The sequence below is a fragment of the Mustela nigripes genome, chromosome 2 (genome assembly GCF_022355385.1).
Source record: "Mustela nigripes isolate SB6536 chromosome 2, MUSNIG.SB6536, whole genome shotgun sequence".
NCBI classification, from domain to species: Eukaryota; Metazoa; Chordata; class Mammalia; order Carnivora; family Mustelidae; genus Mustela; species Mustela nigripes.
The window spans coordinates 111168959-111313137 of record NC_081558.1 but is presented as its reverse complement, the minus strand read 5'-3'; the positions used below and the strand labels follow the sequence as shown (position 1 = coordinate 111313137).

At 43.3% G+C, this 144179-nt stretch overlaps 2 protein-coding genes and 1 non-coding gene across 6 annotated transcripts in view; all 3 read right to left on the bottom strand.

Annotated features, from left to right (window-relative positions):
• Window positions 1-31210: 31210 nt before the first annotated feature.
• ETV5 (ETS variant transcription factor 5) lies at window positions 31211-89152 on the bottom strand. Its single transcript, XM_059391336.1, has 13 exons — window positions 88976-89152; window positions 85578-85696; window positions 85359-85446; window positions 85179-85226; window positions 85036-85086; window positions 61736-61865; window positions 60537-60824; window positions 48641-48900; window positions 46563-46622; window positions 42160-42228; window positions 41842-42011; window positions 37366-37467; window positions 31211-33791 (listed from the first exon to the last, which is right to left on the bottom strand). Exons 2-13 carry the CDS (start codon window positions 85620-85622, stop codon window positions 33570-33572), a joined length of 1533 nt encoding a protein of 510 aa, XP_059247319.1. The 5' UTR covers window positions 85623-85696; window positions 88976-89152; the 3' UTR covers window positions 31211-33569.
• On the bottom strand, window positions 67685-67791 carry LOC132012653 (U6 spliceosomal RNA). The gene has a single exon (XR_009402658.1). It is a non-coding gene; the product is annotated as a U6 spliceosomal RNA (small nuclear RNA).
• Window positions 89153-110685: 21533 nt separating the features above from the next.
• Window positions 110686-144179, bottom strand: part of DGKG (diacylglycerol kinase gamma) — a 210199-nt gene continuing 176705 nt past the window's right edge. For 2 of the 4 annotated variants that reach the window (XM_059391333.1, XM_059391335.1), the window contains 3 exons: window positions 136892-137012; window positions 134233-134293; window positions 122679-123853 (listed from right to left, as the gene is read on the bottom strand). In XM_059391333.1, coding sequence (XP_059247316.1) covers window positions 123755-123853; window positions 134233-134293; window positions 136892-137012 — 281 coding nt within the window. In that variant the 3' untranslated portion in view covers window positions 122679-123754. Of the gene's footprint in view, window positions 111682-111779; window positions 111923-122678; window positions 123854-134232; window positions 134294-136891; window positions 137013-144179 lie in introns of those variants that run through there. The other 2 variants (XR_009402469.1, XM_059391334.1) reach the window with 2 other exon arrangements.

Sequence of the window (144179 nt, the reverse complement as noted above, 5' to 3'; positions counted from 1 at the left end):
CTGAGCCGAAGGCAGAGACTTTAACCCACTGAGCCACCCAGGTGCCCCTAGAATCATTATTCTTATAGTTTTTCTTTTCCATTCTACAAATTCAACAACTCTTTAATGGAGGAAGCTGCCAGACCCTGAATCATTTATCAGAGACCTGGGTTCTCTACCACTAACTAGTTGTGTGACTGAGGACAGGTGACTTGTTTGTGTCTTCTGCTTTATAATCAGGAGATCGGACTGTTACCAATGCCCCTAGAGTGTCAAGGGGGTCTCACAGAGGGTGAAAGGGAGAGGGACGGGGAGAAGATTGGGTCCTTCTTGGCATTTTCCCCACTCCAGCCGGATCAGCTTCCCTTTGTACTTAGAGATCAGGCCTTGTGTAAGATTTCATTAGAAGAAATACTTCACTGCTATAAAAGGTTTGGAGAAGCTATCTATAAGTCTACATGATTGCCAATGTTCCTTTTAGATTTATGTCTACTTATTGGCATGGTACCATTTAGTGGCAGATGCCTGACTTGCTGTCACGATGTCTAGGGGGAAGGGTAGAAAATTCAAATGGATAGAAGACAAGCAACCTATTAAGAAGGCTGGGGTATAAGCCCAACAGGGAGCAGTGAGGACTGTGGAAAAGTAGGAAGTGCATCCCTTTTCTAAAGAGAATCTCAGCAATTCAGCTCTGGCCCATTGTTGCCATGCGGGGGTGTGGACACTGACCTATGCATCCGGTATGATTTCTGGAAGCAAAATATGACTCATCTGTCTCTGGACTGCGGCCACCTGAAGATCTTAGAAGTTTTCACACTAATTAAGTAGCGCATGTGAATTTCCAGGTAGTGGCCTGATCATCCTCCCAACTGTTTAGCACTGTAACTGGCACACAGTACACAGACTTTGGATGTTAGCTATCATTACTATTATCATCATCTTCATTACCTAATGATGATGTAGCAGACTGAGATCTCTTAATAATTGCAGTGGAATTATAACATAATTATACAATTCCTTGCTATTCAAGTTTAAGTCCTTTAAAAGCCTTATCACAAAGCAAGCATTTTGGAGAATTACTGACAAGAGGAGAAAGGCAGTCAAGGATGCCTCACTATGAACTTGAGTCATGTCCAAGATAGGTCCTATACTGTTCTGCCAAGTGTGGTCCTTCAGACTCATCATGGCTCACAGGGAAAAATGTGTGGGTGTCCAGCACTATTAAAGACTTGGATGTCTTTGCTCTGTGTGTGTTTTCAAGTCAGACCTATTCCAGTGATAATGAAACAACACAGTCACACTCTGTGAGGTGTTGGGGTTCTTGGCTTCTCTCTCACTCACATAATAACGATAGCTTTAAAAGAAGTTATAATATCTATAGAATAAGGCCCTCTTCCTTACTTTTTTCCAAAAATGTCTTGGCTTGTCTTTTTAGCTTATAAATTTATTTTTCCAGATAAACTTGCTTATGCATATGGGACATAAATACCCGAAGCCTGATTTCAGATATCACCGTGAAATCCTGTCCAGGCAATTGAGATTCTGCCTTAAAAAAAAAAAAAAGTAAAAGTAAAACAAAACAGAAATGAAAAATATTTTTAAAAAGTATTCTCTCACTTCACAGCACTCCCTTCTCCCAAACCCCCTCCCCCCGGCAACCCTCAGTTTGTTGTGAGATTAAGAGTCACTTATGGTTTGTCTCCCTCCCAATCCCATCTTGTTTCATTTATTCTTCTACCCACTTAAGCCTCCATGTTGCATCACCACTTCCTCATATCAGGGAGATCATATGATAGTTGTCTTTCTCTGCTTGACTTATTTCGCTAAGCATGATACGCTCTAGTACCCCTGGGGATAAAATATATGTTTATAAAAAATAAAAAATTAAAAAAAAAAAAAAAAAAAATAATAAAATTCCTAAAAAAAAAAAAAAAAAAAAAAAAAAGTATTCTCTCAGTTTCACCAGCCTAACAAAATTATTGTCATTTCTCTGCATTCCCCTCATCACATATTTGTACATTGTTAAGTAAATTGAAGAATCATGACGGTATCGAATCTCTTAGCTGCTGGGGAAGGGATAGGTGGTTTACAAAAGTGAGTAGGTCATAGTTTCTACCTCAAAGGGAGGGAGATGAAGAGGTTAAAAAAAAAATCTTAGAAATAGAATAAACAAAGCAGAGGGTGACAGTGTGGGAGGTGGCCAGCGAGAAGGACAGCTAGAAGAGCTGCTTAATGCTGCCTGTGGGATTACCTAGACTCATGTTTGCCAAATCACTTTGAAACCTGTTCTAGCTGAAGGTTTCTGATGCTGGAATCCCTGGGATCTGGGGGCTAAGGACTCTATTTATTATCATGTACAGTTTTGTGTTTTCCTCTTATTAAATTTTATATTTACAAGTAAATAATTTCTCGTGTTGCTACAGAGACTTTCTAATTATTTTTTGTAATCCACTGAACCCTCCCCTTGTATTAGGTATGTATGTTATATTCTGTTTATCACTAATATAAATGACAGATGGTGACAAATACCTTTATACATGTAGCTTTTTTTGGTCATTACAATTATTTCCTTAGGATGCATTCCATGGAATTGGTATCCTAGATTTAGAAAGATAACTATTGTTTTGAATTGTGTCATGTGGCCCCACTGCCTTCCTGGAAGCTTGTATAAATTTACATTGCTACCAGATGAAGTGGAGTTTTTAATTTTTCTGTAGACTTCTGAGAAATGGATTTTATAAATTTTTGGTTTCATTGTTCTGATTTTTGTATTTTGAAGACTAATGAAATAGAGAGTCTTTGAAAACTTCTTGCTTGTTACTCCTTTTTTTCTTGTGTTTATTGCTTCATGTCCTCACCATTGTCAAATGGGATCGAGGTGATTTTCTTGTATATATTTGATGCTAGGATAGATAATAGCCCTTTGGTCATTATTTTTACAAATAGTTATTCTTTTTATTTTTTTTTATTTTTATTTTTATTTTTTTTAAAGATTTTATTTATTTATTTGACAGAGAGAGTTCACAGTAGACAGATAGGCAGGCAGAGAGAGAGAGAGGGAAGCAGGCTCCCTGCTGAGCAGAGATCCCGATGCGGGACTCGATCCCAGGATACTGAGATCATGACCTGAGCCGAAGGCAGCGGCTTAACCCACTGAGCCACCCAGGCGCCCAATAGTTATTCTTTTTAAATCTTAGTGTGACTGTATTTGTGCCAAATATCTGCTGGGCTTTCATATACTTTGATCCCGTCTCATTACCGTTCTTACCAGGTTCTGTTGCAATTATTGGTTTATGTACCTCTCTCTCCTACTGAACCGTGAGCGTCTTTACATATGCCCACATTACACAGAATCTGGCACATAATTATTTGCTTAAAATTGCTTGTTGGGTTTGGAAGAAAAAGAACGCTTGATTGAAAGAAGTAAAGGAAGAATGCTTTGCAGAGATCTACCATTTTGAATTTCTAGAACTACAAGGAGAAACCGGTTTTCTTCCTTCAGTCAGGAAGAGTAAAGGAAAACCTCTGGCTGACCCTGTGGGGAGGCTTGAGGTTGGAGAGCAGGTCTTCCTCTCTCCCCTGGGGCCTCACCCAAGACTCAGGTCTTACTTGCAGAGCCCCTGGGGGTCCGGGTGGGCAGCTGCTTTCCTTTGGCGCCACTTTCTGGGCAAAAGGTTCCAGTGTTTGGATTTTATTAGCCAGTAAAATTAAGGGGGAAATGCTGGAAAAAAATCACAGCACACTGTTGTTACTCTTGTGAGTGAATAACATAACTCGCAACTAGACTATTAATGTCTAAATGGATTTTCTGTGCTCCAAGCCAAAACACATTTCATAAAGTTGCACAGAGATGGATGGTATCCCAGTTAATAAAAACCCTTGTGGGCGAAGGATGCATGGTCTGATGGAAGGGAAGCTGATTGATGCTAGGCTGGGGGGATGGTTGCATTTCACTGGAATTTTATTTATTTTTAAATTGAATAAAGACCGGTTTATTAAATAGTTGAGCTTAAACAGTATTATCAAAACTTAACTCAAAAAAGTGAATTTACTAAGCACGTATTTAGAGCTATAACTGCGTAGATGGAATTTTATGAGCTATCTTGAATACTTTTCAACATTGTATTATCAACCATTTTAATCCAAATTCTAATTTGTTTCTAGTCATAAGTAGGGACGTTTCTTTCAAACTCACATTTAGGGACAACTGGGTGGCTCCATAGGTTAGGCAGCCAACTCTGGATCTCAGCTCAGGTCTTGATCTCAGGGTCATGAGTTCAAGCCCCAAACCGGGCTCCACTCTGGGCACGGAGCCTACATTAGAAGAAGGAAAGCAAAAGTGAGTTGGGGGAAATCGGAGGGGGAGACGAACCATAAGAGACTGTGGACTCTGAGAAACAAACTGAGGGTTTTGGAAAAGGGGACTGTGGGGATGTGTAAGCCTGGTGGGGGTACTAAGGAGGGCACGTACTGCATGGAGCACTGGGTGTGGTGCATAAACAATGAAACTTGGAACACTGAAAAAACAAAATAAAATTTAAAAATAAATAAAAAACAAAAAAATAAAAAATAAATAAGTTTATGTTTATGTGGTGGAGTAATATCCCTCCCAGAATTGATGTGCAGCTCCAGAATTTTAGTCAATACTTAAGAATAAGCAACTCCGCGTATTCTGACAGCTGCAGATACCTCAGCTCAAAGAAGGATTTTTGTGACTATCTTCCTTTACAACCTATTGTGATAATATATTTCAGAGTTTGATTTCTTTAGAGCCTCCATTATAGTCAGCTGCAGGAGAAAAGAAAGAATAGGAGTCACTGTACAGAAAGCCTAAAAAACCTGGGGCTTTCATCTGAAAAGGTAACTTCACATTTCAGTCTTAGAAAACTTCCCCATTCCAGGGTATCTCCGTGGTGATTGGCAGCTGGTGGCTGGAGATCACCTGCAATTGCACCTGCCTCTTCCAACAAGGTCGTTTGTAACAAGACTAAGAAATATGTGGTATGGGACACTGTTTAGACAAAGCAATTAGAATCATATATATGTGTGTGTGTGTATATATATATATATAAAATCCTATATATAAATATATATTATTCTCTCTATATATTATTATAATATATAATATATATTATATGTATATTATTCTATATATAGTATATATAATATATATGCATACATATACATACATTGTTTTCCTTTTTTACATATGTAGTACAGGTATAATGTAAACAAAGGGATAAAATAAAAAAAATAAATTCTGTATCTGTGGAAATGCGCTAAGTGTGAAGAGTGGGTTACTCTATGTCATGGAATTAAAAGTCATATTTATTTTTTGCTTGTTTGTTCCTATTTTTTTCTGCATTAAACCTGAAGTTCTTCCATCAGAGAAAAGGGAACTATTTTTCCTTTTCTTTAGTTCTGGAAAATTTTAGACTAGACAAAAAAGCTAGACTGTCACTTAGAGTTGTGCTGTGCATTTCAGACTCACTTGGGACCCATAGCCCCTTTATGCTTTTGCCTTTTTCTTTCTCCCTTTTGGACTGAGAATACCTATCTCATGTCTCTCCCACCACTGTATTTTAGAACTAGATGAGTTGTTTTCTGGTTTCACAGCTCCACAGATAAGAGTGGAACTTTGCATCAGGATGTACCATATCCCAAGTTTCACGCCATAAATGACTTAGATGATGAAATTGGGGCTTTTTGGAGTTGATGATATTCAGATGAGATTTTGGATTTAGAGCTGATTCTGGAATGACTTAAAACACTTTTGGGGGGATGTTTGGGGATATTTAGTACATGGGACAGATGTGAGATTTGGGGGGCAAGAGGGCAGACTAAACTAGGTTGACTGGTGTCTCCGTCCTCCCCCAAATTCAATCCCTTCCTGGAACCACAGAATTTGACCTTATTTGGAAATAGGGTCGTTGAAGATGTAAGATCTAAGTTAAGACAAGGTCATGTTGGAGCAGGGTGGGCTCCAGTAATCCAATATGACTGGTGTCTTTATAAGAAGGGAATATACATAGAGAGAGACGCAGGGAGAAGGCCACGTGACAGGGGCAGAGGAAGGAAGAGCAAAGACTGCCATTAATACCAGAACCAAAGAGAAAGGCATGGAATGGATTCTCCCCTAAAGCCTTTTGAGAGAGATGATGACCCTTGCCTTAAGACTTCCAACCTTCAGAACTGTGAGACAGTAAGTTTCTGAGGTTTTCAGTGGGGCAGTTAGTGATACTTTATTACAATAGCCCTAAGAAACTAATAAAATTTGTACATAGACTCCTGTATGGGTATATTACACACATTACAAAATGTACACAGAAACAGATATTGAAGAATGTGTGAAGATGAAAAAACTAATATATTTTTTAAAAGTCTTCTTTCTTTCTCATGTTTGTTTGTTTGTTTCTTTCTTTCTTAAAGTAATCCCTACATCCAGGGTGAGCTTCCAACCCAGGACCCTGAGATCAATAGTTGCAGGCTCTACTGACAGCCAGCCCCCTGCCCTGAATAAACTAGCATTTTAAAAAGAATTGCAACTTACTTACTGTTTGCAAAGAATCTGGAGTAAGAAAGCAATGGTACTATTTGCGTTTTTAAATAAACTTCACTTGGAACAATTTTACAGGTACAGAAAAGTTGCAAAGATGGTGCAGAGAGTTGGCCAGACACTTTCCTGTTGTGGCTGGGGGTGGGGGCACAGACAGGGCCTGCCAGAGGACAGGTGGCTGGGATGTCTAGAAGAGAACACAGACCTTGGAGCAGGAGACCCACGTGAAAGCCTCATTCAGCCGCCCACCATCTTCCTGCCTCCCTCACTTTGCTCATGGGAGGACAGGGGCAAGAAAGCTACCCACAGAGTTGTGAAGGTGAAACAGATCGAGGCTCTGCCCTGTGCTAGCTAAAGGAGCAACGAGAAAATACTCCACCCCCAGATGCACCATATCCTCCTCTGTAAAGTGGGAGAGCCCTGTCTTTTCTCTAAGGTTATAAGGGGGGTGAGAAGTTGTTCAATTCTAGGCCACCTGGTCATCTGTTCTTCCCTTTCTTTGTCCCTCAGCCACGGTTCCTAGGCTTTTCCTTAAGCAGAGTTCTTGGTTACAGTTGCAAAAATGCCAAAATGCAGCTCAAATATCTGCATGGAATGTTCAGACGCACCCACCATGAAAACTTGCTCCAAAACATACAGCTTGTGACACTAACATTATTGAGGTGTGTGTGTGTGTGTGTGTTGAGGGGGGGAAGGTAGGGGTGGGTGAGTGGCTGTGTTGGTGACCCCTTAAGGACCTTCCAGTCTTAGGATTCTTTGTATCAAAAAGAAGCAGAATCTAGGCTTGTTGCTTTTATGCTGTGAGTAGTCCTCAGCTCTGTCTGGAAAATTCCAGGAGGAGGCTTCTTCAGTACATATGTCGGAGAAGAACTGATTTGTTCTAAAACTAGCAAGTGCGTGGGATGCTACGCACCATTGCTCCTCAGCACCCGCCCCTCGCCCCCACTTCTGCGACGCCAGCCTTGCTTTCAGCGGAGGAACCTCTGCCACCCCCGCGCCTTTCTCTCCAGACTCCCTCAGGGGGGAGGGGCACCCTCCAGGGTCTGGACTTCAGCCCTTTTCTCCTTTTTCCCCTTGATGACAAAGATCACGGAATCGGGATTTTAGAGCAGGTTGTTCTGACAGCAGTTAGGCTCTGTTTCTCAATCTTGGCTACACTTTAGAATCTCTTGGTGGAGATTTTGAAGCATACAGATTCCAGGGTCTCACCTTCAGAGATTCTGGGGAGAAGCCCAGACACTGGTATGTTTGAAAAAAGCTTCTCAGGTGATGGGCTTGCCTGGCTGGCTCCACGGTTGCGGTGCACGACTCTTGATCTTGGGTTCGTGGGTTCCAGTGCCATGTTCGATGGAGAGATTATTTAAAAATAAAATCTTTAAAAAATAGTAAAAATCTTTTCAGGTGATTCTAAAGTCCCGCCAGGATTGAGAGCCAGTCCAGAGTTTTCTGACCACCCCTGACTGAAGGCAGAGACTTCATGTCTCTTGTGTATCGCAGTATCCACTAGCAGCACAAATATTTGTTGAATTAGTGAATGAACCACATTCCTCAGAGCCGTGGGCAGTTCCTTGGATGCCCCCGGGTGCTGGGTAGCAGAGGGCAAATTTACTGGGCTCCAGACCCCCAACACTACTTCACCTGGAGTGCTCACATTTATCTGTTAAATTTTAAATACATGCTTCCATATAAAACATGGAAACCCCTCATTTACTGATGAAGTCTGGATGTTTTACATAAAAGAATAGCGACAATATCCCCCGTTGCAGCAAAATGGCCCAAGAACAAGTTTTCTCATCAAACTCCAACACATATTCATTAACAAGTTTTATAATTTGAGAACACATTTGTGGAGGCGCCTGGGTGGCTCAGTGGTTAAGCGTCTGCCTCTGGCTCAGGTTATGATCCCAGGGTCCTGGGATGGAGCCCCACATCGGACTCCCTGCTCAGCCAGAAGTCTGCTTCTCCCTCTCCCACTCACCCTGTTTGTGTTCCTTCTCTCACTGTCTCTCTCTGCCAAATAAATAAAATCTTAAAAAAAAAAAAACCCCGCATTTGCAGAGGTCATTGTAACCTTATAGCCATTTTTCTGAATGGACTTTAATTTTCAGAACAGTTTTAGGTTTACAGAAGAGTTGTGGAGATAGTTCAGAATTCCCACATACCCTGCACCAAGGTTTCCTTTATGATTAATATCTTACATTAGTAATATACATCAGTTATAACGAGTGAACCAATGTTGATACATTACTATTAACTAAAGTTCATACTTTATTCCAGTTTCCTTAGCTTTTACCTAATGTCCCTTTCCTGTCTCAGGATCCCACCCAGGACACCACATTTGGTTGTCATGTGCCCTGTATACTTTCCCTGCTTGTGACAATTTCTCACATTTTCCTCTTTCTGAAGACTTTGGCCAGTTTTGAGGAGGGCTGGTTAGGGTTTTTAGAGCCGCTGTCATTGGAATTTGTCTGTTTTTCTCATGGATGGACTAGGGTTGTGGGTTTTGGGGAGGAAGGCCACAGAGGTAAAGGACCATTCTCATCGCATCATAGCAAGAGCACGGACTATCGACATGACTTGTCACTGTCGATGGTGACCTCCATCACCTGGCTGAGGTGGTATTTGTCTGGTTTCTCCATTGTTCAATTATTCCTCCTATCCCTGCTCTTGCCCTACTGTGTTCTTTGGAAGGCAATCACTTTGTGCAGCCCACACTTGAGGGATGGGGAGTTATGTAACCCTCCTTGAGGGGGTAGTATCTCCATAAATTATTTGTAATTCTTCTACTTGGGAGATTTCTCTTTTGCTTTCTTTTAGCCCTTCTTTCTTTTTATTTAGTCAATCATATATTTATAACAATATATGATAGATATACTTCGGACATTTGTTTTGTACTTGGGGGTTCTAATCCAGTGCTTCTCTATTTTGTTTCTCAGAATGTTCCGGCTTTGGCCATTGGGAGTGCTTTTAGTTGGCTCAGGTGTCACTCTGACATATGACCATCGGTTCTTTTCTTTTTTTCAAACACTTCCTTAGTTTGTAGAACTACAACATGCTACAACAGGCTCATCATGCCCTAAATTGTAGCCATCTAGAAATGTATTAATATTGTTGTGTTCTCCTTAATTTAAGATTAATGTATATTTTTCTGAGAATAATTGAAAAATTTAAAAAGTATTAGACAAGTGTGTCAGGCTGCTAGGGACTTTATGATGTTGGTCAGCTTTTAAAATTCGTAATTTGCTATGCTTTCTTTCCTTGGCTAAAATAAATATTATCTTTATACCTAATTCGGTATTCATGATTTTGTTTGTTTTTCTTTTAGAAAGTCCCTCCAATTAGAGAAGTTTTAGGCCCTGGGGAGTCCTTGGTGTGCCCTTGTTTCTATAAGTGAGCCAAGACATTTAGGAATGAAATCGAAGTCTTCAACAGTCAAGGTCAAGTGAGAGAATGACAAAATATGAACATGGGAAAAAGCTGGCCTAGCCCATGGGCCAGGACAGCTGAGCCTTCTCTTAAACTGGTTGCTGACCATGGGTCTTTGCTAAAAGCACTTCTTTGCCAATAATATAATTTCAGTTGTTATTTTACTAAGCACATGGTACTAGTGACTCATTTAATAACTGCCCAGGGAGAACATTTGTGTGTTAGGCATCTTTCTGCATAGTTGGAGATAAGACGACAAAGTCCCCAACTCAAAGGATGGATGAGACATCAATAATTACAAATGGAAGGTGTTCTGGGGCCATCAAATTCTCCAGGAGAGACTTATTGTCTCTTGAGGGGTTGGGGAAGGCTCCACAGAGCAAGGGATATTTGGACAGATGGATAGAAGTTTATCAGGCAAAGAAAGGGTCCTTTCAGTTAGGGAGTAGGGTGGCTGCCTCAAAAAGACATAGGTTCCAGCCACATTAGGAACCCTGGGGAGTCTAGTGAGCCCAAAGTGAAATTACTGATTCCTTCAGTGTCCTTGCCTCGATGAACAGGCCCTGTGCCAGATTCACCTTTGTAATTCTAGCCCCAGGATGGTTCATGGTGAAGAGTAGGTGCTCAGGGGTGTGGCTGAGTGAAGAAATGAGAACACATGGTACTCGCTCTAAATTGACTGCTTCGGTGAGTGTGAATATTTAGCTTTATGATGTCCAGTGTAGCATTATAGGTAATAATAAGAATCTCAAAAGAACTAAGATTCCCAACAGGGGTGCCTGGGTGGCTCAGTGGGTTAAGCCTTTGCCTTCGGCTCAGGTCGTGATCTCAGGGTCCTGGGATCGAGCCCTGCATTGGGCTCTCTGCTCAGCAGGGAGCCTGCTTCCCCCTCTCTCTCTGTTTGCTGCTCTGCTACTTGTGATATCTCTCTCTGCCAAATAAATAAATAAAATCTTAAAAAAAAAAAAAAAGGAACTGAGATTCCCAACAAAAGTGGATTGGTTAAACCAAGTATGGTGTCTTTACTAATGCAATAGAATTCTGTATAGCTATGATTCATAATATTTATGAATATGGAACAGTACTTATAACATGTTGTTGAGTGGGGATAGGAGTTTACAAAAACAAAATATACAATATAAACCCAGTTTTGTAAATTATGTGTGTGTGTGTGTGTGTGTAGAGACACGCATACATACATATAGGTGTATATATGAATTTTGGGCAAGGATTTTTACAAATTTTTCAATTTTCTCCTTTTGGTTATCCACTCTTCCTAATTTCTCTATAATGCATCTACATTAAAGATGTAATATGAAAAATGTTTCCAGAAGACTCAGATTTTGAGGACAAATATTTCTTGAGGAGCACCTGGATGGCTCAGTGGGTTAAACCTCTACCTTCGGCTCAGGTCATGATCTCAGGGTCCTGTGATAGAGCCTTGCATGGGGGTGGGAGGGTCTCTGCTCAGCAGGGGGCCTGCTTCCCCCCCCCCCTCTCTATGTCTCCTCTCTGCCTACTTGTGAACTCTGTCTGTCAAATAAATAAATAAACTCTTTAAAAACAAAAGTTTCTTGAAAAACCATAAAGCAGTAACCAAAAAGAATTCTCTGTTGAAATGCAAAGCCCTGTGTGTGCATGTGTGTTTTCATGCAGGGGTCTATGCTTGTGTATATGGCATAGATGTATCACTATTTTAACACCTTGTTGGTCTCCATTGAATGGTATTTTCCTAACCATTATCTCATTTAACCTTCCCTGCAGTCCTGGGTTAGAGGCCAGGCTGACATTACTGTGGGTAGGTTAATGTCAATGTGGCAAACTCACACTAACAGCCTCAAGCTTGCCTTGGTGTACAGAGTGCTAACCAGCTGGCTGAGCTGAAACTCATCCACATCTACAGGCCTTTTGACACCAGGGGGCCGAAGCATTCTTCTTTCCTGGTCTGGAGATTATCTGATGTTGGGGGAGGAGGCGGGGGAGGGCCCAAACCAGCCATATTAGTATCCCAGGTCTTTTTCCTAACATCTTAGCCTTTAAAAGTCACACCGTGGAGTGTTCGATCCTAGACAAACATGTCCATAAAACATTCTTCCGTGAAAAAAGTCAGTTACAAAAGTGTGATCCCATTTTAGTAAAAACTAAAATGTTTGAAGATACATAGGGAAAAATCTGAACCAAGATATACGATCAAGAGCAAAAAGCAAGATGCGGTATACGTGGTCTGATGCCTCTTATAGTAAGAAAGGTGTAGAACAAGAAGTTCTGTTTGTACTTGGGTGTTTGTGTTCAGGAGCCTTACAAGGATACACAGACAACCCAAAAGATTAGACCTGAGAGTGGGGGGGGGTGGGAATCACAGCTAGAGGGGGGGCTTGGGGACAACACTTCTCAAGGAATATCAATTCAATACCACTTTGCTTTGAACCATTCAAGAAAATGAAAATTACATTAAAAAAATCGAGTAGACATACCAAAATGCTAATTTTGGGTGGTGGAGAAACATGTCATGTTTATTTCCTTCTTTTTAGTGCATCTGCATTTTCTCAATGTTTTTCATGTGTCAGAAAAGGAGTTATTTAAAAACATTTTTTCTCTAAACTTACTAAAGTCCTTGTACCTTTGGTTGAAAAGAGGAGCTGAACGAGATTTCTAAAGGATTTTGGGGGAAGGGTGGTCCTGTCGGATACCATCAATGTGAATCCTCCTTCCACATGATACTGTTTATTACTTCAGGCTGACAGCCTGCAAAGAGACATTCTGGGCCCGGTTTCCATTGTAAGGAGAGCAGCAGGCCCCAGAATTCTCTCTGGAATTGAACTTGAAGTCCTGCTCTGGCTGCAAGATGAAATGCAGATTTCCCACCACAGGCCATTCCTTCCCACTCTCCGCCCCCAAAAGTTGATTCAGATAATTCTTTAAAAAGAATTCCACACCATCTCCTTTCAGGGAAATGGAAGAAGTCTAGTCCAGAGACATTCTCTGGGCCTTTAGCATTTTTGATTGATTGTGAATTTAATATATTTTTAACTCAATTCAAGTACTTCTCTCTCAAGAGACTGCTCCTCTTTTTTCTCGTCTGTGTTGTCTGAGTTGTAGTCAGTGGAGTTTGGCTGCGTGTTTGTTGACACATTTTCTGGGCAAGGCTATTTGAGAAATACTGACATTTCCTCTAACTTTTCTCTTTAGGCATCAACCCAGTTTGTCTCCCCATCCCTGTCGGAGCTCCAGTGTCTCTTTCTTGGAAGAGAAGAATCCGCTTTCGTCTTCACAATCACTTTCAGATTTTTTTTCCTCTTTCTTTCTTTCCCTCTGCAGACTTGTCTCTATTCCATGGCCTGGGCCTCTGCCCAGCCAGCTTCCGAACCTCATGCTGTCTCCTGAAGCATGGAGTCCTCTGCTCTCAGGTTTGGGAGGGACCTCAGAGATCCTTTTAATCTGCACATTAGGCATCTCCTCTACTACATTTTTGCCAGATAGTCACTCAGTGTCTTCTTAAACACCTCCAGGGACAGAGAGCTCACTACCTTTCAGACCAGTTGGCCATCTATTGTTGTTTGCTCAGGAAGCTGAGAGAAAGCTCGCGACCCTCTTACTTGCTCTTTGGGTGATTTCTGATCCCAGTGAAAAGAATCATCTGAGACAGGAGCATGGCGGAGAGAGATCCTTGCCCAGCCTGGACCAAAGGGACCAGAACACTGGCATTTGCCCTGAGGGCAATGGTGAGAGTGGGGGTGGGGTGAGGGGATCTGGCCTCAGAAGCAGGGCTTCCTCCCTGCACCATCTTTCACTGACCAACCCAGTTATCTGGGAAAGTCATTTGTACTCTGGAATCTAGTTTCTCTTGTTTATAAACCTGGAGTTGTAATAACTACTTCCCTAGACTAATGGGACCACCGAATGAAATAACCCATGTGAAGATTCTTTGTAACTATAGACTTTTATGGAAAGCACAGTTACCATTTAAATTCTAAATGAGGAGCTTAGTAAGTACCCCGCCCAGGCTGAGGAGGTTACAAAATGGAGGGTTCAGGGATTAACTCTGCCTACACCTGTATATCATTGGCAGGATCAGCCCGTGACCACTGTTGGTCGCCTCTGAGGGGCTAACCCAAGGTGATGACAGAATCTGGGCACATCAGAGGCTGAAGGATGTGAGTTCCCATCTGGTATAAAATGCTCCTTTTCAAGACGAATGAGTGCCTTGGTGCCTTGCCCAGTCACATGGTTCAAAATGGTGGGTTGGCTGATCGTTGAACCCACTAATATTTTGGACAGTACTGTCTCCATTGTGTAGGATTTCCTGGATCACTGTAGCAAGTTTAACATCTCTGCTTCCCATCCACTGAATGGCAGCAGCATCCTGTCATCTTTTTTTTTTTAAGATTTTAAAAAAAAATTTATTTGAGAGAAAGAGTGAGAGACAGAGGGAGCAAGCTTTTTTAAAGATTTTTTTAAACTTTATTTGAGAGAAAGAGTGAGAGACAGAGTGAGAGCAGTGCACGAGTTGGGGAGGGGTAGAGGCAGAGGGAGTAACAGACTCCCCACTGAGCAGAGACCCTGACCCTGGCCTCAATCCCACGACCCTGAGATCATGACCCCAGCCAAAGGCAGACATTTAAGCGACTGAGCCACCCAGGCATCCTTCAACCTTGAACATTTACTCTCTTTTACAATCTCAAGCAATTCCTCATCTTCTGTTCTCACTCACACTTGTTTGCTCTTTCTCATTCTCACGCATACTCTCTCCCCCATTTATCACCCGTTGCCCACTACTGCTGTCTGTATTTCAGTATGCTTACATTTCTCATTAAAAATACCCCCGGGGGCACCTGGCTGGCTTAGTCGGTAGAGCTTATGACTCTTGATCTCAGGGTTGTGAGCTGGAGCCTCAAGTTGGGTGTAGAGATTACTTAAAAATAAAAAAGAAATCTTAAAAAAATACCCCCAAACTCCCCAATCTTTGACCAACTTTTCTCCCCTTCCTCATCACAATCAAGGCTGTTTAACAAATAACAAGAGCAGTACAAAGACATCCCACGTACTTTTGGCCCAGATTTCCCAAATGTTTCCATTTTACCACATTTGTTTTCTCTCTCTGGATCTAATTTCACCCAAACATATAAATAGATATGTTTGTATTTATATATTTTATTATTTTCCCCTTAATTTATTCATTATGTTTTGATTTATTCTTATTTATACTTTTCTGTTTTCTAACACATTGATTTATTCTTTTTTTTTATGGGGGGGTGGGCAGAGCAGAGGGAGAGAGAGAATCCCCAACAGTCTCCACGCCCAGTGCTGAAAATGACGTGGGGCTCAAACCCAGGACCCTGAGATCATGACCTGAGCCGAGATCATGGCCTGAGCCGAAATCAAGAGTCAGATGCTCAACGCACTGAGCCACCCAAATGCCCCGCACATTGATTTATTCCTGTATATATATATTTTTCTGAACTGTTGCACATAGGATGCTTGCTTACCCCTATATACTTTGTTGTGTATTTTCTAGGAACATAAGTCAACCATCAAAATCAGGAAATTGGGGCACCTGGGTGGCTCAGTGGGTTGAGCTTCAGACTCTTGATTTCTGCTCAGGTCATGATCTCTGCATCATGAGATTGAGCCCCACTGTGGACTCCATGCTCATCAGGGAGTCTGCTGGAGATTTACTCTCCCTCTGCCCCTGCCCCACCCCCACTCGCATGTGCGCTCTCCTTCTCTCTAAAATAAATAAATAAATCTTTGAAAGAAAATCAGGAACTTAACATTACTGCAGTGTTATCTGATCTATAAATCTCATTCAGATTCAACCATTATCCCAATAACGTCCTTTAGAAGGAAGGAAAATTCATTTGTCATGTTTCTTTAGTTGTTCATTTTTCGTCGGAAACAGTTCCTCAGTTTTTTCTGTTTCATGACGCTGACATTTTAAAAAGTAGAGGCCAGTCTTTTTTGTAGAAAATCCCTCAGTTTAAATTTGTCTGATGTTTCTTCGTGATGAGGATAAGGTTATACTCCTTCGTAGGAATACTACAGAAGGGATGCTCTGTTTTCTCCGTGCATCACATCAGGAGGCATGGGATGTTGATTTGTCTTATTACTGGTGATACTAACCTTCATCACTCGATGGTGTTGACCAGGTTTTTCCCCTGTAAAGTTACTATTTTTTCCATTGCAATTAATAAGTATCTTTGGGGAGATACTCTGAGACTGTGCAAATATCTTTTAGTCCTCAAACTTTTCCTTTACTAATTTTGGCATTCACTGATGGTTCTTAGTTTGCATTAATTATACTATTGTAATGGTTGCTGAATTATGATTTTCTAATTCTTTTATTCTTTTTACATTTATTAGTGAATCCAATGCTTGCTCTTTTAATTTTGTCAAATGCTTTTTCAGCCTCTATGGGCATGATATTATTTCTCTTCTTAAATCTAGTAATATGAGCTATATTGGTTGATTTCCTAGTATTGAGCCATCCATGCATTCATTGAGTATCTTCATGTAGTTGTTTTTTTTTTAATTCTTCTGGATCTGTTTGTTAATACTTCATTTAAGATTTTTGTATCTTTATTTACAAATTAGCTTGACCTGCAGCTTTTGTGTATGCAATATTTGTTATTTATCTGTATGGGTGTTAAATTCTCATTATAAGAGGCATTTACATGGTTTTTGTTTTTTCCAAAGCTGTAGAACAGTTTAAATAACATGGGCATTAGCAGCTGCCAAGAAGTCTAGTAAAAATTTTGTGTGTGTGTGGGGGGGGATTCCTCGTAAAATTCTCTGAGTTTGCTGCTTTTTGAGGGAGTAGCTCTTTGATAAATTTCTCACCCCCTTTACGGAAATTGTTCTATTTTTATTTTCCACCTGTTCTGGGGTTGACTTTAGGGAATCACATTTTCCTAGAAGTTGGTCAAGGTCATTCAGGTTTCCAAAGTTATCTGCATAGAGTTACCAAATCAGTCTCATGCCATTTTAGTGTCCTCTAATTCTGGGTATATTTCTCCCTTGTCATTTCTTATTTTGTGGAATTGAACTTCTTCATTGTATTCCTTTTCTTTGGTTGCTGTAACAAATTACCACAAACATAGTGGCCTATTATCTCACATTTTAGTAGGTGGGAAGTCTGACTTGGGGACTGTCAGGCTAAAATGAGGATGCTGACAAGGCTGCATTCCTTTCCAGAGGCTCGGGGAGAGAAGCTCTTTCTCTGCCTTTTCTAGTTTCTAAAGCTGCCCGCATTCTTTGGCTTATGGTCTTCTACTTTCATCTTCAAGCAAGCAATAGCACACCAAATTCTCACATACATCTCTTGGACACTTCACCCATCGTAACATTTCTTTCTGACTCAGGGAAAGGTTCTCTGATTTTAGAGACTCGTATGATTAGGTTGAGCCCACCTGGATAATCCAGGATGCTCTTCTGTCCCAAGGGGCTTCACCTTATTCACATCTGCAAAGTCCCATATTCCTAGGTCCTGCAGATGAGAGTGTAGACACCTTGTGGGGGGGGGGCATTATTCTGTCTACCATACCCATTTTTTTCCTTAATAAGATTGGAAATTTTTTAAACCCTTTTTTTTTTTAAGATTTTATTTATTTATTTGACAGACAGAGATCACAAGTAGGCAGAGAGGCAGGCAGAGACAGATGGAGAAGCAGTCTCCCTGCTGAGCAGAGAGCCCGATGCGGGGCTCGATCCAAGGACCCTGAGATCATGACCTGAGCCAAAGGCAGAGGCTTAACCCACTGAGCCACCCAGGTGCCCCTAGATTGGAAATTTTAATCTATTTTATTATTTTACCCTTATATATTCATTATGTCTTAATTTATTCTAATTTCTATTTTTTTCTGTTTTCCTACATTTGTTCATTTTTCTTTCTAGGTTCCTATAGTTTATGTTGTTGTTCTTTTTTAAAATTTTTAATGCTCAATTATTGGTTTTTCTTCTATCTTCTTTATCAGTTTAAATAAAATTATGGAATTTTCCCTGAACACAAAATGTTTTAATGTTAGCCCACGGGTGCTGCTATGTTGTTTTCATTGTTACTGCTTCTATGTAGACTAGAACTTTAGTTATCTTTCCTTAAACCCAATAAATGTTTAAGGCAGAATTCTAACACTTTTTAAAAATTTCTGAAGATGCGGGGCGCCTGGGTGGCTTGGTTAAATGTCTGCCTTCAGCTTGCGTAATGGTCCTGGGACCTTGAGACTGAGCCCCACATCAGGCGCTCTGCTCTGTGGGGAGCCTGCTTCTCCCTCTGCCTGCTGTTCCCCCTGCTTGTGTTCTCTCTCTGTGTCAAATAAATTACACAAAATCTTAAAAAAAAAAAAAAGATCATTTAAAAACATTTCTGAAGGTGGAAGGTCTTTTTATTTTTAGATTTTAGAATTACTGGTAATATTGTACCTTGGTCAGAGAATGCTTTCCTATGGTCCCAACACCAGATCAAGTCTCATGAATGTTTCAGGGGCCTTTGTGGGGTAAGGGGATGTATTCTTTATTTTCAGGGTACAGAGTTGAAATTTTATCTATCAGAACTTCCTTACTAATAATTATGTATATAAGGTCTTAATCTGTCATTGCTTATCTATCATTTAACCTCTTGTCCTGTCATGGACTGAGAGAGGTATTTGTGTTTATTTCTTTTTGTATAATTTCTAAGTTATGCTACATGATGGTCATTGTTACATTTCTTGGTATATAGATTTTTATAACTATTATATCTTCATGACCTCATTTAGTGTAGTATTTTGTTAAAGATTTATTTATTTATTTGACAGACAGAGATCACAAGTAGGCAGAGAGGCAGGCAGACAGAGAGGGGGTGGGAAGCAGGCTCCTTGGTGAGTAGAGAGCCCAATGCAGGGCTCGATCCCAGGAGCTGGGATCATGACCTGAACCAAAGACAGAGGCTTTAGCCTACCGAGTCATCCATGCACCCTCAGTGTCGTATTTTTGATGTATAAAAACTTTTAAGGTTTTATGTAGTCATGTTTTATCAAAATTATCCTTTTTGGTTTCTGTATTTTATGTTGTATTTAAAAATACTATCTCTAATCCCAGTTTTTAAAATTATTCAGTCATGCTTTCTTCCAGTACATTTGTGGTTTTGTTTCTTACATAAAAATTTAAAAAATCATCTGGAATTTATTTTGATGTAAAGAGTGAATAGGTGCCTAGCTTTGCTTCCTACTCCCGAACGTTGGTCTTTTCAGATGGCTTATCAGATGTCTAAACATCTTTATTGGATAATCAGTTATAGGAGACATCTGTTGTTTCTGCCTTCTGCCCAGCATCCTATGCCTCTCTCTTTAATAACAGCCCCTCTGTTTTCCCTGGGGAACTACCTCTCAGTCCATATGGTTTGTCTGGAATTGACACTAACTCCTGCTACAAGGTTGGGCATATAAATCAAACTGGGTGTCTTCTCCACAGCCACAGTCATTGCCTTGGGTATGGGGCCTGAGCTAATCTAAGACAATCGGAGTCAAGAAGACTTAGCTCTAAGACTTCTATTGGTATTATTTCAGAATACATCATCTTTTTCTATTGGACTTGAAGCTACAAAAGTGTAAGCCTGGGTTTACAGGGACTGCCACCTTGTGTAACCCAAGAACAAAACCAACAAAGTGAAAAGGAGAGCCTGTGTGATAGAAGGAGTCTAGGTACTGGTGAATTTACCTGAGTTCAACTCTGTCTCACTCCTGGACTTTTCTATGATGTGAGCCAAGAGGCCTACTCTTTTTAAGATATACCAAAAATGAACATTGTCAATCACCAATGCCCAGGCAAGATCATCAGAGCCTGATAAAACCATCAGGTAATATTTAACTGGGGAATGGACTACTTATTAACCCCATAGGGAAAGAGTAATTTTATAATAGAAGGAACTGATGTTAGCACCTTAACCATGTGATCAGCTTCAGGATCTGTCCTCTAAGGGTAAGCTGACATCATGTGCCTCTCAAGGTGATGGGATGGGAAGTACACTAACACTTAAGTAGTATTCCTGCCCAAAAATGTTTCGTTGACTCTAACCATGAGAGAACATCAGACAAAGCCAGCTTGTGATGTATTTTCCTACACAATAGGCTTGGTAAATTCTTACAACTTAGGCACTTCCATTTTATATATTTTTATAAATAGGTAGAAGTTTAGATGCATTTAAGTAAAATGTTGACAGGTGTCTATTATATCATGCTTTTATTTCATCATAGATTTGAAATTAAAAAAAGATGAATTTGCAAACAAAGTATCCTTCATGCAAGCCTACAAGAATAGGTTCTATATAAAAATCTGATGGGGTTTCAAATTTGGTATGCCTCGTTCCATAAGATAGTTAAAACCTCTTTTGTCAAATCATATTATGAAATGTGCATTGCAATTATAGTCAATACTCATCTTATTTCAGCTTATAATAAGATTTTCCAGTTCTTATTAACAAAAAATAAAATTATATGCTAGCTGCTGGACCAATTAGTTTTAGCAGTATATACCTTTCTTTTTCATTAAATACATGGGAAATTTAATCATAAGGTCTAATGAAATTAATGGAGCTATTTTGGCCTTTTTAATGCATTATTTTATTGCATTATCCCCAGAAGCTGTCCGCCAGAGTTCAACACCCACATGAACACACATTTACTGAAGGAGTATCTTGTTTTCAGTAATACTTATCACATTAATAGTAATTGATAACTTTAGTTACACATCACACTGAATAATTATAAAGCAATGAGTACTACTATTATCATTTTATTCTGATAACTCAGATGTGATCCGTTACATCAAATACGCATCAGTTTGATCTTGACTGCTTTAAGAATCTTTCTTATAATACATGCTATACCATGTATTATTTCAAGGTTTTTGTATTTCTTAAATGTTGTATTAACACATTTATTTGAACTGAAAAATGACATCTGACTTTTTCTGACAGAAAGTGGTCTGGCTTGGCTGATGGGTTTGGCCATGAGGCCCAGCTTTGAAAAAAATTATTTTAGTAAATATTTTTCAGAATGTTTATAATTATTGAATGATCGACAGGGAACCTCTGAAGTTTGACCAAATAGAGTTCAAGCAAGTGATGAAACAAGGGCCCTTAAACAAACAGTCCCGAGTGATGCAGCAGAGGTCAGGGTGGCTCCAATGAGCTATGCCGCAATGTAATAGCCTCCCCTTCCATATGGGCAGGACCCAAAACTTGCTTTTAACTTAGGGAATATGGCAATGATGATGGCATGTACGTGAGTACATTTAAGTGATTTTGGTTATATAAAAGCGTAGCTCCAGTTTTATTAGGAGAGACTTTGCCTTGTTGGCTTTGTAGCAGTAAATGGCCCTACTAGGCAGATGTCAGTATGGCAAGGAGGCCTTTAGCTAGTAGACAGCAGAGAACTTTCTGCTGCCAACAACCATGTGAATTTAGAAGGGACTCTGCTTCCGATGAGACTGCAGCAGCCTTAAAAGATCCTTAAGAAAGGACCCAGCCAGTCATGCCTGGATTCCTGACCCACAGAAATTGAGAGAAAATAAATATGTGCTGTTTGAAGCTGCTGAGTTTGCAGGTAATACTGTCATGTACTAATAGGTAACTAATACAAGTGGTAAAGATATGTTGAAATTCATATTTCAATATTTGAGTGCTCTTGGAAACTATCAGATTAAATAAAGGTCCAGGCAGAAGGATTGCAGATATAACATACAGAGATCACAAGTAGGCAGAGAGGCAGGCAGAGAGAGAGAGAGGAGGAAGCAGGCTCCCCGCCGAGCAGAGAGCCCGATGCTGGACTCGATCCCAGGACCCTGAGATCATGACCTGAGCCGAAGGCAGCGGCTTAGCCCACTGAGCCACCCAGGCGCCCTTTTTTTTTTTTTTTTTTAAAGATTTTATTTATTTATTTGACAGAGAGAAATCACAAGTAGATGGAGAGGCAGGCAGAGAGAGAGAGAGGAGGAAGCAGGCTCCCCACTGAGGGGCATCAGAATCACCCAGAGGGCTTGTTTGGTAAAACACAGACTGCTGGTCTCATCCCCAGAATTTCTGATTCAGTAGGTCTGGGTAGGGCTTAAAATTTGCATTTCTAACAAGTTGCCAGATGATGGCTAGTGCACTTGCCTGGAATCCACACTCCGAGAGCCACTGATGTAGAAGCATTTGGTAGCGAAGTCTTGGTAAAACATTTCTGGTATACTTATCAGAAATAACTGGTAACTTCCAGTTTTATAAGTCAAATTGATTCCAGTCTTTCGTTTTCAAGGAAATTGAAGGAGGACCTAATGGAATTGTCAATTGAAAGATCATTTAAGATAATTCCTGATGAAGATTAGTATGTGGACACTTTGGCATATAACACGGATGGACGATTCTATAAAGGAGTGTGCCGTTTCTATTACACACACACACACACACACACACACACACAGAGTATTCCATTCCTAAGGATTTGTTTCAGTAAACAAGGTACATTAGGGGAAGTTAAACTGCTGTTACAGATAAACAAGGTTCTTTGTATGAACTGCAAAAGGTTCACCAAAAAGACTGTGATTCGTACTTGGTTCTTATACCCTTTGTCTATGCTGGACATTACTTACGCTTATGCCTTAATATGCCATTCCTTCCTTCTTTTCTTTAATTTATTTATTCAAATATTATTTATTGAGCACCTGTTATATACCATACACCAAGCCAGCTATTTAGAATTCGGTGATGAACTATATCAGTAGTTTTCACATTTTTTTAAAACTAGACACCTGTGGTTTGTCTCCCTCCCGATCCCAACTTGTTTCATTTATTCTTTTCCTACCCCCCAAAACCTCTATGTTGCCTCTCAACTTCCTTATATCAGGGAGATCATATGATAATTGTCTTTCTCTGATTGACTTATTTTGCCAAGCATAATACCCTCTAGTTCCATCCATGTCATTGCAAATGGCAAGATTTCATTTCTTTTGAGGGCGGCATAGTATTCCATTGTATATATATATATATACACCACATAATCTCACAAAACAAACCGAGGCAGAGGAGGGTAGGGAGAGGGTGGTTGGGTTACGGACATCAGGGAAGATATGTGCTATGGTGAGTGCTGTGAAGTGTGTAAACCTGGCGATTCACAGACCTACACCCCTGGGGCTAATAATACATTATATGTTAATAAAAAAATTTTAAAAAAAACAACAAAAAACTAGACACCTGTTATGTTAGCACTACCTTAAGTCAACATTTAATATTTTCTATCATATCATGAGATGTTGAAAAGGATGCAATCTCCAATTTATTATAAATTCTTACATTTTAAAATATAATTATTCCAATTTAACGATGGATTCTATATATGCTACCAATTTAATCATCACCATCACTAAACTTTCATCATTGATTATCACCAAACTATATAATCTCTCCTTTCACAGACTTATGTCACTTTTTTTTTAATAGAGGGGAAGGAGGAGCAGAGGGAGAGGGAGAATCCTGAGCAAGCTCACACCCAGTACACAGCCCAACACAGGGCTCCATCTCACGACCCTGAAATCATGTCTTGAACCAAAATCAAGAGTTGGGTAAATTTAAGCAATTGACCACCCAGCTGCCCTTACGTCATTCTTTCTTTAATCCTGAATCGTATTTCCATGTACACCCCCAAATGAATTTCATGCTGATACAATCTATTTTTATGCTTTATCCTGCTTCTTTATCCTGTCTTTTAATCTTACTCTATTATACTTGTATACAATAAATTGTTTTTAAATAATCTCCTTTGGCAATAAGGCTTTACATGTTAAACAACTATTCTGTATTGAGTGATTACTAAATTAGTAGTTCACGCTTGATCAAAACAATGTAATGAAATAGCAAATCTGGTAGATATGTATTAAAATTAAGTCGTAAAAATTTATCAAAAAGGAATCTGTCCATGATCCCTGGGTTGGGAGTGCTCTTGTTTTTCCATTAGTTCACTGTATGAAGGAGATAGGTTTTAATGTCAGTTTGAGTCCTAATTTTCAATTTTTGAGTAAATGCAAAAATGCACCATGGGACAGACAGTGCTAGCTGTCTACCAAATTCATTTTCTTCTTCTCCCATGGTAATAAGATTGCTGGCATAACATTGGCTAAACTATATTCCCCAGCATCCTTTGCTGTTGCTGTGCTCATTATCAATACATCGTCACTCAGCTCAAATTCATCCTTTTTGTTTGCTCTGTGAAATGAACTTGGGCCCCACATGCATTCTTTCTTTCCCAGGCGGCAGTGACACTTTGTCTGTAGAAAGCGCGGAGTGACCCTGAAGGAGAAAGGGTTTTACTTCCTTGTTGCTGTGTGCGGGCTCCAGAGGTTATCCCAACTTCTCTGGTACCTAGCTGATACTACTGATATACTTCATCAGTGAATTCTAAATAGCTGGCTTGGTGTATGGTATGTAATAGGTGCTCAATAAATATTTGAATAAACAAGTTAAAGAAAAGAAAGAGGAAATGGCATATTGAGGTATAAGCATAAGTAATGTCCAGTGTAGCCAAAGGGTATAAGAGCCAAGTATGAATCACAGTCTTTTTGGTGAACCTTTTGCAGTTCCTACAAATAACCTTAAAATATGCCTACTCTTTGCTTAAATGTCTATCTTGTAGGAATTTATCCAAAAGGCATAAAAGAACAGACTCTGATTACTGTATATACTTGTTCAATAGATCTTTTTTTTAAAAAAAGATTTTATTTATTTATTTGACAGACAGAGATCACAAGTAGGCAGAGGGCCAGGCAAAGGGAGAGAGAGAGAGGGGGGAAGCAGGCTCCCCGCTGAGCAGAGAGCACGATTTGGGGCTGGATCCCAGGACCCTGGAATCACGACCTTAGCAGAAGGCAGAGGCTTAACCCACTGAGCCACCCAGGTGCCCCTACTAGATCTTTCTTAATCACCTACTCTGTCTTGGAGATAAAGTTCTTAGCAAAGTATACAGGGTCCATGCTTTCAAGGACTTTATAGCCTATTGGGAAAGACAATCAACTAATCTTGCAAATGAATGAATGATTAAGAATTGTGAGAAGTGCTATGGGAAAAAAGATAGTGTGGGACAAGTGGATAATGGGAGGTGAGAGCAAAGCTAGGAAGGCGAGGAAACTGAAATTACTCACTTGTGAGAGCAGTTGATTGTTTTCCTCTGGGGTGACCTTTGAATTGAGATTGAAGCATTTGTTGAGGTTAAGCTGGAGGGATGGTTTTGAAGGCAATGTCACATTTTGGGTCCCGGGAATAGTTTGTGTCTTGCTGAAGCAGGAGGGGGTGAGGCAGGGTTGAAGCACCAGGAGGCCAGAGGGCTGGAACATCTACAATAAGAGAGAATGGGGCAAGATGGAGCCGAAGAGCTAGGCAAGGACCCACACTGTAAGGCCAAGTTAAGGACTTTGGTTTATCCCAAGAAATGACTAGAAATATTCTTTTGAGGACTACTTCACATGATCTAAAATGCAGACTTCAGGTGTTCAGTTTGCGCAGTGCTGACAGATGGACGCGTAACAACCATGGGAACCAACATCTAGAGCATTTCTATCACCACAGCCCATTCTTCTTCTTCTTCTTCTCCTCCTTCTCCTCCTCCTCCTCCTTCTCTTCCTTCTTCTCCGTTGCCTTCTTTTTTTAATTACTGAGTAGCGTTTTGTTCTGTGGATACCACAACCTGTTTATGGGATCCTCCCTGGATGGACACTTGGGTTGCTTTTGGTGGCTCTTGTGAATGAGGCTTCTCTAATGTTCTCGCAGAGGTCTTCGTGAACACATTATCTTATCTCTCTGGGCTAAATACTCATGACTGGACTTGCCTGATCATCAGGTGGATGTCTGTTTACCTTCATAAGAAACCACCCATTTTCCAAAGGGGTCACCCCATTTTACACGCCCTCAGCACTGTATTCTCGCCAACATGTGGTGACATTAGGCTTTTTAAATTTTAGGTACTTCAGTGGTGTCGATGGGAAGTCTCAAGTGAGGGAGTGCCTTGGGCACTCTGACTAGAGTAGGGAGAAGGGGCTGGGGGAGGTAAGGATGGATGAAGTGAGGTGGGTTAGATAGTGATGGCAATAGTCCAGTGAGAGGTTCAGTTATGGCAATGATGGTGGATGTGGATTTGAGAGATATCTGGGAGGTAAAATTAGTCAGAGTTGGTTGTTAATTGGGAACCCCAGAAAAACCCTCAGTTCTTGTTTTTATTTACTTGATTTTGGAGGATGGAGATCATTTGGCTTGGTTTTGTATATATATTTGTGGTGCCTTAATCTTTAGCAAAGGGACTGCTCAAAAATGTTATAGTACGAATGTACTGTGAAATACGATGCAGGCACTAACAATGATACTGTAAGAGAAAGACTTCCTGATCTGGAAAGATATTCAAAATATATTGTTTAAAAAATAAGTTACAAAACTATGTTCACTGTATAGCATGACCTTTTTTTCATAATTAAATACTAGTCCAGAGAAAAGGCATGTGGATGGAGCTCCAACTGGCTCAGTTGGTTAAGCAACCGGCTCTTGATTTTGGCTCAGGTCATGATCTCAGGGTCCTGGGATCCAGCTCCCTTTTGGGCTTCCCCCTAAGTGGGGAGTCTACTAGAGGATTCTCTCTTTCTCTCCTTCTGCCCTGCCCCACTGCTGCTTGCACGCACACACACACACTCTCTCTCTCTCAAATACATTAATTAATTAAAAAAAAAGAAAAGTCATGTGGAGGGATGTATGATAGAGGGTTTACTGTGACTTCTATGTGGAGTTTTCAGAATAGTTTTAAATTTGGGCTAAGGCTTTTTTCTGTTTTTCTACAAAGAACATATGCTAATTGTGTAATATGAAAAAGGTTATTTAAAAACACTTAACATTTCAAAAAAGGAAATTGAGGAGCACAGAACAAGAACAGAGTCCCACAGGAATGGCAAAGATGGTGATGACAGCAATGTAATCTCTCCTCCTCTAGCCCTGAATCACTCACCTAATATCTCCTGGGCAGGGCACCTGGCAGGGATGCCCAGGGCTCTTTCAGACTTTGAGAGTCAGGAAATCCAAGGGCTAGTGAGAGAGTCTGAGCTGAACTCAAGCCCAGGATTCAGAATCCATGGAGCCTTGGCTGATCCCTGCCTAAAACCTTCTTCGGATCATTCAGCCTCTCTCTCACTGTGGAAATGCACAAGTAATCCATGACCTCCATGTTGCTAATTCTTTCCTCACCCTACTGACAGGGAATCAGAATCACCCGCCGTATTGATTTCTCCTTTCTCCTGAAAATACTGTTCTGATCGTCCCTTCTTGACTAGCCACTTTCCCCCTTCTCTGATGGTTCTTTTCCATACCTCAACCTCTTAATCTTGAAGTCCTCAGGGCTCAGTCCTGGGAACTTTTCTTTTTTCTATCTAGACACATTCCCTTAGTGATCTCAACCAGCCTCAGCTTTAAATACACATTGATGACTTCTTTGTCTCTATGGTCTGGGTCTCTCCCCTGAACTCCTGACTTGTATATCCAAATCAGTGTTCCCATTTGGTTTTCTAATAGGCATCTCAAAGTTAATGCGTTCAAAACAGGAGGCCCGTTCTTCTCCCCCTCCCACCCCCAATCTCTCCTCCTCTATCTCAGTAAGGAGCTGTAAATGGCAGCTTTGCCAAAAAACCTTGGAGCCATAACAGATTCCTCTCTTTCTCTCACTCTACACATCTAAAACCTATGGGCTCTACCAGACTATGGCCTCTTTGTGGCCTGGACCAAACCATGTGTCCCCTCGCCTGCATTACTGTATAGCCCACGATACAGGCTTGGGCTTCCTTCCCTGTTCCCTATAATCTATTTTCAACTCTGCAGCCAGAGGGGTCCTTTCAAATACAGGTCAGATTATGTCAACCTCTGACAGCTAAACATTAAGAGAGCAAAGGTCAGTCTTTCGAGAGCCTGCCTGTCCCTAGATAATACAACCACAACTTCTTTCTGCCTTTCTCTCTCTGTGTGCTCCGGCGTATCTCACTCCCTCTGATGTGAGTCACAGGCCTTGCTATTCCTCAATATTCCTCAGTATTCAAAGTTCCAGGGCCTCGCACTTGCTCTTCCCTCTGTCCACATGCTTTTCCTTCAGCGATCCATCCGGGTATTTTACTTTTTTCAAGTCTTTATCCAGCCGTGAGGTCTTCCCTGACATCCCTGCTTAGAATCACAACCCCCACACTTTACCCTTCACTATTTCCCTTCCTTGCTTTATTTTTGCCGCAGTACTGAACACCATCTAAATAACACCATCACTATGTGTTTCATGTGATTTTTACCCCCTCCCCCAAAGGCAAGATCCCTGAGAGCAAGAGACTTGCACCTCTTTTTGTCTTCCCACCACTGATCGCAGAGCTGTGCCTGGCATAGCACAGGCACAATTTACTGGATGAGTAATAGTTACAACTTGTATTCTAGTTTCACGTAGAAAACCATTTTCCCCACTAGCCTGTGAGCTGTTTAAGGGGAGGGTGGGTTTCCCTGTGTGACCCCCACGCCCTTCTCGAAGCATCTATTGCACTGTCTTATACAAAAGAGATGCTTGATAAATGTTGGTTAACAGAACGACGGAAGCAAAGAATCACCCACCTTAAGTATGGAGACGGAACAACCAAGGTCATCCAGGAGAGCCCTGCTAATGCGGGAAGTGGGCGTCGCCACCCCACATCCCTGCTCTGCTTTGCCTAAGCCCTTTGCCGGCGTTCCTGCCTCTGCCAACAGTTCCCAGCACACGGACCCCCGGGTCTATCCTCTGCTCTTCCTGGTGGGAAGTACCTTGAGGGGAAATGCCTGCCCTCCTCAGCCTCTGGTCAGTGTGGTCCGAAGAAGGCGGTGTCAGTGGCGTTTGTGACCAAGCCGCCGTGAGCCAGGGACTACACCGTTTATGGAGTCACTAAGGTACTACCGTGCCACGAACAGGGTTTTATTTGAAAAAGGCCATCCGAAGTCATTTATCTTCAGCATCCAGCAGTGCCTGGCTTCTAGCAGGTGCCCCGCAGAGGCCTGGGAAATGAACAAGCACATACCTTTAATGGTGGGACTCAGCTCATAACTTCCTCAGAAGTAATGACTTGAGAATGTTTTTAACTGTTAAACCTTTGCACACATGTGTATGTACACACACACACACACACACACACACACCTTGAACTCCCGAAGAAACTCCTCTCTCCCATACCTCCTAAAAGATCCAGAGGCATCGGCTTGTCAATGCACTTGCTGACCTGGGGGGTAGGATCAGGATGGCTCTGAGATCATCGAGTTAATCCAGTCAGTCCCAGAGTTGGGGCCAGAACCCCCGTGTCTAGTCCTCTCCCCACTGCAGCCACTGTGAACATTCCAAGAAAGTACTTTGGGAGGCTTAACAGCCGTATTTTCAGATTCGATTTCAACAGAGTGTTACCATTTAAGAAAGCCTGCCAAAAAGATAATGGGGACGAAAAAGTGCTCTGTAAACTGTTAAGTGCCATCCAAAGGTGAGCTCTCTGAGGTTCACTGCGAAGGTCAACAAACAAGGCTTGGGTATGGATGCAGATCTTAAACCGGAGGAGCAGAAGCAAGGCTGATGGCTCAAGGACCAGCGTCTGGGACATCAGTGCATTTGCCGGGGTCAGGACCCAGCATCTGGTCTGACCACCACTCTCACTTCCACCGCCTACTTTAAGTACAGTGCACTTATGCTAAATTAAATCAATGCTTACGTAAATATATGTGCTAAAACTGATGCTTTTCTGGCCTTTTACAAACCCTTTTGCTTATGTTCCAGAGGCCACACACGGAGCTCCAGCCACCTATACCACCAGGCAATGGATTGTCTAAGGGGTCCAACCATCTGGGAACATGAGTGTTATTCTTCCACTTTCGTCTACGTTTGTCCCAGCTGCGTTAGAATTTAGATTCTGCACATACCCGGGCTCTCATGACTGCATTCTTTCACCCTCACACTACCTCTTTGTCATCTAACAACTGAGTAAGCATTGTCTGCCTGGCTTGGCTCACGAAAGGGGACCTCGATGAAGAGTAAACTTCACATTTTCTGGGCTTCCTTATCCTAGTGCCCAACGCTAGAAGGACGGCCCGGTGTTTGGTGACCTCCGGCATTAGGTTAACAATCTGGGTCCAGGCCCGGGTTGGATAATGAGCCCGTGAATAATGGGGAACTGATTGTCACAGACTTATCGTGGTGAAGCGGAAAGGCAGAGCTCGCCTTGTCCTGGGCTCCCCTGCCTTGTCCCCAGGCATCTCCTCTTAATCTGTCGAAGCTAATGGGTTTATGTGGCAGGCATTCAGGCCCCACAAGCTCCAATTCGAGCCGCTATGCACGGATTCAGTCTCAGATGTTTGTACACTTACAGGCTTGTAAAACAGTGAAAGAAAGACGGTAGATAAATTTACAGAAAGCCTTCTGTTAAGAGGCCTGGAAAAAGGTTCTACTTATTTCTCTCCTGTAATGGGAGTCTTGAAAAGCCCAAAGGAAGGTGCAGAAAAACATGAAAGAGTAACACGGCATGGCCTCGCCCCGCACCCAGCCAATATTTCCTTCCACCACACCCCCGCCCCCAACAATACATGCCCACGAGGAGGAGACACCCGGGAAGAAAAATTCCTTCTGCTGCACGGCCAGGAAAGAAACAGGCCAAGACTTTCCCAAGTCTTTGTTGTCATTCTCAAGGAACAGCCTGATGATATTGGTAAAAATTTTACTTGTTGAGATCAAAGCTTGTTGGGGGAAAATTAGTAATGAAGAATTCCTTAGGTGCTTCTTGGTTAAGTAAGTATCTGAGGGGCTGAGCTCCAATCACTCTGGAACTCACAGTTCTAGCCTAGTTAGTAATCTTTCACAAAATCCAGGGTCCAAACGGGAGCTAGGCTTTGGCAAATGGTTACAAATTTTGAGCAGGTAGGTGGGCACAAGGGGATGGGGTGGTCTCCGCTCACCACTGGCTGGGAAGAGGACCTCTCTACCTCCTCGTGCTTCAGATCCCAATTTTTCGCCAGAGTTTGAGAGGTGAGGCCAAAGAGCATGGGGCACTTCTATTTCCAGCTTCTTTTAATTAGTCTCAACTCCAGTCCACTGGTAAGGTTAAATAATATTTCAGGTTAATTAAGGTTAAGGGAGAGGGAGATCAGAGAGAATGAGAGAGAGAGAAAGCCAGGTGGCTTCTGCTTGCTTTCCAGTGAGACCATGGAGGGCAAGAAAGAGGCAGGTTTCAGGCACTTGGTAAACTGAAAGCAAACTTCTTTATTGTACACAGTACAGAATATAACGCAGCTTGGCAGGATTGCATACGGCCCTGCGCGGGGGAAAGTATTTCAAATCAACTGGCAGGTTAAAGCCTTTCTGCACTGTAGACTTTCCACACTCTGGAAAAGAAGCAAAAATAAAACAAAACAAAAGAAATAAAAAAAAAAACCAAAACCATCCGGGAGGTGCATGAGTCCAATGGGAATGCAACGGTGATACGCCATCCTGTGTCCCGTGACAGCACAGGCCCGGTAGTTACAGCGTGGGGTGGGGGGTGGGGAGGAGAGCTCAGGCTACAGAAGGTTAGTTTCATACTTGCTAAGACAGCGTAAATCCATCAAGAAAAGAAAACCCAAACCAGGAGAAGGAAGAAAAAAAACAAATCCTATACAGCATTTACAACAAATAAATCTCTAGCCAGCTGGGGGTGAAGTATGCATCTATATATAGACTATGTGTAGGTTAGAGAGCTATAAATATGGTTGGGGAAGAGTCCTTTGATTAGAGTACAATGCTAATTAAGGCCCAAGCTAGAGGTTCAATACCTTGGCGGGCTAATTAGCTTCCAATAGGGGGAAACCTTATGTGTTCATAGCTGTAAAACGCGCCCCTTCTCCCTAGTGAACCTCTTTGCGAACGTGCTGCTGCTGATCAGAAGGGGGACTAGTGGAGACGGGTGCGCACCCTGTTCAGAGGCAACAACGGAAAGCATGTTTCTTCCCCTCACTGGGTCAGCACTGTCTGGTGCAGGTGCAGACCAGGGGTCATTATCAACGTGCTAAGTGCCGCGGGGGGCGGGAGGGGGAGCAAGGGATCCTATCAGCGGAGCAGGCAGCAAGGCACTACCACTTACTTCCTAAGAACTTCTCCTTTACTCTGAGGCCGACTTGCACATTGCTTTAGCTGGGTGGTGGAAAACTTTTCCAGTATCATACAGCATCTGGAGTAAACTTTTTTTTTTTTTTTTTTTTTTTTGATAAGGTGGAGGGAAACTAAACTGCTAGCACTGTTTTACCTGTCAGTGTCACACGTACATCTCAAACCCTGTTGAATCCTATGCAGGGTTTAAAGTCCAAGAATTAAAGAAAAAAAAAAAAAAAGAAAACGAACTGATGAAATGGAAATTGTCATCGGTCATGCCTGGGGAGACAGCAGACAGCCCCAGGGTTCCCACCGGGTGGCCAGGTGTCAAATGGACATGACGCGTATTATGTACATATGCTTTCCAGAGAGGGCTTGTTAGAGGACACGGGGAACTATACACATGGAATCTAAGCGGTGTGTCCAGGCTGCCCTGCACACCTCAAAAATATACAACTCAGGTGCAAATGTTCCGTCAGGCTGTCTGGTGCAGAAAGCACAAAGCAGGCAATAGAGTGGGCTTGTGCGTGGCTAAGGGGGAGCCCCCAGCAAAGCCCCTTTCAAGCTGCAGCGTCTTCATCAGTCGGCACTGCCGTGCTAAGGACGCAGTGCACAGTTACCAAAAGGTTTGTTTTTTTTTTTTTGCTTTAAATACCAAAACTACAAAAATCAGTTTATAAACTGTTTTCCCAAAACAACCACCAAAACAAAACGATCCCCCGAATCGAAGCAAAACAAAATACTGTCAAAAGTGTAAGTCACCCTTCTACAATGAAAGCCGTCCACACACAGCCGTGTGACTGGGAAGAGAAAGGGGGCTTGTTCTACGTGGTGACCACATGGCTAGAAGGTTCCCAAGAGTAGCGACGGTTTATTATTTGAGAACCACGGAGTGGGTAACAGCTGTTCTGACTTTCACCCCCTTCTTTCTAGACCCAGGGGGAAACATTTCAGCTTGAGCTTGAAGAGCTCTCCGAATTTTAAGATCTACTTTTAACCCTTCATGGGCTGAGCTGCCCCAGCTTCTTCGCCGAACGTTCTATGGGTTTGTCATTTCTTTGTCAATAAATTGTGCAAATCAGAGCCCTTCGATGTAAAGGCAATTAGTAGTCCATGACCAATGCAGATTGTCACACACTCTGTCCCGGTTTGTGGGCACTAACCTGAACAAGGTATTGCTTTGCAGATATTGTCCGTGGGAAGGAGGCTTCTTTGCAATCTCTTCCCAGAAACCTTGTCAGGATCAGAGCTGAGGCACCAGCCTTTTGGTGGTTTTTCGGTCCCTTCCCTGTTCCCACTCCCCAGCCAAGGTATCTGTCGTTAAGGGTGCCAATCCAGAGACAGCTTGGGTTCTCCAGATAATACTCAAAGGGCAAGCTTTAGGAACAGCCAAAAACACACACAAAACCACTGCCCTCGTTTGCCTGAATGGGAACTGCTAGCTCTAGGGTTCGGCCGCTCAGCCACTCAGAAACTTAGTAAGCAAAGCCCTCAGCATAGGGGAGGCTGCCGCAGCGATCCATGTCCAGGAGGTAAGCTGGGTTGTCTTCAAAGTGGGTCAGCGGCAGGGTATCTTCCTCGTTGAGGTGACACTCAGACTCTGCTTTCAGGAACGGACGCTGGTTGTCGGGGAAGGCCATGGAGAAAAGGGCATCTGGGTCACAGACAAATTTGTAGACATATCGCTCCCCGGCCACCTGAGAGAGAAAGCACACCTTCTCAGACCCAGCTGGAACAGGGCACGGGGTCGCAGGGGTGGGGGGAGGAAACCAGGGAAGGGAAGGATGGTGAGGTATTCATATGTCAACAAGTTCTCAAGGAGCCGGGGACCAAAGGACGCGCATTAGTAGCTGATGGCCCAGACCATTCCGATTTATTTGGAGAAATATGGGAGACCTCTCATGTGCCAAGTGTTTTGTTGACACCAGTGCTCAGCAGCGGTGTCATCTGACTGACTGAAAGACACCCCAATTTCAAATTCACACTGGATAGGCTCACCTTTTGTTTGTTTGTTTATGTTCTTTTAGAGGCAAATTCTCACTGTGTTATATTCACAGGTGAGAAAGAAAGGTTATACTGAGGCCGGTGCGTGGTGTTACAAGGAAGATTGAAAAGTGAAAAGCAGAAGTCAGGCCATGTTTTCAGTTACCTCCAAAGTCCACAGTCTTCACGGTACAGCTTCGTTATTTCAAAAGGCTAGGAATTTGATCATTAAAGCCTATGCGGAAGTTTGAATGTATTCCAAAGCCAAACAGAACTGCTTTTTGGCTTACCAATGATTTAAAATTTTGCATTCCACAGTTCTGCTACATCGAAGAACTGCTAACTATCTTTTTATGAATTTTATGCATTATCTTATTATTAGAACCAAAGGTCTTGATTCAAAGGCCTCACGATGTAGCTGATGAGCCATCCAGGTCCATGGGATCAGCCATTCTCTGCTGGTTGGTTAGCATCAGTGCAAGAGGAACTCCACCATTGAAAATCAAGCCTGATAATGTGCTTGGCTTGGGTAATGCAAAGGGGCAAGGGAAGGCCGCTGAAATTACTGATAAAATGAACATGTTTAAGCTCAAAAATTCAAAAGGTCGAGTTTTACCCTGCCCTTTGGTCATTATGTTGTGATTCTAGAATCTCTTTTCAATTGCAGAAATATGGCTTTGCTTCTAAATCTTGGGTTTAAAAACATCTGTTGCTATGGTGGCAGCTTAGAGAGGGAACGGTAGAATTCTCCTAATAGGTCCGAAAGCTTATTTTATGGTGACATGTCTGTCTAGTCACCAGAACACGGTTGTCTGCACCAATGTTCTTTGGAACTCAAGCACTAGGAATTAGGGGCTGTGTGAGCAAAACTGAACAAGCAGCATCATCACCAAAACAAGATGTAAGGGTAGCAGATATACCCAAACAACCCTATTTAGTTACAGGCTTAACGCTAAATCTCTTGATGGCCCACCCCAAAAGCCAGTACATATATGCAGCAGAGTGAGGCAGAAGGGCAGAGTGGAAATAATACGAGATCAGGAGCCAGGAGTGGATGGCTTCCCATCCTCGTTCAGACACTAATGAGTCTTAACCTCTGTGCACCTCAATTTTCCCTTTCAAAAGCTGAGAGTATGGGACTCCAGGCTTTCTATATCTCTCCCCATGCGGGCATCCTATCATTCACCCTTAATTAGTTTTCTTTCACTCATGGGTCATGTCATAAATATAGCAACAATTCCTTACATGGCATAGCACAGTATTACCTCTGGGACATTTTCACATATATTACCCTGTGAAATTACAGTAGGGTTTTTTTTTTATTGTTTTGTTTATTTGTTTTGTTTTGTTTTTTGGGGAAGAGAAGTTTTGGCAGGTCAATCTAAAGCATCCAACTAATAAATGAGAGTGTTAGGATTGGAAGCCATCCAAGCCTCATTCTTGTGCCTCCCAGCACTCTGCCTGTTTCGTCCTCAGAAATGAAGTTCTCTTCCACTTCCTGAAACAACTGAGGACCTGGTCCCAGGGAAAACTAATTGTTGGTAGTTCAAGTTATTGTGTCTTGGTCACATTCCCTCAGATTGGATCTGGAGTTGGGAATAGCAAAGGAATAATAACTCTTCTTCCTGAATTTTAGGATTCCACCTGATAGTATTAACGTTAAAAGGGGTGTGTGTGTGTGTGTGTATGTGTGAGAGAGAGAGAGAGAGAAAGGTTTGGGGGAAAATGGAAAGTGATTGCGAATGGGTTTGGGGTTTCTTTCTGGGGCGATAAAATCTTCTAAAATTGATTGTGGTGATGGTTGCACAACTCTGTGAATATATTTTAAAAACCACTGAATTGTATGCTTTACAGAAAGGGGAAGTCAAGAGACTGCCCATTTAGATTGTCTATCAACTCTGTGCCAAGCACTATAGTCGAACCCTCAGCGCTGCCCCAGAGGAGCTCACAGTACAGTACAGAGAGAAGGACTGTGATGGAGAGGTGCACGGGGGCTACTGGGGGCAAGAAAGGAGACCCAGCCTTAGGACTTCAGATTCTTGGGAGTGATGAGGTGATGATCGGCTGGCCAGGTAATGAAGGCATTAGGAATGTTCTAGTTCTTAAATAGAATGACAGTTTAATAGCCCCCCCCCCCCACTTTCTGATATGCCTAATGACTTCCATGCATGTGGTGTATATTCTTTGGTAAACAAATTCTACATGAATTAAGAGAAGATGGCCATACTAGTGAAAGCAGTGAAGCATGGGTGAGGAAACGAGTTGTTGATGGTACCCAGACCAGCAATAGCCTTAGAGTCTGTATGAAACACTACAAAGTCTATAAGATGTTACCTTTATCTTTACCTTTCTTCTCTATCGAGAGGCCCATGGCAAACTCTTTAATACTTTTGAAGGTGGTGAGAGGAAACTGGGGTCCCATTACCACCTGCCTATGAAAGAGGTAAGCCTGGCTTCAGCACAGACAGGTTTTCAGCAGCCATGGCCGTATACTTCTGCCACTGCATCTTACTGGCTACCCACCACAGACAGCCTAAATGTGTAAATGTTAGAATCTGGGTAAGAGCGTGGCATAAAATACGGTGGCTAAGAAAGATGAACCAGTGATTAATCATTCCCATCTTCTGCCTATCCAAGTAATTTTCAGATTGTGGTCCCATTCCACCCAGCCAATGAGGATTTTTGTACCGGCTTCCTCAAAATATGCCTTAGCCTTCATTCTGCAAAGAGTGACCTGGTACTAGTTGATTCTGCTGCCATTCTATAAACCTTGTGGGTTTTTTTTTTGTAGTTGTTGTTTTTCACATTTGAGTTCCAGTTTTTTCTATAGGTTCTGAAAGAGAAATAGGATTTCCTTACTCCTCTAACACTATTGAGAGTATGAAACCAAGAGATTTAGAGGTCTGGGTATTTTGACAATGCAAGACTTCAGCTCAGCTCTTATGGGAGTGGAGGCCTTCAAACTGACTCCTCCATGTACTCCTTTACAGATGTAACTGTTGGACTATGTTTCTGGACATTTTGGTAATTAGAGGCAGGTTAAGTAAAGCCGGGGGGCCTAATTTTCCTATAGTGTGTTCCATGTGCAGCCTCTGGTGTTTGCGTCCCCAAGAGCATTAGAAATACTCTTCATATCTCATTTCACTCTTAAGTTTTTTCTCCCAAGTTTTTTCCTACCACGGAATCGCTAACATTTTCTCCCAGCCATTACACACAGTCGTATTACAGAAGCCCTTGACATGTTTGAAAGTGGTCAGAGTGGTCTAGGTGCCTCTCGTAACTGCTCACCTTCTGCATGATGCCCTTTTCGTAGTAATAGCGTAGAGAACGGCTGAGCTTGTCATAGTTCATGGCTGGCCGGTTCTTTTGGATACCCCAGCGCCGAGCAACCTAAAGAGACAGGGAAGTAGAGAGCAATGGAAACTCGTTCCTTGGGCCTAGTGGTATTCTCCCAATCCTGGGAGCGCCAGTTCTGAGACTTGACTGCTTTGGCCAATGGTCTGGAAGCAAAAATACTTAATTCCCTCAAGACCCAATATTCAACAAAGGTGATGAGTCAGTCACAACTGCTAAGAGAGGTGAGATCCAGAGGTGGAAGGATCCTAGCACTTTAAGATTACAGAGGGCTTGGCTAATGGCCCAGAGGAAGCAGGCTCTCTACTGTTTCTCCACATATGAATTATTGACCAATACCCATAGACCATTAACATGTTGCCATTAAGTGCTATGGTTTCTGTAGCAGTCAATAAGGAATAATTAGAATGGTCATTCCTGAAACATTAGAAACACACTAGTGAGTTGCTAATGGGCCAGCAGAGCAAAAGTTCAATTCTAATAAGATTGGCGAGGGGCTGGGAGCTGTTTACTTACTGCAGCTCATGGAGTAAGGGGGAACCAGATCATTCCAGCCCACTGCCATCCAATCCCCTGCTCCCAGCAGACTTGCAGAATGGACATTAAAACATGCAGCACCATTATCCACTTAATGAAAAATTAACAGGGCTTCCCAAACAGTTCTGAAGTACATTATATCCAACCCAGTCCACCTGAGGTGCAGTGATGGGGAGATGTAATTGGAGTTTTAGGCAAAGATGCCTGATAGCAAGAAAATTTCCTAGTAGAGTTTACTCAATTGTCAGGACAGCCAAGCAATTCCTGCTCTCAAGAATCCCAATGTCCAAATCCTACTTGTAAGGATGACCGTCCATATAGAAGAGTAACTTTAGAAATGGGAGTCTCCTCAGAGGTCTTTAAATGTATGGAAACCAGGGGTCATGTTTTGAATATTTGAGGTCACTTTTGGAAACTTAAGAAAAAAACAAAAACAAAATAACTATATTCCTTTGATCTTTAAAAAAACAGATGTTACACATGGAGTGGGAAGCAGGGAGACTGCAAATGGGAAAGTGGATAAAAAAAAAAGCATTTCACTTAAAGCATCTGGGCAGAATGAAAGCAACATCTTCTGAAATCAGGATTCTAAAATGACCTTTAAAAATGCCAGAAATGATCTGATAAGCAAGAAAGAATGCATCTGTCCTAATTACATTAGAATAATTCAATAGCCATGATTCTGATTCCTCTCTGCCTTGCAACAGACCGTGTGAAAGTGAAGTTTCCATTCGTTTGCTTTGGGCCCCTATGGCACGCACGATGTCCCTGGCTCTCCTTCTTTCTCCATACTCTACCCATCCAAGTCTCTCTTTGAAATAGCCAAAAAGGCACATTTCACCAAAAATCCATCCCTTGGCTACAGAAGATAAACATTTTCAACCAAAAGAAACAGCGGTGCAAGAGAGACCTGCTCAACCAATACACAACCTTCTACCCTGTTCAAAAGCAATGACTACGAAACTGACTTTGAACTGCTGTGAGCCCACTAGATGCCGGGAACCCAAAAGGAAGCCCAGTCTCATCGTCTTCCTGTATTCAGTGGTGGAAATCAATTATGGAAGATTCTTCAGCTCCAGCCCTGACCTCTCTCTGCTGTCACTTGCATATGCAGTGGCTTCCTGGAGCGCGGTTCTGCATCCGCACCGACTTCCAAGCAGCTCTGGTAGCCATAGTTACTGACTCATCCTCTTGGGCCAGGGCCCTGTGATTCAGGAGCCCTCCCCAGGGCTGCTCCTTCTACAGTAATGCATGATGAAGCACAACGGCAAGCTGCTGGAAATGAAGGCTGCCCCATTTCTGGGGGAAGGGGAGCAGGCAAGAGCTTGTTAGCAGCTCTTTCTGTCATTTTCCCATTCATTACTTTGATCACACACATCTTGAGGATAGAGGCTGAAAGAGTTAAAAAAACCCCTCACATTTCTCTTCCTCCCTCTTCAAGAGACAGCAAGCCACAGCACGGGGAGCAGCTCTTTCTCGAAGCCCATCCTTTTAAACCTCCCCATGGCATCAGTTATCTGCCACATGTTCAACAAACAACCCTACCCCCCAAAATATTCATTAATGCAGATTCACAGTTAAAATGGCTCCAGATTAAAGCCGAGTCAGTCATAATTGAGAGGGTGCTAAGCTGGATGACTATCAAAAGACATTTGATTAGGGGGCCTGCCAAAACGCAGCTCTAAAACCACAATTTCCATGCACAGTGTAATGGATATTATGGATAATTACCCAGAGTGCACTACTCAGCCACACAGCTGCCTACAATTACGTCCCAAACAGCTTCCTCCTCCGCTTCACCCTTCAGGCTCCCCCCATGACAACGTCTTCCAGCTTTCTCGAGGAGTTGGTATCTTCCCGGCTTTAACAAAGAGTGGGGATGGTGAAGTTAACACAACCGGGAGGGAAAGAGCTCAGCCAACGCTGCCCGCTGCGTGTCCTGAGGCCAGAGTGTGCACGCGGAATAGAAGTGGTTCTGGAACGTCAGAGAGCGGATCACTCAGAGCTCGTGGAGCACCAGGGGATTTCAGGGTGGGGTGGAAAGAAGGATTCCTGCAGAAACGAAGCGGTCCTGTTGGCTGAGGGAGGCGCAAAGCCACAAGAGGCCTCTCGTGTGACTTGGCTACTTGGCATTTATGAGCATTTTGGACTAATGTTAGTTTCTCTAAGAAGTATGAAAGCAGGAACCTTTTACCATCAGTTCATCATTGTGTTTCCAGCTGGTAGGAAAGCCAAAGATTCAATAAGGCTTTATAGAGGATCATAGCCAGGTTCACCTGCAACAGCACAGCCCGTGGTCAGGCCCAAGGCAGTGGCAATAAAGGAATAAAAGCTCCTGTTTGTGAAATGAGATAAATCAATAAGGACGGCCCCTGTGACAGACACAGACTTGCTTGCAGTAAGCCTCAGTGAGTCCAGGCAACATGCTTTCTTCAAGCATCTGGTCAACCAGTCCAGGTTAGGAGGAAGAGCCTGTAGGGCGGATGGCTCTTGGGCATGCCTCCATTTTCCACCTGACTTGCTCCAGGAAAACCTTCGAGAAACACAGGAGTACCAAACTCCGGCTTTGAAGGGAGACTCAGTCTTAACGGAAATGGGTGACGATGGGAGATGGCCTCATACTTTCATTTTTATGAAAGACGTAAGACAGGGAACACCACAGATCCTTCTTCTATAACTGCCTTTAGTGAAGCCTTCCTTACCCTCCTAGTAGCCGGGATTCTTGAGACATTTCCAATCCACATAGTCTCCTTTTCTCATCTTAACTTTCAGAACATTTTCTTCTTCCAAACCAAGTGCCAAGTGGCTATTTCCTGCTGTTGACCCCCAGGCCAACTGATCCGTTTGGTGTGCTGAGGTGAGCCCTGGAGTTAATCCAACAACATCTAAAACTGCCATTCTTGCTCAAATGCCTGCTAAGAGGACTGTTGCCATTTCATTTACATCCAACCCAAAGACAGCTTTTGCTCTGCTGGTTTAACGTATAATGCCTAAGTATAAGCTACCAGAAGAAGCCTATATCAGATATTCAGGACAGTTTTTTCCCCCCTCATTTATAATTTCTCTAGAGTCTAAATCAAATAGAAATTTAAAATCAACCCCTTTGGAATATGCCAAACTGAGAACATGATTTAATTTACTTCCCTATGTGATATTCAGGAAAGGGGTTCTGTAGATTTTCCCCATTGAAGAAATGATACTGATGCTGTCTATAGGCCTTTCTGTCAATAGTTCTGGGCACACAAATAGTAATAGTGTTTCTTTTTCTATTAGGATAATGAAGGTTTGGGCTACCTCTCAACTATTGTGATGCCACATAATACACTTAAGAAAAATCTAAGCCCATAAGAACGACTCATTTCTGATCATTTTATTTCTCTAGGGTAGAGTCATTTGAAATATACAATCTGTTGTATTGTAATTGCATCTGATATTACCACAAAGTCATATAATATGTTAACGTAACCTCAAATATAGCCTGTAACAAATGAGGACCCACACCAATACAAGTTGGTATCACCAACATATTGGTATCACTGAAACAGCACTTGAAAAAGACTTTTCGATATGGAAAACAGATGCTCTCTGGATGCAAGTCTTCGTGGCCACACTCTTCCGATTTTACAGACATATTACTAATACTTCTTGTGTTTTCTACAGTGGAGAACTTTGCCTGTCCCTGAATTGTAACTTGTCCTAGTAACAGGAAGAGAACTGCCAAATCCACTGGCCGGGTCAGAATCTGAATGAGAAAAGCATCCTTAACACAGCAAGAAGCTTCCACTGAGAACTGAACAAGAGCAGACATCATCATCATCATTGTTGTCATCATCAACCAATCAAGCATCACCCAAGCCCGGCCCTGGTGCTTACCTCCTCAGGTTCTATCAGCTTAAACTCCATGCCACGGCCCGTCCAGGCAATGAAGTGGGCATTGGCCGGGTCATCAAGCAGGGTAACCAGGAACTGCCACAGCTGAAGAGAACCTCGCCTCTGGTAAGGGGGCCCCTCCCGATACATGGTGGGCTCTTGTTTGACTTTGCCTATTTGGGATGAGGATATACATGCAATAGTTTAGTCTTAGGTTTCTTGGACAATTTGGGCATGAAGGATTTGTGAATGCCAACAAGATTGAGGGGCTCTGATATCGCTGACATTCTGGCTTAGCAACAAACTGGAGGAGCTACTTACCTTCCAATCTCTCAGGAACAACACAAGTGTCGTCAAAGTACAACCGGGGATCTTTTTCATATGAAAAACCTGAAAAAAAATTTAAAAAGAATGAACATGTTGCTTAACAAATTCTATCTGTATCCTACTAAAACTCTGGTTTTAAGGACTAAAATGGAATTCTGCTATTTCGGGTCCTAAGCCCTACTAATTGCCATATGTTTGCCAGACTCAATCTGACAGGGCTTCAGAAGGACTTAGGCATTGGTGTTCTGATGCCTTAGTCAGAGAAGCATCGATTCCTCCTACTCGAGCTAAGACTTCAGAGAAGTGCTGAGTCATCAGTAAGTTCCTTCACATCTTGTTATAAGGTCTGTACAGGTCAGTGTTGCCGTGACTGAGCTTTTATATCTGAAAAGACAACTCATCTATTTCAGTGGGCCTACCTGGGAGGATTTGGTTGATCTGTACATAGTCTTACCATTTTCCTTTTAGCAAATATTAATTTCAACCTTTCCCAGGACTTGTCGAGGCTGCCCATGTACCTCATTCAATTATGAAAGAGCTTGGAGGGTGGACAACGATGCCAAAATGAGTAAAGACTTGGGCCTGTGGAGGATTGTGACCAGCAATAAATTTAAAAGCAAGCTGGAAGTATTATCACCAGACATAATGGAAGAAATCTGAAGAGACTTCTTAGCAATAAAAACTTGCTCATCGTAGAGTTAACAAACCAGAGGTCAAAAAAGGGGAACTGATGGGCTCAACACGTGTAAGTGTAAATGAAAGGAAGGGAGGGCAAAAAGTGAAAGAGGTCAAGGAGAGGGAAGGATGGCCAGCACTCTCAATCCAGAATGTGTGCCTTCTGTGCTGACCACCCAGTCACGTCACCAGGCACCCTGACGAGATCAGCGGTTCAAATCAAAGTCAGTTAATAGGCTTGATGGGACCACATCCCTCCCTGTGGCCACGCCTGTTTCTCAGGGGTGAGCATGCCAGCCCTGCTCCCTTCCAGCACACTCCTCAGCAGAGAGTCCTGGCAGCTCCCATGAACTCAGCCATGTGCCCTGCTCTGTCCAGCTGGGTGGGCAGTAGAGGGGGGTGTGCGTGTGTCGGGTGTGTGCATGGCAGGTGTGCGGTAGGGAGATGCCACGAACCTGCGCTGCGGTGAATGACTAGCATGAGATTTTGAGAAGGATTTGCTAGGACTTGAAAAGTTCACGGGTAAAGACGCCAGGAAATAATCTGTTCTTTCTTCACAATCGGCCAAGAAGATCAAGTTCTTCTTGGCAGGACCAGTGCTGTGTTTAAAAGGCCTGGGAGTGGGAAAGCACTGCCCGCCTTGGAAGAGACTGAGATTATCTTAGGGCGTGTGCTATTCATTTTTATTTTCTCAGCCTGAAGCACTATTTCTTGGTTTGCCGCACGATATCAAAGGAAGTCTATTTTACTGACATTTATTTATTAGTATATTTTATTGACATTTATTATTTAATCCAATAAATATTTATGCCAGGCACTGTGCTAGAAGAGGGTGGGTAACAAGAACAGAGACTTGGTGCTTGCTCTCATGCAGCTTGTATCCCAAAAACATGAGACTATTGGGAAAGAAAAGTGAGACTTGGGGTAGTGGGGAGCATTATAGAGTGTGGGCCATGGAGCCGGACTGACGGACCTGGATTCACTGTGTGACCTCTCTGCGCTCCAGCTTCCTCATTTGCAGACAGGGGAGGATGTTAATTGTATGAGAATTGGCTGTGTGAGAATATGGGTTATTAATATATACTCTGTTACGTTGATCTGTTTATCTTTATACCTCGGTGTCAAGAGTAGTGCCTGGCACATAAGTGTACAATAAATGATAGTTAAAAAGATTAAGATAGTAACCGTACATTGTGATGAGTATTATTAAGAAATTAACAGTAGGAGGGCCTGAGTGGCTCAGTCGGTTAAGTGTCCGACTCTTCATTTCAGCTCAGGTCATGATCTCAGGGTTGTGAAACTGGGCCTGAAGATTCTCTGTCTCCCTCACCCACTCCCCAAAAAAGAAATTAACTGGATAATGTGAGAACTTTATCTCATATAGTCTCTGTCATGGGTTCTAAATTCCTTGAGGATAAAGAACATGTCCTGAATATCTTCGTAATATCACATCGCCTTGTACATAATAAATGCTCAACAAATATTTGAATAAATATGAAAGAATCTCCATTAAAAAAAGATTTAAGAACACAACACTTGCTTTTAAGTCAGGGTTTCAGTGAATCCTATGATAAATTTATTTTCCAATCTGGTACCAGGAAACTGACTTTTATGACAAACTGTTACACTTTCTATTATCAATAAGTATTACATAATCCCTCCTCATGTTTCTTCCTTCTCCCTCCCTTTCTTTCTTTCCTTCTTTCCTTCCTTTTTCTCTCTCTCTCCCTCCTTTCTTTCTATTTTCCCCTTTCTTTTCTTTCTTTCCTTTCTCTCTCTCTTTCTGCCATGGCTGCCAGGAAGCTATAAATTTCCTGACTTCCTCTGGATTCTGATACTCCAGTGATGTTTTAATGGCCTTATTATAAAGCCATTATAAGGAAACTCTTCGAAATTTACACATCTGTCAAACTTGTATTATCTGGAAGGATAATACATTCACTGTATACAGGGGAAAAAAGGTAAACCTAAATGAAATTCTAGGTTTGGCTTTCAAACCAATCAGATGAGGGCCTGCCGTGAGTGTCATTTCAGTGTATCTGCGGTTTCTAGTCGCTGCCCCACGAGGTCTTTAAACATCTGCAAGATGTTGTTGGCTTATGTGAAATTAAGTCAGTTGAATTTGCCCCAGCAGTTACAGCAGTTGTGGCCACAACCATCCCACCACTCAAAGGTGGCAGGAAGGAAGAACCTATTTGAGGAGCCCAGGGGAAATGAAAGATTCACCCGCTGTGCAGAGATTCCAGGTGAACGAATGCTAAGGCAGGATGGCTATCTTAGTAATCACAGATGCCAATCAGAAACACTTGTTTCACTAACTGGCATCCGTGGTCAAGCCTCTAGAAGAAGGAAGGAGAAGCCACATCACAGTAATTTAGAGCAATTAAGAATGCAGGTCTCTTTGAAACTAGTTTCTCTGCTGCGTGGGGGGTCAGGGAGAGGAATGGAAGAGAGTAGGGGGAAAACACACAAACTCGCCAGATATTCTGTGTGTAGTAAGCAGCCCAATGCTTTACTAAAAATATTTCCTTTAAGAGCATGCTCCTTCCTAAATGTTGTAATTATGCAAAATGTTTTCCTCCCTCTCTTCCCCTACCCCCTCCCAGTTTGCCTGCTGCAGACATCAATTGCTGCCGCAGAAACATTCAGGAACCTGGAAGAGAGCCTCGCACAGCTGTGCTGATCGATCGCAGTCAGAGGTCCAGTAGACAGCCCTTCTTTCCCAGGGCTGGGCACGCACTCCGAATATTTTCGGGCACTATTCTTGGGCACCCAGTGCAACTCCACAAGAGAGAGACTCTCATCTCTCTTCAGGTCAGTGGGAAGCAGCTCCCCATAGAGAGCATGCTTGTGAACCAATCATGACACAAATGAGCAGGTGCTTCCTAGTACTGTCCCATTAGCTTTTCAGTCCTCCTTGGATACACATTGGAATCACCTGGGGACCTTTAAAAAGAACCAATGCCTAAGACCCACCCCAGAATTTCTGATTTACTTGTTCTGGGTGAAGCCCAGACACCAAAAGTTTTGAAAGCTCCCAGCTGATTCTAATGTGCAGCCAGAGCTGCAACTCCCAGTGCTATAATAGTTCTCAAACCAGAGCGAGCATCAGGATCACGTGGAAGGCATGTCACCACACGGAGTGCTGGGCCCCTGGAGCCTCTGAGGCAGTAGGTGGAGGGGGTTTCCCAAGAACCTGCCTTTCCAACAGATCCCAGGTGAAACTGATGCCATGGCTTTGGGGAATCACATGTCTCTGGGTATTTAAGAAGAGATGTATATGACAAAAGACAAGATCTACTTCTGGGGAAAATGTTCTAAGAAAAAAAAAAAAAAAACCTTTCCCTGTTTCAGTGTTCAGAGAAGAAGTCCTAAACCTACCATCTCAAGTTGTCACACAGTTCCCAAGTGCTCATTCAGGCTGGTAATGTTATATACCGCTAGATACACCTCCTTAGATGGAAATTTTATTTGGTTTATTGGTTTATTTTTTCTTCATATCATCTCATGAACTCTGAAAAGTTAGAGTCATTACTATTGAAAATGATGGTGGCCCTCACTGCTTTCAGGACCATGCCGAAGAATGACTGAAGGTTACTGTCAATGAGTTCTCATTTTCATGACTCAAGAAAGGTTTAACTTATCTATGATCCCAAATCTCAGCATGGAAGCTGAACAATTTTCAGCTTGCTTGAATATTCTTTTTTTTAGAAGTTACTTACCTTCATGGCTGCTGGAGAAATATCCCCCTCTGATGTAGGACGACTGGCAGTTAGGCACTTCTGAAAGAAAAACAGACATACACTCTGTCAGTAGTTTCTGCAGGTGAGTCAGCACATTTCTTGACCTGCAGCCCTGGACAGTCTCCTGCTCCCAGGTCATGTCTTTCTTGTCTTGACCTGGGAGAGAGTTGTCACCCTAACAGACAACATGGGCAACACCATCACCCACCATTTGAAAGTAGGACTCTTGGCTCCTCACCAAAAGAGTGAGTAGGAAAAAATAATGCTTTATTCTCATAACTTGTTCATCTTAGAAATTAGTTAGCACCAACTCTGGGGAGAGGGTTAATGGTAGAAAAAGAAACTTGGCTTTCAAAAGGCCAAGCTTGGCCTTCTGTTTCTACTGACTCAGGGGCTCTAGGGGTTAGACTGGGATGAGGGGTGCTTTAGATATTTCCCAATTTGCTCCCCTTTACAGCTGATAGTCATATCCAATTCTGCTCCAATGGATGAGGGTGTTTTCTGGACCAAAAAGATTTGGGTATTTGAGGTTAGGAAGCCAGTACAAGAGCTGGCAGGAGGGAAGCGGGGAAACCTGCCATTTGCACGTACATTTCCCCATGTTGGAAGTGTTGGAATGAAACCTGTGCTCAAGCGAGCTCTTCTTCGAGCATCAGGTTACCAAGATGTCCACCGAGAGGAAGGCTGGTAGGTTGAGTTGTGCCCATGCAGGACACGAATTGCAGATATGTTAACATCTGCTGAGTGTCTTGCTTTAAGGGAGTGGGGTGGGGTGAAAAACTCGCCAGGATGGATTAAAATGTCAATCCCAAAGGAAAAATGTTGCTGGTCACGCCTGTTCCTGAGAAAAATACACCAAAGCCTTCAGGAGTGCCAGTGGGAATTTTACAAGCTATCACTACCTATACATACACTTGGTAATTTTTTTTAATATCATAAAGCAACAGATGTCTCCCTTCTGTCTCCTTCCCAGCCTTTCCCATAATCCATTTCTGCCTGAATTGAGCAATCTATATACTATCTCCCAGAAGACCAAGAGCAAACTGTATATCCTATTCCATTTGCAAAAGTCGTTCAAATACGTACTGCCCCACTGCTCCCTCAGGTTCTTCAAGAAAAGCACCCATGGAAAAGGCTGAAAGCCTACCTACCACCCTCAAATTCCTTTGGCACCAACTGCAAAAGAAGACTGAAGAAGTTTAAGTAATTTCTGAAAGAAGAGGAAAAGAAGAGGAGGAAACAGTTTCAAAATGTGCAAACTGCAAAATTCCAACTCTTCTTTCCCCTAATGATGTCACTTTATATGCCGGGCCTAAGAAGATACATAGTTAGTGAATGAGTGTGTGTGGTGGTGGTGGGGGGGAGAGCCCCCAAGTACAGCTTAAACTTCTTGATGTGCTTACATTTCTAGACAAGAGGTAACCCACAAACAGACAACAGGTGTCCTCTCCCTGTGTACACCAACAGCCTCTGAAGGACACCAGGAACTTTCCCAGGTGAAAGCAATGCAATAGGGCAGTGAATCCCATGAAGCAATCAACAAGACAGCCTTCTCCATGGTGTACCCAGCACCCCATATAGTCATGACATACCAGGTGCTTTCTCAAAATACCGTTCATTTCAAGAATAGAAAGAATTCCATCCTACGTGTAGACTCACTTCCTTATGCCCATATTGGGAGTTGGTGAGTCTACTCTATTCAAAAGGAAAGCCATAAGGCTAGGGGCAAGGACTAAAATGCAGAAATGATATTTCCTAGGTCCAGGGATTCTAAGATCTTAAAAAAGGGCATCACCATGACTGGATCTTTAGGCTTGGATTCAGAGGTGTCCTCCCCACCACCTCTCAACGCCTACTGCTCTTCCTACCATGGGATGGCTTTTCTGTTTGGTTTTATACTCAGTTGTGCATACACAAGTCTGCTTTACAAGTCTCCTAAGTTCTTTGAGGGTGATTTTTAGTAAAGCTATTCCCTAAAGCTGCACACACAGAAGACAATAACAGCCAGACAGATAAATGAGAGAACAAAGAAAGGAATGGCATGATTTTATGCTAACCTGAATCAACGCAGTAATCCCGGGGCTCCTGCTTGATTCCCATTGGTGACTGGAACCCATGTGCTGGGGGGCCTGGCATGCCTGGGACCCCATGTTCATAGAGTGGATCATGGTATTCTTGTTTGAATCCCTGAGGGGGCGGAGGAGCTGCAGGGACAATAGGTTCTGACATTTGCCGGTGGTAATTGGGGCGAGTATCTCCAGGAACTCCTGATTGAGGAGGGAAGGGGTGGCAGGGTTCAGACAGTTGTCTCTGAAATCTGTAAGAAGAAAGTAGTTACAGTTTTTAACTAAGAACATGATATACGCCTCCTCGATTTAGCATAGGAATTAGAAGTTCAGATAAATGAAATTATTTGCAAAGCACTTATTAATGCTTATTTCTGAACATTTTACCCTCTTCCCCAAATTACATGGCATAGTTCAGACCTCTTGAGTCAGGGAATGGCAAGAAAAAAAAACAATCAAAGCAATGACACATAGCCTTTGTTTCCCTCGCACATTTATCTCACACAGTCCACCTGTACAGTTGGGCCAGATTATGTGTCTAAATATATACGACCACTTATTTTTGCAAATGCGACTAACATATACATATATTTACTACTTCATTCCTTCTTTTACCTGTAGATAGAATTAAATTTTAAAGACCAAAGAGTACAGATTGACCAGTTAGAAAATGTAATTTAAGAAACCCATTCATAATAGTAATAAAAAACAGAAAATCTCTAGGAATAATCAAGAAATGTGCAGGCCATATAAGAATAAAGCCATAAAACTATTTTCTGAGGAAAAGAATGAAAATTTAATTAAAGAGAAAATATTTAGGACTTTGAAGCTATTCTTTTGTTAACAATTATTTTTTAAAGCAATGACTTCCCAATCAACTTGATAAAATGATTCTAAATTTTATTTAAAATATTAAATAATTTTTGAAAAGAAATGATGATATATTAGATATTCACAAATTTTCTAAAACTGCATTAATGAAAACAGCAATACAAGGAATGAAAGATAGGCATAACAAAGGAATTGAAAGGGAAGTAAAAAACTGAGGTATATTCCAAAATTTACTACTTGTTAAAGTTAACATTTCAAATTGGTGTGGGGGGGGCGCGTGGGGAGTTAGGCCCCTGTTTTATACCACATGTCAAAATAAATTTCAAATGGATTAAAGATTTCAATGTGAAACTTTTTTTTTAAAGATTTTATTTATTTATTTGACAGAGAGAAATTATAAGTAGGCAGAGAGGCAGACAGAGAGAGGGGGAAGCAGGCTCCCTGCTGAGCAGAGCCCAATGGGGGGCTCGATCCCAGGACTCTGAGATCATGACCTGAGCCAAATGCAGAGGCTTAACCCACTGAGACACCCAGGAGCCCCTCAATGTGAAACCTTAATGGCAGGGAAAATATATGTGGAAACATAAGATCTTGGAGTGAGAGAAAAGCTTTCTATGCATCATACCAACAATGGAAATCGTCAAGATAAATATGGATATTCCTCATTGTATAAATTTCTACAGGTCAAAAGACATCAGAAACAAAATCAAAAGAAAACAAACTGAGGAGAATGTTTCTAACAGAAAACATCAAAAACAAAAACCAAACAAGCTGGGGAAAAGTCTCTAATAGGTACAGCAATGTTAATACTGTTGACAACAAGCAGTTTTTAAAAATCAGTAGAGAATGACTATCCCAGTAGAAAAAAATTGGTAACAGACATATATAAAGAAGAAATACTAATGATCGTCAACAAAAAAGCAGTTCAATTTCATCAGTAATCAAAAAAGTACTAAGAGAGAAGGGTTTGTTCTGGATACTTGGAGGATGAACAGGTGGTTAACAGAACTGTGCCTGGTACACAAAAAGCACTGAAATCATAGATAGGATGAGATCTAGCTACAAGCACAGCCACCGGTGCAAGCCTCCAACAAGGAAACTGGCTAAGCGACTGAGTTGAAAGCAACAATCGAATATGATATAATACACAAATATTTAAGAACCTGGAAAGATATTTTTGACGTATTGTGAAATAGTTCCAAAGAGCATCAAATTTTGCAAAAATAAAAATTATGAAAAAAGTATGGTGTCATACAAACCTTGGAGAGATCTGCATACTTATATAAATGTGAATACTGCTTATCTTTGGTTGGTTATGATATTAGAGGATTTTCTTTTTTTGCTCATCTACAGTTTAATAAATACACACTATTTTATGATAAGACAGCGTGATAAAAGCCTTTTGTTATTAACTGAGTAGTATTAATATTCTTGAGCTGTCAGAAAAATTCTCAAGTGTGCCAACTGCCCTTTCTCTGTTGGAAGGGCAGTATAGTGAAAGGGAAAGTGATAGACGGTAAATTTTCTTGGCTTCAGTTTCCTTGTCTGTAACATGGGGGTGTATTCTGCATCATAATGCTACTGGAATGACGAAATAAAAATCCTGCCTACAAAGCACAGTTTGCACCACGGCTGTAAGCACTACCAGACTTTAGGAGGATGGGTTTAGAAGTCAGAGATGGTAACCGTCAAGGTGAGGTCTCCATCCAGGCAATACGCGTAAGGCACTGATCTCTGTGTATAAAGAAAAGCATTTGTGAATATATGCCCTCAGGCAGAAAGCAAGAGCTGAGGTTCAGGTTCAGAAATAACCTGTTCACAACAGCAAATTCCAATAGCTTTTTTAAAATCAACAATAGAATCCTGTAATATTAAGGTCTTACTCTAATTATAGCTTGACTCCTATGAATAGTTTTCATAAAATAATTTGAATTTGATTTGAATCAATCTGTGGCAACAGGTGGCCAACAGATTTCTAGAATATCAAGATTTAAAATCTTTAACTGAAGAGATTTGGATGCAGATAAAACATTGTTTAGATCGGGGTTTAGCACGGCACTCCCTCTGTGGGAATCTATACTACCTTACCAAAAGCAGCGCCGTAAGATCATGCCCTAACATGAAGATCACCAAACAATTTTACATACGCTCATTCTTTTATCCCAGACACCAAAGGCCTCGGAATCTGCCTGGTCAATGTATTACACAAGTTGTACCAACTGTAGAAGGTTCGGTGGGCTGAGAGCCTTTCCCTGTGGTGCTGAATGCATTACAGTGGAACTTCATCAGGAATGCGGATTTTCAAGGTTGCTGTTATTTAAGGAAACCCTTCCATGGTCTTTGAAGAAGTGTAAATTTGAAACCCGGGTTTAGGCTTGACATTTAGAATACAGGCAGCAGCAGCACACTGCAAACCTGAATTTTTGAAGAGAATTCTGAAGAAGTGGGCAGAAAAGAAAGACGAAGATATTCTCAAGGCCTTATTTTTATAAAGTACCAAGCCTTACACCGGCAGGAAGGAACAGGAACAAAGGCACCCATCTTCCACACGCTCTTCCCTCCGCCACCATCTTAGCACCTTCAAAGGTGACCTCCACAAATCACTTCCTTTGATGGCTCTGAGAGGGCACAGAACCGCTTAGTTCTGTAACCAGAGCCTCTGCAGCTGGCAGGCCCAAGTCCTTCACTTCCTCCGGGTGCCTAGCTTCTCACCTTCCAGAATGAAACTCTAGAGTCGGCCTGGTGTGGCCCCTTTAGGAAAAGGTACTTCCATATGGGTACCAGCCAGCAGCCCCTGTCCCTCCCCCAAGCCCCACTACAAGGGTGCATGGAGCTTAGAGGCCTGGGATCTGCAGGAGAGAGTCTATAATTGGGATGGTTCAGTCCTGGTTTGTTTTGAGGGAGTGGCATGGCAAAGGAGATCTTAAGGGTAGGTCACAAAACCAACATATTTGGAGAAAGAGTCTCTCAGAGCTTGCTGCTGATAATGGGTTTTATTCTCAGAGATTAGTAAAGTAATTCCGTTCTTGTCCTCAAAATACATTCTGTGAACTTTACTCACTGACCTTCATTTGAACCCCCTTCCCCTTTCCGCAATCCTTTTGAAGTATCTAAGAACGTGTTGTATATATAATACAGCTCTGACGAGGATGCCTCCTGTTTACTGAGGCAGGCAATCATGTTCAGTGGAGGAGCTGCTTGGTTCCTCACAAGCCCCTTCTCCGGCTCACCCCCCTCCCTTCTCCCTCCCACACTGCCATCCCAGCAGAACTCCTCCGTGGTGGCCGTAGTGAACTCACAGCTAGGGAGCAAAAGATTTCTGACTTTTGAGTGAGCTTCAATCCAATAGGTGACGGATGAAGGCTCTTTCGGTGCCAGTTTATTTAAAGAACCAGTTATTTATTTATTTGTCAGATTTATATAGCGCCTTTCCTCCCAAGAGCTCACCCACGCTACCAACATTTGGTTTACGTTATGAAAACCGTTAGATGCTTTTTCTGCATTTCCTTTTCGGTTTCTGCTGCCAACACACAGAGTAAACACAATGCTTGGAGGACGAAAGGAGAAAAGTGTGGATTTGACGAAGGCTACACAGTGGCTATGGGTACCAGGTAAAGTAGCTATGGTCCAGAGGTCAGCTGGGAGATGAGACATAAAATCGGCCAGGAAACCAACACCATGTCCTTAATGTTTCCATTAAGGCTAAGAGAAGGTAGAACAGGGAAGCAGCAGAGCCGGATAAGAGGCTATGGCCGTGAAGGCAGAAGATTCCGGGCTGAAATCCAATCTTTACCATTTACTGGCTGTGTGACCTTGGGTGAGTTATGTAACTGCTCTGAGCCTCATTTTCCTTGACAGTAAAGTAAGGATGACCAGGATACCCATCCAAAGTCTTGTTGTAAAGATTACAAAAGCTAATGCATGAAACAGGGCCCGGCTAACTGTTAAGTTTTCCTTACATTACTTTCTTCCTTATTTTTTTTAAACAATATTTTTTTAAATTCTTAATTTATTTGACAGACAGAGATCACGAGTAGGCAGAGAGAGAGAGGAGGAAGCAGGCTCCCTGCCAAGCAGAGCGCCCAATGTGGGACTTGATCCCAGGACCCTGAGATCATGATCTGAGCCAAAGGCAGAGGCTTAACCCACTGAGCCACCCAGGTGCCCCACCTTATATGACTTTCAAACACCACTGTCAACTGTCCCAAATCCTCCCCCACCTCCCCTCCACCCAACAAGCAAAATTCAGAAGCTACACAACTGTACAGGGAGATCTTAAAGAATCGGGAGAAAACTATCACGCACACATAAAAAGAGTCCACTAGTTGCCTACCCGATATCTACTCTCTCAGAATAAAAATGCTGATTTTTATTCACATTTATTTCATACTAACGTTTACTTTCCTGCCATATACCAAGAGCCAGACGCTGTTACCAAACAAAACTCGAACACTCCCTAAAAGCACACCACAGAACTCTGAAAAAGCTCTCAAGGCTCTGCGAGGTCTGTCAGCACTGCCGCAACTCAAATTTGGCCCATCTAAACTGTGATAAAACATTGATAGATGAGGAACAAAATATGTCCTTTAAAGGCCTAGATGTTTGTCTGATTTCCTAACATCAAACACAGAAAGAAGGATGGGGATGGAAATACAGGATGTCCTCAGAATATCAGGTGGTGAGAGTGTTAGCTTTATATGTACAACACTAATGCATCTGATGATGAAAAGATTAGGGATAAAGGGAGCTTCACACGGTAAGAACTTACCCTTAACCAATGAAGCAACAGAAGTTTCTAAGCTGTGGTATCTGCATCATTTTAGGAAGATTCCTTTATGGAATGTGAAAACTATCTTTAAACAGTGTCACAAGAGCTAGCATTTACTGAGCCCCTTCTCTGTGCCAGTATGATGTCATTTAATCCGCCCGATGATTCTATGTGGCAAGTAACTACCCTTCTACCGTTTTCAGACAAAGAAACCAAAGCTTAGACAAAGTTAAGTGCCTGCCTGAGGTCATGCAGATAGGAAGTAGCAGAGGGGGGATTCAATCCCAGGCCCAACTCCAGAGCCTATACTGTTTCTGTAACTACTTTTAAATACTCTCTTGATGATATTTAAATAAAAATCATATAGTCCAGACAGCTAGAAAACTCCCATATGTTTGGAAATTAAGAACTATATTTTTAAAGAACTGCAGGATTGAGAGAAAAAATAGAAAACACTTAGAACTGAGGTTTTAAATCAAATCAGAATTTTAATTTAAAGCAGAACTTCAGGGATGCAGCTAAAGCAGGACTTGGGTAGGGAAATCAAGTAACTGATTGTATAAAGCAGGACATTCGGGGGAGTCAAAAGGAAAGCTACGAGCAATGACTTCGATTAGCCATAAACCATAAGTGATGACCTGAGACAAATGGAGTATCTGGTGACCCCAGCCTTAGGAGAAGTTTTATTTGCTTACATGTTATACTATACAGAAAAAAAAGCTAAAAAAGTAATGAGTGAATCAAACCAAAGAAAAGAAAACCAAAACAAGGAAGTAGAAAGAATAAAAGATTTTAGTAAGAGCAGGGAGAAATCAATGAAAAAGAAAACATCTCATAGAGAGGATGAGCAAAACCGATGTCAATTTGTTGAAAAGACAAATGATATTGTCTGCCAAGGACTAACTAGAGTTTTTATGGCAATTAATTTTAAAACTCAGACAAAATGGAAAAATTCCCAGAAAAAGTAATTTACTAAATTCACTGAACTAAATAGAAATTCAGAGCAAGACCAGAGAAGTGAAGATGCTTAACCGGTAATTAAAAATCTGCCCACAAAGAAAATATCAGGCCCAAATGGTTTTACTGGTAAATTCTTCCAAAAATTCAAGGAATAAAGAATTCCAATTTCACATGAACTATTCTGGTATACATAAAAAGGAGGACACCCCACCCCCCACTCCTTTGATGAGAATAACTTCAGTGCTAACACCCAACAAGGATAATATAAGAAAAAAAATTATACATTATTCTCAATCATAAATACAGATGCAGAAGTCCTCAATATGTATTGGAGAAAAAGTCCAGCAATGCAGAAAAGGTAACACATAACAAGTAAGTTAGGTTTAGCACATGAATACAAGGCTGGTTTCATATATAAACCAAGGTAACTCACTACATTAAATGGAAGGAGAAAATTCAGTTGATGATGTCCATAGACAGAAAAAATGTTTGATAAAATTCAATATCCATTCATATTAAAAACTCTGAGTAAACTAGGAATAGAAGGAAATTTCCTTTAACTCGACACAAACAAAATAACTAGGGTAAACATGGGGAAATGCTAAAAACAATCCCTCTTAAGATTCAAAACGAAAACACCCCCCACTCTAACCATTAGAAGTACATCAGCCAGTCTGTCAAAGAAGGTTCCATTAAGCATCTCTGAAACTCAGTTTTGGATCCCAAAGTGAATTGGTGCCGCCATACGTAACATGCTATTAACAGCAGTGCGTGGAGAGGAGATGCGTCAGACACATTCACTTCATTCCAGGCCAGGCTACAAATATGACTCACAGTCAGGTTCTTCCCTCTCTAAAAACTACAAAATCTGAAGGACAAAAATGAACAGCAATTTATTGGGGATGGACTTTAAGGGAGGAAGTAGAAACAACAAGAAGCCTTGAGTTTATTAAATCTCTTAATCTGCACAGCATCTTTAGGGAATGAATAGTTATTGATCTAACCCCAATTCCACAAAATGTAAGCTCATTCCTTTAAGCTTTGAAGACTGGATCGTAAACACTGAGGGGGAGAATTTTCCCGAACAGGTTAGGCGATTCGCATAACTGACCCTTTCTTGGTGACTCTGGGACATTCTATTCTATCAATTCAGCAGGACAGCCTATGACAATACTGATCCCTTGGGGAACATCAAGAAGCAGAGGATTTTTCCACCAGAAGTACTGTCTTAAATGTTGTCATTTCTTGAGATCTGCCTCTTGATGCTGAGTGAGAGAGCAATGTATTCCAAAATTTTTAGATGAAAAATTTCCTAGTGGAGCCTCTTCAGTTGAATGGTGGGGGACTACCTCAACTCGAGATGTAATGAGAAATGGTAAAACAAAGAACAAAATCATACCTAGCCAGTACGATGGGTATAACATAGGAACATTTTCTAAATTTCTCCACTCAGCCCATGTAACATCATAAGCAACATGATGAAAAAACTTTTGAGATTGGGATGGCTGAATGAAAAAACACGCCTCCTCTTTAAGGAACAGCTGGTCTTTAAGGATAAATGGAACATGTCTCAACATGCCAAATTACATGTTAGTCCCCACCCCCCCTTGAGGGGGAGGAAATCACGAATCTAAATCATGGCTTCCAAACACAGTATTTATCTTCTAAGAATAACTTATGAGTTGTGAAAAATTATATAGTAAGATTATATGGAACATTAAGAATGTATTTTTGAATAGATTATATTTTATTTGTTTAAAGCATAATCCTCGCAAACTACTAGCACTGTCAATAAACATACACTGAGGACAAGTAAGATACTGGGCTAAGAAGGTTCTAAGTCATGGTTTTTAAACCTCAGAAAGTTTATTCAACTGCAGAAATAAGGCACACTGTGAGCAATACAAATAAGGTAACTGTCACAACATGAGTTTAGACAAGTAAAATAGGAATTTAGTAGGATTTTGTAATTTAAAATAAGGAGAGAGTTCTGGTAGTTTAAGAAAATGTTAGCAACCTTCCCCGCCTCCAACCAAATCATAACCAAAACAAACAGTGCATGCTTTGTTTCTAAATGTAGGCCCCTATAGTTGGCTATGTGACCATTAGGAAGTCCCTTAGCTGTTCTGAGGCCTGATACCCTTATCCGTGGAATAGGTTTTTTTACTCTGCTTTGGTTAGAGGATTGTTAAAAAGCTCAAATGAGACTATTTGCCCAGGTGCCTGGGTGGCTCAGTTGGTTAAGCATCCAACTTAAGGATGATGATCTCAGGTTCCTAGGATCGGGCCCCTCATCAGACAGTATGCTTATCTCTCTCCCTCTGCCCCTCCTCCACTCATGCTCTTTCTCTCAAATAAATAAGTAAAATCTTAAAAAAAAAAAAAAAAAAGATTGTATTTCCTTCATATCTCATATCTTGCAAAATACCATATATTTTGTTAGGGGGTTATTTATTAAAGTAATATTCTTAGATTGTAATTAAATAAAAATTTAATTTTTCTTTTAAAAATAAATTAAAGAACAAACTCCAGTTACCAAAAAAAAATGATCTGCTCCATTTTAGGCAGGCATAATCATTATGAAAGGTGGGATTATGAAGCTTGTTATCATACACAAGATGCAGGGTCATATCATACACAAGATGCCCAGGGTCCTGGGATCTCCTAAAGAAGTGCAATTACTATGACTTTTACAAAATCAGACCAGGGATTTTAGTTTGCCCCATTTTCTGTGTGTTCTCCAGTATCTATAAGCAAAATAATTTGTCATGTCTTTGATATAATTTACATCACCCAAATATCACATGGATACCATCATTGAGAACCGATAAGGGCAATAAGAACAAAATTCAGAGTACTGGGTATTTGATGCTTAAGAAAAAGGGGGGCTGGAGTAAGGATGGGGGTAGAAGAAACAGCTGGATCATGTTTTCTCAAAGTGTGACACTAAAATATCCAGGCCACGCCCCAGACCCACCAACTCAAAATCTGGGGCCAAGGAAGGAATCTGCATTTTTAATGAGCTCCTGTGGGAACTCCTGTACACTCGCAACCTGGTGGCTACAGTGCCTTAGGGTAGAAGACTGATTTTACCTAATTTAGGACTAAATTTTACCAATTTAGGACTTTGCCCTTCACCCCAATTCTCCCAAGGACCTCTGTATCAGCCCAGTGTGTGGGGGGTCTTTTTATTCTAGACCCACAGTCCCAATGGTAGAGTGTAGGGGAAGTAAGTCTACGATACACAGGCAGACGTCAGGGAGGAATCTTCCCCAAAAAGAAATACCTGGTTTCTGGTTCCTGCCTCTCTCTCTCTGGACACCTGAGGGCAGATACTCCTATATTTCAGGGATCAAACCTCCCCTTTTGGGGACAGAGGGCTGGGTAGCCTGGTGACAAACCTATTTCACCTTGGAGACTAAGGCTTCCTGTCTGCCAGGGCTGCAAGAGGACAAACATTCTCCTTACACAAGCCCTCTGGATAAGAAACAGGATTGAGGGGGAACTATGAATAAAAGAGACTGAACATGAAGTAATTTTCCTTTACACATGATATAACAAATACAAGGTTTGTTAAGTATTTCAAATACCAAATATATGACCTCCCTCATCCCTCCTCCTCAATTAATGATCCCTGCAGAAAATCAGGAAGATACTGTTTAAAAAACACAAAACTAAAAAAACTTTAGAAATAAAAATGCTATCCAGGCCTGAGTGCACAAACTGGCAGCCTTGCAGAGTGATTTTGCCCCAGGAAGTTTTGTTTAGTCTGCAAAGTGTTGCTGTTGTTTTCAATTTGAATTAGTTGCCAACTTAAAAAAAAAACCCAAAACAAAAAAAACCCAAACCCATACAACCTGGAATTTTCAAATGAAAATCCAATTTCTGAATTCTCCCGAAGAAGTGCAAGGCTGTTAACACGGTAATAAACTGGCAAAGCTCAGTGGTAGCTATCTCCTTCAGATGAACTCCCTATTGAAACCGAGGCCCGCTATTGAGACACTTGAGTCAGTGTTTGCCTCTTGGGACCCATGTATCATTGGTGTTCATGGCTCTTGGCCTCGCTAGGGGAATAACAACTAACCAGCCAAATTATGTAGTTCTTTATGGTGACTTTCACAGCAAGGGGGAAAGAGAATCAGAATCAGACAAGAGGGGCACCTGGGTGGCTCAGTGGGTTAAAGCCTCTGCCCAGGGTCCTGGGATCAAGCCTTGCATCAGGCTCTATGCTCAGCGGGGAGCCTGCTTCCTACTCCCTCTCTCTGCCTGCCTCTCTGGCTATTTGTAATCTCTGTCTGTCAAATAAATAAATAAAATCTTAAAAAAAAAAAAAAAGAATCAAACAAGAATGTCTGCTTTCTTTTTGGTGTTTCATCTAGAAATAAAGTGACCCCTGAGTAAATCCTGGGATGTATGTGGGTTGGACCAAGCCTGAGGAAGGTATACTCCTATATCCTCCCTCTCCTGCCCCTTGGCCCCTACACCCAGGCAGGGCAGAACAAGAAAGTGAGGAAGGAAATACCAGTCACCATCTTGAGACCCTTGGTAACATCACTGACAACTCCCTACCTATATGTCTAGAGAGACTTGAAATAAAAAGATGGGTCTCTAGAACACCCTTTATAAAGGAAGGCCCCAGGCAACCAAAATTCTAGAATACCCAGATAATGGATTTACAAGGCTGGGACCTAAGATGTTAAGTTTGGTGTTTTTCGAGTAGGTTCCCTTTCCACTTTAGTTTATTTGATGAATGAAAGACTCTGGGCAAGTTATTCCTGATGTCTCAATTTCCTTTTTGAACACAGGACCTACCTGGAGTGAAAACAGAAGATTTCTATCTCCAAAGTAGGTAATTACAAAAATGTCTTTAGTTAATTCCCTGTTAAAATATGTTAAAATCAGATGAATGATAATATGTTTTGTAATTTAGCAATTTTCCCTAGTAACGTGAGTAAAATGTTAATAAAGTATTTGTAGGTAGCATAAACCAGGGTTTAATGCTAGCAGGGAGTATCCAGTGAGAAGCCACAGCCCTCAGTGAGGGTCAACAGATTGTATAACCTGGTTCTGTCAGTCTTCTTCCTTCATAATGGGGGGATGGTACTAACGATCTCTCCTTTATCTACTTCATAAATCGTCTGGAGTACCTCAAGAACAGGGTGCTATATAAATGGGTCACATTCCTGTCATTTGTCTTACCTCGCAAGACGCCTCAATGCCATGAGAACGATATATGTCCCTGGGAAACATGACTAACTGCTTCCTTTCTCCTGGTGGGGCACAAGGGAGGGGATGAAGGCAGTGAAAGAAGCCCAGATCAGCACCCACCTCTGTTCTGATGGATACTGGTTTTCAGGCATCATCTTTGGCATCTGCAGGGGCTGATGTGGTGGCCGGGGGACCGCAAAGGTTTGCTGCTGTGGTCCAGGTTCAGGAAGCGAGTGAGGGGCAGGGGCGGGGCCCACACCTGGTACTGGGCCCGCTGCGGGGGCGTGTGCAGAGGTGGGCAGAGTTGCCTGGGGTGGGGGGAACAGGGAGTTCTGATGGGTAGGTGACAGGGGGGTGGTGGGAGGAGTTAATGGCTTGAACCCAGAGGGAGGCTTCCGATCATAGGCACTGTAAACAGAAAGAGAAGGAACCATTAAGCCACGATGAAGCCATTAGCCTGGTCGCTGGTCTGGCAGGACAGCTAGGCTGGGTGGCAGGCCACATTGCCAGGAAATGACAGCATTAACATAGTTAAATTGCTGGCAGCCCTGAGGGAATATTTGTACCTCTGAAAAGTGACAAACACACTGCGTCACAGAGACTTGTTTAACACTTCTAGTGATTCTTCTCAAAGATAATTTTAGCCTCTGTTTCCGGTTTCCTTTTTCCCCCTTCTAAAAGCACTCTCCATATATGCCATGTGTAGGGATGGATTGGGGGGGCAGAGTTTGTGCCCTGGGGGGTTTCTGGCCCCCTCTCCCGAGGATTCCAGCGTCCCCAGAAATTAGGTTCTCTGTGGAAGATACATTTCTGCCGTAACATCACTTGAGTTAACGACTCTTCTCCCCCTTTCCCAGGCAGATCTGTGTTTATCTTCTAGAGCAAAGACTGATTTAAAATTAAAGCTTCATTCCTGGGGCCTGGATATTCTTAAGTAAAGGGCACAGGCACGGGGACTTTTTCATATATTCTGATTTGAAGATTACTTCTTTGGTGCTTAAAGTTCACATTAACATATGATAGACATGAAGAAGTATATATTCCCTCCCTAGAAGCCCCAGATCAAATATCTCAGTATTCAGGGTTCTTTCCCTCAGGAGGGCTCAGTACCCCCTGCGCTCAGTTCCCCTGCAGAGCCCGTTTCACAGTTTAGCTTTTCATGTGCAGCACAAAGGCCCCCATTTGTACCAGCCCCCATCTAGAGGACGACATCGCCCTGAGAGGCGACTCTGAGCTCTACTCTAAGTGTCTGCTAAGGGTCCTTGAAGCAGCCTGCCGGGGGTCTCCTTTCCGGCTGGCCCTTCTGTGGGTCCACTTACCAATAGCTGTAGAGGCACTTTTCTCCATAGTTAGCACCGAGAGCCTGCTCGTGGCTGCAGGATGACAGCTCCGAGGAGGGGCTGTGCAGCTCCCGTTTGATCTTGGTTGGAGGTGGGGCGTGAAGCACCACTGCAATCAGAAAAGGGTTGGGGCCGGGTGGGGGGGGGGGGAGGCAGAGAGAGGATAGCTGATTAACAGCAAGCACAATGCTTTCCTTCTGTAACCCCTGTCACCAGTGGATGGTTCTTGGAAGTCATATTGAGTCACATGCGGGGGAAAGCCAAATGCTGAAACACAGAGCCTTCCATCTAAAACCAATGAAAAGCTCTTTCAAGTCGGAAGTCATCATCTGACACTTTTAATTAGCCGTGTCTTTATTCCCCCATATCTGTGGTGTTGGGTCTACTTCCTTAAAACTCCTGCAGGGGATGGTTTGTCCAGAAAAATGCAGGTGCGACAGAATACCAAGGGTTGCAGACATGGAAGAAATCTGTTTCCAAAAGGAACAAAACAGCCATAGATACATTGGGAGACAGTACACATTAACTTACCAAAGGCTTGAAACTGCTCTGGTAAGTATATTTCTTATTCAGAGGCATATAAATTAAATATTTGACTTTTTAAAAGTCCTTCCTCAAGCAGCTCTAAATATCAGCTCTGAGTAAGAAATACTGAGCTTTAAAGGCATTTCAAAAAATTTAAGAGCAAAGAAATACAACAATGGCCCAAACCTCAACCTTAGCTAAGGCTAACTGTGTAAGGACAAGTCCTGGAAACCTTTGTGCTTATGTCTGCTCTGTGCCTTTCCTACAGACCAACCCCTGAGGGTAGGTTTTCATAACCAATCTTTTCAGCTAAGTGCCAATTACTTCTCCAAAAGCGATGAAACAGTACACAGAGCTCTTGCGTAACGTTCGGAAATAAAGTGCATATTCCTTAAGTGATTCCGAGAGGGCAAAGTTTTTTCAAATCAAGGTGACTTACAGGGTAGCAAAATGAAACAAAATAAAACCAGGTTTGCCTCTTCTGTCTCATCTAGGAGCTGACTCATTTTAGTGAGAGCATTTTACCCAAAGTAGAAGGACAAACTCTAAAAGACGCTACACCACGGGGGCTGTTTGTTCCTTATGAGTTAGGATCGCTGCTCCCAGTCCAGCTCTCATGAAGGGTGGGAGAGAGACGAGTTGCCAGCAACTCTCCACCCTATCAAAGGTCTCATTAAATAGCTAACCACCCTCACTGCCCTGGTATCCCACCAAAATTGAGGTCTGACTTAGTGCTTGCCCCTAGAACACTTTCAGGAGCTTAGTTCATTCTTAGTGATGATACCAGGCAGAATTAGCGAAACAATCATCTGTTTTCTGCTGAAAAGATTGAACAATCTTCTGGCCAATGCTTGCTCAGGTGCCATTTACAACCCCAAGTTCAGGTCTCCGACGTGAACAAATGCGACAGATGACTCCTTCACAGATGACAAGTTTATAAAGCAAAGTCCTGCCAGTGACTGACTGGAAAGGACAGGTTTTTATAATTCTTTTCCTACATAATGCCAACTGCTTTTCCTAAATACATGCAATAAGTTCGGAACTGGAAGACTATATTTAGAAGTCATTAGAGTCGCTCTCGTGATTTTTTGATGGTGACATCATGGCAGCAACCCTCAATTGTTATCAAATGTTTTCAGACATTCAGACACAGAAAATGGCTAAGCTTGTTGTTGTGAGAATGTTGTTAGTACATGAAAAGGGAGAGTCAGACAGCTTGACACTGAAAAGCACTTCTCCAATGCAGTGGTATTCTGGTGGTTCTCAGCACGGTCCCTTTGTCATTGCCTCTCATTAGCCTTCTGCCATAAAAGTTTTGGAAAAATCATGAAGGAAGGTTGATGATGCCCCGGTGTAAACACAAGTTACATGTCCTTGAAAAGTCTACTTTTCTTTATCTAAAGAAAATCCTTTCTAATCATGACTTTATCTACATTTAGAAAGTTAAAAATTTATGGTATCATCAATTTTTCTATTTCAGGTTTTGGAAATGTATTGACATTTTCACAGGATTATTTAAAAAGTTACCAGTTCTGCTGACAAGACGAACTCCAGAGGGTAAGCCAAAGTTGTCCGGAAGGAAACATTTTTCTAATGGCTTCAGGAAGAGCATATACCCATTTTGAAAAAGAATCTAAACTGACAGCTAAGCCTGATGTCCTGATTTCTTCAGATCTACACAGTACTCTTAGTGTGTAACCTATCATTTTGCCTCTAAAGTAAAATGGCATCTTCTACTACACCCCAAACTGTCTTATACCTGGAATCTTATGTTCTCTACACAAAGGAGGAGTTCAAGAAATATCTGGTGAGTGCTATGGTCTGAATGTTTGTGTCCCCCCCCCAGATTCATATGTTGAAATCCTAATCCCCAAGTAATGGTATTGGCGGAGGTGGGGGGGGGTGCTTTGGGAGGTGATTAGATCATGAGATCATGTGAGGACAAAATAAGAAGACAGCCTTCACCTGACCATACTGGCACCCTGATCTCAAACTTCCAGCCTCCAAAACTTTCAAAATAAGTGTCTGTTGTTTATATGTTATCCTGTCTGTGGATTTTGTTACAGCAGCCTGAATGGACTAAGACAATGAGTGACGGAGTGGATTGTTTCCAATTAATTCTTTTAACCTTGAAGGCTGGGACCACTTCTACCCTACAAGGCAAGGCAGTGTTAGTCATAAATATGTTTTCCCCAGGAATGAACCACTGCAAAGAGAGAGAAGAAAGTAGAACATGGCCAGAGGAAGAATTGAAAGTTCCACAGGTCAGTGAAAAGACAATCATTAGGGGCCATTGGAGTGGTAAGGAAGAAGGCTCAGCTCTCCAAACGGACTGCTGGGCCAGAGGATGTGTGAAGGAACCTAATTATGGCATGCATTAGTCAGAGATAGTGGTGTATTTAAAGCAGGAACTTAGAAGCCCAAGGAATGCTCCTTGCTTTCAGTCTGCTCCCTCCTTTGTAAAATGAGATATGTGATGCTGCCTTGAGAAATACAGAAAATGGCACAGCACCTTACAGTGCTGTGATGTTGTGTAATTACACACTGTGCTTTCAAAAATAGAGTATTTAACTTCGCACAGGCAACTTCCTAAATGATGACAGAGACCTAAGACTACAAAGCATGGCGACCTACTGGAAAGAAGAAAGGTCATGAACTCCTGAGGAGGTTGGCGAAGAAATGCCAAAAGAGTTGACTAGGTAAGCTGATAAACATTTTCTACAATTAGAAATTTTGAGTTTAAGCTCAGAGTTACAGAAAATGGGCCCAATAATCCCCGCTGAATACAGACAACCTTTGCTGTTATAAAGATACCATTCATTCATTCATCCATTCACCCACTCACTGCGCATCTTCTATGGGCTAGGCATTCTGGAAATGCTGGGGACAGGATGTATGCCCCACAGCCATGGCCCCTTTTTCATGGCATGCACAATTTAGTGAGGAATCTGACTTCTAGCATCATCTCTTAGATGCACTTACAGTTAGACTAAGACCACACAGTCCTCTTCATTCAGGGTCCTACATTTATAAGGACTGTGAGGCCCAAAGGAATTAAAGTAATTGCTCAAGGTCTTGGAACTGCTATTAGAGGGGAAAGAAAGCAAGTGTTTCTGTCATTTCAGTAATCTATGGCACTGACAGAAATGGGAGACATTTTGCTCACCCACTTCGTACACTAAAAATAGAGGACACGAACCTTCCCCTACCCCAACAAAAACAAAAATATCACATTACACCTGGTGGAGAGAAAGTACTCTAGAACAAAGAAAAAAATGAAATAAGTACTAAAACCTCTGGAAAAGAACAAGGTAGACAGACAAGAAAGAGGCAGCCAGACAGACCCCTTAAGCATTTACTTTGTGATAAGTTGCTCTTACATACATAATTTCAGTCCATCTTCCCAACACAATGAAAAAGCTACTTCTAGTATTCCCTTTTCATAGGATAGAAAACCCAGGCTCAAAAAGGTAAGTAATCTGGCATAGTCTCTTAGCTGTAAGTGGTCAAGATTCCTACTTAAACAGTGCTTAGTGACTCTACCATATTGCCTCCTGAGAGAATCTGCAAGAAAAAGACTAAATTCAAAAGGTATTAAAAGAAATGGGGGAAGAGAGAGAAAAAATACACCACCTGAGAAGAGAGCAGAAGAATACTTTTTTGCCAGCTCTCAGGGTCCCTCATGTTTCCTCTGCCCTCATGTTTACTCTGCAGTCTCCAGCGGGAGACACACCTGATACACCTGCATCCATCCAACTCATACCTTTCTTGTCCCTAGGCCACCAAAATGCCCAAGATCCCTCTTTCACTCCTATCTTGAACCAACATCTCTTGACTCCAGTAGCCTTTACTTCTTATCAATCCTTGTCACCCATTCCACCTAAAAGATCTCCTCTCCCTTCTATAATCCAGCTGACCAATATTTTCTGCTTATTAAGATAGCCATAGGAATTTGAAGACCTGGTATCTTCCACAGCCAGTCACTGACTGGCCAGATCCCACCTTATGGCCATGGATACCATCTCTCTGCCTCTCCTGAAAGTGCTTCTAGATAATTCCCTCTCAATGCCACCTGTGAGGCAAGAATACTTTGAGTGAGCTAACTGGACTCTTACTGAACTTCAAAAAACTCTGTTAAGGATCCATATACTATGAGACTCTCTGCTTGTCAGGGGTAGGAAAGATAAGGATTCCTGTTTAACCAGATTTAAGTCTGTAGCTATGGACGTGTACCACAAAGTACAATATATTGCTTTGTAGACCACCATAACACCATTTTAAATCGAGGTATTATGTTCAAGATCAATCAACTTAACTTTATAGTTGGTTTTCTTATTAGGGAACTCTTTGGGAGATTTTTCTATCTGACACAAAAATCAAGCCTGAGGGACTCCTGGGTGGCTCAGTTGATTAAGCATCTACTATTGTCTCAGGGCATGATCCCAGGGTCCTGGGATCAAGTCCCACATCAGGCTCCTTGCTCAGCAGGGAGCCTGCTTCTCCCTCTCCCTCTGTTTACTGCTCCCCCTGCTTGTGCTCTCTCTGATAGATAAATAAATAAATAAACAAACAAATACTTTAAAATCAGCCCTGATCTTAGCCAACGTAATAAGGCAAGAAAAATAAATACAAGGCAAATGGATTAGAAAAGGAGAAATATAACTGTCATTATTTAAAGATGGCCTGATTTGGCATGTAGAAAATACAGAAGTATCCCCCAAATATAGGAATCAGTAAACTAATTTACCAAGACCAATGGCTACAAGCCTAATACAAAAAAGAACCATTTCTGTATACACGTGAAATTTAAAAAATAAATTTACAATAGCAACAAATGACATCAAATGCCTAGGAGCACATCTAATAAAAGACATGTAAGATGCCTAAACTGAGAACTATAAAACACAAGAAAATAAAAGAACTCTCAATATATGGAAGGATATATCATGTTCATCATTTAGAAAGCTTAACATTATAGCGATATGAATTCTTCCCAAATTTATCTACAGGCTCATTGCAACCCCAAACTAAATCTCAGCCCTACACAGAAATGAGAATAAAGACATCCCAATTACATTGACCAACGTGGAATCTCACAAATACGCTTAGTAAAAGCCAGACACAAAAGAGTACATACTGCGTTAGTCCATTTATATAACATTCAAAAGGACAGGAAACTAATAGATGGTGTTTAAGGTCAGAATGAAGGTTACCCTGAGGGTAGTGCCTGTTCAGGGGGCATAAGGAGTCTTCTTGTGCTCTGATAAGTTCTGGGTCTTGATCCAAATGCTTGTACAGTTTGTGAAGCTTTATTATCTATACATCATATCAGTCAAGTTTCTCTGTTTTTGTATTGTTTTTTAGTTTAATTCCAGCATTGTTAAGATACATGGTTATTTTGGGAAAACTATGGAACACTCCACGAATTTGCGTGTCATCCTTGTGCAGGAGCCATGCTAATCTTCTCTGTATCATTCCAATTTTAGTTTATGTGCTGCTGAAGGGAGCGCAAGTTTCTCATTTTTAAAGCAAGCAGCCCTGCTCAATAGCATCATTGAGTTAATACTTATTAAGAATTCTCAAATTTTAGAAAATCTTTCTTCTTTGATGGTATAGAAACAGCCTTCCAAAGAAATAACCCAATTGTTTTGAAATAGAAAAAATAGACAAACTGGCCCATTCAAGAGAAATAATAATTCCCTCTGCTGACAAAATCTGTTTCCTGCCCACAAGTACAGGCTTGTGGACTCTGTCCAAGGCAGCTACCCCATGCCAGTGCTGGCAGTGAACTTCACTATTACAGCACATACGATCAAAACAAAGGAAAACACTTTTGTTGAATGTTATGATGAACGACAGTTTGATTTAAAAGGATTTTTTTTTTTTTTAACTAAGACAAAACCCACCTCCTCTAATACGGCTTTCCTTCAGTGTCCCCATAATCTCAAAGTCTCAATTTGCCACTAACTTTGTTGTGAATACATATAACATTCACGTAGTTATTGAGAGTTAAAGAAATTGCTGATCAGTGATACTGCAGTCTGAGAGGGAGAAAGACTAAGCCCATCGTTATTTCTCCCACTTCACACACAGGCTTTGCCTACTTTCCTGTTTATGGTCATTGCTCAGGTTTTGTTTTGGGATTTTCCTCCTCTCGTACTCAGTTTCAGTACCTTCATCTGGAGCAGACTCATCTTTTCCAAATGAGTTATGCAGGCCTGCCCTGGGGGGAGGACCTTATGTGGTCACACTCGACAGCCATGATCTTCTTACTTTACACAGAAAGCTGTGTGTCATGACAAAGTTGGTCAGAACCCCAACACCTGCTTCCAAATGGCATGTCCATGAGGCTACATCTTAGGTGGCCAGCCTATGTCTCCAGAGCTTCTCATAGCACTCCTGAATGTGGAATGTAGGTAGTCGTGGTCAGAGACTTCTTGAGATTCTGGAGTGATAGTCCTACAGTGAAGGTCTATTCTTGAGCTTTACTATTCCCTTTGCCCCAACTTTAGGCACTCTTCCTTTCTTAGACCACTACCATCTCACCTCATGTCCCTCCACAGTAAGGAAATACGTACTGTTTAGTTCAAGAGTGGGGAGGTGGGAGAGCCCGAGACATCTGCCTGTATTATTCTTTGGTTATGGCAGTGAGTAGAGCACGAGGAAAGAAGGCAGGGGGAAAACCGTCAAGCAGAAGGACATGGGAATATAAACAGGATGTAAAATGAACCAAAGAAGCCACCGGGAAGAGCAGGTGTGATCTCTTCTCTCCTCATGTACCCTTAATTTGTCAGAGTGCCCCACTAGCAAAGACCAGAGGGCTTTAAGGTACCAGATGTAGTATCCCTTGGGACCTGTGGTTTGAAGAGCACAACAAAGCCAACAGGCTTACTTTCCAATGTACTGCTGCCTTTCCTTAGCTCTGGCCTTTTTTGGACAAATTCTGAGAAAAAGTGCAAACAGCCAGTTAGTAAGAAAAAAGAAGTAGAGAGAACGAGGCTTATTTTTTAAGTTCTACCTTATTACCAGAAGAGGTCAGAAATAGGTCTTTATTTTAGGGCTGAGTAGATTAAAAATTCATTTCAAGCATAAAATGTATTCCTAATGTTTTGATATTCTTTGTAATTGCTATAGCACTACTAGTGAATGACAAGGACAGGAGATAATACTCTGTTCTGGGAGCCAAGAAGGTTCGAGGGAGATAAAGTAAGTGGATAGGTTCTGGCACTTAAAAGAGCATCTGGAAAAGGAGACGCCTCTTGGATTTCCAAACCAAATAAGAAACATGCTCAAACCCATTTGAACAGTTAACATTAATTCTGCCTGGCAACAGTTTCCAAAAATAAAAATTTGAAATGTTATCAAATGTAGTTAGGGGGCACAAGTTCTAAAAGCAGAATTGGAGGAGGTATGGGAGAATGTGCTGTTTTCTTTAATATCTGACACAGCTAACCTTGCGAAGTTTAAATTTAAAAAATTGAATATAGTGAAAAATCACCCATAAATAGTAAAACCAACTATTTAGTAAGCTGTGCTAAAAAAATTTTAATGATTCCCTCAAAAGCCCTCTCCTCAAACATGCACAAACTATCTCTGACCTAAATAGCTCATCTGACTCACTGTTCTTTTATACTAGTATTTTAGGGTCAGTGTAATAACATGGGTAGAAGAGTAAGGGAATCAGCAACATAGGATATTTCTGGGCCCAAGGCCAGCATTTTTGTGTGTTGTTTCCATTTCTATGTATCCTTTAAAAATGTACCTCCCCAGGGGCACTTGGGTGGCTCAGTTAATTCTTGGTTTCGGCTCAGGTCCTGATCTCTCGTGAGATCAAGCCCTGCATTAGGCTCCATGCTTAGGATGGAGTCTGCTTCAGATTCCCTTTCCTTCTCTCTCCCCCTCTATGCACACACACACCTATGTTCTCTTTCTTTCAAATAAATAAAATCTTTTAAAAAAGTACCCTCCCAAAACAACTGTCTAGGACCCTTCAAGAAAAGGTCAATGTTATGGGGGGATAAAAGGACAGAGTGTTGTAAAGAAGATAAAAGGTAACAATAAATGCAATATGGGATTCTTAATTGAATCTAGATCAAAAACAATATTAATATCAGCTATAAAATATATTTGGGGGACAACTGGGGAATTCTGAATATTACTGTATAAAAATTAATTTTCCTAGGCTCTGTAGAATAGCCTTAATCTTTGGAGATGCACACTAAAGTATTTAGAGGTGAAATTCATGTCTGCAACTTGCTTTTGAATGGTTGAGAAAGAAAAAAATAATCTATATACAGAGAAATGAAGCAAATATAGGAATATGTTTTAAAAATCAGTCAATAAGGGGGTGCCTGGGTTAGTCAGTTGACTGTCTAACTCTTGATTTCAGCTCAGGTCATGATCTCAGGGTCAGGAGACCAAGCCCCATGTTGGGCTCCATGCTCACTGAGGAGTCTGTTTGGGATTCTCTCCTTCCCTCCCCTTCTGCCCCTGCCTACTGTGCTCTCTCTAATAAGTAAATCTTTAAAAAAAAAAAATAAATAAATAAATAAATCAGACAGATGTATTCCATCTCCTCTGAGATACTTGGAGGGGAAAAAATGCCTTTAACTTATGGTTGACTAACAGGTCAAAAGTAGATGTGCTAAAAACTTCAAAACCATGCATTCACACAAGTAAAAAGTCACCCCTGGCTCATTACCAAATTGGAAGGGTACTATCCTCTTTATCCTTGACCATGTTTGGATAATACAGCTTCAGGAACTAAAATTACACAAAGACAAATGTTGGTCACATTCTAACATCTAAGCCAGTGGTTCTCAAATACTTTTTGGCCCTGCTCCACTTAGAAAGGAGAAAGGAACACCCAAGAGAGGGCAAAATGAAAATCACCACTTCTACCATCATGACTATGGCCCATGGCCACCTTCACCATTGTCTGGGTAAAAAGACAGTAATTACATAAGTACAATACATTAACAAAAGTAAAATCTATCAGTAATTCCACACACATATCAATACACACATAACAGAAACTAAAACATATGCCCAACTCAAGACCACAGAGCATTCTTGGGAAAAGATGGAGAATGTCTACCCTTGTAAATATAAATGTGCAACAGGTTTAGAACATTACCAGAACAGCTGGACAACTCCTTAGATTTTATCCCCCCAATCCTCAAGAGGACACAGTGTAGTCGTCACCAATCTGTGAAGATTGGCAGAATAAAAAAGAATTAAAGTCCTCTTCCTTGAGGTTCTCTTTTGTTCTCTTGCTTTCTACACAGCTGGTTTGGCTCCTTCTGTCCATAAAGGCTGAGCAGAGCCAGGAGAAACAGCTTGAAATGGGTGGCCTTGGCTTTTGGTGCTCGGAGCATTAGGGAAAAAAGGCACAAAGTGTCTGAAAGGACAGTGTCATTGGACGAAACCAGCTTACCCAGCCAGACCAGCTAGAAATGCAGATGAAAGCCCTAAGTTGTGTTTTAAAGGGATGCTGGCTTGGACAACCACCTGTGCATTTGTGTATTGGGAATCAAGGATGTCAGCAGGACTCTGGTGTGGAATCAAGGCTCTCTACACAACTCATGGGAGATATGAAAAACACCGGCAAGGCCAACACCTAGGTGAGCACACGCGCACAGGGACTAGGATTTCAGGGCAGACTCCTTCTGCAGGCTCTGCAGGAACAGCTTCATTTGTCCTGGACAGAGTCCTACATGGAGAAAGCAAGGCATCCTCCCTGGAATAGATTTGGTCTCAGAAGGTAAAGGGAAAGTTCTCTTTAGGATTGGCATGGTGGCAATATTCAGGATTTTAGATTGATGATTAATTACGGTGGTAGGGGTGGGGGTTTACGGTGTTGTTTACTCCAGGTTATTTTTTCCTACTTATCTTGCTGCTAGTTGGGGACCAAGGGACTGAGTATTATCACCCTGGTGGTATATTTCTGGGCCCCAGGGTACAGAATCAACCCTGAGGTAGCAGAATTCATCAATGAACAATTCTAGAAGCCCTTCCTAGACGGCCAATATTATCTTCTCTACAATAAATATCACAAGAGCCAAAATAGGAACTGATAAAGCTAGTTCCCAGAACATCTGGCTTCAGGAATCAGATTTCTTCTATGCAGTGGGAAAAACCTAGTCAGCAAAAGAGAGGCTTCAGGAATTAGAGTGTGGACCAAAAAAAGCCAAAAACAAAAACAAAACAAAACCCAACAACAACGACAACAACAAAAACCCACTTTATTTTTCATGATTTAGAGCTAGAAACTTGGGGTAATAGAATAAGCTCAAGAAAAAAAGACTTTGACCTTGTTATCATGACGTGGACTGTGGGAAAAAGCAGACCCAATAAATAGGATCGGGGTTACACTGGTATTTGGAAAGGACCAATCCAAGAGTGAGATTCAAGTATTCTGACCCTGCATGAACACGGCCTGGGGAATACCAGAGTGAAAGAATAGCTAGGGAACCAGGTCTCGTAAAGGAAGAGAGGTGAGGGAAGAAGACAACCTTTTTTTTGCCGTAAGATAGGTGAGGTTATACTAAGTATTTGGAAACCAAGAGCTGGCAACATTTTCGAGGACACAAGCCCAGGGATCATGCTGGTGAGATCCTGTTACACCGGAGAGGCACTTACTTGCAAGACGGGGTAGGGACTACATCTCGAGAGAGCCCACTCTCAATTCATGACTGGGGTGGCAGAGAAACAGGGTTAGTGGGGACATCAGAAGATTACTTCAGACTTCCGAAAATGGCAACCCAGAGGCCTTGAATACAAGAGTTAGAAATTAAAGGGAAGGAAAAGGAGCTTAGAAAAGCACTGGCCCAACTCTGAAAATGTATAAATAGCATTAGTGAAAAGTGGTATCTGAAATATCTCTAAGTGGCCACCTGCAAAGGCAGTAGAATTCCTCCCAGGATACAGGAATGAGAGTTATTGATAGAATTTCTCCCACCTGGGTTTTAAATTAGACAACGGAATTGATACCATGAAGCAGTTGAAACCCTGAAGCCGTGCTCTGGAAGCCTCTTCCATTTTCTGTTTACCTTGGATAACCCTAAATCTTTGCTATGGTCTGGAGCTCACGGCGACATGGGTTTAGGCTGGGCCATCTGTATTTACTGAACTCGCAGAAACTTGCCTTCTCTGGGGAGATGCTGGCTGTATCTAGGACTGCCACTGGAGCAATGACAAGGTGTCGCAATGCTCATACTGGCTGGGGAAAGTAAAGAGTTTCTAAATTTTGTCTTGTATAGGGCCAGTGTTAGGACATTGTATACCCTTACTGCTCCCTGTAACGTGGAATAGATAGAAGACAGATTCGACAATGGAGAAATCCAACTTCAAAGATGCCAGAGCACATCTGTAGCTCGTCCCCGGTGGAAACTTCTGGTAGTCGGCCCCCGCCCCCTCCAACAAAGCCCTTCTGACAAGGCTAAAAGCAGAAAAAGAGAAAAACCAGTTACAAAACAACTGACATTTCTCTGTGACTGATCTGACAAGGGGTTATACTTTACAGGAAAGGGCTTTATTGGGAGTTCTCTTAGACTGCTAGGATATTATTTGAACTATAATGTTTGTATCATCTAGTGACTTCATGTAATGGGGACAGGAATGGGATGGTTTGGAGGTTTGACTCTGTTAGGCTCAGCTCAATGATGACAACATCCCACAAACAATTTCCTCCCTCCCCTTCCCTCTCCTTCCACTGTCCCCTCCAGCAAAGGCAGCAGCTGGCGGGCAGAACCAGCACATGGTATCCCAGAATCAAATCACCAGCTGAAATACTGTTGGTCAAAAGATGAAAAACTCAATTTTGCCCATGAACATCAGTTTGGGAGGTCATTGTGCAATACACAACTGTAACCCACAAGTTGACCACTCAGAATATGGGGGAGGGGGGAGTACCTCTGCCTCCAGGGGGGCTCAAGGCTTTCCCTACCTCTTTACTCCCCCTCCAGAGAGGAGAAAATGTGATCCAAGTGAAGGATGACATTCAGGCTCTAAAGGAGAGAGGGGGTAGGGGTGGGGGAACAGCTTTTGCTAGGACGAGCAAAAGTGGTCCTCAAGGCTATTTGCCTCTTCTGTCATGAGGGGCTAGAAGCTGTTGCCCACCTCCAAAGGCTGCACAGGCTCTGGGGAGAGCTCAGGGTAATAGCATGCCTGTTGTAGGCCTTAGAAGCAAGAGTCCTCACGGGCTGTCTAGTAGCAAGTCTGCCAGGGTAAAAAAGTTGGCAGGTCCTGTCTTTTCTTGTTCATCAAGTAGGAGGAGAGTTTCTAAATAGAATTTGGGATATTGACCTTGCCCTTTCTTTAAACTCCATCAGTACTAACAATAATGACACAGATGATTTTTGAAGGGTTCTATTCTAAGTCCGCCTAAAAGAGAAGGAAAGAGATTCTTTGTATGAACCCTCCTTAAAAGAAGTGGTCATGTCGGTAAAAGGAGCCCACTTTGGACGGAAGTACTGAATCAGGGATGTCCTGACTCACCGATGGGGAAGTGTGGGGAAGAACAAGGGTCTATCCCAGAACAGCTCCTTCTTGTTCTCAGCACAAAATTACAAATCTTTCAAGTAGTGATTTCCAGATAGAAAACCTCTGTTATCAAATCAGGAAGATAATTTAATGCCAATGGTAGCAGAGAGGTGGTTTTTTTTTTTTTTTTTTTTTTTTTTTGACCCAGATAAACTAGTCTCAGATTTACTTCAAGTTCACACTCTCCACACCTCAGTATTATTTTTGAAATGGCTTGGATCTGTGCAGTTTCTTTTCTTCAAAGACTCATTTATCCTAACAACTTAGGATTATTACTTTAGAATTTCAAAGTGGAAACCTAGAGGCTTTGATTAGAAGAGGCAGAAATCAAACAGAGGAAAGCTTCGAAAAGTACCAGCCCCATGTTGACTGAGTTAGGGCTTGTGTATTAACTGAGATGGGGTTCTTCCACTAAAATATTTTGTACAGAACGAATATATCTAATTGTATCAGTGTGTCATATCCCCAAATTTGTGGGCCACTGGCTAAACCAGAGCATTGGACAGTGAAGGAAAAGGGTTATGCGGGTACAGAGACCTGACTCAGAGGAGAGTCAAGATAAAAATAAGTGGTCTTTCTGGCTTTGAAAGAACCACCCCATTTTGACTACCCCCAGGTGGGTCTTTTTAGACCCACAGCCCAGAAAGCAGGTTTCTACCTGGGGCGTTTGGTTACTTTCAAGCTGAAGAGACTAGGAGGATGAAACGGTGACTGACTGGCCTGCTTACCCCAAAGGGAAAATCTGAGCATTATCCATACTAATTCCTTTCCTGGGGCAGCTGCTCCAAGAATTTAGAACTTTCACCAATATGATAGACAACCATTTGTTTGATTTCCACTCGTGAGAAATAGGTCTATAAAGAGAGCCTCTGCGGTAGAGAGGAAAAGATGGCTTCCTTTCCTGTGGGCCTTACGTCAACCACAGATTATACCGTGAAGGGCTGCTCACGGTGGGAACACACTGTCAAGAAAAGAGGAAACAGGGCGTTTTTCCTGAATGGGGAAAAAAAATGCAAAACTAAACCTTCTTTAACACCGTTCCTATAATTTATTCCCAATTTATGTGATTTCATCTGAACTAGCATTAAAGAAAAGTGTTAATGATACTTGAAACAGGACTTAAGCACTGTGGAAAATTTTATCTTTGAACTTAAAATCTGACAGGAGAAAAATCCAAACTCTAGAGAAATTAGGGAAATCAGCTTCTCTGAGAACCATACCATTCCTCTATTTCTGGCCCTCCTTCTCCTAAAAGCAGAAACTCGGCAAATGTGTCAAGGGTGTCTACACCGTGACTTGTTCTCTAGCACATGCAGTCTGACTGGGAAACATAGCATTAGCTGCACAAAGTCTAAATGCAGCCTAGGAACACTTGGCTTGTATATGTGCTTAAAGGAGGAATTAGAAAATGAGAACTAGTCCTACCTCGTTTTTTCCTATGCATCTCTAAAGTCATCCGAAGGACTCTCAGAACTCTGGTTTTGAGATCCTCTGTTTCTCTGAGCAGTTAGAAGCTGCGGCTGGGGGCTGCTGAAAGATGGGTTGGGAAGGGAATCTGACAAGAGAATGGGGTATGTATGCAAAATACTCACCAAGTACTGGCAGTGTGCAGAGCCCCGCGCTAGGACTGCAGCAGAGAAAGAAACGACATGGGGGTTCTCTGCTTTTCGAGAGATTGTTTCCTGTTTTAACAAGAATGTACATTGGGAAGCAGGGGCGAAGTTTAATATTTATCAAAATAGAAATGACATTAAAGCCCATTGCGGCTTTCTCCTCACTCCTCAAGAAATTCCAAGAGGGAAAAAAAAGGAAAGGGAGTTGAGGAGCAGAAATCTTCTGACGTGAGGGCTCCCTGGGCATAGGCACAGGCACAGGCACAGGCACAGGCTCAGGGAAGCCATCACTAAGTTACCCCCCCATTAAGAGTCTGATTCGGACACTTGGGATAGACATTCCAGGATCTGGTTTTCACTGTGGGCAGGGCAGCCCCCATAGAAGACACATCCCTTCCTTGAATCTACCTTTCCTATGAGAAAAGTATAAAGGACCCTCATTATGTGCCCTTTCAGGGAGTCACAAAGCCTTTCCAGGCACTCAACTAAAAGTGTTTCTGGTAGCCGAAGTCATCCTCAGCCCCTCTGGAAAAGCACAAATGCCAGCATCCTCTTACAGGGCTGCTCTCTAGGGTCACCTCCTGAGAGGCTTCAAACTCTCTCTCACAAAACAACAATCTGCCCAGGCCTGTTCTTTTTTTTTTTTTTTTTTTTAAATAAGGAAGGGAAGACATTCTTGCAGGCCCAATTGATAGCAAAGGAAATATTTCAGGGGGAAAAAAACACCTTCTAGTAAAACACAAATGCAAAGAGCCTCATTTCAGGTGTGAGGATAAGGAGGAGGCACTCGGAAGAGCTCTTTAAGACCCCCGAGGAAGCTGCACTGAATCAGTATTAAGTTTTGATTTGCTTTTTTAACGGATTGTCCTTTTCATGTTTATCCCATGGCCCTGGTCTAGCCCACGCGGCCCTCTGGGGGTGCTCTGTGAGCTGTTGGCCAAGAAGGTGGACGGTGTCTCGAGGGGATGTGGCTGAGGACATCTAGAGTCCCCCTAGAACCTGGCCTCATGTGGGGTGAGGAGGCCGCTCCGGTTTTGGGGTTGCTCAGAGGCAGGGTTCTTTCTGGTACTTCCTGAGATGTTCATTGGAGGGGGCCAGGCATCTGATGCGTGCTGGAAAAGGGTCACAGCCAGAGCAAGGCTCCCCTGTAGCTCAGTAAGTCTGGGAAGTATCATTTTAAAATGACATGTATCTGACCACAGTGGGAAATTAAACTAAACAGGACAGAGAAGACCAAGGAGTAGGGAAATTACAGCTTTGTCATTGCCGAGTCAAAATGTATGCCTGGCCAAGAGATCCCGGCGCTGCAGAGAACACCCGATCCCCAGGCCCACAGTCAAGCCTGGACTGAGTGGCAAAGAGCAGACAGGAACCTTCACTGGGAATGAGAGCTCCAGCCACACCACGAGCAAGCGGGAGATAAAAGGCTAATATCCTCAGATCAAGTCTCAACACCCCTCTATCCAGGAAAGCTACACCACCCTCTTCTGTTGGCAGCCCCTTCAGACAGGTCCAGTTAAAAGAGAGGGGACTGGCCTCCGTGGTTAGGCACAGCTCTACCTATGAAGCCCAGACCATCCGTCCGGCAGCTGCAGGGTTAAAGCCAGCACTTAAAAGAAAACTGGAACCCCATTAAGCCCAGGCTCATTAAGCCCAGGCTCGGAGAACTGGGAGCAGCAGGGAAGCCAAAGGAAACTAATTTTGGAGGTTCTCCAAGCTGCCAATCACAAGCATATTTCTAACAGTCCCAGTGTTGTTTGAGTTGCTTGTTTTTCCACAGGCTGCACAATAGGGTCTGGTTATTCATTGAAAAAGTCTGCAAGGGAGCCCCGCCCTCCATTCACAACCAATTTGGAATGCTCCATTCAGGCAAGAGGGGGACTAGGCAGCTCAGCTCGCTGGGGCGGACGGAGCAGAGCCCAGCTGTCGCCGCAGGGACGCTTGCTCGCCCAGTGCGCTGTGTTTATGTAAGAAATTCAGACACTGCAGGCGCCTGCCTGCTCTGCTCCCTCCCTGAGATTCAGAAGGCCAAGACCCTGGCTGAAATCTGCAAGGATGGGCAAGTCGGCTCCAAATAAGGTCGGCAAGCGCCAGCCGGCAAAAGGGGGAAAGGCGAACTACCTTGCGTTGCCCTGGTCAGAATCCGACTGTAGCTACCAGCTGAGAGAAAAGACTTCACTGGTATTTCTCCTGCCCCCAGACAAGCTGGTTGGCATTAGAGGACAGCTCTCTATGGAAGTCAGCCTTAGCAGACTCCTTGCTTTTCCATTCACTGACAGTAGCTACATGGGGAGCCACCTGGCATCCTCCTCAAGGGAGAGGGTCTCCGGAGACACTACTAGATTCTCTGGCTGCGGAGGGGGGGAGGGTGCGAGCTACCTATTATGAACAGCTTCACAGTTCCTTTCCTGGCTTCACATCCGGCTTGAAAGGTTTATAATCCCCCCACCCCCCCACCCCCGCCCATGCCCAAGAGACATCAAAAGGGAGAGCACGGATATCTTGGGGTTGGCGGGTGCAATCCACTCCAAGGACAACGCAAAGTACAAGGCTAAAAACTAGTTCGGTTTCTTAGAGATTTTTCCCCCAAATCTTCAATAATTACCCTGAAGATCTGATGAAGCCAGTCTGACAGCCAGAGTTTATTTCAAGAAAGCATCCTACTTTGTGAAAATCAAATCCACAAGATAAATTAGCTCTTGGGTTGTTTCCTTTTTTTCAGAACATATTTGGCTATTTTCAAATACCTCCTCTCTACCTCTTCTCTTCGCCTTCCCAGGCCCCTCCCCCACACTAGTGAACACCGAGGGCAACATGGGATGCATTTCTCTACAGCTTTTCTGACCACAGAACCTCCATTCAATGCCTTGGCTGCTCTGCAGACCAGTGGCAAACTCCTGGTCTCTTAAGAGCTAGATCTTACTCTGCTCCCTGGAGTCTTTGCGCCCTGTCCTGCAACCTTCCCCCGAGGTTTCCTCATTCTGGGCAGGGGAGCCCCCCCTTTGTTTGCTTTGTGGGGGCTCTTCCCTTAAGAAGAGCTGCTACTACTCCCTTGCCAAGCCTAAGGAGTACTTATATTGTGGTTACACACACACACACACACACACAGATTTTCTCGCTCTCTCTCTCTCTCATTTGCGCCCACCCTCATATACAATGCGGACCTAGTATTTTGCCCCTCCTTTAAGCCGAGCCTCTTAGAGGGCTGGGACAATGATAGAAACTGACGACCAAAGCCTCTGTTAAATGAGCTTGATGAGTTCACAAAATGAATTTTTAAAAAAGCAACCTAATCCGGTACTGGCAGCAGCAAGCCTGGCACTTGTCCAAGAGCTGGGAGCTGCAACATGACAAGACTCTGAGCTCCTTGGATTCCAAGTGGAGAAGCACTGTGTGCCAGGGCACAGATGGGGCCCAAGCTGCCTCAAGGGCAGCCGTGCGCCCGAGAGGGGGCTGTCAGCCTCTGAGGCTGGTTCTACTTTACCGCCATTAAAACTGAAGTCACATGTGGAGGCTACAGTCCCTTGGTAGAGAATCACACACCCCACCCAAGCCTACCACCACGAACAGTTTTCCTGAGACTGGAATGAAAACAATGATACCCCTAGATGGTAAAAATGGCAGATAATACAAATCTGCAGCTCTGTCATGCCGCCCATATCTTAAATCTTATAAAACTAGAAGAATGCTGAAAACAGGGTAGATGGTAATTTCTCGAAGGATACCAGGATTTTGTGAGCTCTGAAATTTACATAAGTGATGTGCCTGGGGCAGACACACATGTAATTCCCCGTCCCAAGTTCTTGCCAAACACAAAGGACTGGAAAGGTTACTGGGTTTTATTAGAGGGCTAAGAGCAGAAAGACATCAAAGAGGAAGAGAAAAAGTCATTGTTTTTAATAAGCCTAACTGAATTAAAGTCAGAGAAAATAGATTTCGTGTGAACATATGGCTCTCTTAGATAAATGGGGACTCTAGGTCTTGGATCCTTAAGAGTCTGGTCTATGGATCTTAGAGGCTATCAGAACAGGAAGGATTTCCAGTGCTTAGCACCCTCTCTGTGGTAAGGTAGTGGGCTAGAACAAAGACTCTGAAAGATACACTGTAGCCTGGAGTCATATGACCTCTTCCCTCTACACCCCCCCACCCCCAACACTCCTGTCTTCTACTTTCAGAACTTCTGGCTCCCAAAAAGGACAAACTGATAGCTTTGAGTCCCCCACATTTCTCATTTTCCAAGTGCTTAAAGTGCCTACTGTTACTTTCTTAGCTTCCAAACAAAAAGACTTAGGGACCATCTTTTCAAATAGAAATGGTCTAAGACCACAGAGCAAGTAAACTTAAGAGTCTTGCTCCAAAGTGGGCCCCAAATGATGTGCATTCACTCTCCAAAAGAAGACTCTGTCTCTACTCTATCAACTTCACATGTAGTTTAAAAAAAAAAAAAAAAAAAAAGTCCAGTTGAATAATTTCATATTAAAACAGGATTAAGATCAATGCGTTTTAGGCTCAAGGGCTGCCTTTTTCCTGAGCCACCTATTACAATGTATTTATGAGAAGTCGATTTTATCAGTTAATTAGCCAGTCCTTAGGAAATTACTAGTACTTCCTCCGATCGGTCAATTCTTTTTAAAACACAGATCTAAAAAAGAACACTTCAAGGGGAAAATGAGGTCATTTGGATTTTCAAACAGTTCTCTAAATTATATTTGCTATGGAGGCCATGGTTTTAAAATAAGATTTTTATCATGCCTTTTCTCCACTATAAAATATTTTTGTTATTCAAGATGCTGACAGGTAAACATTCACAATATTACAATTCAAACAAATGAGTGTAATTAAAAGAAAATTAGAACTGAAATCTGCATTTAAAAAACACTATTGATATATCCTAAAATCTAGTAATACCTTTAAGTGCCAAGTCAGTCCAGAAAAATTAATGTAAGCTCCCCCTCCCCAAATCTAAGCACTTTGAGTTCCAATCTTATCCATGGTTTTGATTTATAGTTAATTCTATGAAAATGTACAGTAAAAACATATACACAGCTAACCACTGACCCAGAGTCCAGGTATGCAGCTCTGTGTTAACACACATATTTAGCTATACACACATTTATATGGATATATATGTACACAAACTTATTTATATTATATAGGATGTATACAGATAAGTTTTGTCTGTATGTACACTAGTGTGCCTTATAGGAAAGATGTCAGTTTTATAATTTTTCTGTTTTATAGATCTCTTCCAAATCCTAGATGGAAAAACTCAAAGCACCAAGATATTTAATAAGCTTTTCAGGATCACGGAATGAAGAGAACTGAAGTGTCAAACTGGTTGGCCTATGGTCTCCCTAAGTTTTTTCTGAGGGCTGGCTCTAGGTTTTTTGGAATCATTAGGGAGAGCCTGGACCACACCTGCATGTGCCAATACCCCCCAGCCCTGCAGCTCTGTGAGAGCTTTTGTAAGGATAAAATTTTATAATTTCTTTTTCTCATTTCACCTAACCCCTCCCCTTTGTCCCAACCTACCAGTCAGTCTCTCCAGTTATCTGGACCTTATATTATCCCTTCTGTAAAATGAAGGGGTTAGGAAGGCTATGTCTACAAGGGACCTGCAGCCCAAACAATCTAGGACTTCAAGGTTACTTCTCAGGATCAGGGGACAATCGGGGGCATCGGCAGAACCTCTATCGTCTATAGGTTGCACTTTCTGTTGCCTTGAATTTGATCTTTAAGAGTTTCCAGATGGGGGGATACTTTGCTAATGTCTGTATTTGTGAGGTAAGGTGAAATCTATATAGCTAGAAGTAAGCTAAACATTTCTCTAAGACTTACAAGAACAATGGTTTCATTTATTCAAATCACACTTATGGATAGATGCCTCTGGGTAGGAACCCAAATCTGGAAAACTTACAAAACATAATCTCTTTAGAAGCTGAGCTCATAGCACTTACTGAAAAAAGTAAGCCATAATCTTCAAAACTGACATTCTAAAATAAAAATTACCACATTACTTAGTATTTCTTTTTCTCCCATACACACACACACACACACACACAGACTCTCTCTGCCTTTGCACCCTCCTACACACACACTCTCTCTCTCTCTGCCTTTGCACCCTCTCTCTCTCTCTCTCTCTCTCTCACACACACACACACACACACACACAGGAAAATTAATCAAATCATCTTAAAAGGACCAAGTATAATCAGTGTGGCAGGCCACAGAAGAATATTTGTTACAAATGCTTTTGCTACTATAGGGAAAAGGTTTACTTTACTGGGCAAGTGCAGTTTGGTTTACAGTTCATTGATTGGCTGATTCAAATCAACTCATAAGGTTTTATTTGAATGGGTTTCTCCTCTTCCCCTAGAATAATCATGGGCTCTTCCAGAAGGTGACTGCAGTCAAAGCTGATCCTCAATCCAAGGCTGTGAGAGGTGCTCCCAGAGAAGTCTGCCCAGTACCCCCTCCATCTCCACTGTCAGTCACAACTGCAGTCAAACCAGTCACAAACAACAGGAAAGGCGAACAGCTCAAGAACATCCCACCCCAACCTTATACTCTTACTTAACTTCTAAGGCAAGCTGATCTGCTTAAAGCCCTCCTTCTTAAAGCTCCATCTCCCGAAATAAGAGTCAGAGAAGCGGAGAGAATGATTAAAACACTTTTTGAGGCTACTCAACTGTCTGTTTCATCCTTAAAGGACAGAAAAGCTCAACCTTAAGAAGTTAAGGCAAAAAGCAAACAAAAGTAAAAAACACATCCCACTTGGTAAGCAGAAACCTCTCAAAGCATCTCCATTTTAGGTAGGTATGGCAATTTAATTGAAGAATTTAGCACATTCTATTGGCTGAGTGGGAATTATTTCTAAGGAGCCAAAACACATTTATTGATTCCTTCACTTTAGCCTATTCCTGCAGATAAACATCTCTCATCTCAAATATAAATCTTGTTTACTGACATCTTTCTCTAAAGAGCATACCTTTGCTTCAGCACATGAAATCAATTTGAATGCAGTCATCTCAACTCCCTCTTAACTCTTTGGGTTACAGAGAAACAAACAAAAGTGTCATAAAAGCATTTCAAAGAACTTCTGCCAAGAAAGCCACCTCCCAAGCAGACTGCAGTTTATGCTGCTCTGAGCAGGAACGGGAAAGGCTGGGCCAAATTGTCAACACAGAACAAAGTGGGATTACAAATCCTGTCTTTTATCTTGCAACACACACACGGACACACACACGCACACGCACATACACAATATTTGGGTTATCTTTATTTAGCCTTTTAGTGGCAACCTTCCCAAACACTTGAAAGCAATCAAAGGGCAATAATTAACATGCATGCAGCTTCCTATAGTAAAACTATAGCGAGTTCTGACATCGCTAAGGTAAGTATGCATCTGTGGGCTAGAGTTTACTCCCTTTTAAATTTCATGGAATTGTGCCTTGAACAGGGTGCATTAGAGAATGTTTAGCTGGTACCTCTGGTCTTTTATCCAATAATTTCGAATAGCCAGCTTTTACTTGGATACAAAGAACCCTCTCTCTCTCATGGCATTTACACACATATACACACATAAATACACACACACACAAACAAAGCAGGGAAGAATTTGTTGGTACAAAATGAGAAATCGAATCCTTGCCTGGCTCAGGTGCTTGCTATTATAAACTATGACTAAGAGACATGAATTTCTCTATGATGCAACCCTCAAGAGAGGCAGCATTTTCTCCAGGCCTCTCTTTAAACCTGCTCACTCGCCAGTGACTAATGCTCTCTAGAGCTGCCCTGTGCTGCTCACATTTCATCAGCTGGCTTTGTCCTTGATAGCTCTGCCTGGACCATAAAAGCTCCCAAACCTGTTGAGGACAGCCCGGAAAGATCAGCACAAAGCTAACCATGCCCTTGCCAGCACCGAGAACCATCTTTTGAGCTTCCCACTGCGTTTATTAACACAATGATAGGGGCCCTTCACGAACATTCGAAGAGTAAGTTTAGACTCCTCTCTGAAAGATAAGTCCTGAACTACACGAAAAATAAGAGTCAATCAGGTCACACCGTGACCACCCTGTGTCAACTTAGAAGTAGAAACAAAATCGACAACATGTTGGGTGAGGCCACAATTAACTGGAATCTTCCATTAACTATTTTCTGCACCTTTAAAAGAGAAAAAAATGTCAGACTCATGATCTGCATCAAGGAATTAATTTATAAAACAAACCAAAAAAAAAAACAAAAAACACCATAAAATAATGTCTGGTTAATGGATGTTAAGTCCAACATCTTATTTATATGATATCAGTTGATTGATAATTCTGAGCTTGAAGGCTTGCAATATTCTTAGGTAAAAAGAAATTTAAGTGAAATTATGTTCAGTAAATCTTACCTGCAAAGGAATAAAAGCATTTTAGAAATAACTCCAATAAGGAATGAAACAAAAGTTTTGGGGGTTAACTCTGAATTATTAAAAGAAACTAAATGCATCCCACTGTCCAAATACGCTGGCAATGGCTGAAAAGAGTCTTCCAGACATGGATGTTCCAAGACCAAACGTTTTCGGAACAAACGTGCCACCCCCAAAAAGGTACTTACAGTTATCAGACTGGAAATCTGGGACAAATTGTTCATCATCAGGAACTTGTGCTGGAAAAGAGATTTTTATTTTAGACATTAAGTTTTATTACAAAGCACAGCGAAATGTTTTATATGGAAAATCGGACAGCCAAGAAACTTGCCTTCAGCTAACCAAGCCTCTTGAAGTTGACTGAGATCCTGAAACAACTCTGGAATTGAAAACAGAAGACACCAGAATGAGAACTCCTGTGCTGGGGAGAACAGGGAGGGTGAGTCTACATGTGGCTCTCACAGGGGACCATTTGAAGAAGCCACAGACCAAAGGGAAAAAGCTTCGCTACCTTCAGAATCATGGGCCAGATCCGTGTCCAAAAACTTCCTCTTTCTGTCAATCACAGGCCGTCCTCTACATCCCTCTGATCGAGATTTCTGAAAGAGGCCAAGACACGGTGAAGGCTCAAGGGTAATAAAGGGGTCAAAGGGGATTGTGCTACTAAACCAATGAGAAGACTCATATTTGAAGAGAGAGAACAAAACAAACCAAAGCCACATCAACTTACCCCTGGGACCATAAAAGGGACTTGCTGATCATAAAACCCATCCATGGTGTTTCCAATGCCTCGAATATCACTTTGAAAGGTTTCAGCATTGAGTACTTTCTGGGGGGAAAGGGGTCCTCCTGTAATAGGAATTTGGGAGATTTTAACAGAGGGGGAAAAGGAGAAATTAAGTAATTTTTACTGCTCTTTTTGTAGGGCCTGTGCAAAATCACTACCTTTCTCTGAGGTACTTAAAGCCCAGTCAGGGTGTAAGATTTACAGACTAAAGGTGTGCCTGATTAAGGGCATCATAAGTTCACAGTGTACTTAGTGTCAATCCATTTACCTAGCTGTCCTTACCCCTCTCTCTAATCATTAACATCATAAGTTTGTTACTGTCTGTTCCCTATAAAAACCAAAACCAAAACTCGTTCTTGTCATTATAAAAGGGTGATTTCAAGTTTCTCTCCAATAGAAGATTCTCCAGGGCATTTATAATGTTAGGTCTTTTTTTTTTTTTTTAAGAGATAATTTAATTTTTGACAGTACAGTGACAGGAAGTAGAAAAATGGGTTTAAGCCTTCCAAATTATTGGCAATTAAAAATTTGACATACATAGTGTTTCTAAAAGTAGTTTGTAGGTCAGTGATAAGATACCATATATAGTTCCAGGCATATATTGATCAGAGATATATTAATCTTCACACAACACTCTTTTAAATCCTAATTCTTCTGTTCAAACAGATCTAGTGTCTGTAATGTCACAAATATTCCTATGGCAACTTACAGAGATTATCTGTGATATCACCAACTTCTAAAATAAATAAAATAGCCATGAAAAGTAATGAATCAAGGAAACTAAATTCCAACACACAGATTTTAAATATATCTCTACCAGAGATCTTAAAAAAGCATTAAAAGCAAAAGATCCATGTACAGAAAATTTAGTTTGTTTCTTAGAGTGAAGTCAATTTTCCCCAAACTTGCAAAAAAATATTAAAACTTAATTCAGCACTGTCAAGTCTTAGGCCTGGGAAGACAGGTTGAAGGTCAATATGGGAAGGAGGGAAAGTTATCTTTTATCTTTTCTTTTTTTTTTTTTTAAAGATTTTATTTATTTATTTGACCAACAGAGATCACAAGTAGGTAGAGTGGCAGGCAGAGAGAGACGGGGGAAGCAGGCTCCCTGCTGAGCAGAGAGCCAATCTCAGGTCCATCCCAGGACCCTGAGATCATGACCTGAGCCAAAGGCAGAGGCTTCACCCACTGAGCCACCCAGGCGCCCCAGGAGGGAACGTTTTCTAATTTCAGAGGAATAAATAACAATTTTAGGTAGGTACCACCTTTATTTCATTCTCCAAATAGAAATGCGGTTAAATCAACAAAATGGAGAAAACAGTAATTTCATTTACGCAGCTCTAAACAAAGCAAAATGTTTGCAGATAATTCTTTTGTTTACCTTGTGTACAAATTTTAAATAGGGAACTTTCTCTCAGTGGGCAATTCCACGCAACTTGTTTTTCTTAAGTGAGCAGGATACAAGAAAACCCTTCATGGTCCTCTCAGCACTCTGGCCCAACTACTCAGAAATTTTCAAAGTCAAAGAGAAAGAGGGAGAGGAGCAAAACTGTACACAGTCCATAATTTCCTAGAAAAACACTCCCGCTGGCATGCCTGCATGCCTTCCAAACAGCGCTAAACGTTCCGAATAAAGCCTCTTTCTCAAATGTCACTAACCCATACACAAAATCTGAGAAACGTCGGCAGTGAGTTGAGGGCCATGAAAATGAGTCCTCTGTAGACTTCAAAATCTGTCAGATTAAATCGTGACCTTAGAATTTATGTCAGTGTCTATAGGGGAAAAGGCACAACGGAGAAGAGATCGGAGAGGGACATATTTCCGAGTCTCACGATGAAATACGTTGCAAGATATCTCACCACGAAGAGCAATAATACCTTTTTAAAAAATGAAATAAAAGAAAGAAGCTGCCATAAGCGAACCAGGGAGGGGCATCGAGAATTTTTAAAGCAGCTCTCAGAGTTCAAGGGCTAGGAAAATCTTGTTCGAAGTATAATTTTTTGTAAAGCCTTAGGGGAGTTTAAACCACTTCCTTTGTGGTCCCCCCTTCCCGGTGCCCCCAGGAAAACTTTAACACGGCGCAGCGGCGAGATCGAGGCCCCTCCCCCGCGGCGCGCAGCGGGCCTGGTTTTATGAATGGAAGAGCGAGCCGCGGCCGCCACATCAGGTAAAGGCTGTAACTGGATCCCTCGCGCTGGGCCCCATTCACAAAACAAGACACACTTCCACCCAATTCCCAGCCTTCCCCATTCATGAAAACTCCTTTGGATGAGCCCCCGCCCCCACTTCCAACGCACGCCCAGCCTCCGACGCAGGCCCCTCACCCCCAGCGATTTAGGAAGAAAGCTCAATGCTTCATTCACAAAAAGGAAAAGAAAAAAAAAAAAAAAAGCCGCAGGGAGCAGCGAGCCAACGAAAGAAACCCGCTTCATTCATAAAGTCATCCACATTCATAAAACTGAGCCGCGGCGCCGGGCGCTACCAACCACCCGCAACGGCCCCCCGGCCCCAGACCCCCAAACATCCAAACAGCTGCTCTTGGCACTCCTCCTCAGCCAGGAGTTCGGTTCCCCCCAGAGGTCTCCTCTCCTCTGAAAATGCGGACAGATCCCTAATCCAGCGAGAGGCTCCAGCATCTCTCCACCCCCACCCCGCACCCGCTCCCCCCCCCCCACTATCTTCAGGCCGCTGCACTGATGCTCCCCGATTTCTCGAGAACCGCGATGCAGCCTGACGCCCTCAGGCTGCTGGGGGTGGGAGTTGGGGGATTGAGTGTCCACTTTCCACAATCTGAAACTTGCAAGGCCTGCATAAGTTCCTGGCCAACCCTCAAACCCTCAGGCTGCACATGCCTGTGTCATTTAACCCTTCCTGGTACTTTGGGGGGCATCACCTCTCAAATATTCCCCTTCAAGCTGCTTCCCGCCCCCTCCTCCCCACCAGAAAAGCTTCGCCGGGCGTCTCTTCTCGCGGGCTCTCAGACCTCCAGAGATTGTAAAGCCCCGCAACTCAGCGTCCCTCCCCCGCCCATCCCCACCCGAGAGCCCCAGCACCTCGCGCCCGGGCGCGCCTCCTCGTGACGTGCGGAAACCCGCTCTCCGAACGCTCCGGAACCGTTAGCCACCCCCACCCTACGCCTCCCAAGAACCGAACCGAAGCGAGCCACGGGAGGAGGGGGCAGCCCGCTCGGGGGTGGGGGTGGAGAGCTCAGTCCAGATAGAAAGTACACCCGGACTTTGAAGATTCTGAATCAGCCAGTGAATTCTCGCCAGCTGGGCCCTTCGGACCCGTTACTGGACACCCCCTTCGATGCCCCCCTGCTTCCTCGACGCCCCCTCACCTGAGGCAGCCGCTCTCCTCCCGTTGCAGCGGCCCCGGGGCGCAGGCGCGCTCACGCACGCGCGCACCGGGCCTGGGCGCCTGGGCGAATGGCTGGGCCGAACCGCTCCGGGGACGCTGAACCGCTCTGCGCACCAGCGGCTGGACTCTGCGCCGCAGCTGCCAACCAGGCTGGAGCGCTGGCCCGGCCCCCCGGGGCGTGCTGCTCCGCCTGCCGCCATTGGCCAGCAGTCCTAGCTCAGCCTGGTTCTCATTGGCCCGAGGCAGCTCCTCCGCCTGTCTATCACGTCTTGTTTACCCTCTCTGCGGGCAAATCCAGCCAAGCCGCCCCATCAACTACAGCCCCCATTGGTCAATAACGCGTCCCTCTCCGCCCCCTCAGGGGTCTGTTTTACATAATTTATGCACCGGGGGCCACTGGCCAATCAGCGCAGGCTTGTTTATATAATGAATGTAAGGACGTTTTTCATTCATAAAAAACGCGACCTGAGGGGGAAGCTTAGCTGAGTCAGTGAAGCACTTAAAGGGGACGAAGCCGCGAAGAGTCGCGTTTACTTCCCTCCTCACAGCTCTCCCAACTTTTCACCGAGGCTTGGCTCTTCCCACGTCTCCATTCACCCCTGCTTCTCGCCCCCAACCCCCGCCCCGCAAGGCCACTGCTAGGATGGGCCACTGGGCGCCAGACGTTCGCAGCTGCAGCACCAAGCAAAGTTATCATTTTAGAATTCAGGCGAGAGAAATTCGTCATTCCACCCAGAAAGAAACTCGCTGACCGACCTGGGCGTTTGGCCCACAGAAACACAGAAAACGGAAACCAAGCCCTCTAATCTTAGGTACCTTTAAGAGAGGCCTTAATTTCTTTTAACCAGGTTTCCAGTGGGGAGAAATAAGCAGTATCTCCCTTTAAAATCTGAGCTCTCAAACAGATTTTAGTTACTATTTTATTCTGGCAAGGCCTAAGGCCCAAACAAATTCCGTTTGCTCCCCCTGTTTAATTGCAGTTTACAACGTCCGCCAGAGTGGGTTCTGGACCCGAGATGAGATGAGAGAGGGTCGGAGCTCAAAGAAATCCTCTCCGGGGATGGCACTAACCAGTCAACCGACCTAGAAACGTAAATCCCTCCGAAACCGGCCTGCAGAGTTAGACCGCCTGCTTCCCTTCCGGGACTGCTTGTTTTCCATTTAAGTATTGAATGCAAGATGGTGCATTTGCGAATTAGATCCCGTGCAGCTGGGAACGGCGAGAAGCTACTCTGCCTGCCAAACGATCGGGCACTAACTGCAATTGCTGAGATTCTTAACAGGGTGTTCCAGGAAACAAATAAATAAGCAATTCTCTCCCCACTCTGCTCCCTCTACCCCCTTCTGTGAAGGCGGGGCAGCTCTCTGCTCTCCCCCAGGATGCTGGGGTGCCCTGCCATTCACCCCGTGTGCCCGTGGAAGGGAGGAAAAACATCAAATGTTAGAGGAGAGCCTCTCCCCCAGTGAAGGGGGTCCCAGGGTAGCCAACTGTGGGGCTGCCACCACCCCTGCCTGGGGAATGCAATATGGATTTTTAGGGGGGAAATTTTTTTTAAGTCAAAATTTGCCCACCTTCTTTTCTGTTCCTAGTTGTGTATCTTAAAGAGAGAAGCCACTTGTTTTGTCATTTATAGCCCAAGAAATGTTAGGGTACACCAAAGGAAACTGGAGTACACTGCTGGAGTCCTGGACCCAGCACTGGTCCCGTGAGAGCTATTGGTTCTGCAAGATACTTGGGGGTAGCACAAGTTGATGGGTGGGAAGGTGCTCTGAACTTTCAACAAGCAGTTCCATATTTGATTTTCCAATAGAGTATTTTGCTTCTGACCCCAGCTCAAGGACAGTTTTTCCCTTAGAACCTCTATTCATTGCCAGGTAATGCTATTTCTGTTTGGTGGATGGAGATTTTACCCCACTCTTGTGCTGCCACTGAGTTGCTAACTGCCCTGAGGGCCTTTTCTCTTCAGCTAGACTCCCCGCCCAGATTAGCTCTACATCCACTGCTCTAAGGCAGGCAGGCTCCAGAGACCCTATGTGGGAAAAATTGCATGTGTCTCAGTTGATCAGCAAATCACCAGGAAATATCATTTGAACCCCAAATAGTAGAGGACAGAACTGGCTGATGTCACAGGGAAGCAGATATTAGCTTGGTGTAGTATGAGGCAGGACTTTGGGATGTCTAGAGTGGCTCAGTGAAGAGACGGGGGGGGGGGGGGGGGATGCAGATAGATGCTTGCAGGGAATTGTTCTAGCTCTAAGAGTCTATGATTCTGGAATTTGGAGCTTGGGTTGAACAGGGAGGTCCTTGGGGGCCCAGGCCCCATAGCTATAGTGTGAAACATGATGGTGTAACTCATGGTGACCGACTTTGGCAGGCTGACTCCTGGGCCCAGAGTTGGTTCCTTTTTGCTTAGCATTTCTGATGTCTTTTCTCCATACCTATTCCTCCTTTCCATCTGTTTCTCCTTCTTGGCGACTTATGTCCTCTGCTGCCATCCCCATTTTACTCCCCATCTTCTCCTGTTATCTGTACTTTATAAGAGTTCCTTTACTCTTAGGGGCCACCTGGGTGGCTCAGTCAGTTAAGGCTTTTGATCTTGGCTCAGGTCATGTTCTCAGTGTGGTGGGATTGAGCCCCGCATTGGGCCCGTGCTTAGGGCAGAGTCTGCTTGTCCCTCTCCCTCTGCTCCTCACCACCCTCTACTTGCTTTCTCTCTCAAATAAATAAATAAAATCTTAAAAAAAAAAAAAAAGAGGTGTCCGTATTTAGAAGTTCTTTGTCTAATGAACAGACATTTCTGCAAAGAAGACATCCAGATGGCCAACAGACACATGAAAAAGTGCTCCACATCACTTAGCATCAGGGAAATACAAATCAAAACCACAATGAGATACCACCTCACACCAGTCAGAATGGCTAAAATTAACAAGTCAGGAAACGACAGATGCTGGTGAGGATGTGGAGAAAGGGGAACCCTCCTATGCTGTTGGTGGGAATGCAAGCTGGTACAACCATTCTGGAAAACAGTATGGAGATTCCTCAAAAAGATGAAAATAGAGCTGCCCTACGACCCAGCAATTGCACTACTAGGTATTTACCCTAAAGATACAAAAGTGGTGATCCGAAGGGGCACGTGCACCCGAATGTTTATAGCAGCAATGTCCACAATAGCTGAACTATGGAAAGAACCTAGATGTCCATCAACAGATGAATGGATAAAGAAGATGTGGTATATATACACAATGGAATACCATGCAGCCATCAAAAGAAATGAAATCTTACCATTTGTGATGATGTGGACGGAACTAGAGGGTATTATGCTTAGCGAAATAAGTCAATCAGAGAAAGACAATTATCATTTGATCTCCCTGATTTGAGGAAGTTGAGAGGCAACATGGGGGTTTTGGATGGTAGGAAAGGAATAAATGGAACAAGATTGGATCGGGAGGGAGACAGCCCATAAGAGACTCTTAATCTCACAAAACAAACTGAGGGTTGCTGTGGGGAGTGGGGTAGAGAGAGGGTGGTTGGATTATGGACATTGGGGAAGGTATGTGTTATGGTGAGTGCTGTGAAGTGTAAACCTGTACCCCTGTTTAAAAAAAAAAGTTCTTTGTCTAGTACATTGAGTCTTTCCTCAGAACATCACTTGCATTGAAGGTTTTGTCCTTCGTATGTTCTAATGTACTGTTTCTTCTGTTCCAGGAGAGTAACAGGGCTGGAAAAGATACCAAAAAGAGTGACCAGTCCTCTGGAACACTCATCTTGTGTCAACCTAACTTTTGTCTTCTAGTGGTAGCAAAACTCACTTAATTACAACAGGATAACTCACACCTTGTTGTTTGATATGCAGTATGTCTTCAGGGAAAGAACATGGAAGGATGGAAAAACAAGTTCCTTGCTCCAAGCCTGAAAACATGTTCCCTTAGAGGGCAGCTTTTAAAGTTTTCCCTAAAACCCCCAAAGCAGGTTAAAGCCTGAGGCAGCCAACTCTGCCTCTAGCTGATCACCAAAATGGTGGCAGAAAATGTGGCAGCGTCCTGCTCCTGGTCCCTCACCTTGGGGGACTGCCTCCCATTCCTCTGTTAGAACTGTCCTGGTGAGTGTAGCCCTAGATGGAGGCTAGGGTGTGGGCTGCATGGACACATCCAGTATAATATGGAGGAAGAGATTTGAGGGCAATGTCAAAAAGGTAAGGAACTGTTCATTTGTTTGTTTTGTCTTCAAGGGAGAAATAAAGAACTCCATTTGGCTAGTATCTCTTCCTTTCTAAAATTTAGAAGTAAATACCCTAACAATGGAGAGAGAGAAAAGAAAATTTTTTAGATTCAATGTCTCTTTAAACAAACAGGGGCCATATTGCCTTCAGGGTTCCTTATAGCCGGAGAATAATAACAGCTGACATTTACTGAGTGCTTCATATGAGCCAGACACTTTCCCAAACCCTTCACATGTGTTAGCACATTTAGTCCCAACAACAGTCCTCTGAGGGAGGTACTATTATTACCACATCTACTTTTCACAGATGAAGGATTTTCAGCCTGGGAAAGTTCCATAAATCACTCCAGGTCACAGTACAAGCACCCAGTGAGAGAGAGAATGTCTCTAAGGGTCCCTCCAGAGCCCGCGGGTCCCCACTCTGCTGGGACACCTCAGCCCCAGGGAAGGACCTGCAGGACCACAGACAGAGCTGAGAGAGCATTTTGCTGCACCAGGCAGGTGAGGGGATATGCTTGTACTAACCCCCTTGACCTTCCTAGACCTTCATGGATCAGGAAGCCAAGAGAGGTTAAGGAATTGGTCTAAGATCTAAGAGTAGGAGTTGGAGTCAGGAGCTGAATGTAGATCTCGAACGGAGTCCTTGCTCTGAAACACTTCATGAAGTCTATGTTTCTGCAGTTTCCCTCTGGGTCTTTCCCTCATTTGCTTTAGGTGCTCTGGCTGCTTACTGACCACTCCCTTGGAGGTCCCAGTGCTTCCTTGGGGACTTGCTCCAGCAGCTCCCACCTGACTACTACTACTACTACTTCTTGGTCATCGTCGTCGTCTTCGTCTTCTTTTAAAGATTTTTATTTATTTATTTGACAGAGAGAGAGGGAACACAAGCAGGGGGAGTGGGAGAGGGAGAAGCAGGCTTCCTGCTGAGCAGGGAGCCTGATGTGGGGCTCAATCCCAGGATCCCAAGACCATGACCTGAGCCGAACGCAGACACTTAAAGACAGAGCCACTCTGACTTCTGAATGACACTCCTGGGCCAGCAAGTCTTGGTGTTCAGTGAAGCCACTTTAGAAAGAGAATGGAAATTGCGTTTACTGATCATCCGTCCCCTAGACGCCAAGCTAGGCGCTTTGTGTACGTTGTCTTAGTTAATACTCCCAATCCTCGTCAGAGGGAGCAAGAACACCCAATTTGCAGCTGTGAAAACTGAGAGTCATAGCAAGAGATTAACAAATTTGTCTGAGCTGTCATAGTGAGGAAGGAACAAGCCAGGCCTCTGACCCACAAGCCAGGCCTAGTGGGACCTCACTCCTCTCCTGGCTCATTTCCTAAGCTTGAGAACATCCTCTCTCCTGCCTCCTTCTCCTAACTTTCAATTCTTAGATTTTAGAAAACATCTACTCTCCAGGAAACCTGGAGTGCATGTCATATTTAGATTCCTGATGGCTGAGGAATTCTTTTTCACTAATAAGATAGTGAAAATCTTCAGAAACTTCCTAGGACTCTCACAGCCTTCAGGGAGGAGTCCGGCTCTGTGGTGGGCTCTCTGCTGTATACAAGTGCCCCTGCTGTCTCTCCTGAGCCTCCTTGGCCCTCCGGTGGGACAGTCACAGCCCAACATCCTGCTCAACCCCCCAGGCCCAAGAAGGACTGCCTGTCCTCAAAGAAAGGAGCCCCACCAAGCTGCTGGAATTTGGGGGGGAATCCCGGGTCTTATCTTTAAAGTTTTCTTGCTCCTTTGCCACCCTAGCGTGTCAGTCAGAACTTGTCTGCATGTTAAGAACATGCGTCTCCAGCAGCCCTTCATGGCTGCTGTAAATTGCTGCCTCTGATCCGCAAAGGGAAAGCAGCCAACCAAGTGAGATTGAATTGGGCGTAGAGAAAGGGTCCACGGGTTCTGGGTGAGAGCCACAAGGCCCCCTCCAATGAGGAAGTGGATGAACTTGAATGTGTCGACTTGGCAAAATCTATTTTGACCATTCAGAGTCCTCTTTTTGCTTCCTTTATGCCATTGTGGAGAGTTCCTTATGGCCAGGGGTTAACACTTACTGCCATGTTCTCAGTTCAGCCTCCCACGTATGAGTAGCAGGCTCAGAACTTGCCACCTCGGGCTCTGCAAGGCCTCTCTCTGGCATCGCCCCTTGGGCCCGCTGGAAGGGCAGGCTGTCGGGGCTGGAATGTGGATTCTCTCATGGGCCTGCTTCAACGTGGCAGCTGGAGAGCGGATGGTAAGGAGGGCCGTTCTTTCAGCTCTTGGCTTGGCTTCTGAAGTGCCCATCTCTGCCTCGGCTCTGTCAGGCCTGTGGAGGGGGTTGCATTTAGTTTGAGTTGGACAAAGGAAAGATCAAGGACAGCCACTGGTACGGGAGCCCCCAGGTGAAATGCCCCATCCGTGGATTTGATCATATGGCTTCAACCAGACATCCAGCCTACCCTTTAGACCTGAGGCAGTCTTTCCCCCTTATTGCCCTATAGAGCCAAATGGTCAGTGTTTAAATACAAGTAATGTCCCCTTCTGTTTCTCCTTCACCATGATTCTTCCTAGTAGTCTGTCACCTGCCCCTTACCTCTGGGACATAAGGCACCTTCTATTTAAACCAGAGCCCACCTAAAAACCTCTCCTCATCCCTTCTCCACAGTCTCTCCCATGAAATAGCCAAACTACGTAAGAAAAAATGCAAAACATGAGAACAGCCTCCCATCCCAGGAAAGCTCTGACTTCTCTACCCCGTGGAAGTGCTCAGGTCCTCTGTTCCTCTTCGCAGCATGGGCTCTGCCTCAGGGCAGGACACAGGGGCACAGTTGGGCTCCCATCTCCATTGTCCCATCGCTGAATGTTTTGGGAGGCTGGAAGGTTGGCATCTTGCTCTTAAGAGAGATTATCAGCTTGAGGTAAGGACTGCTCTGAATTCTCAATTGTGACCTATTTTGTGACTTTGTTTACTTTTTGCTGAAGCATGTATACAGGCAAGGACACAAATTGTAAGTGTAGAACTTGATGAATTTTCACAAAGCAAGAACTTCCGTGCATCTAGACCCAGATTACAAGAGAGAACGTTATCAGTTCCCTGTTCCCAAAAGACTTCTTCGTGCCCCCTTCTCTCCAGTGACTCCCCTCTCCCCACTCCCCACAAAAGTAGCCCCTATTGTGTCTTCTGTTATCATGGACCAGTCTTGCCTCTTTCTGTACCTTTTTTTTTTTTTTTTAAGATTTTATTTATTTATTTGACAGAGAGAAATTACAAGTACACTGAGAGGCAGGCAGAGAGAGAGAGAAGGAAGCAGGCTCCCTGCTGAGCAGAGAGCCCAATGCGGGACTCGATCCCAGGACCCTGAGATCATGACCTGAGCCGAAGGCAGCGGCTTAACCCACTGAGCCACCCAGGCGCCCTCTCTTTCTGTACTTTTTATAGATGGAATTGTACAGTACAAACTCTTCAGTGTCCAGTTTCTTTTCTTTTCTTTACTATATTTGGAAGAGTCATTCTTTTTGTAGTGTGTAGCTCTGTTTCATTCAGTCTTTGCTGCATAGTATCCTATCATATGAATATATTACGGCTGATATATCCATTTTACTGTTCATGGACATTCAGGCAGTTTCTTGTTTTTGCTATTCCTAGAGAGATGGCTATGAACATTCTAGTAAGACTGCAGATTGTGTTTTTTAGTAACATTATAAACCTAACTTGAAGTGGTTCATTTTAAATGTAGTCATAAGGGGCACCTGCCTGGTTCAGTCATGACTCTAGATCTCAGGGTTGTGAGTTGGGTTCAGAGATTACTTAAAAAATTTAATTTAAAACTTAAAAAATTAAAAACTATATAGTCATAAGATCCATTTTTGTGTCTTATTTCTTTGAAAAGTGACAGAGACTCATGACAAAAATTCTCAACATCACAGAAAGGTGTGGAATGGAAAACAAAAACCCCTATATCTTCCTAGCCTTTACCCATTATCCAGAATCATCCCCTATTAATAGTTTCTTGTGTATCAGTCTAGGTATTTTCTACTGCTCAGGCAATCATATCTAAGGATATACATTATACCATTAAAAACCCCACAAATTGCATTTTACTACATTCGATTTCTGTGCGCCCCCCCCAAGCATTACAGAGTCCTGGCAATCATCAGATGAGGGTGTCTGGCCCTGGAAGGTGAGTGGCCCATCCCTCCTGTCAGACAAAGTCGGGCTATCATTTTGAATGTGCTTTTATTAAGGTAAGACACATGTGAGTTTATACAGCTGGAACTTTCATGCCTCCTTCCATACACATTTCTGGAGCAGCTGGTGTCCTCAGAGTGGGGCTTGTCTGAGAAGAGCTCCCAGCATGGTGGGAGGTGGGTACAAGGCACAGGAACAAATAGCTATGATATGATGTTGACAGGTGTCGAAACAGAGACCAGTAAATGGGTTCTGAGAGTACAAATGAAGGAGCGGTGAGTACTTCCTGTTAGGGTCAAGGAAGGCATCAGAGAGAGTTGATATTTGGGCCAGTCCTGGAATGTTTAATTACTAGGGTTTTGCTGGGCAGAGCAAGAAGGGAAAGGCCTTCCAGGCAGAAGGAAGGACTCACGCAGACATAGCGAGGCTGGGCAGTCACTGGCACGTTCAGGGACGTGTGGGGTTAGACCCCAAGATGGAAGGAGGGTAGGGCTGGAAGATGAATGAAATGGAGTAAGATAGGGATTTGGGGGATAAGCTGTCAGGGGACTTAGACAGTCATTCTGGGAGTGATCATCCACATTTCGGAACTGTGGGCTACATCTCTTAGGTGCTGAAAAACGATGAGCCAAAAGACACGGAATGGTTGCTTCCAACATCACCTCCTCCACGACACCCTTGATTAAAGTATCGATCACATTGTTCCTGGGTCTGTATTGTCCACAGGACGAAACCCTCTCCTACGGATCCCCTTTCATGCTTGCCTGGATTGCCCCGCCCCAAACACAGCTACTGCACCTAACAGGTGGTCAACGAAGGATGAATGAGTACGTGAATGAGCGGCAAGTGATTTCACCTGCACTGCAAAACGGTGCCTGAGAAAGCGGGTGGGTGGGTGAGCCTCTCTTTGTGGATTTGTTTTTAGGCACACCCAGCTTCTGCCTGCCCACATGGTGGGAGAGGAATGAAGAGCTGGTAACCTTGGCTTCTGCACCAGCTCAGGCTGTGTGCTGAGGGAATTGCTTCATTTCCTTAGCAACACTACCTGCGCCCAATGTGGGGCTTCAGTTTAGCCAGATTGGGGATGGCATGGAGCTCGGTGAAACCCTCCAGCTTCATCTCTGTCCATGCCAACCCAGGGGAATTCATACTGCACTAAAATGCCCACACCTTCCCTTTCCATTTTGGAAATCCAGATCTTGCTGAGAAAAAGGGGATCAGCCCCCTTTTTGACCCTTTTGACCTAGATCCTCTCCTGCGGACGGCCCCTTAGCCACTGGACTGGTGACATGAAACAGATTGGAAGAACCATTTTCCCTTTCTCCTCGGTCTGCCTGGCCTTCCTAACTGGTCAGCTCCCTGGAAGAGACCCCTACCCCTAAGGGTCCCCTTTAGACAGCCCAGAAACATCAGCATTTCTACCTGAACTTCGAAGACTTTTTTTTCACCAGGTAGCACCCTGATTGGGAGAATTTCCCCTGCCCTTTGACTTGAACTGCCCATGCAATCTTTCCTCACTCCTGCTGCTCTTTTCTGCATACTTAATTGCTTTGTCTATTTATCTGGGTTTCATCTGGACCTTCCCACTATGGAATGTTCATTTTATATCTGGAAACTGACCCCAGGGCCTGTTCCAACAGGGTCACCTCAACCACAGGAGAATATAAATGCTAAATATGGTCTTCCTCTTCCTCCCTACGTATTAGACTACCTTCCACGATGAGATGTAATTTTTCATTACAGGATCCGTGTTTTACCTTTTCCAACCCACACATTCCCGAAAGAATGCGGGTAGCATTCATTTCCAACTCTGTGTACACTGCGCAGATGTAAATGGTTGTGAGGTAATCCATCAGGTAATATGGTAATAGCTCTATAGACTCATGTCTGGAAGAAGCTCTTTGTTTATTAAAAAATCTTCAGTGGGCTAGACTACCTCTCCCTGCTTCCCAGACTCACTGCCTTCCCTTGTAGTTACTAAATTATACCTGTGCTCCCTTGTATGGTGAACAGAGGGAGGAGAGTGTGAATACAGAGACAAAGCCCCACTTCATACTTCAGCTCCATCACTGTTAATTATGTGACTGTTGGTGCAGGCCACTTTGCTTCTCCGCAAGTTAGTGTCCTATCTAAAAAATGGGAATAATAACTCTTGCTACACAGAGTAGTCTGTCCAGGGAGACTGGGTGTGAAGAAGTCCGGTGGCGAGCAGGCAGGAGCGGTGGGACTGGGTTTCCATCATGGCTCTGTCACTTGCCAAGTGGGTGAATTTGAGCAAATTTAATCTCTCTGAGCCTCAGTTTTGTCACTATAAACTAGGGATGCCAATGCAAACCTTCAGGTTTCTAAGAAGGAATAAATAGGATATTTGAAAAACATCTAGCACAGTGGGATAGATTAGAAACATAACACATGTTCTCACTCCTTTCTTCTCTGTACAAATTCAGGTGCTGGGTGAACTTCGCATGATCACGCCTGACCTTCCTGGGATAAATGAAAGAGTTTCTAACATCTAGCTTTTCGATGTGATATTTTCCTTTCTCATAGATCTCACTGGTGTTTTCTTCCTAGCTACTTCTCTCTGATGTCGAGAGTGTGTCTCTCTTCATTGATTTCTGAAGGAACTAAAGGAGTTCTGTTGGATCTCAGGACAGAGGGCAGAATGCCTTTCATGGAGGATGTGTTATATGAATGGGATCTTGTAGAAAGCTGAGGAGGTATTCTTCGGCAGAGAAGGGGGTGTGGAGAGCAGGGGCAGAACAGAACGACAAAGGCACAAATATGCATGTGTGTGATATGTTGTGGGTAGAGGGTCTGAAGCAATTGTTTATAAAGTCACCCAGGTGTCCTGGCTCACAACAATCGGAATTTTCTTATGCAAAGAACACCAGGATTTTTTTTTTTTTTTAAAGAGGATCGCAAAAAGCACGTGGTATAGAATCCTCTCACATAGGCCTAAGCAATTTAATTAGCAGAAAATGAGGATTTATTTTTTTGTGTGCTATAAAACCACAATGTGAGCACATGTCTGTGAAATAAATAAGCTACTGAAGACACACGATGGGCTGTTCCTGAGGCTTTCCTACAATTTTTCACCAGGGACTTGTTTTTTCGCTCTGCCATCTGTGGACTCTCACTAGAGATAGGCAGAGCTGCCAGTGCCAAAGGTTTAACAAAAGTCAGTGGGAGAAAACTTAACATTGAGAAAATTGTATCTTTGAGCATAATTTGGACAAGACTCCATTATTCTATTTTAGTGAACGAAAATTTCTTTCCAGTTGATGGGACTTCTAAGGTTCCACTGAAGGGCAGCCTGCAGGGTGGAGAGGGCTGGGCTGGAGGCTGGGGTGAGGGTAGAGAGAAGGGAGGGGGGGGGGGGGGTGAGGAGGGGAAGTAGAGCAGAGAAGGGTGAGTTTGGAGGGACCTGGGTAAGGACCAGAAGTTGGGTAGTGAAGATCTGAGGAGTCTGGATCTGATTCCTTGAGGGAGATGGAGCTATGGTAGGGTCTGGCATAACGGAGTGACACATGAAAAGGGGAAATTTGGGAAAGACACATCTAATGCATATGAAGGGTGGCTTGAAGTACATCAGAACAGAGAGGTAAGAGAAAAATAGATCAGCTGTCAGATGAAGAGTTGGAGGGGGGGATTTTAAAAAAACCAAACATTCATTCTAGATGCCTCCATGTCTTGGATCAGAATGCTCCAAAATGCAAATGAACAGGACAGGGTCTACAAGAAGAATGGGGAAGATTGGCTATGGGCTATTGGCCGTCTGAGTGCCTCAGAATGGTTGGAATCAACACATTTCCTTCTGCTGCTACTTTCTGCCTCTGCTAGCTTGCATAGTGGAGGGGGAACAGAGTTCTAAATTCCTCCAGTAAGTGACTAAGCTCGCACCAGGTTGGAGAGGAGGCTCCTGTTTGCTTACACCTCTGCCTCCCTTCCCCCATGGGATTTCATCAAGAGCCCCTACTGAAGACTGACCCTGAATGGTAGAGGTCAGTGCAAGGCATTTTGAGCTCAAGTCCGGGATTGACAGGGAACAGAATTCTGAAGCCTGTTACATTTGTTATTTTAAAAGATTTGGTACATTATTACTTGTCAGGGAGTAGGATCGGAAGTAGACATTGTTCTTTCAACTGGCAGGCTTACATATCTATCATGATACTTTAAAATTTTTTTAATTTATGGCTTAATTCCAATCAGATATTTAATAGCCTCACTTTTTTTTTTTACAGTTTCCCCAGAATTGTTTGTTTCTGTACTTTTTAAAAAACCAGTCTTCTTAATTCACGAACACTGGGGATTTGGTCTTTGAAAAATTCTAAAAACATATCATACAAATTATGAAATCATTATATACTCATTGTGTACAATTAGGAAAATACAAAAATGATTCAAAATTAACAGGCACCCATAGTTCCAGAATTGAATACTGTTAACATTTAAACATATTTCTTCCCTGGCTTTTCTCTTCACTGTTTTACATAATGGAGATATATTTTTTAATATATAACTTTGCATTTTGCCCAAGATTATAGGCATGTCCCCAGGGCATTAAAAGCTCTCATAAATTTCATTTTTAAGGTTTGCTTAGTATGCTTAGTTATGGCTATAACATCATGTACTTGTTTTCCTGAGGTTGGAGATTAGGCTGTTTCCAATTTTTTGAGATTAAAAACAACACTACCATGACAATCTGTGTGTGTGTGTGTGTGTGTGTGTGTGTGTGCACGCGCGCATGCGCTCGTACACGTGTTTTAGTTTTAGTACAGGTGTGACTGTTGGAGATGGGGCCAGACCCTGTTGCCTATGCCAGATGATGGTCCGCTGCCCCCTTCTCACTGTGAATGACAGCTGTCAGCTGAAGGAAGGGCTACTCTGGAGGTATCCCCCAGACCCCTGGAGGAGGTGTTGCCCTGGTCCCTGGAAGAGGCAGCAAAGCCCAGAGCACAGGGCTGTTGTAAAGGCATCAGAGAGGTCTTGCGATTCCATTTTGTAATGGAGGAATCTGAAAGAGAATTCATTTTCAAAGGAAACATAGAGGTTTTCAAGAAGTCTTTTGAATTGATTGGGTTAGTATTGTGTTGCTTTTACATGTGTTAAAATTTTTAAAATTGCATGTGTTAAAAAATAGAGGATCTAATGAGGGAGAGAATAGCAGTTGCTTTGAATAACAAACTAGTAGGAATAAGCAGACATTGGCTTCCTGAAGTTCTGTGCAGGCTGGCTCTCTTGGTGAAACAGTCCCCTGGAAAGGAGTTTTGGGGTCAGCAAATCAGAATTCTGGCTCTAGCTGGGTTGCACTGGGCAAGTTGCTTGGCCTCTCTGAGCCCCAGATCCCCCCACCCTTCTGAAATGAAGCAGATGACGCTAATATTTTTCACCTGCGGTTTGTTGAGAGGCTTCAAACACCAAGGAAGGATCTGCGAACGGCACAGAGACTGTGCCCTAAGAAGTAGCTGAGGCTTGTTCTCGAACTGGAATCGTAGACAGGTATGCCTGGCCTCAGGACAGCTTAACCTGGAAGACTCAGACTTCCAGTGCCTAGACATGCAGGGGGAAATCCTGGGTTATATTTTCAGAATCTACTGCAGGGACTGAAGTCACGCCTCTTGAGGCATTTACTAAATGGTTGCACTCGGACACCCTGGGTTTCCTTAACTGATAGTTCAATGCTGTGATTTTTTTGTCCCAGGCTGTAAGCAGGGACAGGGCCAGGCTAAGGGAACACTGAAACATTGCATTCTGGGGTCAGATGCTTAAAAACCCTGCAATCAAACCTGAGGCCATATTCGGCAACAACTGTATCTGATGACAGCTTATTATGGAAGGTTGTGAACTTCTAAGAATCCCTTAGTAGGAAACATACAAAATGGAAATCTCCCTTCCTGGTTTTCCGCAGCTAGGAATTTTGTTTCTTCCTGACTTCTCCAACCATTCTGCCTGTTTGTTAAAACACGGATCCATGGTGTATGTTGGTGTGTGTGTGATGCTCGGGTGAGCAGGAGGCTAGCTTCAGAGGGCCAAGGAGATGGAGAAGTTCAGCTCACACACATGCATTTCTGGGAGGTAGACTCTCCATTAGTTAACTGGGGGCATCCAGCAAAGTTTTCTGGTGTGAGTGTGCGCTGATGTGTTTTCATGGGTTTGGCTCTTCTGAAGCTGAGGAACAATGGGTAAGAGAATCTTTCCATGACCTGTCATGTCTGGGATCCTGACAGGCCCAGAGGAGGGTTTTTTGTTTGTTTGTTTGTTTTTAGGATTTTATTCTTAAGTAATCTCTACACCCAACATGATATTTGAACTCACAACCCCAAGATCAAGAGTCACATGCCCCACTGACTGAACCGGCCAGGTGCCCCTGGAGGAGTAGGTTTTCCTTAGAAATGTTCAAGGGGAGTCATAATACCTAGTCTTCATTTGCCCTTGTCTCTGGGAAGGAAAGAGTTACACCTCCTGCCCCCACGGGGGACATTTTATTTTCGCAGTTCTTTGAAGTGCTCTCAGAGAGCTAAGCATCAGGCCCAAGGCAGCTCTGTGTATCTTTGCAACAGATTAGAACATATTCACATTTTATTTGCTCACAGAACAAATATTTCCCTTGGAATGAAACCGAGGCCGCCGAGCAGGATCAGGCAGGACTAACCGTGAAAGAGCGCCCCCCCCCCCCCCATCTCCCACCCTCCCCACTGGGGTGGCCAGGCCAGCTCAGGCCTACACCAGTGGTTCTCCCCCTCATCTCATGTAGGCCCTGCAGACTCGTAGTGATTGATTAACTGAGTCATTTATTCATTTAGAAATAATTATTTGGGGGCACCTGGGTGGCTCAGTCTGTTAAGCATCTGACTTCAGCTCAGGTCCTGATCGCAGGGTACTGGAATCGAGTCCCAGGTCAGGCTTTGCACTGAGCATGGAGCCTGCTTAAGAGTCTCTGTCTCCTTCTTCCTCGGCCCCTCCCCCTGGTTGTGCACTCTCTCTCTCTCTCAAATAAGTAGAAAAATTAAAAAAAAAAATTATTGAGCCCTAACCACAGACCAAGAGCCATACAGTTTGCAAAAACAAAAAGAGAAATGGACTCAGTCCTCAGGGCTCTCCTAGTCCAGTAGGGGAGGTGAGATGTTTATATATGATTATCTCTAATCAAGGTGAAAGAGATAAGTCTTCAGAACTCAGGAGATCAAATGTTCTGAGGTGGGTATTTATTCTGATTCTGTGTTGGGTGTGTGTAAGGATGGGGGGACCAATGGGAGGTGTATGACACAGTTGGCGTGTTGTATATGTGTCTCTGTGTGTGTGGGCTCTGTGTGTGTGCATGTGTTTGTAGTGTGGGGAGTGTACCGTGTACATGTTCAAGGGAGTAAGTGTACATGTATGTAGTAAGTGATGGTGGTGAGTATGGGTGTGAGGGTGTGGTAGTGGTGATGGGTATAGGTGTGTGATGATGCTGTGTATGTATGGGGTGTGTGTGTGTGTGTGTGTGTGGTGGGTATTGATCATGGTGGTCGTAGAAGTGAGGAAGGGATGACTTTTAGTCAAAGGAAGACTTTTGGGGTAGATGTGTATGGTGTGTGTGCGTGTGCGTGTGTGTGTGTGTGTGTGTGTGTGTGGTGCACTTGTTATTGGTCATGGCATGGTAGGACAGAAAGAGGAAAGGCTCAGTGCCCAGTGAAGGTGGGGAGGAGCAGGCTGGTGGTGACGGGGAGGGGGAGGGCCCAGCAGGCAGAGGAGCTGTGCCAGAAAAGGCCTGGAGATGAGAAGACTCTTGAGGGGGTGTGTGAGGGGAGGGTGAACAGTCAGAAATAAGCTAGGAGGGAGTGTTTAATTTTGATAACTGCTTTCTTATCCAGACAATGGCAATTTTGCTTTCCCCAGCTGTCCCTCTTCCTGAGCTCATGTGAGATTCTTGGTTAAAGGAGCCAGTGCCTTCCCTGAGGCTCAGCCCCAGCTCAGACTCGGGCCTTGCGACAGAATCTCTGAGCGATTCCTGGGTACCTTCTCCACCTGAGTGGTTGCCCCAGACGTGGTTCCAGGCACTTCCAGCCTCCTGAGCTCAGAATAGCAAAAACAGGGTCTGCTGGGCTTGGGGCCTGAGGAGGTTGAAAGGCAGGAATCCCTGAGGCAAAGGTCAGAAGAAAGGACAGTGTGGTCTACCTGCTGGGACAGCAAGGGGATTGCTAGCTTCCTCATAACTCACGGGCTACCCTGGCTGGATCTGCATTTTGTGGAGCTTTTTAAAGAACAAACAAGGAGACAGATGGTAGGAGCTGGCTCCCTTTCTCAAATTTTGGTTTGCTTTTCATTACTTTTCCCTCTCTCGATAGGGACAAAGCTGCTGCAGGATTCAAAGTTGGCCAGATAAGAATGATTTATTTCCATTTCATTAGACAAGGAACACAAACTAACATTTACAGAAAGTCTGATGTTTGTAAGATACATGTCATCTTCATGGTTACCTATGAGGTAAATATTATCACCCCCATTTTATAGATGAGGAAATCAAGGTCAAGAGAGGTAAGGTAAATAGCACGGGATCACTCCCAAACTTCTGCAGTGAGCTCCCTGTAACCAGTCACCTCGCTGGAAGCTGAGTCTCAGTCTGTGGGCCACTGAGACTGTGCTCTTTTCATAATGCTTTCGGAAGTTTAGGAGGAGGCAAGAGCCAGTGAAATGAGGATGTGTTTTATTGTCAAATACTCAGGTTCAAACCCAAGCTCTTCCCTGTACTGCTCATATAGGCGAGTTTGGACCCCTTCCTTCCTTCCTTGCTTCCTTGTCAGATGTCCGTCAAGGGCCTATAATATCCATGTCAAACAGGGAGCCGGAAGCCGAGAACATACCAGTTAACTCCATGGTCCCAGCCTTCCTAGACTTCCTAGACTTCCTTCAGTCTGATGGATAATGCAGACCATGAAGCAGGTAGTCATGACATAGTTGGAGAAGGGCTGTGGTAGGGGGTGGGGTTGGGAGCGCCCCAGATGCGGTGGGAGCACCTCGAGCTTCTCTGGCACAGCAGCTGCTCCCCCCAGGCTAGCGCCGTCATGTCAAATAAATACTGGGTTTTGAAGGCTTCGTCCAAAAAAAAAAAAAAAAAAAAAAGTTAAGTATTTAGCTATTAAATTAACTATTTCAAAGTATTTGAATTTTATTTAAAGTTGTTTAAAATTATTTGAAGTATTTAAGTGTTTAGTTATTAAGTAGTTAATACCTTTTATATTAATTACATGTGAAAATGATAATATCTGGGAAATTTTGAGTTAAAGAAAATATTTTATTCAAGTTCATGCATCTGTTCCCTTTTGCCCTTTCATGTGGTTGCTAGAAAATGTAAGCTTACATATGTGGCCCTGTTATATTTCTATTGAGCAGCTTTGCTCTGCAAGAATAAGAACATGGGATGGTATTTCCTAGCTTAGCACAATGGTCTGAGATCATTTGCCATGTGACCTCCGCAGGAAGGCGCGCGAGAGATGAGTAACATGTTCTCTCCCTTCCCATGACATGTCAGGGGCCACTGTTCACTGCAGGACCCTTGGCACTCTAATAATATGGAGAGGGTGTTTGGTGACAGCTACAGAGCTTCTGGTTCGACCTCCTTGAGGATTCCTTAGTCTTTGGGTCCAATATCTTGACACATAACTCTCCAAATCCTTCCTCCCCTTCCCCACCCCGTAAAAAGCAGGGCTAGCGATCAAATGAAATAGATGTTGCTTAATGCCATGCCCATAGCCACCTTTGCTTTTCTTTATTGTAGCAAAGGAAAACCATGTGAAATATCTGGAGTGAAATCTGATGTCCAGTATAGTCATTGGATTAAAGGAGAAGACTCTTTGGGCTAAAGGTAAGGTCTTTTTCTACATTAGATTCACGAAACTGGGAGAAGTCTTGGGAATGGACTAGTCCAATTCAGATGCCCGCTTCTGGGAAAGTGAGGCTCTGAGAGGCTAAGTGGCTTGTCTAGGGCAGCAGAGCCTGCAGAAGTAGGTGGGTTTGGAACCAGTCTTCCCCCAACCCCCAACATGCCACACCATGTTGTCCATTCTTCTCTGAGATGCTCCCTTTCCAGCTCCTTTCTCCTTCCTTGTTTGGTCCTTCATCCTCTTCGGCTGCATTTTCTCATTGATCCATTGTCTTCCCTTTAATATACGGGGTGGCAGAAGTGGGAGTCAAAAAGATCTAGACAAGTTCAGGGATGGGCAGAAATTAACAAAACAAAATGGAACAGAAAAAAAGATTTTTTTAAAAAAAGATTTTATTTATTTATTTGACACAGGAGAGAGAGAGAGAGAGAGAGAGAGAGAGAGAGAGGGAGCGCGTGCCCAAGTAGGCTGAGGCTAGATCCCCGGACTCTGGGATCATAATCTGAGCTGAAGGCACACACTTCACCAACTGAGCCACCCAGGCGCCCTGAAAAAGACTCTGAATAGACACTAACAAATGAAGCCGAGGAGGCTTTCTTGGCCTTAACAAAAGTTATAGTGTAAAGGCATCATGGGTGTGTATGGAGGGTTCGGAACCTCAGGCTCAGGGCATGAGGCCTGGCCCATGTGGCTTTGGAAAAACCTTAGCTTCCTCATCTTTTTTTTTTTTTTTTAAGATTTTATTTATTTATTTGTCGGAGAGAGAGAGAGCACAGGCAGACAGAATGGCAGGCAGAGTGTCAGGCAGAGTCAGAGGGAGAAGCAGGCTCCCTGCCGAGCAAGGAGCCCAATGTGGGACTCGATCCCAGTATACTGGGATCATGACCTGAGCTGAAGGCAGCTGCTTAACCAACTGAGCCACCCAGGCGTCCCTAGCTTCCTCATCTTTAACCACCCTCCCCTAGCTGTGCTGAAGAGCAAACAAGGCCGTGTTTCCGAAGGGACTTGGGGATCAGTAAAGCACCACCCCAGCAGCAGTGACTGGCCCTCACGGGAGGTGGGAGTTGACCTCTGTGAGAGCCATCAGGCTGCCAAGGAAAGCCAACGCAGAGCCTGGAGCCTGGAGCGCGGGGTGTGTCTCTGCCCGCTTCTGGGGCACTGCACTCTGCTCAGTTCTGGCAATCCCATTTTAAGAGGGACCTTGGCAACCTGTTGTTGTTCCAGAGAAAGTCGTAAGAATAGCTTAGGGTCTGAGCGTCATGACATATAATGGGTGATTTAAAGATTCAGGGGATGTTTGGTCTGGAGGGGGAAAAAAAAAGAGGACGGGGTTGCTGTTCTGAGATAAATGCGCGCTGTCCTGCTGCAGGGGTACGGTGTACTGTGGGTTGCTAGGGGCCAAGCCGGGGCCCGGGCTTGGGAGTCCATGGGAGGCAGACTTGGGTGTAATAGGAGCCTACCTAAGGCTCAGAGATCTTCTGGAGGGGCTCCCTGGAAAGGAGGTAGGCTGCCCACCCAGGGTAGTCTAGAGGCAGAGGTGGCCGTGCACAGGACAGGGACCATAGAGCTGAGACCCGCTCTGGCTGAGAGGTCAGACTCGGTTCTCTCTGCGAGCCCTCCAGTCCGAGACCACCATTTCTCCTTCGAATCTCTCCCGTTTTTCTTTCTGCACTTCCTTACCACGTTGACTCTCTTTGACTTTCTGCTCCCTCTGTGAATGGCTTGAAGATTTTAGATTCAGAAATAGTTCGGTAATAATTGATAGTCTGGTTTAATGGAAAGTAGGAGGGAAGAACATCTAAAAACAAAGGCAGTTTTGTTACTTTTAAAGGCATACAGTAACCTGTTAAGTGGGGGAAGGAGCAGGAACACGGTCACATGTGTTAGAAAATCTTGTAAAGGCTAAGGCAAATGGCTTATTTCTCACTATTGTTTAAAATGCAAACACAACTGCTAAGGGCCTTTGTTCCTGAATGGACCAGAATTTTCCTTGTTTACCCAATTCTTTCCCTAGCTATGGAGACTGGTGAGTGTTACAGCGGGGCGGGTGAGACCGTAGCTGAATGTCCCCAGTTGAGTGGCCGTGGAGCTATTTCCAGAATTTCGTCCTGTCCCCAGTAGCAATGATGCCTCCACCTCACAGCGCCCCACCTCAAACATCCCCACCGTTATTTCAGAAACCTCCACCTAGACTCCAGGGCACAAAATAGAATTCGGCAGATCCAGGTAGAAAGGGGAGGGAGTGGGTAGGAGTGAGTAACATTTTGGCGAGGTTCCCTGAGGCCAGAGTCCTTGCCCAGCCCTGAGGATGACAGCAGGGACCCAGAGAAGACAGACTTCAGGACCTGAGTTCTGGGTCTTTTGGAACACTGTTGGCCACTTGTGGCAGGAAGAACCTGGAGAGGCAAGCCAATGGCTCTTTGGCTCCTGAGACTGGCCAGTCAGGCCAGGCTGGCCAGGGCAATGGGGGTTGCAAAGGCAGCGGAGGCCGATGACCAGCCGCTGGGCAACCACGGCCTCCTCCTCCGGAGGCTGCCGCACCATCGTAGGCCCCTATCCTGTAGGCTGCCAGGTTGAGACCCTGCCTCCTTGCCTAACCCCGCTTGGGTGTGACTTGGAAGCCTTGGCTGGAGACGGCTCAACCTAGAGCCGAGCTGATGGACCTGTTGTTGGCATCTTTGTTCTGGGGTGAGGGGTCAACCCACTCTGATGTGCAGTCCACAGCCTCACTTCTTCCCACATCTGTCTCCTCTCCGGGTCTCTCCTTGTCTCACGGCGTTCTTCCGCAGGCTCTGGTTTCTGAGCTCTCCTGAAATGCTGGCTTGGCTCAGTCCTCTCAGACAGGTCCTGCCCTCCCCGCAGGTTGCGGCACGGTAAGTGTGAGGGTCTATAGACTGACCCAGATTTGAGGGTCCTACTCTCAGAGCCCAGGATTCAGGAGGTCTGAAAGGGCCGCAGATCCAGACCTCAGGTGTTTCTGATGTTAGCAGTCCCTGCCCCCCGCCCCCCTTGGAGAAATACTGGTTTAGAGGAAAGAGTGAGAATTTTGGGATTTGAGAGAATAACTGGGTTACTTATTATGTTACTTGTTGAGCAAGTTAATGACCCTTTCTGAGCCTTGGTTTCCTAATCTGTAAAATGGCTCATTACTTCATAGGGGAGTTTTCACATATCAATGAAATGAAGACTTTGAAATGTCTAATAAAGGCTTATTTAATAGGATTTTCAGCTTCCTCTCCCCATCCTGCAATACCAGGAAAGGGGCGACAAAAATTTTCCCTTCTTCCCAGTTCTGGCCTATCAGTGGAACCCCTGGCAGTGGGCACCAGTGAAATGCCACGGAACAGTGTAGAGGAGCCTGCTTGTCTCCAGCGCCCTGTGGCTGATCAGCCGATCCCGATTTCTCAAGCAATGGCTTGAAAAGAAACCACCAGGAGGTCAGGGGTCAGCTGTCCGCTGTCATGTTTATTTGTAGTAAACTGCAGAGGGAAGACACACATACACACAGTACATTACAGAAGAAGTCCACGGCACTCTGGCAGGCGGACAGGCAGGCTTGAGCAGGCAACCACCGCGACAGAGAAGCGTATCTACGGGCGGAGGAGGCAGTGGAGATGGACGAGTAAGGAACAAAGATTCTGGACCCTGGCACTGTGCCAGCCAGTCACTGCCTCCGTCTTGGCAGGTGAGTCTGCGTTTATGGGCCGCAGGTGAGGTGTGTTAGGACCTTTAGCTTCAACCTATGCCCAGGGTGACCCCCAAACACTGAGGTCTAGCTAAGTTCTCTAAAAGGAAATGGTGCTTTTCCATGGGTGGGAATGGAGTCTCTCTGAACACATGGGCAATAAGAAAGGGTAAAATAGGTTTGAGCCACAGAAGGGAAAATGTTTACACGTCAGGGATTAAGTATGTGTGTTTGTATATGTCTGTGTGCGTGTGTGTAAACGTGGAGGGCTTCTCAAAGAGTTTCTTTGTAAGGTTCTTTTTTTTTTTTTTTTCATGTTGGTCCCCCAAATCAGCTGGATTTCTGAGCATGATCAATCCGTAAGAGGGAAGGGAAGATTCTTTAAAGGGCTAAGGGTAGCCCTCCAGAATAGCAGGGCTGGGGGAAGCCTTGGGCCTGGTGGAAGACCCAGAAGAACAAGGACCATGCCCCCTCTCCCATGGCCGCAGCGTTTACTCCAGGTAAAGGCAAGATCGTTGAAAAGGGAAAGTCTTTAGAGGCCCCTTGTTTGATAGATGGAGAAAGAGAGGTCCCAGAAGGACATGTCCAAGGCCACGTGGCTGAGACAGCGCTGTGGCCCACTCCCCATGTTGCTCTTGTTTCCCAGGCAGGGTTTCATCTCTCGGATCATCCTGGCACGTGGGATAGCTCCTTCCACAGCCGCCTCTATGGAACAGTGGCCAGACTTTTCCCAGATAGAAAGGTCTAACTTGTTTCCTGCAGAGAGAGAAAAGCATCTGTCAGAACCCCTCTAGTAGTGGCTCCTTTGGGACTATGCTTACTGGCTAACAATAACACTTGCCCAGAGATACCTACCAGGAGTGGAGACTGATAGTACAAGAGGCACAAAAGGTTACTTGTTCCCATTCTGTGGAAGAGGGCAGCTGTGCTAGAAGCTGGGTCAGCAACTTGCCGTTAGACCCTCTTCTCTTTAGTTGGATCTCCTGCCTCTTGCCATCTGAAGAAAGGAAGAAAGAAAATTCTGTAGGTTTTACAATCTGCCTCCTTGCCTGGTGACCTACTCTCTAGGCACACTGCCTCCATCAAGAGTGTGAGTCATCTCGGCAGGTTCACACAGATCCAAAAGGGCTATCAGGCCCTGTCCAAGGGTAGACCTGGCTTGCCTCCTTCCCAGAGGCTGGGAAAAATGACTCTGGAGAGGAATTCTGTATATGGTCACATTGGAACCAAGGTTGAATGACGCCTGTTTGAAACTCAACTACGATCAACAGACCACAGACTTTGTACTCCACAAAGCGTGCAAGGCTGAACTCGAGGACATCGAAGGGAGAGCCTTTCCAGCAACAGGGGGTTGATTCCCGAACTTTCTGCTCAGTGGACTTTTTGTGTTAACTGAGATAGTTGATCCAAAATGGCAACTCCAGTAGGATTACGCTTGTGGGTTATTGCTTAGTCTGTTTTTGTTGATTTCAGAGAAGTCACACCCACCTCTCTGCCCTGGCCTCCGGTCCTCCCTTTGTTCCTGATTCTGTTGTTTTCATAATGAAGCTAATACTCTCTGGTCTGGGATATTCAGCTATGTTGCTTTCATTAAACTTCCCAATGGTTCTCTATCCAAAAAGGTGCTCTATGCCCGAGATGTGACTCAAAAGGGAAAAAGAAAAAGAAGAGTAGTACCGAACAGAGGGGTTTCAGTTAGACATTGGAGATCATTTCTGGATGGGAGAAGCTGTGAGACACTCAAATTACACCCTGAAATCAAGCTCTGGACTATGTTCTCTGATCTTCCCTGGGCTTTTTCAGCACAGCCTTGCCTGGAGATAACAAAGTGGGCAAGTGTCCCCTTAAGATCCCTGTGATCCTCTGATTTTATGTATGAAAACTCTAAAAATAGTATCATAGGAGAAAAGGGAAGAGAAACATCACAAGAATAAAAGAAGAAAAGGTGGAAGAAGTAGGCATTGGGGGTGGATGGAAGTTGGGAAAAGCAGAACGCAATGGGAAATGGTGGAGAAAAAGCAAGAGAACTGCGTTGAAACAGGTTAAAGACCCTTCTAGTGCCTGGCAAATAGACATTGGTTAATAACAATATTTATTGATGGATAAATGAACAAATGTATGAACCACCCTCTCCGGCCCCATCTCACAGGTGGGAAAGCTGAGACATAATCTGACACTTGCCCATGTCCCTACCACTCCTTGGTGCCAGGCAGGAAATGGTGCTGGCCCCAGGAGAGGAGCAGAGGAAGAAGAGGGCATATCCCTACTTGCCTATGGGTACACCCTGGGTCATGGCCTGTGAGGCTCAAGGAGGAGAATGAGGAGCCCCGGGCTGAGTTTCTCTGTCTTGTCTGGCACTGCCCTGAGCGGCCCAGGCCTGGAGTGACTGGGGGCAGAAGGGAGCCCATCACTGCCAAGGGCACCCACTCCTCCCCCTCCTTTTCTTCCTTCAGTGGCAGGAGAAGAGCCAAGTTCCTTCTCCTCTTGGGAGCTATGTAAAACATTCCCTGACTTTGGACTTTGGTTTCATGGCCTTCCCTTTCTCTCTCTCTCTACCCCCTTCTCTTTGAGTTTCCACAGTGCACTTCCCCCAAATTCCCCCAAAGTTTCTTTCCTCCCTCAAGACAACGGCATCTGGGAGAGGAAGGGAGTTGTCACCAAGTCATCGGGAGGCAGGATCAATTTCCTGTGATGGGAACACTTGAAAGACCTCCATAAATGTTCTGTTTCTTCCTCTGGAGGAAGAGGAGGATTTCCATCTTATTTTGTCTCTCTCTGCCCTAGACCTTGCTCGCAAACATCTCAGAAGGGACATCAGAGAGGGAGTCCTCTGAGATGTCAAGGCAGCTTTGGCCCTTACAGCTCTCACTGCTCCTCCGGGGTGAATGAAAGCGTATAGGCTCCTCAGAGACAGAAGCTGAGAGAAGGGATAGAGCCAGTGTGAAGGGGCTTGACACATGCCGGTGGATTCCGTCCTTTAAATACTATTTCTGCCCCTTGGGAAAAGTCCACCAATTTGAATCACTGGGATTTGGGAGGGAACACTGTGCTTCCTTCTCCCTGCTACAAAACCACTACTGAACAGGAGTACAAATCAGCCTCTCTGTTCTGAGGAGATAGAGAAGAGAAAAATCACATTGCCTAGACAAGGCAAATGCGAGCATGCTCCTGGGGAAGGCCTGCCAAGAGCTCTTATATAAGCTCCAATGAGCTCATGTGTTTTCTCACCCATCAGCGGATCTTGGGCTTGGGCTTCGGGGCCCGGGGTGAGGCTGGAGGAGGGAGCTCAGGAGAGACTGTGTGCTTCCAAAGAGGGGGCGCTCTGGGAAGAAAACACGTTCCTACTCTCTGGAGGGTGGAAAGGATTTTCATCGCCGAGTCAGTCAACAGAGACTTGCCTTCCTTATGGCAGCAATGTCATGGAGAAAGAAGGTGGTGCTTGTTCTTATGAACCCCATGGTGTGGGGAAGGGGGTAGTGGGGTGGGGTGCTTCATGAGTCAAGAGGTAAATGTGCCCTGAGGGTATGGATAAGGAAGCTTTTCCATCGGATGCGTGGAAAGCCAAATGCGTGCTCAGTTAGGTCCACCAGCCACAGACTGGGTATCAGGCCTTGGTCTCCAGTTGTTGAGGCCACCTAGGCTGTTTTGAATAGGAAACGAATTTCATTTATTGACAGAGACAGGCTGAACATTCTGGAACCTGCTGTCACTCATTCTGCCTGCTTCTCTTTTGTTCGGCAGAGTCACTGAGCCAGCAGACCTTTGCAAGCAAACTACCCAACCACCTTGCCCGCCATCTTGTCTACAACATCTGCAGTTCGCCTGCCCTGACCCCAGCAACAAAGCACAGAGCAAGCGCCTAAGTGAGCCAGCGCTTCTCAACCAAGCTTCCCAGACGTTCTCCTGGGAGTTGATGTACTTCCCGTTCAGTTATGCCCCAGTGGAGGGGGAGGGCCTGTCTGTGCATCTCAGCAGCTTACCACCACCTGCCACCCTGCTGGGTCTAGTGCCTTGCTCATCACATGGTGGGGGCAAAAACCACAATGGTCTTTTCTATGATTAAAGGAATCTGCTGATAGGATGTTTTATTGTTTTACCTGTGCCCAGTCATTCTGTCATTACCAACGTTTTAAACAATTTTTCTTTCAAAAATAAGAACATGCAGTGTTCATGTAAATTTCTACCTCCACACAAGTGCTTTGTGTTTTCTCTCTGGCATCATTATTGTGTATAAGACTTCCCCACTTCCCCACTTTGTGTCTTTTGAAAATTTAGTTAATGTGCGGTTGCCTTTCCTCTCTCTGTATCAATCAGGAATGTTCTAAATACAGCTAAGACCTTCCTTGGGTTCCACCCAAAACTTACTCCTCATTAATTGTTAGAGCGATGTCCTGATTAACTTCTATTTGGGACTGAGAAATGACTGAGCTTATGAGAGCTCCCACACATCTTCTGACAGCAGTGCCTTTCCCACATAAGGAAGGATCCCCTATAATGATATAGGTGTAAGTATTTTGGTGTGAGATGTCATGACATCTGTAATTTACTTTAAAATACTTCAGTTAAAAAAAAATGAAACAAATATGGGAAGATGGTAACGACTGCTGAATCTGAGTGACAGGTATATATGTTCTCATTATACTCCTGGCTCTGCTTTTCTGTATGTTTGAAAATTTCCGTAATAAAAAGAGATTATTCCCAGATATTCTAATTCAAGGAAGTGTATTTAACCTGGATGGCCATGGTGGGAAGCTTTAAGAGGCTGACAGGAAGAGGGAGGGAGGTGGGATTACTTTATCCTTTTTATCATTTTTTAATCATTATCATTTTTTATCATTTTATATTTATCCTTTTTTATCATTACTGACATGCCTGGTGGTAACAGAGTATGATAATAGAAAACCTCAAACAGCAATTTAATAACATCCCCTTTTATTCATCCCTTCCATGGACATTCGTTGCTCTGAGTTAAAAGATCTAGTTAGTTCTCAGTTCTTTTACCTCAAGGACTCAGGGAAAGAGGAAATATTTACCAAGAAAATTTTTCTTTTCTTGAAGATCATGCCATTTTCTGGTAACCACTTGGTACCAGTTTTCTTAAAAACTAAAAAAGACCAAAAAAAAAAAGTTCATTAATTATTTTGAAACTACTAATGTTTAATCCCTCAACAGAAAATGCTCACTTTCTGGAGTCTTTTTCTGGATTGCCATTTACATTGCGAAGTTTAGAAATTAATTTCCTTTTGTCTTGTCTAAGGAAAAAAATTATTTCATTACCCTTCAACTTATATAATTCTTGTTAAGTTTCCATTTTTAAAAGGATTTTTGGGGGGTTTTTTGTTAAGGAAAAAGTTCAAAAAATTTTTTTGCATCATTCTAGAAGCAGTCTCTTTACCCCAAATTATGATTTACCCAACAGATTTTTAAAAGGATGTTTTGAACTCTGTTCCACCTTTATGTATCAGTTACTGAATTCGGATGTTTGACTTCCTGACCTCATTTCACTTTCTCCTGGTCCTTAATATGGTCTCTGTGTCCTTTAAGGTGATCTTTCCTACTATGTGAACACCCTGATCTGGTGAGTTCTTTACCAGCTGCCATTGTTGACTGTCTGCCGTCTGAGCAAGGTCCTAGGACCAGGCCCAGCTGGCGCCTTGGAGAGAGGGCCTAAGAAGAAACGAGGGTAAGGTGCGCACGCACCTTCCACAGCCCAGATCCGCTCCTCCTCCATGGGCCTCTGCGGCTGTTTCCCACTCCAGCTTTGTGGACTCGGGTTTCCAGTTTGACACGGAAGTCAGTGAGTTGTGCACATGGGCTTGGTTTGGGGTAGTTAATCCCTAACCCGGTGCTTGGAGCTCTGAGGAATCAGCAGTGGTCCTGCAGGCACAAGCCTGGCTTTGAAGAGGAATACTGACAGATCTGCCATGGGGAGATTTGCTCTGTTCCTCAGTTTCCTCGTCTGTTAAGTAGGGAACCATATGCCACCAACTTCATTAGAGTGCCTGTGATATTTAACAGTGGTCATCAAAGTAATAGGTTTGGGACCACACAATAAATGACAGTTATTTACTAGCAATTTCATTAATGCCTGGACATGCCCATCTTCCAATTAACTCAACTTTAAGCTGCCTTAAGAAAAAAAAAAAAAAAGATCTGTCGGTCCTTTCTTTCATTTTTGAACTATAGTGCTCAGTTCCCTTGCCCAAATAAATCTAAAAAAATAAAAAAAAAAACTGTTCTCCAGTTGTCTTTTCATCTCTTGAATCTGTACCTTATTATGCCGATCTCTTACTGTGTTGTAACTACACTTTTGCTGCCTTTTTAGTCTTTGTCCATTCTGACCCGATGGCTAAGAAGTAGATTGCAAATATTTCTATCTTTCTGTCCAAGCTGAATTTCATTTTTTTCTGAATCATGCAACTGCCCTCCATGTGACCTAGAAAGCCCTTTGATGATCCATATTTAGCTGTGTCCATCACTCAACAGATGTCTGGGTAGTTAGAGGCCCCCATGAGCTCCCTCTACATCCTGTGGTTTCAAGTTCCCGAGTTGTTAGTTAAAAAGCTTTCATCGCCTCTACCTCCCCTTCCCCTACCCATTCCAGGATAGAGGGGCAGATACCCAGTTTAGCTATTCATTCATTTAAGAAATATTTACTCATTACCTACTACATGCTTGGTACTGGGTTATACGTTCTCTTCTTTGCTTCCAACTTGCGTTTTCCTCATTTGGAACATTTAGAGTTGTCCTCATATTTTCTGATTATTTCTCTAGAATCTGTGCTGAGTATCCAATCATATGGTCTCTCTTAGCTGCAGGGCTTCCTGGTCCTTGGGAGACTTGAGGGCTTCCCTGCAAACTCTGGTGGCTTGCTGTAATGCACCTGTCACTGCAGCCACAGATCTCAGGATACGTGGGCTCCATTTAAGGGAGCTGAGCGAGCTGATGAGGCCGCAGGGCTCAGCTTGCCATTCTGCACCACAGGCATGAAGAATGAAGTGGTGGCCAGTGTGGATGCCCAGCAGGTTAAGCCGTTAATTTCCCAAACCCCTTGGTTCTCTGTGTCCCTGGTTTCCCACAGAGATCCCCATGAGGAAAGAGGCCTGTCTGCTTTTTGAGCTCTCTGGATCTTCCCATTAGATAGCTTCTCTTGGCATCTGAAAGGCAGCCTGCCATTCTGTTCTCCTGCGGAATACAGATGGCCCAGCCCACGCCTATCACTAATGAGGAGCACATGCAGAGCCTTCTTGCTGGAGGCTCCCTTCAACAACACCAGCCCTCCTTCCCTGTGCAGGCCAGTCACCGTTGACCATGGCATTTATGTCTGAGAAGGCTGCTTGCTGCTCTCCCACCCACGGAACTGAACAGAAAATCTATTAGGGAGCCCTGGGAGACGTTCCCATTCCACTAGAATTTGAAACATTGAAGATTAAGTTTTTGCTGCCAATCTGATTGCAAAGTTGAGGTTTGGGGTTCCAGCTGTCCATGGAGGCTGTTGAGTTTAAATATGAACAAGCACTGGAAGTTCTTTAGAAGGAACGTGGTTAGATAGCTATACAGAGGTAGACCTGATAGATCAATTTGCTAGCGCCATGTAACCTCACCCAGAATGATAGTAGGGTTGGGAACGGACAAGAATGTTAAAAGCACTGAAGTATAGTAGTAAAAGCATTCATTTTTGGTGAGACAAATCCATGTCAAGTCTTAGCTGTTACTACTTACTATCTTTTTGACCTTGGACAAGGTACTTCACCTTTCAATGCACTAATTCCTTTATCTGTGAAATAAGTACAATGCCCATATCATAGGCTGTTCTGAGGATTAAATGGGACAGCACATGAAAAGACCTAAAAGACCTTGACATGGTGCCTTGTATCCAGTAAGCAATAAATGGGAATTCCCTTTCCTGTATCCTTTTCCTGTTTTCTCTCTGTAGCACAAAGTTGAAAGACATACTCCAGCATGATGGGACATCAAGGTGAGCTACAAACAATGGCTCCATGTGAAATTCTATACAATTCTGCTCTCTTGTTTTATCTAAAACTTGACTGTTATTTGAGATGTAGGATGGTTTCTTTTTTCTTGTTATTGCAAACCAGATAAAGGTCTGATATTTGTGACTAGAAGAGTTCCACACTGACAATATGGACCCCAATAGAAAGGCAGGACCTTTTTTTGTCTAAATACTCAACCTCATTCCTTTAACTCTCTAAGCTATTGAGGGGACATCACCACCACTAGCTGTCTGTGGAGGATGTCAATGATTCTAGTCAACCCTGCCATGTATTAGGTGTGGATTATCTGGTTAGTACCCACTGATCCAGAAATGTCTCTGGGAGTCATTTTCATTCTTTCAGAAAACAGGGGATACTGAGGTAACCCTTTCAAAAGGAAGTAACAGATATTGATTTAACATTATTGCTGACAAAAACAGTTTCAATAGCTTGTTGAACAAGGTAGATTGATCATTGCTTGTTCCCCACCCAACAAGGTCAAGACCCTTTCTGTAAGAGCGAGTAAACTATTCACTCCCCTGGAAGGCAACCCCTTCCCTATTTGGCCAGTTCAAAAAGCAGGCATTACATTGAATTCAAATCAACCTCTCTAGAACTGTGCTGTTTAGACCTGGTTCTGTTCTTTGGAGCTACACAGATGAAGTCTGACCCCCGGCAGCTATGATGTGTCCCCAATCCCTCCTTTCCCACCCACTAACCCCCAGGGGGCAAAGAGTTCAGATCCTTAATTATTGCTTTAAGGCATGTAGAGGGGAAAAATAAAAATATTTAAACAGTCAATTAGAAGAAACTAAAGAGTGTCTTAAGACTGGAGACTCCTTGTCCTAGAGAAGTTCTTTTTGGAACATTATTGCTAAGGATGGTTACTTGTGTGTCCCTGTCTTTACTGAGAACAAAAAGAAGAAGTGGTGGGCATAAAGTAGTATTTCTATTCTATAGATGTTGGAAAACAAATAAAGGACCCTATAATTCTTTACTGTGAATTCTTAGAGTTGAGCCTCTCTATGTCTCTCCTAGAAAGGGAGCTAGTACTTGATCAAAGAGCTCTGTTTTCATGGAACATTTTATAGCTACTAGCATTTTGTGAAACATGTCTTAGGAAGTTATGGTCTCAGATATGCTGTGGAGACTTAGACATTTGAAATAACTTCCTGATTGGTTATTGTTGAATCCTGGAAACTGGTGGCCAAGGAACACTATGAAGTTTCTTTCCTTGGAGTGTTGGTAGACTCTTCCTCCCTTCCCTCTCCCCTTGATATTAACATGAGGCACCCACTTGACTAGGGATATTAAGGTGCAGCCCTGGGACGTAGGGAAATCTGAAAGTCTAGATCCTTCCCAACCCCATGATTCTATTTTTATGAACACAATTGTGGTGTGTTCCACGGAAGGTACAACCTAGCTGGGACAGGAGGTAACTGAGGATTTTGGCCAAGAGGAGAGGGGGCTAGAGATGGGAGAAGTTGATGCAATTATTTTTGTCAGGAATTGGAACCAAAGCAGCAGGAGAGAGTAAGTTTTAAGACTCTCTGGCAAAGTAACTTCCTAATCTGTCACTGAGTATGTGTAAAAAAGTGATTAGTGGGTCTCTATATTTATCATGATTACTCACAAATATGTAATTTGCATAATATATACAGCACATTAAGTACTATGTCACCTTATATAATGTGCATATGTATAATGTATATGCATGTTATGTAACGCCAGTCTGGAGGCTCTTCCAGATTCTGCCAAGTATTTCCTAATTTATTTGGCAATTTTAACATATCTTTTCCATCTGTGGAAAGAACTATCTTGAGAGGAGCTGGTCTCTGACCTGAAATATAATCATTCTACTAAGCCTATCTCCATTCTCAACTCACTGGAGGAAATCCACAAAGACCAAGCCATAATGAGATGCAACTCTCAGCTGAATAGTCCAGGGGCAACACAATGTATTGAAGACTTTCTGTTTCATTATTTTTATTGCTGGTGGGGTAGAGCCGTGGGGGTGGGTGGGAACAAGTCTGTGGCATGGTTACAATCAGAACAGGATGAAGAATAAGGGACTGGATTCTGCCCTGATTTCCTAACTGTGTGACTTTGAGAAGTCACTGAACCCTCATTAAGCTTCACTGTCTCATTAACTTCGAGATATTAATACCTTCTCCACCAACCTCTGAGATTGCTGGGAGGCCCACTGTGGTGAAGTACTCTGCCAGAAGAAACCACGGTCACAGTAGTTAAGGGATGAGTTGCGATAGCACACTAAACAACAACACTAGACTTACCGAGGTTACCAAACTGGAAGTACTATTCCACTGCCTTGTTATACTCTGTGGCTCTAGGGGGGCCTTGGGACATGTCTCTCAGGCAACACTCCAAGTCCTGGGCACCAGACTAGAACAGGCAGGGGCCACTCTGACTTGTGAATCTCTGAGACTCAGTTTCACCTGTCCACAGTGCCACATGTCAACAGCCTCAATCTTGGGGGATCAAGGTCGAAACACACAAAAACCTGCTGTAAATATCTCCGAATCAGTGACCTCAAATCCGAATCTGCCTCTGTTTCAAAGTCAAGTGTCTTCCAAGATAGTACCTGTTGTTATTCTGGAGCATGCTGGTCTGTCCCGTCACCAAGGATCCCATCATTCAAGACATTCTTCAGGTGGCCTGGTTGTCCCCTCACCCACTATTTCGCGCTGTTGCATCCAGCAGGGTGGTCCTAAATGATTGCTTCCTTCAGAGTTAGGATCCGTGTGTACACACGATCTTAATTTCCCTTCCTTGTGCGAAGCTCCTGACTCAGTGCAAGGAGATTAGAGAGAGTTCAGTGGAGTGATGTCGAGTGGGCCCACATGTCCTCTGAAGACATCTCGGGGATGGAGGTCCAATGGAGCAAAGGTGCCAAGGCAAATGCTCTACACAGACTTGCCCTCGGGGAAAGGAAGGCAATGCTGGCACCAACTGCATGAAGCCCACTGAGCACTGCTGGGACCCCTCTGGGAACTGGCTGGTAGCACCTTGCAGAAGGTGCCTTGGTCCTTCTTGCGCGCCTCCAACTGAGGTCATCCCTACAGCCAGAGGCATTTCCAGACTAAGAGGCTATCACGACCATGATGAGTTGACATGTGGAGAATTTAATCTCATGATCTGTCTAGTGCCTTCAACCCAGACCAACTTCTTACCAGTTCAGGCCAGAGAGCATCTCTGGGAAGCATCATACGGCACTCATTTCCTTGTGTGGGCCTGTCCCATCCAAACATGTGCTACACATTCACTCTTCCCTGGAAACCTGGATTCAAATGGAATAATTTCTCTGTGACCAGAAATGACCCTATTCTAAGATGTGTGGGTTCTTTTCTCTAATAAATATCCTCTCAGTGGCACCTACTCCCAAACCACATTAGTTAAGATACCGTGGACAAGTCTCTTAACTTTCCTGAGACTTGCTATTTCTGGCAAGTGGGAGAGTAAATTCTGTCCAGCATATCTTTCATGGCTGTTTTGAGAATCCAGAATAGGAATTCTCAGTCTCTTTACGATAAGAAGCTACTTTCATTTCCCTTAAGTCTCATGATCGCCATGGGGAAATGTGTCTTAACAATGAAATGGTGGAATGGGGGAGTAAAAACCTTCTTTTTCTTTCCCACTTTCTGTTCCTAGTCTACAGATTTTTTCCCCCCAATCAGGAAAAGTCCATCATTAAATAAATATATATGTGTATATATATATATATATATATATATATGCTACATATATGTACACACATAAGACCATCAGAAGGGCTCTCAGGCCAGGCTCTGGGAGTCATAGGTCCAAAGAGGCAGGTGGGAACCACCTGATGGGTTGTCTCCTGGTCTTCTGAGCAAAAGGCCCTTCCTTATCCTCTTCTCTGCCTTCAGGAATAGTCTGCCACCAGGGCTTGGAACTCAAACAGGAAACACGTTTTGGCTTGAAAAAGAAAGAAACTGGGGGTGGTTTTTTTTTTTTTTCCTTCCCTTTTTACACAATATTATGACACCAATTTGAAAAATAAATCCCAGTTTCTCTGCTTTCCCTCCCAGGTGTTCACAGAACTAAGAAAATAAATACCACATCTAAGGTGTGCTGTGAAGGCAGCTCTGGGGGCTCTTGGAGCCGTCTCTAAACAAACACACAGCCACCAGGAGAAAGCTTTGGGAAAATAACAAGTGCCCACTGACAGCGTGGAGAACCAAGAATGGAAACACAGCTTTCCACAGCCTTTCTGCCTCCTCAGCAAGTTCAGGGAGAAGTTGCCGCTTGAAGGACGACTAAGAAACCAACGTGAGCTTGCCGAGCCCTGCCAAGGGTTGTGCTCTGAGAGCTGGAGGCCGTCTGTCCCTGTACAGAGGGACCTTTGTGTAAATTCTCTGGAATGGGAGCTCTTTTCCTTGGCCGCATCCGATCTCAACATAGGCAAGAAACCTGCAGCCTGCTTCTTGCGAGCGTCCATGAGGGAACTTGCAGGACTGGTGGGAAGAAAGGGGGGATTTCTCCTTCAGTCTCAGAAAGTCCCACTCATGGCCTTCTGGGAATATGGAGGTTGCCGTATGAGCCAACCACACCCTGGTGGGCCCTAAGTCCATTCAGAATTTTCTGTTGGTGCTGGATCTGTTGGGGTGTGTCCATTGTTGAAGCAGAGAGAATGTAGGGCAAGATGAAGATTTCTTCCTGATGGGTGGCTTTGCTTCCACTGGTTAGAGATGAGTGTGCCTGTGTGCGTGTGCGTGTGTGTGTGTGTGTGTGTGTGTGTGTGTGTTACAGTCTCTTGTTTTCTCTCTTGGTTTAACTGGCATTTGGCGTATTGTTTAGTCTTTTGAACGGCTCTTCCTCCTCAGTGAAAAGAAGCTGCTCTTCTGGGGAGGGCCCATCATCATAGGCGCTTGATTCTTGTGAGTAATTTTAATCTAAAAGCAAAGAGGCATAAATGAATTAGTGGCATGCAAATCCCAGTAACTTACGAGGGAGTTGCAGAGGATGGAAGGCAGGCCAGCTTTGGGTTGGAACAAGCCCCATGCAGAAGGACGACTGTCCTTGAACAGCTTCAAAATTGGCAACTGGACCCTCACTGGGCCTGGAGTTTGGCACTGCTGGAAGTGAGGGGCGGAAACACTGGGGAGAGACAGGTGTGAGCTGCCCACGTGGTGATCAGCTCGCACCTGTCTTGTGTCCTTGCTATTCATAGATTCTCAAAATGTCACAGCCGGAGGAGATCTCAGGGACCATCTCATTCAACCTCTCTGCAGGACAGATAAAGGAATGGAGGCCCAAGGCTCTAATGAGCCTTGGATTAGCCTAAGGTCCCACAGAGAGGACAGAACAGCTACAGTCCAGCTCTTAGACTCCTCACTTCCACTGCTCCAGGCGGTACACAGATATTAGCCAGTCAACTTCAAGTCAACCTTAGAGGCTTTAGTCTGACATCTGACCCAAGCCACATCATGTGGAAAGTTTCAAGTGAGTCCCTTAGGTGTTTCCTCTTTTCTTAGCTTTCCAGGAAAAAAACCAACTTTCTTTTTAAAAGCTTCTTCTTCTTTTTATTTTAGGTTTTACGAGTTTTTTTTGTGTTTTTTGTTTTTTTTTCTCCTGCAGACTTTAAGTCAGTTGGAAGTGAAAGACACTGGTGAATCCTCATTTTGGTCTTTTCTTCCCAAACTTATCCTCAGGGCATGGCTTCAGAACGCTAAATCCCTATTTCAATGTGGCCTGATGACACTGCACATTACTAATCTGCATTATCAGTCCATCAGCATTTATCAAGTGTGACACATGTCCAGAGTAGGAAGATGATGTGGGAACAACAGGCACTTAGGATTCAAGGAACTGGGTTTGGGCCCCTGATCTCCTGTTTCTTTGCTGTGAGACTCTGGACGAATCATTTAACCTTCAAAGCCATGCTTACTGAACTGTAAGATGAGGGTAGTAACATCTGTCCTGTTTTCCTCACAAAGTTGTTGTGAAGATCCAATGGGAAGCTGTCCATGAAAGCCTGCTGTGAATTGTGAAATGGAATGTAATGGTTAGTTGAGTAATTGTTATCTTACACTGGAGGTGAAGGAGAAAGATGTATGTTAAGAGAAGCCATCTATGAGCTCATTCTCATGGTTTCTATGTCATTGGAAATGACAGTGTGGCCACAGAGAACTAAAGAGGAACTCTTGAAGAGAGAGACCCATCCACAAGTTTGAATTAACATAGGGATAGACCAAGTGGGGTCAAAAAGAAGTTAGGTAAGGAAGGAGAAGAGTCTGAATGGAGCAACTGAGAAAGAGTTTTAAGAGCTAAAAGGAAAGGAAGGAGATGTACTGGTGAAGATCGAAAGGGAAGGCACCAGGTGGAAGGGCCACGGATGAACTGGTTGGGTGCAGGGCAAAGGATGAGAGATGGGGTCAGGGATGCAGGTGGGGTGGTTAGTCTAGGGTTTTCAAGGGGAGATGGCAGAGGCCGGGTTTAATATGAGGTAATGGGGAGCCATGATAACTTTTAAGTTGGAGAATAAAAACATGATGAAGAAAAGAGTTCCAGAGAAATTATTCCACAGCTCTTGTCAGGGTAAGTTGGAGTGGGGGAGACTCTGGCTAAAAGGGTACTACAGCGAGCCAGGTTTAAATTTAGAAGTCCTCAGGATATGGAAAGACAAGGATAAACCAAAAGACATTGTGGAGAATTAGAATAACTTGGGTGATGGAAGCTGCAAATGGCTCTTAATGTTGGTTTTCACCACCCAGGACCTCCAGAAGGGGAGGACATCTTTCCGTTTTGTGGCAGTCCCCAGAAGAGCAAACCAAGAATATATCAAGTACCACTTTGTGTTATGGGCCTTATGATGGGCATTATGTTTATTTCAGAATTCACAGAAGTGAGGCATAGACAAGGGACTCTGATGGAGCTTGTCTGTGTCATGTGATTGAGCACTAATTGACCAGAGTGACTTGTGGCACATGTCCTTGTGTTGTGGTGAGCCTTTTCTCATTCCTGGGCACCAGAGCCGCTGTGAGGAAAGACTCCATCTTCTTCACGACACTACTCCCTGAACCAGCGCGCAACCTTTTGACAGCACAGGCAGGCAGTGGAAGAACTGACGGATGAGCACAACCCAGGAGAGAGAGAGGATGTCCTGGCAGTCGAGATGGCTATGTTTGGGACAGATAGGGACAGCTGATATACTGCCTACATTTCCCGCTGATAGAGCCCATTTTTTTTTTTTTTTTGGATGATGGAAGACCCTTACTTCTCCTTTTTCTTTCTCTAGCTGAGCAATTTATTTGCTTGTTAGCACCTCCAGGGCAAAGAGGAGGAAGTGAAATTCAGATCTCCCATTTGGTTTTTCAGCAGTTTTGACAAAGGTCTTGATGGGATGGGGTAGGAGTTTGGAGATGCTGGCTAACATGAGCTTTTGATGTGGTCTATGGAGTCCAGTGCCATAGGTAACTGAAGGTAAGAAGTAGATTATATTTTTGAGTCAAAGAGATGTCAGTCTTTTATCCCCTTCTCTCTCATTTGGGAGAGGCTAACTAGTGGGTTAACTAGTTCAGAGCCCACTGGAGGAGGTAATTGGACATGGTGGAGCTAGCCTTTTTAACCCCCAATGGAAAGACAACATCCCATATCTTCGTAATTACACCCCAAATTTCTCTGCTAATTGGGCTTGTCAGGCAATTAACTGAGGTCTTGATGATTTTCTTAAAGACCTTTCAAGAGATTTACAACATTCTGGAACAAGCACGGAGAATAGCAGCCTCATTTTCTTAGTTCTCTGCTCTATGAGGGAGAGAACCCTCATAGGCTCTTGTGTGATAGCTCAAAATTCACAAAACCACTGCAGCATGTAATTTCCCTTTTAGAATGGAGTGCATTTTAAAATTTTACTAGTGCTGAGTGTTGAGTTTGTTTTGGGGGCCATTTCCGGCAAATCAACACATTTTTATTACTCCAAGAGAAGCAATAAACTGAGGGACTCCTTCCTGAACGTTGCCCCCTCTGGGCAGATGACTCAGATGATGTCCCGCAAAATGGCCAGTAACTGTAAGCGTGGACCCTTCCCAAGTCATTTGGGAAACACTCCTGCTTAAAGCAAGCCTCGGGGAGATGGGAGAGCACTTGTACCATCTTTTTAGGTCTTTGCTGTCTAAGTTCTTTGGATGGATGCCCTGCTTCATGAGACGATTTCTTGCCACCAGAGGCTTTTAGATATAGCTGGACAGTTGGGTTTGCCAGTGGTGGAGGAGAAATCTGGGATTTATTGATAAGTCAGGGAATTTGACTAGATTATCTGTTCTCCAGGTATGGTCCCTACACCAACAGAATCAGCATCTCTTGGGAACTTGTCAGAAAGGCAGATTCTCATCCAGAATTACTGAATCAGAAACCCAGCAACCCGTATTTTAAAAGCCTTTCAGGTTATTTGGACACACACTTCAGTTTGGGATTCACTGGACTAGATAACCGGAATCCCTTTCCACTTTGAGATCCTAACTGCAGGGGAATATTCCTAATTATAAGCCTCAAATTATGCTGCCTAGCTGATGATAAAACATGAAAGGTCATCTGACTGTGCTGTAAGCACAAGGCAAGTTTTCTTAATAATACATTTCTGATATACATAAATTTATAGGTATAAAAAAACATATGCTCCTTTTTGAGAATTTGGGAAATATGGAAAAATTTAAAAAATCACATAGAGGTAATTGCAGTTAACTTTTAGGTATTTATACATATTTTTTGGTTTATTTATATGTTTATATGTTTTTAATACTTTGAAATCAGCTTCTTAATCTGTTTTCAGATAATCTGTTTTAATTTAGTGTTCTTTTATAAGTGTTTCTGATGCCATTAGATGTTAATTAACATGGCTTTCAATGACAGAAAATTATTCTATTTGATGAATCTCACATAGCTTACTTAACCCTTTCCTTAAATGTTGATTTTTTCTGCCTTTTTTTTACTGATAACCTATATTTTATTTAAAATAAATTTCTAAAAGAACAATGAACAAAATTTTAAGGGTCAAAGGAAATGAGCTGGATCAACGTATATTAGTATTTGTAAGGTTCTTCTTGATATATGGCTCCCACTGTTATCCAGAATGGCTTTCTGGTTGTACCTTTTTTTTTTTTTAAAAACTTACTTATTTGAGAGAGAGAGTGAGAGAGCAAGTACGCGAACACATGCGAGTTGTGGGAGGGGCAGAGGGAAAGAATCCCAAGCAGACTTCCTGCTGAGCGCAGAGCCTCAGGTGGGACCCCGGAATCAGGACCCGAGATCACGACCATAGCCGAAATCAAGAGTCAGAGGCTCAACCGACTGAGCCACCCAGGTGCCCTTTTGGTTTATACACTTATCTCACCACTTATACACCTCGATGGCAATGAATATTATTTTAAAAAGGAAAAGAAATTATGCTACTTTGACAAGGGAAACATGGCATGGTTTTCTCACAATTTCAATCTGAAATTCTTTCCCCCTTTTTCCTTAACTTAAGATACTAAGTAAAATTTCATGGCTTTGGATGTCCACGGTATTACTTCGGTGAACTGTCTGCTCACTCTTGCATTGTTGCCTCTTCTCCTGGTGTCTAAGAGCTCTTTAGACACTGTGGGAATGAACCTGTTCTCTGAGATAGCTGTTGCACACATCTTGACCTTGGCCTTTACAATTTCTACATTGATTCTTGACTTGTAGACTTCAATGTGCTAGCAGTCAAATATGTCACCTTTTTCTCAGAAAGTGCAAGCTCACAGTGTGATTATAGTCATCTATGTTCCCCCCTCGGTAGTCCTAATTTTTAATTAATTAATTGTTAAATAATTCATTTCTGATTTTGTTTTTGGAGTATAGTTTGGGGTAAGAGGTTTCAGTATATAATGACATTTTCCCAAATTGGCAATTGCTTTGACACTCTACATTAAAGAGCCTATTCTTTTCAAATTAACTTGTGTTCTTTCTTCTTTTTTAATAGGCTTTATGTATACTAGGATTTCTTAGGGCTCTCTTCTGTACTACTGATTCATCTATTCAATATCATGCCAAGTATTATGGCTCTCTATTTTAATACCTTGTGGTAAGTCCTTCCTCACAGCTCTTTCATAAAACACCTTAACTATTGCATTGTTTTGTCAAGTTAAAAAAATAATTGCATTGGGTTTTTGGTTGAGATCCCTATTTAGAAACATGGGATGTTATAAAATTCATATATATATATATATATATATATATATATATATATAATATTGGTTAAGTCTTATTAGTTTAAATTTTTTCTTCATAAAAAATTTTTAAATTTTTTCTTCATATTTTGGTTTTGATTGTTCCTGTTATGATACTTTAATTTTTTCTATTATCTTCTTCTGATTAGTTAGTGCTGAAATATACAAAGGCTATTAACTTCTGTCTATCTTTCTATAGAGTTTCACTGAAATAATTTAATCTTTGGAGTTTTCAGTTGATTTCATTAGCTTTCTATATACATAATCATAGTATCTGCAAATAATGACAGTTTTGACTCTTTTCCAAATGGCTACATTTTTTTTTCTGTGTTGTTTATATTGCATTGGCTAAAACTTACAAATGGTATTAGCGTACAGGTCTCGCCCAGGATTTTAATGAGAATTCTGCTAGTGTTTTAGTATTAAATAAAATATTTATTATTTGCTTAGGATACTTTTTTTTTCTTATTTTGAGGGATATTTTGAGTATTTTTCTGGTTTTAGTGTCCTAAGAGTTTTTTTCTTTAAAAATCACAATTTTGGGGTGCCAGCGTGGCTCCGTTAGTTAAGTGTCTCATTCTTGGTTTCTGCTCAGGTCATGATCTGAAGGTCATGAGGTTGAATCCCGTGTCAGGCTCCACACTCAGTGGGGAGTCTGCTAGAGATTCTCTCTCTCTCTCCCTGTGCCCATCTTCCTGCTCTCAAAATAAATAAATAAAATCTTAAAAAAAAAAAAAATAGGAGCACCTGGCTGGCTCAGCCAGTTAAGCATCAGACTCCTGATTTTGCCTCAGGTCATGATTTCTGGGTTGTGAACTGAGGCCTGGGTTAGACTCCATGCTTAGCATGGAGTCTGCTTGAGACTCTCTTCCTCTCCCTCTCTCCCTGCTCATGCTTTATCTCTCCAAGATAAATGAACAAATCTTTTAAAAAATGATAATTTCTATTCAGTTTTTGTAGCTGTCCTAATTTCATGAAATGGATCAGGTGGCTTCCTTTTTTTGTTTATAATTCAGAAGCGTTTACATGAATATTTATTTCCCAATAGTACGGAAGAACTCACCAGTTCACCATCTGTTTTAAGATCATTTTGGATGTAATTTCTTGAAGGTATTTTCTCTTTCATTAGAAGTTACCTAGAATTTTCATGAGATGGTCAAGTTTATTAGAATCAAGATATGTCTTATAATTAAATGAAACCATCACATTTATACTTATATTTTATTACAGTATATATATTTTATATTTTAAGGTCTCTGATCTTTATTTTTTTGTTTTTAAAATTAGGCTTTTAAATATTTGACATATTTAAAAAACAGGTTCTCGATTTTCCTGCTTCCTAATTATGTAATTTCTTCTCTTAGTCTTACCATTTTCCTCCTTCTGCTTCTCCTGTTTGTTTTAATGTTGTTCTTCTAATTTTGCAATTATTCATTACTTGTTTCCCCTTTTTAAATGATGAAAGTATATGACACTTTGAATTTACTTCCAAATACAGTTCAGGATATATTCTGCAGTTTTTCAATGAGAACCTTCTGATTTTTATTATTTTTGGAATAGTCTGTGATGGTGGTTTTGATCTCCATTTGAATCTACTATTCTTTAGGAGATTTAAAAACCTCCAAGTGATTGGATTCTGCTTGTTTATTCATTTAACCTTCTACTATTAATTTCTGGGATTGTTGCCTTATGATCAAATAAAATAAGCTTTATGATTTTCCCCTCTGGCTTTATATAGATTTTCTTCTTTGTGAACTAGTTTAAGATCTATTTTAGTAAATATGCTCTGGATCCTTGAAAAAAAACTGAGATATTTAATTTGTTTATAGGTTATAGAGTTATCTTATCCATGTTGTGATTTTGTTTATTTTTGCTTCTTGACCTCAAAGGCAGAAAGAAATATTTTAAAGCCTCTCAACACTTGTATCTATGTCAACTTCATCTTTTATATCTATTTTTTTCCCTCAGAATATATATTCATCCTGTCTTTCCCAGTATATATTTTGATTCTGTTATTGCACACCTATAATTTTATTGACTACTACATCTCAGAAATGAGTGTACCTGTTATCAAATGAAAAGTGACCTTCTTATTCCACGCCATGCTTTTGGCATGTTGGAAGGTTAGTTTGCCTAAAATTAATGTAATTAATCATATCATTTTTTACTTTTTATTTCTCTATGCTTGATAAAAAAATAAAATAAAAAGATATATATGTCCTTTTGCTTCTCTTACAAGAAACACATCATTGGATTTTAATTTTTAACCCAATATGAGAGTACTGTGCTTTTAACAGGAAATTTTAGCACATTTTGGGGGTCACTATTGATATATTTGGCCTTAACCTCTTTCATCTTACCTGAACATTTTTATTTAAAGTTTGTTTGTTATTGTTGGGGTGGTGTATGGAATTGTCAAGTCACTATATTGTACAGCTGAAACTAATATAACATTGTATGTTACCTAAATGGAATTAAAACGAAAACTTGAAAAAATTAAAATGTTTGCTTGTGATTTGCTTTCTATCTGGTTTGACATTGATAGGGTTCATGAAATTTTTTTTTTTAAAGATTTTATTTATTTATTTGACAGACAGATCACAAGTAGGCAGAGAGGCAGGCAGAGAGAGAAGAGGAAGTGGGCTCCTTGCTGAGCAGAGAGCCCGATGCGGGGCTTGATCCCAGGACCCTGAGATCATGACCTGAGCTGAAGGCAGAGGCTTTAACCCACTGAGCCACCCAGGCGCCCCTAGGGTTCATGAAATTTAAAGCCTCCAAGATTTGAAAGGTGTGCACCCTGTTTTTTATTTCACTAATTATTCAAATTTTCTTCTGGTTTATGCTTTTCATTATCAAAGTAAAGACAGACAATGAAAAATTTCACTATATTTTTACTATCCCCTCTTATTTTTAATTGTTAAAAATTATTTATTTTTAAAAAATTTTACTTATTATTATTATTTTTTTACTATGCCTCCCGCATTCCTTCATTCTAATTTAACTGGTTTCAATTTTTACCAAAAGTTGTTTTGTGTCACGATGTCCTGTCATTAAGCCTTTCATTCAGAATTACTTCCCAGCTGATGTATGTCTTCAGGAAAATGTTTCAGAAAGGATACTTTCGTTTTCACTATTGCGAGCTGAAGGTGGCTTTCTGTTATGCACTGAATTATGTTTCTCCCAAATTCCTACGTGGAAGTTTTAGCCCCTACTGCGCCTATATTTGGACACAGGACCTTTAAGGGGTAAGTAAGGGCAGATAAAGTCAGAAAGATGGGGCCCTACACCATGAGGGCTGGCATCCTTATTATAAGAAGAGACACCAGGAGTGTGCACGCACAGAGAAAAAGCCATGTGAGGACACGGAGAGAAGACAGCTGTCTGCAAGTGAGGGAGAAAAGCCATACCACGACAACCCCGCCAGCACATTGGTCTTAGACTTCCAGCGTCCCGGTGGGACAGTAATACATTTCCGTCATTGAAGATGCCCAATCTGTGATTTTTTGTGACGGGAGCCTGAAAAGACGCCTATATCTTTACATGCGGCTATCTTCGGACTGTGTCTTAAGGTCACTGGGTCACATCTCGTGTTTTCCCATTCAACTGAAATCTCTGAAGGGTGGGTCCGGAGAGAGGGTCAGGGTGGGGACCGGAGAAGCATTGGGCTGTTTCTAAAACCAAGTCCTTGCACAAAGAGAAATGGCAATCCAGTTTCCAGATCTTGCTGAGCCAGGTGGGAGAGGATTTGATTTCTTCCAGCCTTTTTTTAGAAGACAAGAGGAGTTTGGATAGATTTTTCTCAATTTAGCTCCATCGAAATTATAAGTAGTAGAAATTTCCTCCATCCTTTCTAATTCTAACAAAGTGGTAAGCTATTATTAGTTTTTGCTGTAGTGTGTTTTCATCTTTTTCTTAGTCTTCATAGAAGCCAGAAGATTGAGGTAAGGTTTTGCAGAAAAATCTCTGCTTTTGATACCCTTTATAGAAGTTGCCATCCCTAGAGTCTGTCTCTAAGGGCCAGTTTTATAATCTACAGAAGTCACATGGACCCAAGAGTGATGGAAACACATCTACGATTCAGGCCTGGTAGAAATCTCATGCAAACCCTTCCTCTAGTAGAAGAAAACTTGGTGTTCTGAGGGCTCAAAATAGCAGGTTCTTGAGATATTTGAATACTCCACAAGTGAGGGAGCTTAGAAGCATTGCCTTTGCCTCTGGAGGTTTGCACAGTCACCACAGTATTGAAGGTGATATTAATGTAATGGCCTAGGGAGCACCCTGGCCCCGAACACTGAGACAGTGTTTCTCTTCACCATTGAGTTTTTAGCTGGGTTTCTAGCTAAGCAGGAAGGACGCCTGGCCCCGTCATTGTGCTAAATGGAGGGTGGCTGTAGGTATGGTAAGTCGGGGAAGGAGGATGTTCCCTTTCTTTTGTTTGCTCATTTGTTCAGCATTTACTCACTGTTCAGCAAGTATCATTGTGCCCCTGTTCCAAACAAGGCACAGGGCTGGATGCTGAGTGAGAACTCGGCGTCTCCCCTTGCAGAGGGGAGTTCAGGTCCATGCCTTGGTGGTGAAGTGTGTGTGTAACAATAACCCGCAATAACCCCTGGGCTCCAGGGGTCACAGTGCCTGGGCAGAAGTTCCAGGGCCAGGGTACCGATTTGGCTTCCACACAAAGAGATGCTTTCTAACAATTAGACTTATTCATCAACACAGCAGATTTCCTTCTGGGGGGCCAAGTTCTTTGCCATTGCAATGACTCAAGAGGAGATGCCCAAGGATATTGCAGAGAAGTCTTGGAATTTGCCAGCTGTATGTGTGAGCACTTTAGGGGACAGGTCTTTGTCTCATTGGGTTTGGGAACTGGTACCTCGTGGTGCCTGGCACAGAGTGGGTGCTCTATGAAGTCTCAGCAGGGACGTGAATGGGTGGATGAATAAAGTAGAAAACAGGCGGCACTGGATGATTTCCCCAAATGCCAGGCAACTCTGAGAGTCAGCGGTTTCCCACTGCCAGTGCCCCCACAGGGGCCCAAGATAAAGCTTCTAACCCTTGGCCCAAAGATTGGCGGCACTCACCGTGCAAGGGGGCTGCATCCAGGGCTCCCCGTCCACTTGCATTGGCAGCAGCTTGTTTGTCCTGCAATACCAAGCACCGAGAGAACACAGTGAACTCCGACGCTTCTGGAGGCCAAGAATTTGGCCCACCCAAGAATTTGGGTGGTCCCCCCAAAGGAGACAGAAGTGGGAGGACCTCCTCTGCCCACCTCGGAGTGGTTCCCTAAGACTCCCCTGGAGGGCTTGTTAAAAACAGATTTCTGGGGCGCCTGGGTGGCTCAGTGGGTTAGGCCGCTGCCTTCGGCTCAGGTCATAATCTCAGGGTCCTGGGATCGAGTCCCGCATCGGGCTCTCTGCTCAGCAGGGAGCCTGCTTCCCTCTCTCTCTCTCTGCCTGCCTCTCTGCCTCCTTGTGATCTCTGCCTGTCAAATAAATAAATAAAATCTTAAAAAAAAAAAAAAACAAACAGATTTCTGAGCCCACCTTGGGAATTCTGACCAGGCAGGTCTTGAGGTCACAACTCAGGCTATGGGCAATTCTGTTGCTTTGGTGTTCAGACCCAACTTTGAGAAACACTGTGCCGGGTGAGCTGTGAGGAGGGAGGTCCACTGCTGGAAGTTTGGGAAACAGCGGCAACAGGGATGGCTACACCGGTGCTGAGCAGACCCTCAGTCAACAACCAGCCGGAGGGCCTGCAGACTGTGCCAGAAACTCCACAGCGAAACGGGAAAGGTTATGAAATGGGAAAAGGCCTGGTCTCCCTGTTGACTGAGAGGTTGCACCATGTCAATGAAGTAATGTCTCTAACTTATGCAAGGTACTGCTCAGGTCTGAGTGTGTTTGCCTTGCCCCCGCTCCTAACTATCCTCTCATTCATGTCTGGAACAGCAGGGCACTCCGTGGTTGCATGGACTATGAACTTGGCTTAGCTGGGAAAGGGGGTCATTGTGAATACCATCCCCATGGTAGGAGGAGAGGAGAGAAGACAGTGTTGCTTTCTCGTCGGGGACAAGGCTTCTCCGCCATACGGATTCTTAGAAGGAGAGAGATGAGGTCTTTAGACTTCCTTCTGGGGAAGAGTTGTGAATTTGTTCTCTATTGCCTTTGGGAGAAAAGGAAAGTCCTTTCGGAAGCCTCTGGTCTGGGCCAGCAGGGAACAAACAGTTGCCACCCACTGGCTGGGAAGCTGTCACCTGGGTTTGGCATCGGCCCTGCTTTTGAAATGATAAAACGAGGAACACAGGCTATGTGTCAATGTCGATCATTGTCTGACTCATCTCGAGAATATTTAATAATAAAAAATAATAAACCTAATAATAAAACCGATCGTAAGCGGAGAGAGCAGCGTTTAGGTTCTTGGGGCTGAAGAGGGTGTCTGGGAAATGCCCAGGAGGATGGGGATCTTGGACCCCCCCCCATTCTATCTGAAAATAGGTCTACTGAATGTGAAGAAAAAGTCCTCCCTCTGACATGTGGCTTTTTTGATTCCCCGGGGACTAAGATGTTATGTTCTCGTGATCTGTGTCAGTTATGGCTTGGCTGTGCAAACAGACTGCCAGGGAACCAGCTCTGGGGATCTTTGTGAAAGATACTGGTTAGTGCCTAGAGTAGCACTTTCTTAAAAGTGTGCTGAGGACACTCACCCAAGGGGTTTTGGGAGGAAAGAGTTCTGTGGTCAAATATTTTTGGGAAATCTGCATACTCTGGCCCTTCAAGGAGATCCCTAAGGTACACTAAAAGCTTTGAACTGTAAAAATTGAATGGGGAAAAGGAAGGGAATAAAGACTTCTCAAATAACCAGGTAGAGAAGAATCTGATGAGTTTTATTGACTAAACAGAAGCAACCAAAATCAGAGGATGCCCTCTTAGACTGAATCTTTCCAGCAGTCTGTAGTGACAGACCTGTGACGGCCCCACCTTGCAGAAGCATCGCCCTCTTAGGCAATTATGACAGATGGGCTGATGTTGATGGTTTGGCTCTACAAAGGCACACAGGACATAGTATTTCTAAGGCCACTATCCAAGAAAGAGTGAGCAGAGAACCTGGTTTCTGTCACAGTGTAACCCCTGGCATACATCTAGCATCTTAATTTGTAAAGATAAGAAAGGCAACACTGAGCAGAGGATCGTAGGGGGAGGGAGGGCAAACTGAAAGGGAAGAAATCAGAGAGGGAGACAAACCATGAGAGACTGTTATCTATAGGGAACAAACTGAGGGCTGCTGGAGGGGAGGTGGGTGGGGGGATGGGATAACCGGGTGATGGGCATTAAGGAGGGCACGTGATGTGATGAGCACTGGGTGTCACATGCAACTGATTAATAACTGAACTCCACATCTGAAATGAATGAGGTACTATATATTGGTTAACTGAATTTTAAAAGAAAAGGCAAGGAGTTGAACCTCTGGTTCTCTGGACCTCATAATCTTATACTATTTAGAGAACTTCACCAATTCATTACAAGGGAATAACAGACAGGTCATGGTTGATGTCTTAGATGGTTGCATTTTACCTGGTTTGAGAAACTAAATGTCTCTAAAGATATGCTTTATAAAAGTTAATCAGGCTTCCGTCCTGCACTCTCCCTGCACTGAAATCCAAAGATGGCTCCCTAGTCCTTGTCCGTAAGAACACTGAAGGGAAAGAAGACCTGGAGGCTGCTGGGTAATGAGGAAACATACCTGATGGTGACAGAGGAGCACTGGGCTAGCCTCCTGCCCGCACTCTTCAGGCCAGTGTAGATCTGCCCCATCTCCATGGCTCCCTCTAGCCCCACCACTTCAAGGAGCTGGTCACTGAGGTCTGCAGAGTGAGACAAACAGAAGCACTGCATACACATCTCTCTGTTCCTCAGGCTGGTTTTGGTCAGAAACCGAGATCTGTCAATGATACCCTTTCATCTCCCACCAAACAGCATTTTCAAACTAATTATGAATACAGAATTTCCCCCAAAGGTCAATACATGTACTTTTCATGAACAGAAACCCAATTCTAATGGAAAAAAAAAAACAGGTTTTCATTCAGAACATTAATATGCATCCAATGAATAGGTTGGCAATTCTAGAAGCTTCTTCAAAGGGAGAGTAACAAATGATGAACCAGCTATTTCCGAAATGATTTTCAACCCCCCCCCCCCAACCAGTGCAGCTGAAGACACATGGGTTTGGGTTTAGGATAGGAAGTGATGGTGACAGAAGTCCTTCTCTGTAGCTGGTTCAAGTTTCTTTTCTCTGAATGTCGGAACAACATCATGGCCCTACTGATGATGACGGATGGTCAATTAACCTCAAATTTGGCCTGTGGGAAGCCAGTGGTGAGCCAACCTCTTTCAGGACACCAGGTGCCTCATCTGAGCCAAGGAAGAGAATATTTCACCTCCACCAGATTATTTTGGGTCCACAGTAGAAAAAGTGGGATAGAAAATATGAGTCTCAGGCTCAGAGTCCCATGGGCTCGAAGGTCTCTCACAGTGGCAGTTCCTCCTGATTCAGCACCTGGAAGATATCTTTTGTTCAGAGTTCCTGAGGGTTGCCCTTGCCCGATTTCTTGTGAAATGGCAGGATCAAGGTTTGATGCTGGGAACAAGATTCACTTTTACAACACAACTTTAGTAGTTAAAACAGAAACAAAACAAAAAGGAGGATTCTTTAAAGCTTCCTTTTTTTTTTTTTTTTCATCCTACTAATATCCCCAAACAAGAAAGTTAATGCTTTTATTTATTTAATAGACGGTTTTTGTCAAAGGTGCCTCCTGGTTATAGCGTAATGGTGTTTGTTAAGATTGCCAAGGAGATATTTGGGCTTGTCTTTACTTTTTTGTTTAGAAGACTATTGTTTAAAAACATTGTCTTGATGGGCATATTTCTAATGAAGAGTTAAGCAGGCTATGAGGCTGACTACAAATGTGTCAACACTGCTCCAATCCAACCTCCTGATGATCACTGATGGACAGCAGCTGCCAACAGACAAACCGTGCTCACTGGTCTTCCTGTGAAAGACACAGAAGCTTTCCCCTGTATTTTCTATTTCAGCCCACACTCCCATTCTCCTTCTCCTTCCTCCCTCTCCTTCTCCTCCCCCTCCCCTCCCCTCCCCCCCCTTCTTCTTCTTTCTCCTTCCCCTCCCCCCCCCCCTTCTTGTTTTCTTCTCTTTCCTTTTCTTCTTCTCCCCCTCCTCCCCTTTCTTTTTTTTTTCCCCCCCCCCCGTATCTATGAAAAGATACTGTCTCCTCTGTCTCTTAAACTCTCTTAAACTCTCCATCTCATTTGGTCTTGGACCAAGAGGCCGTGAAAGAGCAGTGTTTGTTTAGGAGAACGCTCCAGGCTCTCTTAAAGAGTTTGGCTCCAATAAACAACAAATATCTAAACCTCTAGTCATTTAATTAGTTCCCTTCTTACTAAAGAGCATTAAATAACCATTGGGTAGTCTTAGCTTACTGTCCCATTTTAACAGTGTCTGTGAAATCAGCACAGGTTATGAATGAGAGAGCGGTGAGGAAGGGAGGAAGGAGGAGGAGGGAGGAGAGAAACAGAGGAGTGTATCTAGGGCAAGGAAGGTGGGGGAGTTATACCGGGGTAGGAGGAAAAAGAAGCAGAACTTTTCAGAGGTTCCCCTAATGGCAGAAAGACAGATGTCTTGTAAAACGTTGCTCTTTGTACCAGGCTTCAGTATTTGACAGTGCTGTTATAGTTCAGTGTTTTCCCTCCTTGAAACATTTCCTGGTAACAAAATGTTCTAAGAAGCAGGGGACTTAATAGACTCAAGTGTTTCAGCTTTTACAATGTCTTGGTCTTTTAACAAATTTTCCTGTTGAATGGCTTTAAGTTGTTATCACTTCCCACACATTACCTTGCAGCTATCACTTCCCACACATTACCTTGCTTCCTGGCTCTAGAAGAGAAGTAATGAAGGCTGATCTCATCCACATGGTGGGTGGGTGGGGGGCAGAGGCTTACACACATGTGGGACTGAGGAGATAAATGCAGAGTAAGGGGCTAGGATATAGTGGTATACTTTTTGCTGTTCTGCTTTTAAATTGTACTCTGAATCTTCTCTGGCATAAAGAGGCTACGATGACACTTGTCTACTACTGGAGGAATACTTGACTGCTCTTCTACTTCTCCACCATTGCCTAGCTGATCTTTCTTTCCTTTTCTTACAATGCCTCCCATGAGATTCTGAGATAAGGAAATCTATTTAATGTTGTTTCCCAAACTTATGGGACCACAAGTCTTTTCTTTTGTGTGATACCCATAAACAGTCCATGGTAGTTTTTTTTTTCTTTTTGATACACATTTTGGGATTGACATTACTTAATTCCCTTTACTTCCTTTAGCACAGAGATACTTATGCATAAATTAAATTTGAACTTAAAGTGAAAAAGAATAGAGTGCAAGTCAACATCCAAGCACACAGAACAATTAATATTTAGAGCTTAGAATCCAGGATCAAGACATCTGGTATACCAGGTGTCTGTTTTACCTGGTACCAGTGATTCAGAGTATGGTTTTGGCAATTCACATCACCTCCATATTGTCTCTCTTTACACTTTTCAACTCATTAGTATTTAAGCTGGAATGTTCATGTATCTTAGTAAAATAGGAATTCATTCATTCATTCATTCATAAGTTACTGAGTAGCAACTGAGTGCCAGATAAGAACTGGGAATACAAAATGTTCTACTCTTGAAGGACTCTTGGTCAAGAGGGAGAAAATGTAGTAGGTGTAGAAAATGCTATAACTGAACTGTGAGGACAGGGAGGCGTGAGTAAGTATAGGAGGACTAAGTAAGGGAGGAAGATGTCACAGACTTTTAAGGAAAGTCTTGAAGGATAAATGCTGGGTTCAGAAGGAGAAGGGACAAAGATGTTCCAGGGACAGAATGATATGTAGGGTTGGACGGTCACAGAATGCAGAAAGAAACTAATTTAGCAATAAATCACTTGGCAAATTCTTTGAAAAATATTTTAAAAATCTACATAAGGAGAATTATTATCTAGAATGTTTGTTTGTTTGTTTGTTTGTTTTTGACACCTATAGGAAGAGGGTCGCTGAGCTGGGCACAGGTTTGCCGCAACCACTAGAGTGAGGCCTTTCAGTTCTGCCCCTGGTAAAAATCCTTGTGTTTGTGGGCAGGGAGCATTTAATATACACTCTCTACAGAGGAAAAAAAAGATGAAGAATGGGAAAATGGCAAAAAGGAGAATGTGGAAGCAAAGCAAGAACAGCAAGGATGGCAATAGCAGCTCCAATCTGGCCCGCTTGACTCAGCCCCCAGCGTGCGATTTTATAAATGCAAATCCGCTCATGTCATCCTCATACCAAAAATCCTTCAGTGGCACCAATCATAACACCAAGTGCTGGCAAGAGAAGATGAAATGTGCATTCTTTCACACCTATGATGAAAGTGTAAATTGGCAAAAACTTTGACAATGGGAGTCTACAATTTTCATACTGTTGATTCATTAATTTCTTTTTTGGTACCAATCACAAGAAGTCATTGACAGGATCTAAGTGCACACAAATATGAACACTGTTGTCTCATTTATAGCAGTGACATCCCCCTTCCTCATTTCCGTCTGTATGAGAATGAAGTATACAGTATCCATGACGATGGACTTTTGCGCTGTCATTAAGATATTTACAAAACTTCGAAAACATTAACTATGTATATGACGTTAAGTGTGAAGGTGAGATACACACTTATTTATACACAGCACGTCCTCAGCTAAGTAAGAATATGCATAGGAGAAAAGGATAAATTCCCTTAATATCCTAACAGTGTTGAGTTCTGGATCATTAGATTCAAGACCACTGTTATTTTCTACTTGATGCTTTTCTACATTTTTCATGTTTTCTAGAAGTACATATTAATGTTATAATTTAAAAGTCATTTTTAAAAAACCCTATCGGGGCGCCTGGGTGGCTCAGTGGATTAAAGCCGCTGCCTTCGGCTCGGGTCATGATCTCGGTGTCCTGGGATCGAGCCCCGCATCGGGCCCTCTGCTCAGCAGGGAGCCTGCTTCCCCCTCTGTCTCTGCCTGCCTCTCTGCCTACTTGTGATCTCTCTCTCTGTCAAATAAAATAAATAAAATCTTTAAAAAACCCTATCAACTGACTGCTCTTCATGCTTGTAAACTTGATGTAAACTCCCTGGCTTGTTCCCCAAGGCCTGTCCCCATCTGTCAAGAGGCTGCCTTTTCCTGACACTGTAGGGCTGGGTACCTGTGCTTGACAAGGACAACAGCATGAAGATCTCCAGGTAATCTCTCCTTTGTGCCTCTGTGTATGCCGTACCCCTGCTTGAAATGCCCACTTCCACTTTTACTTGTTCATCAAGACTCGGGTCAAGCACCATCAACTTCACGAAGCCTCTTTGCACTGCATTGTTTAGATCCTCGAACTTTTGCAGGTAAGTGTTGTCAAGGAAAGAACAAGGGCATTGATGCCATGATGGTGGGCAAGAGATGGCTGTAACACTTGCTGTGGCACAGGGTCTAGTTTGAATAAGGAAGGAGATGAAGGACTAAAGGAAAGGGAGAAGGGGGCGAGAGGTGTAATGAGTTCTAGAAGGTGTTGTGAGCCAGTGGGAGAAGGAGGGTTGGGAGAGATGCGGTGAGCAGTGCTCGTGCATTCCAAGTCCCTCCCGTGGCCCCAGTGCTGGGCAGCTGGAGAAGAGGGAGGCGATGGGTGTTAGCGTCAAGGCGAAGTGAGGCTAGGTCAATGGTCACCATCCTTTGCTGCAGGTTATGGTCACCTGGAGAGTTTTTCCCCGTAACAATGCCCAGATTGCATCTATACCAGTTACATCAGAATGTGTGGGCCTGGGAGCTACGTGTCGGTGCTTGTTTTTAAAGATCCCCAGGCGATTCCAAAAGGCAGCACAGTTTGGGAACCGCTGGGCTGGGATATTGGGTGGATCACTTCTCAGAGAGAAGTCTTGTAGCAGCAGCATTAATGTCACCCAGGAACTTGTTAGAAACACAAACCCTCGGGCCCTGCCCCAGATCTACTGAATCAGAAACTGGGGGTTAGGCCCAGCAGTCTGTGTTCTGACAAGCCTTCTGGAAGAGTCTGAGGTACGCTCAAGATTGAGAACCTGAGCCTTAGGCAATAGAACTGCCCAAAATATATAGCAGGAGTTGGAGTGAAAAAGATGATAAACAAGTTACTTCCTGATTACTTTGACCTAGGGCTTTTTCACTTGAAAATTAGGAGTTAGGAATAATAACCAAGTGTGGTTATGGGATCGAAATGGCAGAGCTGAATGCTAAAGTGGCTGGCATAGACTGGGCACTAAAAATCTCTTAGTTTTACTTTCCTTTTCTGCCAGATTCAACCTGATAGCTCCCAGTCATCCAGCTGGCTACCTTCCTAGAGCTGTGCGTACAAATGTCCCCAAATGCCAGTATTTAGGCTAAATTTTTTAAAACATCTTCTGTGGTCCTCATAGTTTCACACCTCCACACAGAGGCCACAAATTAGAGGAGCTTTCCATTAAATGTTTTGTTTTTCCTTCCTCTTATCTCTTCCTTCTCTCTGCTTTTCCTACTTTGATCTCAATGGTCCCATTTTTGCTTTTATTTTTTTAGTCCTGCCCACTGTCGGCAGGTGGGTTTGAAGCTCACTGCTAACAGGTAAAGCTGGCAGAGCATTCATAGTGAAGGGGTATGTCTGATCTGTCCACTCCCTCCTTCAGGCCCTTCAGGGGCCCTGGAAGCCCAAGGGACAGAATGCGAAGTTACTGTAGCTGGCCCCATTCTCTCCACAGGTGACCTTTTGCTTAGATAACTCCTGTTTACCCTCCTGAGATACCCGAAGCACCCTGCTTATTCCTTGTCCTTTGCTCAGACAGTGGATCTCTGAGAAAGACAACTGTTTCTGAACATATCACTCTCCCAATTCCAGTGAGAGTGGAAAGTAGGGACGCTTTTCTGTTTTGTTTATCTTTGTAACCCTAGCAACTGGCCTACCTCTTGGCATACAGAAGGCTTCCAATAAATGTTGGTTGAATAAACTGTATAAGATACATGTTTTAGTGCCAAAGACATTAATAGGTTTGACCTGAAAGAGGAAAATGATAGTGAATAATAATAATAAAAATAATAACTACTTGCCTAGACTGAACTTGGTAGCAGGCTTTCCATGAATTAATTTATTAATCTGCATATAACAGGTAACATGCAGGTAATATGATGACCCATTCTGGTTTTTGCCTCTCTCTCTTTTTAAAAAAGATTTTATTTATTTATTTGAGAGAAAAAGAGCATGAGTGGGGTGCAGAAGCAGAGGGACAGGGAGAAGCAGACTCCCCACCAAGCAGGGAGGCCCACGTGGGGCCAAGTCCCAGGACTCTGGCATTATGACCTGAGCTGAAGGCAGATGCTTAACCGACTGAGCCACTCAGGTGCCCATTGCCTCTCTCTCTCAATGCATAATTCTAATGACCATCCTCATCTTGACTTCTGGTTCACACTAATGAAAATTCAATCATTTCAGAAGCAAAGGAAGCTCAGGATATATTCGTGTGTGATTTGAACTCCTTGCTTGCCGTACCATAGAGAAGCATGGGAGATCCTTAGCCTAGCAGGATGCCTTGCTACTCTCAACCCCAATCCTATCTGTTTCCTCTTTAGTCAGTCATACTCCAGATTTAGGCTGAGAACAGCAATGGGCCAACCCATGGAACCAAGCAACCCCCAACTGACGTGTGGAAACCCCACGTGACGGCATCCAGAGAGTTTCTGAACCATCCGGCCATATAGCCCCACACCCTAGAACGCCTGTGGGCACTGTCCCCTTACCTGGGTTCTAGCAGCATGAGTGAGCTGAGATGTTGGGCGTCCCTGCTTTGGGTTGGAGTCCTATCAGCTCAGTGGGGGAACACTGGTTAGCTGATGCTCACCTGAAGGTCTTCCTGGCAGGGGTACCTGTCTGACTAATTAGAAATGAAAAAGGAATTTGTCCCTAC

Bases quoted from the DNA above. Each gene is read 5' to 3' on its own strand.
- ETV5 (XM_059391336.1), bottom strand. From the start codon at position 85,622: ATGGATGGGTTTTATGATCAGCAAGTCCCTTTTATGGTCCCAGGG. The intron at 85,447-85,577 runs GTAAGTTGATGT...GGCCTCTTTCAG, and splicing joins TCCCTTTTATGGTCCCAGGG to AAATCTCGATCAGAGGGATG. The intron at 85,087-85,178 runs GCAAGTTTCTTG...TCTCTTTTCCAG, and splicing joins AGAGGCTTGGTTAGCTGAAG to CACAAGTTCCTGATGATGAA.